Source organism: Cynocephalus volans, chromosome 16, assembly GCF_027409185.1.
Source record: "Cynocephalus volans isolate mCynVol1 chromosome 16, mCynVol1.pri, whole genome shotgun sequence".
In the NCBI taxonomy this organism is placed as follows: domain Eukaryota; kingdom Metazoa; phylum Chordata; class Mammalia; order Dermoptera; family Cynocephalidae; genus Cynocephalus; species Cynocephalus volans.
Window position 1 is genome coordinate 19,229,231 of NC_084475.1, and position 138,662 is coordinate 19,367,892.

The window sequence follows — 138,662 nt, forward strand, 5'->3', positions numbered from 1 at the left end:
ACCAACAAAATTCTCTCTTAAACCCCCACTGGCGTCCAGGGAATCCGCACTGTGCACAGTGGTGGGCTGGCGGATTCAGTTACTGCCTGTGGTCCCTGGAGTGATGTGCCTGCTGGAGGCGCAAGGTGGGGGACAGAGTTGCTGCACGCAGAACAGCATAAAGAACCAAGGGCATCCTGGCATTGATGATTCGGGGTGGTTGCCACTAATGGGACTGGAGAAATGAAATGACGAGGTCAAATCCCTAAATCCTCAGCCTAAGTTGTGGATTGAAACACAGGGACTCTCTATGGCCTTGCTAAGGGATCTCTTATCTCGTGCAGCTGCAGAGCTGAGGACTCTGAAAACCAAAGGCACAGTCTGGTCCAGCACAGGGCAGGACCAGGAGGAAGCAAGTGAGATAACTTAGGTGCCAGATTTTCTTTTTTCTTGGCAGCTGGCCGGCAAGGGGAACTGAACCAGTGCCAAATTTAAAGAGGCACTGAGTCTCGGGGTGTAATAGGTGGGGACAGGCTTTTGTCCTTTTCTGCTCCCTCCTTCCTGCTGCTTAAAGACAGAGCGACAACTGGAATTAAGGATGGCATTCATGTGCTAGGACAGTGTTGCAGAAAGAGGAGTTGACCTCCAGTAGGACTGCCTTCTCTCTTTCATGCCAGAGAAAACAAAGTCTCATATAAGCCACTGCTATTTTGGGTTTTCATTATATGACGCTGAAGCTAAAAATATCTAGTACAGGTGTATCCATCAGAGATTCTGGCTTGGTGCGCTGCTTGAGCAGCTGGGAGTGGTGCTAATTAGCTCCTCAATTGGTTGAAAACTAGACTCGCTGGTGGCCCATGAATTCCTGGGCATGATGCCGAGAAAGGAATCTAAGGAATGCAGAAGCCAGGAACCCTGGTGTGTACCATGTGCAATCATTCCCTAGTCCCTAGGGACAGGCCCAGGACGCTGTCTTTCCCCAAGGCCTGGGGAAGTGTGCTGGGGAAGGAGACACTGGCCTCTTAGAAAGTCCCCTTATGGCTTGTCTCTGTAGGTCAGAGAAGCCCCCAGAGACACTGCAATTGAAAAGTCTTCCCAATTGCCGTGGGGACATGTGGATAGCTGACCCTGCGGTGCATAGGACCAAAACAGGTAGACAGCCTGTGCTGGGAAAATAGAATACTTTAATCAGGCTCACCTCACCTCAGGGCTGGTTGGGGGTGGTTCGGTAAACAAATTGTGTGTGTGGGGGGGGTGGAGTTTGTGCGCATGTGCAATGCTGCCACCTTGGCTGGCGTCTGCCTTGGGCGTCCACCGCTCTGGGCAGCCATGCTTTCAAACCTATGGCTTCCAAGGACCTGTTTGCTGGTTACCTAGCTCATAGACTTGCTCATAGACCTGCGTGTGAGGGGTCTGGGGACCCAGCCTGGTGTGTGAAGGGTTTGTGACCCAGTCTGTGAATAGGCTTGAGGGGTCTGTGAGCTCCAGACCCAGCCCTAGCTAGACAATTGGCCCAGTCAGTGCAGGATTATGGGCAGGTAAAAGAGCTCTACAGCCTGCAACTCTGTTACTCGGTTTCCATCATTGAAAATCCTCAAGATCTGGTGAGCAGAGGTGTGCTGAGCCATCATGATAAAGAGTCTCAGCCCCTCACCCAATTCCTGGATCACCTTTTGAGTGAAAGGCAGTCAAGCACCTTAGAGAAAGGGCTGTGTGATGAAGTGACAGGTGTGTACAGTACTGACAACCTTCTTCCTGGCCTTCGCCAAAAAGGCTCCTGGCCATTAACCAGGCAGCTAAGCTCCATGAAAAGGGTTTGGGGCCTCTTGAGGGCTTAGTTAGTAGATTATCTTAACCTCCACCAGGTGAGGACTCCAGTCGGCACTGCAGCTGTTGCAGATGTGGCCTGATTGGAGCAGGTGACTGCAGCCCCACACGAGACACAGTGTTGCTGAGAGCACTTCTCTCCCCCTCCATGTGCATACACGTGTCCTGCCCGCCTCCTGCCATTGCATCATGCTATGGTCATCACCGTGGACCAAACCAAGTAGCTGGCCCTTGTGCACCTGGCCACTTGGACAAGGACACAACCTTGATTAGGTCTCTGTGGACTTCTGTGGTGACACATACCTTTACTGGAGACCCACAGGCTGGTGTCAGAGCATGAGGTGGTGTGTCCGCTGGTGCGGGCTGCCATGCACATGGCCTTTATGATTTTCCAGGCCAGGGTGGGGAGCTGGAGATGCATGCTGGGGGCTCCAGGGGCCTGTGGCAGGGCCGATGGGAGGACCACCCAGGACACGTCCAGGGTCTGGAGTTGAGTGACGCCTTCAGCAGGGAGCCTCTCTCCTTCCAATCCACACCAGCTTTGGTCCAAATACCTGAAAGTGGTCCATGAGCCGGGCGTGATCTGAACCACGCCAGCGCACATGGACGTGGAGACTTCAGGAGGGTACCCAGTGGTCCCTGGAGGAACATGTGATTTGCATCTGTGTCATAGCCACCTGCCCTACACCAAGGGCATCTGGGGCCTCAAGGGGAGTTCCCCAGAACCAGTGACTGAGGAGGGAGGGACTCAAGCCTGGTCTCAGGTTGCACCACAGCAAGAACCCAGGTCTGAGGACATGGCAGGCAGCAGGTCAGCCAGTCATGGAGCCACCCAGCTCCAGATTCCTTAATACATTCTTTTATCATTAACTGCAAAAAAAAAAAAAAAAAAAAAAAAAAGCTACCCTCCAGTCCATGGCATCTGCCAAGCTTGTCAGAGCACATGTGCGTGAGCAGGCGGTGCCTCTGAGTAGCACGCTCGTCACCCTGTGCGAAGCTTTGCTGCTAGTCCCTGAAACTCTGGGCTCTGCCGGTTTTGAGGTTTCACACCCAAGAGAGGAATGTTTCTAAGAGACACATCCACATTCCTTCGAACTGGCAGTGAAGACGGGCATCTAGCCTCTGGGGCTGCTCGTGCCCTGCGTGGGTGGGTGAGGAAGGTGGTGTGTGGCGCTGGATGGGTGGCAGGCCCTGGCTGTCGGGAACAGGGCTGCTATTGAACTAAAGAGCCCAAAGACTCCTCGGGGCCTCTCCTGAAACCAGCACATCCAACGGCTCCATGCAGGGATAAGCCTCCCTACAGGCCGGCCCACAGAGCTCAGTGCTCTCCAGAAGGAAGATTCTGGTACTTACCGTACCTGGCCTGCACCGTTGCTGCTGAGGTGCTGACCGTGGGCCAAGGGGACACGGAGCAGGTTGGGGGAGATGGCGTGGCCCTGGGACTAACTGTACAGGTGGAGCTTTTGATTCTGCTTCTTTGCTGTCTGCACATCTGCACCAACACGTCCTTTCTCTCTCCTTCTGTGCCCCGTTGGGGTGTGGTACCCAACAGTGGGGTTGGGGGAGCTCAGTGGATCGATTTAGTCCACAGATTTTTTAAATGTCAAGAGAATGGAAATAGAAGTGGAGGAATAGGGACAGACCTGGAGCTGGATGCAGGATCTGGAACCCAGGGGTGCGGGGGTCTCCCTTTAGGAAGGGTGAGGTGGCTTCCAGTGGGGCGGGAGGTTTTGTTTCTGCGTTTGTTTTCGAAACACAAGTGGGGAGGAGGGTTTGGGCGGGCGTTTGCTGTGTCTTAGCCGCCCAGCGTCTGAACCTCGCTTCCCCTGGGTGAGCCTTCCAGCCCCGCCGCTTCCGGAGGCCGAAACAGTCCGGGTGCTTGTTCTGCAGACCCTGGCCGAGAGGGGTAGGCATGTGGCCTGAGCTTGGCCAATTGCATGTGTCCACTGGGGATGGAGTGTGTGTCACAAAGAAGCAGGGACAGTTTAGAGTCCCTGCGGTGCCCAGAACCCAGCTGTGGCATGCACCCAGATGTCCCTGTGACATCCAAGCCTGGTCCTCCCATCCTTCCCCTGGACACTGGGGGTGGCCCAGCATCTCCCCAGCATGTCCCTCTTCAGCCTGACTTCACCCCAGCCTGGTGTTTTTCATTTGTGGTCAAGCACCCTGCTGATGGCTATTTAGGTTGTTTCCAACTTTCATTACAAACCATGCTGAGGTGAGAACCTCTGTCCGTCATCCCTGTGTGCACACACACAAGGATTTACAGAGGAAACATTCCTGCTGTGCGCCTACCTTCTCCCCGGAATGCACCGCATCCTGTCCTGGGGCTCGTTTCTTCACAGTGATCCGGTGGGTCTAAAGTGGGTCCAGCCTGCGCTCACCAGCTCGGCTCCCTTTGGTTCCCTCACACACAATTACTTTGGTAATTACTCCAGGCTGGAACCTTTCCTTGCTACTGTGGCTTCACAAGAATGGGGACTCTGTCTCATTTACAGTCCCCCAGAGCCCAGCACACCCGTCCAAACACGATATGGACCCAACAACACTTGCTGCAAGAATGAACAGACACGGGAACCACAGTGGGATTTTAGTGACCTCAGGCCAGTGACAGTGGTGGACTGAGCCACTGAGGGGGGCATGGGAAGTCCCACAGTAACCTCCCTTGTCTTGTTGCTTCCCGGTCCAGAAATCAGGCGGGCGGTGGGAGAACTGGGAATTTCAACCAGTGAGCACTAGTTGAAATCTTCCAGTAATTTCTCTAAGCTCAGAGAGATCCATGGAAGCGGGGGAGACATCTGGTGGCTGGTTGCTGAAGGTGGCTGCAGAAAGGCAGGAGGTGCATTAGGTGAACCCTCAGTGCGGGCATTCTGGGATGTGCTGGCTTCTCCATGCTCCTATAACTCTTGCCGCCCCCAGCCTCTGGGCCACGCGGTGGGGTCCACGCCAGTGGAATTGGTCAGGTAGAAGGGGCGGATGACAGCTCGGAAGCTGCTGAAGGACCCAGCAGGGCAAGGGAAGGAGGAAGCACTCCTGGAGCCGTTGGTGCCCTGGGCACTGGGGATCGCAGCCTTTGGGCCCTCGAAATCAGTGACATCTGCCACGAAGCGCCCTTCACAGAGCATCAGGGCTTTGCTTTCATAGCCGATGGTGGGATCTGAGTAGCCAGACTTGGTGAGGCCCAGGACAGGGAGCTCGTCGGAGGAGCACGAGAGCCCATAGTTCCAGCAGCTCTGGATGGTGGGGAGGTAGATGAGAGACCAGGAGACCAGCTTGTTCTGGAACAGGAAGCTGGGGTGTTGTGGGGTCTGGAAGGACTGGTAGGGGTAATACTCGTAGCCGGAGAAGGCTCGGTTGTAAGCAACTGTAGGATAACCAAACAGAGCCTCCCGTCGGGGCTGATATAGCAGCTGCGGCTTCCGTGTGGTCCAGGAGCTGGCCTCCACCGAGGCGCTCCAGGTGGGCGACGTGTAAATCCGGGGCTTGTAGGTGTCCTCGGTGAGGTTCAGGCCTCTGTACTGGGCCAGCAGCCGGAAGGGCACAGTGTGGAATTCCAGGGCCTGCAGAATCTTCTCCTGGAACAGGGCCTCATGACTCTGGTACAGGGACAGGTTGAACTGCAGCTCGAAGAGGTCCTCGGGCAGCATCATGGGGAAGCGCACCTTCTCGATCAAGCCTTCCACCTCCTCGCGGGAGACGCGATTCTCCTGGTTCCAGGCGTCCACGGCCTTCAGCAGGGCCAGCTCGCTGGGCACGGCCAGCTCGCTCTTGAGCAGCAGCAGGTGGAGCAGGGCTGTGGGGACGCTGGGCCAGGCCTCGGCCTGTGTCAGGGCCTCGAAATTCCAGGCCAGGAACTGCATGCAGAGCTCTTCCAGAAGGGGGTCCCCGGTGGCCAGTGCATAGGCGTAGAGGTCCAGGGGCTCCTGGAAAGAGGGGTCCTGGGGGAGGAGAATGGCAAAGAGGCTCTCGCAGTATGTCTGCAGCTTCTTGGCCCCATAGGCAGAGGCCAGCTTGTGGAAGCACTTGACCGATGACAGGGAGATGTCAGTCCTTCGCGAGTAGAGGTACCTGGGGCAATTGGTGGAGAGCTGATTGTTGCCTCACTGGACAGCAGGTGTGCCTGGGCCCTGCCCCCCAACACACCATCCAACACATCACCCCTCACACTTGCCACCGACCCACCCGCCCCCCCAGGGCTGCTACTGTTTCGAGAGGCATTCAGTCTCCCCCTGATTTATCTGCTGGGTACACCCACACGCGCGCAATCCTGAATCTCCTGTTTGCAGAGAGCAACATGCACTGTCAGCTGGGAGGACCGCAGGGTGCCGCACCGTAGGGGAGTTGCCGAGGGTGACACCCACAGCCGCTTCCTCCCTGTCTGTGAGCAAAGAGTCCGCACCACCTCCTGATCCTCACACCCTCTGTCATCCTCAGTGGGTCTGAGCTGGGCCTCTGCAGGGCCCTGGGCACCAAGACCTGCCTGCCATCCTGGGCATCCGGCGGCAGCCTTCTTCTGACCCTCTCCTCCCTCAGTCATGCCCTGGCTGGACCCCTGCAGTCCCCTGTGGGCACCCCTCTACCCCCAGCACCTGCTCCATGACCCACGACACGGGCGTCACCCCCGGATGCTTAGTGTCTGCTTTCCCAGCCACCTGCAAGCCCACGAGTGGGGGCCCAGGGGGCCCAGTGACAGGTGGCAGAGGCATGCCCTTGCCTGTCCTTCCTCCCCGCATGTGTGTGTCTTTCAAACGTATCTTGGGATTCCTGCTGTTGACGTCACAATCAACTCAGGTCACAAAGGGCATCTCTGCCTATGGCCTGTGGCCCCACCTGGCACACGTATTGCCTGATGGTGTCCCGAAGCAGTGGGGGCCATGCACTGCGGGAGTGCTGGGACAGTGGGCTTCTGCCACCAACCTCCCCTGCTGCTGAGGGCCCGCAGATGGCAGGTGATGAAGGAGAAAGGGTACTGCAGAATGTTTTTGTCACCAACGGTTGTCATTCTGTGCCAGAGAGGTTCTTGGGCTGTCTGGAGCTGCACGCACCAACAGAAGCACAGAGGCCGCATCCCCACACCCCTGCATGCCTGCCCCACACCCCTGCATGCCTGCCCCACACCCCTGCACACCTGCCCCACACCCCTGCACGCCTGCCCCACACCCCTGCCCAACACCCCTGCATGCCTACCCCACTGCGCGCCTGCCCCACACCCCTGCACGCCTGCCCCTACACCCCGGCACACCTGCTCCACCCAGCCCGGCCTCAGGCAGGCGGGAGTTCCACACCTCCAGCGGAGGTGGCAGTGGGGGGTCAGAATCGGTCCCTCAGCCCTTCCCCTGTTTCAGGGAAGAAAACACCCTGAGAGGTAGGAAAAAGGCCCCAAGCCAGGGGGGTGCTAGTGACCCCCAGAAACCCATAGAAATTGGTGGGGGAGTTGGCTAATTGCCAGGACACCCCTGCATATCAGTGGTGCCCACAGGGACAGAGGGAAGGGAAGAGCGTCTCAGGTGGCCTGGGTGAGGAGCAGCCTTCTGAGGCCTCGAGGCCTGCTTGGGGCAAAGAGGCCAGAGGTACGGCCCGGCCCTGCTGCAGCCTCTCCTCCTGTCCCAGGGGAAGGTGCGGAGAGGGAGCCAGAGAGAGAGAGACAGAGAGACAGGGACAGACAGAGAGACAGAGAGAGACAGAGAGACAGAGAGACAGAGACTGAGGGAGGACATGGCGGGAGAACACCACTGACGGTCACGGAGCTCCGACCAGGGCCGGGCTCCCGGGGAGGCAGGGCCGGCCGCTATTCCCCAACACACAGAAGTCGAACCCACTAGGAGGGGAACAGGATACCTACCGAGCTTTTATACTAGTCTGGAAAGAAATCATTTTAATCTGTTTTTAAGCCATTTACTGTTCTTGCTAAGGTGCCATTTTGGGTTATATAAAGCTTTGGAGCATAAGAATGAGAGAGAACAGTTTTTAATAAGTGCAGTTCTTTTTGTAAATGCTGCTTTCAAAACACAAGCCCCTAGAAGGCCTCCTGGGTGGTGGAATAGTGGACCCCCCACCCGCAGGGCGGTCTGGCAGGAAGGGCCCCACCTCTGTCCCTCGGTCTCACTTCCCTCATCTGCAAAATGGGCTTGTGGGTCCTGCTGACGCTTCGGGTCACCATGAGAGCCTGGTGGGAAGCGCTCTCCCACTCTGCCCTGGGTGCACAATTCCTATCACCTAAGCAAGGCCAGTAGGTGAGAAGAGGGGGATGACTTTGATAATTATTTTTTAGGTACTTGGAAGAATCTTATGTCGTGTCCTTCTGGTACCTAAGAGGTAGACAGGTGTGTGTGTGTATGCGTGTGCGCACGCTTCGGTTTGTCTGTGTTCTCAGGCTCACCTACAGGTCTCACATCTCAGTGTCGGTGCCTCCCCATGGGCCACAGATGCAGCCTGGGGCCTGTGCTCTCGGCCCCAGTGCAGAGCTCCCTTCCAGCTGTGAGGGCCCCAGTGGGAGCTGTGTCCTCGGAGCACACCTGGCGCCCCCACCCAGCTGCTCACAAGCACGCTCGGCTGCTGCTGCTCACGTCAAACTCACGGTCCACAGAGCACTTGGAAACTTCTTAGAACAGTGTGTGGTAATTCAGGGAGGTTTTGTATATTGAGTTTTGTGAAAATTAATATATCCGTGAGTGTGTGAGGGCGTGTGTGAGAGCATGTGTGTGCACAAGGACAGGTATGCATATGTGTGTGGCTGTGTGCCTGTGCGCATGCACACGTGTGAGTGTGTGTGAGGGCGTGTGTGAGAGCATGTGTGTGCACAAGGACAGGTATGCATATGTGTGTGGCTGTGTGCCTGTGCGCATGCACACGTGTGAGTGTGTGCGTGTGTGTGCATGTGCCCCCACCCCTCATCCGGGCGGGTGTGCTTTTGGAGAGGGAGGGGACGAAGCCCCGGTGCTGCCTGGAGGCCAAGGGCAAGGCCAGCTCACCTGATGAAGTCCCTGGCCACAGGCGCGCACTCGGTGTCCACGCGCATGGTGACGTTGCTGCCCGGCTCCTGCCACAGGGCCTGGGCTTCAGGGTTGGAGGACAGGATCAGTGTGTGAGCACAGAGGTGCCGTTCCTCCTCTCCCTGCACCTGCACGCTGATGGACAGGTCACAGCCCTGCTGGCTGTCGAAGATCTGCCCGAGCGCAGCTGAGAGCTCCCCGGAGAGGTCGAGGGTATGGGCGTCTCTGGTTTCTGAGCAGAGGAGGAGGGAAATGTCACTTGCTTGCTCTGGGACCCTGAAAGCCACTTTTGCCCTCTGGAGTTAGAGTCTTCATCTTAAATTGTGGTGCTGAGGCCTGCCTCACCTACTCAGAAAGGCACCTGAAGATGAGGGATAGGACAGGCCGAACGTACTCTGACCCTTGGAGAACCGGGCGCTATTGCCCTCTGTGGCCCCAGTCCCCCTCTCCCCACCCATCCAACAAGAACGGTGGGACCCTGGCTCACCTCGTCCAGGCCCCCACTCTGCCGCGCTCCCCCTGACTAGCTCTCTCGCTACCCCAGATTCAGGCCGCACCTGCAGGTGGGGGATCTGGTGGTGCTGACCCCAGAGCCCAATGCCTATCCTTTTCAAAACCCAATCAATCAATCACCACCTTTAGAAGGTGGTGTTAACCTTCTAAAACCAAAACCACCTCCCTGGTTAGATGGCCTGAAAAGTTAGGGTACTGTCCTGTGGCAACCCCAGTTTAGAACTTCGAGGATCTCTGTGCAGCCTCCTTGAGGGGGCGGAGCCAGAGGAAGTTATGGGGGTCCCTGGGTGGCACAAGGTGCTGCTGCTCTCCCTGCCTCATCTGGAACTAAATACCAGAGGTTCTTTCTTTGCCACAAATAGGTTTGAATCAATCCCGATATTTAAACCAGGCGTATCTGGCCCCTATTCCTCCTCACACACTGACTCTCAGGACCCTCCTGTCTCCTCGTCTCTAGCCTTCTCTCCTCTCACTGGGGGACCCCCTGCCAGAGGAACCTTCTCACCTTGCACCCACGCCCCTGACCCAGTGGCTTCTCCTGTACCCCCTACCCAGGGTGCGTCCTCCACTCCAGCAGCCTGTCTGTCCTTGTGTGAACATGCTGGCCTCTATAATCGGAAACCTGCCCCCGGTCTCAGGGGCCCCCAGCTCAGGGCAGAGGGAAGTGGACAGGGGACACCCCTAGGCCCCCATGTGCAAGCCTAGGGAGAAGCTGCAACTGGGGTGAGAGAGGAAAGAAGTGCTATAAAACTCAGACTCAGAGACTCCAACATGCAGAGCAGCCTGTGCTCATTTAGCACAAAGGGTGGAAAAGGGGGGGGGGGTTGGTAATCAGGCCTTTCTGCCATCAGGAAATGTTTACAGCACATCCACATGCTGTCTAAGCCTGCGGGGTTCTGGGTAATGTGATTCAGACCAAGAACTAACAAAAATACAGTTTTGGCATTTAAAGAGATAAGCCTCCAATATGTAGACATCACGTTTATTTGGAATGTGGCTCGTTGCCCAACAGGCCAAATGAAGCACTTCTGAAGCGGCTCCAGTGAAGGGTATGAAGGGTGGGTGAGGAGTCTGGGATGTGTGGTTAAGGGTAGTGGGCTCTTTGGACTTTCCTGTCCTTCCACTGTGGGGAGGAGTGGGCATGGCAATGCCTTCGTTTGCTCAGGTGTGTGCTTCACGTGGAGGGCGCGTGTGCAGGGAGGGGCAGGGACGTGGGTTCCCTGGGACCCCAAAGCACCGCGGGGCTCGGGAGGAGGTGTGGCCCCACTCACCGTTGGTGCAGATCACGCCGGCGTCTCTTTCATGCCGGCAGTTGCTCTTGAGCCAGCCCAGCGATCTGCAGTCCGCCAGCGAGGGCTCCGTCCCCGTGCACTGGACCTCATCCAACATGATGGGGCCCGTGCCTGTCGGAGAGCAGAGGACAGAGGCCAGGGCTGGAGGAGGAGCTGGGCTGTCTGTCAGGGCAGGAAGGCCCCAGGGACAGGGTGGCTCCTCTTAGAAATGTTGGAAAGGGCAGTCACATTGCGCAGAGATGGACATGTCAGGGCAGAAAAAGCCGCCGGGCAGTCCTACCCTTCTCTTAGGCTCCTGTTTCACGGTCCCCTCCAGCGTGAGTCCATCTCACAGAGGCTTTCACCAGGTTTAACCATGGTGAGTGGTCAGGTGTGGGTTCGGATTCATAATTGTAACGTCATCCCATAAACTTATCAGGTTTAATGGCTGCTCTGAGACATCCAATCAGCAAACCATAATTCATGTGACTGTCCCTGTTGTTGAATATTTGAATTATTTTTCCTTTTTTCGGAATCACGACTCCTGCGTCAGTCGAAATCTTTCTGGCTACAGATTTTTCTTTGGAGGGGAAATTGTTTCAAGAAGATAAATCTCCAGGAGTGGAGTTTCTGGGCCGGAGGAAATGAACCCAGTGAAGCTCTGAATCACGTGCCCCAGGCTCTTGGCACTGCCACTGGTGGGCATGATGAGTGTGCCAGCTGCATCAGAACATTCCAGCACAGGGCTCAGCGTCACTGAGGACGTGTGCTCCTATTAAATTAGTAGGAACACAATTTGCAAGTCTTTGAAGGCTGACTATCTGTCTTAGGGGATCTGCCCCTCCGAGAGCTGGCATCCCGGCTTTGGAGGACAGGAGGGCAGCCTTACCTTGCCCAAACGTGGCTCCGCCCAGAGCCTCAGTGGCATTCTGGAAGCCCAGGGCCCGGCAGACAACGCTGGCATCGGTCAGGTCCCACAGGTTGTCACACACGGTGCCCCACTGGCCTCTGTAGAAGATTTCCACACGGCCCTGGTTGGCAGCGTCCCCGTTGGCCAGCCGCATGTCACCGTCGTTCACACCTGCATGCTCCCGAGGGAGAGAAAGGTTAGTGAGGAGGGGGTTGGACGCCGCAGCGCCCACCACCCGCGCTTCCCGGGCCGTGTGCTGTAGCCAAGGCGACCTGCTGAACAGAGACCGGGATTTGTTTTTCACCACTTCAAGGTTCCCCTCTCCATCTATGCGGGGTCACCCACTGGGAAGGGTGGAAGATGCATATAGACCCCCCCACATGCACAGAGGCTGAACTTGCCTGTCCTCGTCACTCTGGGCAGGAGTGCTCATTTGTCCAGCACATGAGTGACGGTGGCAGGATGCCGAGGGAAGAGTTGGGGAGGGGAGGAGGGCCCATGCTGGCCCCACCTGAGGCTGCCTGTGGCCCAGGGGTGCTGACCCTGGACCCCTGGAGATGCAGGCAGAGCACATCAGGCACGGAGGGAAAATGGGCTGCTGCCCCACACACGTTTTTCTAGGACTCGGCCCCTAGCGCCACAGCCCCTGCAGGTGTGGACAGGGCTGGGCAGAAGCTGGAGCCTGAATTCAGGGGTCATCCACACTCAAGGGCAAAACTCAGTTGGGGCGTCAGGGCTCTGTAAGGTCAGCAGGACCAACAGGGCCTCGAGGGGTCACAACAAAAGTCCAGAAGAAAGGCCAGGAACTTGTGGACGTGGGACCTGTGTCCAGAGGCCACTAACCTCTCCACACCCCCAGCGACGGGCTGGCTGGCATGACTGGCCTCTCCTCCTTGGCTCCTCTGGTTCCCAGTGGACAGAAGGAGAACTCCTGGGTATCCTCCCCACAACCTGCATCTCACCAGGGAGCCCCAAGGCCTCTCAGAACCTACAAGCCCCCATCACTTGGGCTGACAGGGCTTCTAGGGGGGACATCTGCTGGATTTTCTGCAAGGGGGGGGAGTGTTAACCCCACAGAGCCAGGGCATGACGGCTTTGCAGACTGTGGCTCCACTCACCTTGGGCCCCTGAGACCAGCAGCCACACCCAGAGGAGCCACGGCGGGGCCATGGCCTTGCCCAGACGTGCTGACGCTGCAGCAGAAGAAAGCGACAGAGTTGAGATGCTGGAGCGGGGCAGTCCTCAGGCCCGGGCCTGTCCGTCATCATCCTTCAGCCCTACTTATGGAAGGCCCGCTGTGCGACAGGCGGGGTCCCCTGTGCAGAGCCCACTGCCATTGCGGGTGAGAGTGGATGACCCCAGCAGGGGCCCTCACCTGGTCTGCAGGATGGTCCTCAAAGGATAAGTAAGACTTGGCCAGATGAAGGGGCGGGCTGGGGGTGTCTCCTGGAAGCAAGGACAGCGGGAATAGGAGCCCAGAAAGGAGCAAGCCCATGTCAGAAAACCGGGCCCCGGGTAAGGCTGTCACCTGGGGATGGAAGGGGAGGGCAGAGGGGCCTGGACAGCCTGGTTAAGATGGGGCTTTATCTTCAGGCAACAGACCCCCACGGGTAGTGTCCCTGGTTTCTGGCAGAGAGGAGGACCCTGCAGGATGGGGCCACAGAAGTCCAGGCCAGGAGTGACAGGCAGACAGCAGTGAGAGATGTCAGGCTTGGTGGCGTTTGGATGGGGGAAGATGGAGGAAAGGGTCAGGGCTGAGATCCAGGTCTCAGCATCTGGGGAGGAGGTGGCATAGTGACTGGGCCCGAGGCCCCCAGTGTGTGGTGCTTTGAGGGAGCAGGATGGGGAGGAAACGCTGAGGGGGCACAGCGTGAACGTGGGTGTCCCCAAGATGCCAAGGCGTGGGAGGGTGGGGGACCACCAAGGCCACACAAGTCAGTATGGGCAGGGGGAAGACCCAGACCTGCATCTTTCAGCCTGGAGTTCTGGCCTCCATATCATTCTGGTGTTTTTTTTTCTTTTGATGGCTGTCCGGTATGGGGATCCCAACTCTTGAACTTGCTGTTATCAGCTCCATACAGTGCAGCCCACCTCTGTGTAGTTCCTGGTGCTTGCTTTGTATCTTGTCTGCAGTGCCGTGCCCCTCCCCACCCCTTCCCCTGCCTCCCTCCCCCACATCCTGCACCAGGAGAGTCTGTTAGTGTGTCTCTGGCTCAGTGAGGATCTGGGACACGGGTGTCACTACTTGCAATCCAGCAAGCAGGGCATGGCTGCTGGGCAGTGCTGTTGCAGCACCGGCTACAAGCCAGGGCCTGGTGATCTGGGCCTGGTTCCTTCCTGCTCAGAGTGGGGCCCCAATGGATGCAGCAATGGCTCCCCTGGAGCATGCAGCAAATGCAGAGCTGCAGCCCCACCCCATCCTTTGCATGGGAATCTGCATTAACAAGACCCCCAAGGGTCCTTGACCATCTGGCAAGAAACTTTGCTCCAGGGGCTTGCGTTCAAGGGCACTACATTGGCACCCCTTGCTAGGACTGTTCTTTCACTCACCAGGTCATTGACACCTCACTGTGACCCCCCCCCCCCCACTTTACAAGTGAACAGGCTGAAGTCCAGAGAGGTTAGTTAACTGGCTCCAAGTCACAGAGCTGGAAAGCCGCAGGCTGGGGGTCTGCTCAGCACCGACCCCTCCCTTCACGACACTGATCTCAGTAGATGGCTGTAGGGTCCAGGGAGACCAACTGTCCAGGGTGTCAGGGACTGTGCCAGTTTTAGCACTGGAAGTCCTGTGCCCTGGGAAACCCCTTGGTCCCAGGCAAACAGGTTGGCTACTCTCTCCACTGTAGCCACCAGGTTCACCCTGGGAACAACTGGCCAACCAAGCACCTGGTACACTGTGCAAATGTTGCTGCCCTTTGGGTAGCAGTGGTCATCTGTTGCAAACTGACTTCCTCATACGGGAAGTGGGGACAAGGTTGTCTGTACTGGCCCATAGGGTGACTTTGCACAAACCAAAAAAAGGCTCTCTGGCTTTGAGTGGTGCAGGCCTGGACCAGGATACACAGACCAGAGAGAGGGCCGCAGGCTGAATTCCAAAGCGCTCGCCCCTTTGGCTGGTGTCCTTGTGCAGTGAACAGCCTGCCCAGCTGTACACAGAGGCCCTGTGGGTCTGGGAACTGCCATGATGGTCCCTGGGCTCAGAAGCACTGGGTCCCCAGCTCCGGGCCCCGGTGCAAATGAGGAGGGATGACTCCCCACTTAATTACATTGTGTAGAGAGGGGCGCCCACCTGGGAGCAAGAGGCAGGCACTTACCTGCCTGTCGGCTGCTGATGGCTGTGCTGGAGCTTCCCACCTTCCTGCCTCAGGCGCCCTCTGTGGACAGGTCCTCCAACCCGGAAAACCCTCCCAATGCGTGTGGTCAGGCCGATCCTAGGAAATGCTTCTGAAAACTGAGACTAGTTTCGATTTCCAGAAACCACGTGACTTAGGCTTCTTCTGGGGTTGGCTGCAGACAACCCTCCCCAGGCCCCTCTGCTTCCCCGCAGCAGCTCTGTCAGGAGTGTTGGGGAGGGGACGGCCCGAGGCAAGTCTGGCTGAATGATCACCTGCAGCAACACCAGCAAGAAGGCTGATTGCCACCTCTGAATGGAAACATTCTTGTGGTAGTGTTAAGGTCAGGGAAGGGAGGAAGGGGACGCAGGGGACAGGAGGAGGAAGAGCAGAGGCTCTGTCCAGACAGACTGTGTCTGTGTCTGGTGGCATGACTGCGTGCTCAGGGTCCTTTCCTGGGTCTAGCATGTTGCTGGCTGGTGGACACTGTGTGACAGCTGCTCGTGGACAAGTCGCTCCACCTGGCTCTGAGCACTTGGTGTGCTGACTGCACAGAGAGGGCCCCCATCCCCAGAGGCTGCACAGCTCTGCCCCCTGGCAGGCAGAGGGAGGCCCTGAGACCCAGGAGACGAGGTGTCCAGGTGTGCAGTGGCAGACCCTGACCCCAGAGCCTGTGCTGTCACCACCAGACTGTGCTGCCCACACTCAACAGTGGTTGTTCTCCTAACACCTACTCCATGGCGGGCGGGGGATGGAGCCTCTCAAGTGGACACAGGTGGCTCTTCCCAGGTCATGCCCTGCCCTTTCCTCCCACAGAAAGCCAGCACCTCGATTTTCCCTTGGGGAGTTCCCCTCTCTCCCTCCCACCTTTGCGATTCCCAGAGGGCCCCAGGCTCCCCTCCAGCGAGCCAGGCCTGTCTGGTCAGAGCCCTGCAGGCCCTTTGGCCTCATGAATGGCTCCCTGGGGGGTGGAGGGAGCCATGAGCTCAGCCAGCAGAGAGAGCCAGCTTCAGGCTGAGGGACAATGTGGGCCTGAGGTGCTGGGGCCCGCGTGCCTCCGGCTGAGAGATGTGGCTTGAGCCCTGGGGCCAGCTGGCCTGACTTTGAGGTCAAGCCCAGTGCTTCCCAGTTCAGTGAGCCATTGTCATCCTCTCCTGTTTCTCTCATTTACATCCCATGTTTCTGGATGAGGGTTACCCCTTGGAACATGCCCAGGTTTCTCTGGCCAGTGGTTCTCAGGCTGGGCGGTGTGGAAGAATCACCCGGGGAGTTTCACAAACTCCCAGTGCCCATACCCATTAAGTCACTGTCTCTGGAGGTGGGGACAGGTAGCTCCAATGCGTGCCAGCCTTGGGAACCCCTGGGTAGGACATGCTGGTCCCCTGGCAGTTTAGAGTCTGAGAGAGGGAGCCCTGAGTTCAGACATTCAGTGACGATTCTCCCCGAGATGTGAAGTTTTAGGTGGCTACACTGTTCAGCTAATCCCCTCCAGAGAGACTGTGATGACCGGAGGGAGAGGCAGCTAGAAGCAGAACTGACCAGGAGTCTGTGGAGTGTTTAACATCCCATCCAGATGAAGGGCCTCAGTGCTAGTGGACACAGAGACTCCAACATCCTCACACTCACCACCTCCAATTACCTTTGCCCAAGTCAGTGGCTGGTGGAGGACAGGAATGCCCCTCTGGGAGGGGTTGGCAGAAATGTTTCAAAACTCGGGTTGCCCAATCTTTAGCTCCAGAGGGGAGTCCCACTTGTCCAGGCAGGTGAAATGTAAGATCCGGGGCCGCCTTAGCAGAATCGAAGATGAGAGGCGCCCAGCTGCTGCCGGGGGAGGGAGGGGCGGCGGCTCAGCTCTGATAAGCAAACTGGGTGAGGACCCCAGACACCAGGCTGTGATAAGACTGTGATCTCCTAGATGACGCCAATCTAACCAGGAAGCCACTCCCGAGACATGGTGGGAAAAGCAGCAGGCATTCTCAGAGATGAGAACCCGCGACCAGCTTGTGAGAGGTCTTCTGTGCGTCCACCCCGTTCCCCGTCAGGTGCAGGGACGGTCCTGCCACAGTTGACACGGTTAGCCGGGTGTCACCGGGAGCCCTGCCGAGCGAGCTCATACACTCCCAGTCACTACGGGAGGCGGCCGCTCCCACTGCCCCCTTTCATAGATGAGAAAACAGAGGCACAGAGAAACTAAATCACCTGCCCAAAGTTACACAGCTGGAAGGGGACAGCTGGAATTCACACCCATGCTTTTCTTTTCTTCTTTTTAAAAATTGGCTTTATCGAGATATAATTTACACACAATAAAACGCATGAGTTTGTGAGTTTTGACACATGTATACAGATGGTAACCATGACCCTAATCATGACACACAGCATTTTCATCATCCCCAACAGTACTCTCCACCGTCAACCCCTCCACCAGCCCCACCTGCAACCACCAGTCTGCTCACGGCCTCTGCAGCTCTCTGCCTTTTCTAGAATTTCCTCAGAATGGTATATCATACATTATGTAACATTTTGTATCTGGCTTCTGTTACTTAGCACAATGCTTTTGAGACTCATCCATGTTATTTCAAAAATCAGTAACTGGTTCATTTTTTGCTCACCCACTGTATGGACAGAGCACAGTCTGCCTATGCATTTATGTGCTGATGGGCATCCGGGTCATTCCATTTTTGACTATCGTGCATAAAGCTGTTCCGAATATTTCGATACAAGTCTCTGTGTGAATGTAAGTTTTTGTTTCTTTTGTACAAATATCTGGAAGCAGGATTACTGGGTCATATGACAGATGTATGCTTAACTTTTTAAGAAACTGCCAAACTGTTTTGCAACCTTGCTGAACCACTCTGCTTCTGCTAGCAGTTTCTGAGACGTCTAGCAGCTCCGAGTTCTCACCACTACTTGATATTGTCAGTCTCTTTAATGTCATCATTCCAGCCGGTCTGCGGTGGAATTTCACTGTGGCTACAGTGACTAGTGATGCTGAACATCATTTCATGTTTGTTTATCCTCTTTGGTAAAGTGTCTTTTCAAATCTTATGCACATCATTAAATCAGGTTGTTTGTTGTATAAGTTCTTTACGTATTCTGTTCCTTTAGCAGATACATGATTTGCAAAAAAAAATTTTTGAATGAAAAACTTGCCTTCTCATTTTTCTGAACAGTGTCTCCTGAAGAGCAAAGGTTTTGAATTTGGATGAAGCTCGATTTATTATTCTTTACTAAACCTTTGCCTAACCCAAGGTCCCTAAGGTTTCCTCCTATGTCTTCTAGGAGTTTCGTAGGTGTAGCTCTTGCAGTTGGGTCTACACTCTTTTCTGAGTTAGTTTTGTGTGTGGTGGGAGATGAGCGTCGCAGTCACTGTCTGTAGACTTAACAGAGTCGTCCCAATGCCACCGTGGAAGGGCCATCTTTTTCCCACTGAATTACCCTGGCACCTTTGTCAAGTCAACGGACCACATACATATGGGTCTATTTCTGGACCCGCTCCTGTTCAATTGATTTATGCCTGTGTTTCCTATGCCAGTACCACACTATTTTCATTACTGATAGCCTTCTATTAAGTCTTGAAATCAGATAGTGTACATCCTCCAGCTTTGTTTTTCTTTTTCAAAACTGAGTCCCCTGATCCATGAAGACAGTGCAGTGTTTCATTTACTTGGGTCTTTTCTGATTTCTTTCATCAGTGTTTTGTAATTTCCACATACAGATCTTGCACATATTTTGTTAGGTTTATATTGAGCTATTTCATGGTTTTTGGTATTATTGTGAGTGACACTGTATTTAAAAATGTCAATTTCTAATTGTTCACTGCGGCTTTATAGAAATAAAGTCAATCTCTTGTATGTGGATCTCTGCAATTTTGCTAAACAACTCTTAGTTCTCGTCGTTATTTTGTATTTTGAAGATGTCTGAGCCTTTTCCATCTCATCATTGGCAAATAAAGACAGTTTTATTCCTTCTTTTTCAATCTGATGACTTTTCTTTTTCTTGCCTAACTGACCGATAGGATGGGGGATAAAAGCAAGGAGAGCAGCGCCAGGGTCCTGGGTTTGATAGATGCGCCACACCGGCGTGCGATGTTATTGATAAATGCACGACACTGACGTACGATGTTACCACTCAGGCAAGTGTGTGAAGTCTGCACAGGAACCCTCCACTATTTTTGTAACTTCTTTGTGGTTTAAAATTATTTCAAAATAAAAAGTGGTAAGGAGAAAAAGCTGAGGAAAGCAGACATTCTTGCCTTGCTCCTTAGGAGGGAAACAGCCAGTCTTTGAAGTACGATGTTAGCTGTAGGTTTTGCACGTATGCCCTTTATCAGGTTAAGAAACTTCCTTTTATTCCTAGTTTGCTAAGAGATTTTGTTTTTTCCTTATGGTTTGTTTTTTGTTTTGGCTATTTTACTGGGTGAATGGGTGTTGGATTCTGTCAAATGCTTTTTCTGTAACTTTTGAGGTTATCATGTGTTTTCCTTTTTAGTCTGTTAATATGGTGAATTTCATCCATTGCTTTTAGAGTATTAAACTAACTTTGCATTCTTTTGCATAAACCACACTTCATCATGAAGTATGTTCATTTTTAATTATTGCTGGATTCAACTTGCTAATTTTTGCTAAGGATTTTTACATCTATGTTCATGAGAGTGACTGGTCTATATTTTCATTCTTTATAATGTATTTGTCTGCTTTTGGTATCAGGGCTCTGGTCCCTCATAAAATGATTTGGGAAGTGTTCCCAACTCCCCAAATCATGGAAGATTATTATTTCTCCCTTCGGTGTTCGGTACAATTCACTAGTAAATCTATCTGGGCCTGGAATTTTGTGTGAAGGTATTTTATTTTTGCTTTATTTAAATCTTTTAACAATTTTATTAAGGTATAATTTATCTTAACATTTACCTTTTTTTTTTTTTTTTTTTTTTGGCAGCTGGCCAGTACAGGGATCCGAACCCAGTTCCAAGGTGACTTGGGGAGTTCTTCTTTTTGCAGATGAACTGCACACTGGACACAGGAGTTACTGCCTTGGAGTCCAGCGCATTGTGGCTCCTTCAGGGATGGTCAAGAGCTTACTTTCATTCCCTCTGTCTTTGGTTTGCAGTTTCTCATCCCCTGCCATGCCTCGGCCCGATGAGTTCTGGTTTCATGAAGTGTTCGCACACAGGTCCTTGCCAAGGACGCCACGTCCTTCCTGTTGCTCAGTCGCAGTCTCCAGAACTCGTCCTACTTGTGATATTGTCCTTCTCAAGAGCTCTCATCCCTGGCTGCACTGGGCAGGTTCCCAGCAAGGCACAGGTGGTACCCCAAATTAGGATCATCTCAGGCTTTAGTAAAGGGACTGGTTACAAGGGTGGGAGAGCAGGAGCAAGGGACAGCACAGGGGCAGTGTTATCCGGAGCTACCAGGGAGGGAGAGCTACTGGAACCCAGACAGAGAGTGGCCGAGAGGGAGCTGCCTGGACAGGAGATGGACAGGGCTCAGGGACAACTAGTAGCCATCTGCTGGGAGTCCCCACGGGATAATCCCAGAGGGTGTGGATGTGGTTCACTCAGGTCAGCCATGGGAAGTGGGGTCGAAGGGACAAGGTCAACGTTGGCACACTGGCTTTTGAGACAACGCCGTCTCTCTGGCTTTCTCCCCCGTCTCTGACCACCCCCTTCCTGTCTCCAGTGAGGCCTCTCTTGCCCGATGCCTTCCTTTCTAGTATGCCTCAAGTTTCAGTGGTAGCACTTCTACATGTCCTTTGGAGACCCCCTCGGTCCTGCAGATTCATCGGACCCGTCAACGACACCTCCCGCCCGAGTGCTACCTCGTTCCCAAATCTTCCAGATGTCTCCACTGGGACTGGCAGCCACAAAACGGGTAACTGAGCTCTCACTCTGCATTGGGTAATTTTTAAAGACCCTTTGCATATCAGTCTGTTCCATATCAAGATCACATCTCTCCTGTATTCCCTAGGGCAGCGCCCTTCACAATCAGCCAACATAGACCAGGAGACAAGAGACAACTCACATCCCCCTGTGACAATTTATTGTTTATAAAAAAAATGGACCCAGCACGGAAGGGACACAATTGTTATGTTGACAGTGGGGAATCTGGAAGAAAAGAAAAAAGGCCACGCTGCTTCCAGGCAACCAGGCTGTGGCTCAGGCGCTGACATTAACTCATCAGCAAGGTCTCAATTTAGTGACTATCTTCCAACCTTCCTAATTTCATCTGTATTTTAAAAATAACACAGCCCTAACATCATGGACATTTATCAAGGAGGTGGGTCAGAGCACACAGCCAGGCAAGGTTAGAAAAGATGAGTGTCTCCCCGGCTATGCCCAGTGACAGCTGAGTTCTAGACAAATGTGTCACATTCAGTAACTGGTCTTCACCACTTCTGCTACTTGCTTTACAGTGGTAGAGACAGACAACTAGCATGGAGAGGCACCCTTCCTGGCTTCCCTGCCAGCAGCCGTGATAGAGCTTCAGGGTGGAAGAAGTCTGTTGGCGGCCAACACAGGGCCTGACCGTCCTTCCTGACCACCCATCCATTGTGGGGCCTCTGCACTCTCCTGAGGGATGTCGTGGGGTGAGGTAGCTCCTGCGGGGAGGAGCATGGTAGCTGACTTCTGTCCCCAATGCCACTCTGCATTTACCCACAGCGCTGTATGGAGAAGAGACAACAGGGACCAACTACAAGACCAAACTTGCATGAAGAGTTCCCACAGAGAAGAGGTTGCAAAACTCCTGGGGCAGAAGAGAAATAAAGGCCACAGAAAGAAGCCCCCAGGAAATGAGAGGTCTCATTCACCGACAGTCTCCAGAAGAAAGCAGCCCCTGGGTCAAGGGTCAACTGCAGGCATGCCAGAACCCAGGGTCCCACTCCTGAGTCAGGGAGTAAAAAATTCAAGTCATTCATGAGAGTTGTAAGAGGCATGCCAATTTCTGACGTTTCCCTTATCTGTTGTTGGCCAAGGACTCAGAAAAGTTCATAAACTGCTTACCCACCGTAACTGTTTAACCGCACATTCCTCCCCTGCTGGGAACCCCACTGTTAACTACAGGACTCTACTCTGTGTGATAAGATTTGGTGATTCCGTTTTATAAGAAAGGAAATTGCTTTAATTAAAATAAGTTAATAATTAAGACTGCAAAGTGCTACAGAGCCACAGAATCTTCCTGGAGGGAGGAGACGGAGTCATGGCCCTACAAGGTGCAGATCGTCTTGTGGGAGGCTTGGGAATGAGCAGATGAGCAATGCCCTTCCCTGCACAGGTTCCCAGGGGTCTGCCTTGCTCTCAGCCCATCGGGTGTCAGGTCCTGCAGTGTAAACGTCGTCTTTTGCTAGCACCTGGAGGGGTGGTTATGGTGCCTGGGGCTCACAATGTAGGAGGCAAAGGGGGAGGGTGACAGGCAGGTGCCCTCTCACACACACTGTTGCGTTCCCAGGGTGGGGCACAGCGTGGTAGCACACAGTGACAGTGCCAGAAGTATTTATTGAACAAAAGAAATGGAAAGGCAGGAAAGGGAGTTGGATGGAGGACCGGAACGGCGGAATGCAAAGGGATGGGCCCCAGTGAAGACCTGCAGCGACCGACTGTGGCCACCAGATGGCAGCGCGGACAGCGCTGCTGTTCAGATCCTCCGCACCGCACTGGCTGCTTCCCACACCAGGGCTGGACCCCTGTGTTGAGAGCTCTAAACCAGGCACACACCTCGTAGTTCTGAAAAGAATAAACCAAACACAAATGCAGTCCTCTGGTTTTTATAAAATTTGAGTCCCTATGTGGCTTAAAACTGTCCACTCCTCAGACTTGCTCAACATCTTAATTTTTAAAATTTAAATAAACTCTATTCCTTCATATTTCACACCTCCGATCCTGGTCTCAGGCAGCAGGAAGCGCCCGTCGAGTGTGAAGGCCATGATGTAGGTGGCGATTTTGCCGCTGTCCTCTTCAGACTTGAGGGCCACGATGATCTGGTCGTCGGTGTTGGGGATGAACTTGAAAGATGAGAAGCCGTGCGTGGGGACCACCTCCCCGACGTGGCTGACAGAGATGTCACTGAAGTCCGGGGCCGCGCTCAGCAGGAGGTTGGTGCCCTTACGCTCGTCCTCCTTCTCGCTGTAGCGTGCGTGGCTGGCGCGGCGCGGCAGGAAGAACCAGCGCTGCAGCGTGTCGCTCCAGCAGGCAGATTCGTGAATGAGGTAGCCTGGGGACACAGGACAACCCACGGGTCACCAGACACATATTCCTCTCCAGGGCCCAGCCCCCTCCCCAAAGTGCCAGCAAACAGGGACTCGGGGACAGCTCTGTGCCTGGTGCTGCAAACCCGAGGGTGTGCCAGTGGAGGCCTCAGAGTCCGCCTCTTCCCCAGCTCTCCACATTTCCTGGAGGGATGTCAATCTGTGCTTGTCCTCGATTTTCCAGAGTCACAGAGCCCAGACAAGCATGACACAGATGGCAGGGGGCCCCCATCTCCCCCACTGGCTTTCCTGCGGCTGCCAATAAGCCTGGCAGGAGGTCTAGCTTTACTCCTGCTTCTGGGTGCAAATCAAGGGGCAGGTAACAGGAGAAAGAGCCCACGGAAAGGGAAAACCCAGAAAGTGTGACTTGTGGAAAAGCTAAATCGGGGCAGGGAGGCAGCGCTGCACCGAAAGGAAGCGTGGCTCTTCACCGTCTCAGGACGGCAACAGGAAGCTTCTGGGGACTGAGTTCCTAGACCTCGGGCTGATCAGGCCGCCCTAGGCATCCAGACCCCTCACTACAGACCACAACGAGACTGTCTGAAAACGATGAGCTAAGGTGAAAGCACTGCCCACCCTCCTCTCACTCAAGCCAGGGCCAGCTCCTGAACGGGCGAAGGGGCTGTGGCCTTGGCGAGTGAGGTACGCAAGAGAAAACGGCTCATTTGCCCCAGAACCCGCTGGCCTGAGGGGAGTAACCATCAGAGACAGTCAAAGTCATCAAAATCAGGCGTGAGACAAGGCGCAGTGCCTCGGAAGCCAACACAACAGAGGAAGCGCACCCCCAGCGACAGGCTCTGCAGACGCGGCCAGCCATGGGCACGGTCGCTGGCCTCTCACCTGGCGGTCGGATCCCGGCGGCGGCTCTCAGGGCGTTGTAACTGGACACCCAGCTCTCGTGGTCCACGCTGCCTCGGTGGCCCACCACCTTCACCCACTCGGGGTTCTCGTTCACCACCTCCCCCGTGGTGGTGGTCCACTCCTTGCCCAGGCCGCCCACGTACAGATGCTCATCCTTCACAGCCAGCCACTCGGCTTTGAAGCCTGGGGCAACGAGAGGAGGGACCGCCTGAGATCACGCCAGCCCCAGCAGCGACACGAGGGTAGGGGATGGAATAGCCTGCGCAGAGCCCACTTCAGGGGGTCCCAGACGGGTGGGCACCTGCCCTCCCTCCTCTTGTGCTTCCTCCTCACTCTCCTGCCCTCCAGGGAAGATTATACTGTCCCTTGGCAGCTCGGTCCAGGAACTCTCTGTTGGGACGTCCCCTCCTATGATTGACACAGCCCCCCAGAGCTGCTGTTCTGCCCTGCCCATGACTCCCATGGGCCCCGCCAGCTGCTCTCGGAGATCTCTGATCCCCAAACTCCCTGTACATCCAGCTGTCACCCCAACCTCAGGATTATGCTCCAGTGCTAGAAACATTTAAACAGTGAGAGCACCCTGCAGTATGAACATGTGCCGCGCAGGCCTGGTTACTAATGCAAGTCCTCCTGTGACCCAAGGAAGCCTGCAGTGGTGTTTGGCTTTCTAGAAGGTGCAGATCCACCGTGAGAGTGCGGGCACACATGGAATCATTTGTCAATTCTGCCAGCACCCTTCCCGCCTCCCCTGCCACCTCCTCTGTGGGAAGGCTCTGGGCCACTTTGGTTTGGTCTTGCCACCCTGTGCCCTGCCCTGTGCAAGCAGTAACTCCCTCCTGGTAAACAACAGGGCTGATGCCAGAGTCCACCCAAGTGGGGTCACTGCGCTCACACCAGAACTTCCTTCTCAGGGGTTTTCAGAGACAGGAGGTCTGGGCAGCAGAAGTCTACTTTTCAATAAACTGAAATCAAAGTCTCGGTTCAAAATGAGAGCCATCTGACACCATGGCTTCCAAGGTGAGGCCCTGGGTAGAAATAATCTCAGCATGGTCTTAACACACCTTTGAAGACATGAGAAGGGACATGTTCCTGGAGGCAGCAAGAGCCGCAGTGGGCATGCCCTGAGCCCTATCCTGGCCAGAATCCCCCATGCCCTGGCAGGCCTCGGGGGATAAGCTCATACTTCTGGAATGAGTTTGGTGTGAAGTAACCCATGGCTTTTGCTCATGGCTCTGGGGGCACCGACGGTCAGAAAGGAGGGGAGACACTCCCATCCCGCGTCCCTGCCTTCCGTGTGTGAGCTCTTTACCAGGCACATGTATTACTTTCCCTCGGAGCATCCCCCAACACCCCTTGCACCTCAGTAAAGCCTCAGATGAGACCAGTTGGCCTCACCTTTCTCCACAGTTCCATCGCCATCGGACAGTATCACCCAGGGCACAGCCTTGGTGCCTTCAATCTGGTAGATGACCCCCGTCCGGTCATCCACAGAGTACAGTTTTCCATTGAAGATGATCAGATCGGAGAGCTCCATGCCCCTCCCCTTTTCGGCCAGGTGGGATTCCAGGACCCTGTGGTCTTTGTCCCACTCCACGGCCACCTTGTCCCCACTGTCTGACAGGGTCAGGTAGCCTTTCTTCAGGTAACTGAACCAGGTGTTTTCTGCTTGGGCCCTTGACTCCGTGTCCAGGTCAGCGATGACTGCAATTCGGTACCGGATCCCCCCCGGCGTCCTCTGGGGGGGAGAGAGAGGGTAGGTGTCATTGTACCGATCGGCAGGTGCCTGGCTGAGCCTCCAGCTGTGTGCGACGTGGGAGGGCGGCCTGCCTGGGGACGGGCGGTGGGCGTAGAGCAGCCAGAGGACAGCGGCACCCACAAAGGATGGCAGGATCACCCTCCAGCGGGGGCGGAAGCGGGGATCCGCAGCCTTGGTCATGGACGCCAGCACAGGAAGGCTCCCCACACTTATCCGGAGGGAGGGCATAGACTCATTCCATTCCCAGTGGTCAGGGGGTTGCTCGGGCATCAGACTGCAGGTCGCGTGGGACCTGCACACAGGGAGAGAGGGGAGAGGACAGTGACTGGAAACACAGCCGCTTCTCAGTGACTTGAGGGCACTGTCTGAGGTCTGACTTATCCAGAAGAAATAGTATTTCCATTACTTTGTGGCCATTATTACTTCCTTGGCTTAACTAAAGACTGACTCAGCAATATCTTTGTTTGCTCTTATTCAGCAGGATGTGAAATCTTTCCAAAGCAAAATCATTCCACTTTCCTCTTCTAGTTGGCAAGACCGAAGGCTTAGTGAGGGAAGAGGTGTAGTGGGGGCTGGCAGAGAATCACCCGGGGGGGGGGGAAGGTGAAGGTTGAGGGGGCCAGGTGGGACAGGAAAATACAGAGGACACAGATCTGTGTTTTACTCAAATGCCACCTCATCCAAGAAGTCCTCCCTGACTGCCCTGCTCCGATGTCACCCTCCATCCCCCACTTGGCATCTGTCACCACCTGATGTCATCTTCTATAGTTATCAGTGTCAGGTCTGTCTCTGCCTGTGTGCCAGGCTCCGAGGACGATACCTAGCATGGAGCAGCCGGGTGTTCATTAAGTGAACGAGTCTTTACTACTCCGGGTTAGGTTCCTGTAACACATACACACAACGCAGACCCAGGCCAAATCGAAATGCTCTTTGTTGCTGTTTTTTTTTGGCAGCATCTGTCCCCTGCTGCCTTTCTATTAGTGCAAATGACTGTGGGGACCAGAGGCTCTTGCTGCCTGGAGCCCTGCGTGTCTGTGCGTCAGCTCCAGAGGACTGCCGGGCTCACCTGGGGGCCTGACTTGCCCCTGGGCCCCTCCTGGGCCATCCCCTGGGTGTGGCAATGTGGCAGAGCTCCAGGGTCAGGGTGTAGTAGCAGCACCACCACCCCTGCTTGCCTCCTGGGCACAGAGCATGAGGGCACGGTAGGGCCACAGAGGCACCAGGTCTGCTCCTGCCCCACCGCAGTGAGGCCATCTGTCTGCAGGTCAGCCACCAACTGCCCCCAGGACCTCGGGGCTGCTCCAGCCCAGGCAGCAGGAGGTCAGCCCTTGCTGCTGCTTCATCTCTCTCTCCCCGGGTGGAACCTGACAAACCCAGCCTGAAACTTCCCTTGCTGGGTCCCTGCTGCCTTTGAGAAAAACAACAAACAAACATGTGACTTATTGGCAGGTGCTGTTCCCACTGCCAGGCAGTGCCTGCGAAGGGCTTGGGACCCCCACACACCCAACCACAGGCCCTGGTGTCCCGTGGCCGCAGAGGCGCCCTCTCCATGCTGCAGGCTGCTCAGGGATGGAAACTCCTCACCGGTCCGTGTGGAAGCCTGTGCCTCCCCCTCCCCCTTTTGGACAGAGTCTTAGATTTCAGCCTGCGGGTTCAGGTTCAAGGAGTGCAAAGGCGCCTGCACAGGGCCCGCTGCCTGGAGCAAGCCATGCAATGGCAGAGCGGGGCTGCTGCCACCATCACACAGGGCATGCCTCTTGGGTACTTACTCTCCCTGTTTTCTGCCACCCCCACAGCTTCAAAAACCCCACCCTGGGCTTTGAGCTCCTGTATCTCACCTCCTATTCAAAATTCCACCTGCAGACCCAACACGCAACTTATGCACGCCATTTGCAAACTGAAGTCCTACTTCCCTCTCTCCTCAAGGCTCCTCATCTCCACATCTCTCCTCAGGAGTAGTGGTGGTGACGGGGGCCACCATGTATGCAGCCGCCAAGTCAACGCTCTCAGGGGACCCCAGGAGACGCACTTTTCTATGTGAACATTATACTTTGACAAAAAGTTACAAGCCAACCCCACAACCTAGCGGTGGCCCCCACCCCCCTTTCCTTCCTGCCTCTCCGCTGCAGCAGGCCCTACCCCTGGAAGCTGTCTGCTGTCCACCAGCCCGTCCCCTCCCATGGCCACCTCTCGCCCAGCACACAAGCAGCCTCCCCAGTCCCTCTGCTGCCACGTCCTTCAGACCATGCCATTCCCTGCATCAGGAATAACACCCCATCGCTCCCACAGTGTCACCAGGGCCTCCAGCTCAGCTTCCCCTTCCCTGCCAAGTGGCCTCTGGCCATCCCCTGACCCCACAGGTACTTGTCCCGGGCAGGACTCACTGACCCTCTGGCCAGCATGCTTTGGCCCTGCTCCTCGAACGGCTGCCTCACTGTCCTCTTTCAGGGCTTTTCTAAACGTCGGCAACTCGGAAGGGCTCACCCCATCACCCCGCTGCACAGCCCCGCGCCTTCCCCCATCACCTCCAGCGTGCCAGGCCACTCCATGCATGGGACAGGCGCGGCTCTCGCTGCACCCCAGCACCTGGGTCACAGTGGGCAGGGTGGACATTCAGCACACAGGTGCTAAAGGAATGAAGGCAAATGCCACCCCAGGTCACTAAGCCACTTCTTCAGCAGCCCCTGGCCTCCCTGCCACCCCAGGCCCCACCTTGGTCATACTGCAAATCCACAGCCTGGATCCGGGCCCGGCCACTGAGTGGCCCATCCGCCACACCTGAGGTGCAGGTGCAGGGAAGACGTTGCCTGTGTGGACTGCTGTCTCACAGCGTGCTGTGTTGTCCCCCTGGCCCCTGGAACCCTCACACTTGGCCCTGTTCAAGTCCCTCCACATCACCATCCGCACCTTTGCCATTCTAGTCACATCGCCGGCCACCCTGCTCCCAGCGGGCAGCAGCCACACTGGTGCCCTTCCATGTACCTCACTCCAGCTGCGCGGGTCGGTCCCTCTCGGCGCACCACGCCCAATCCTCTGGTTCCTTCCTCAATGCACAGATGTCCACGTCTTACCGTGTGATCTCTAGATACACTCTCAGGGACGCCGTAAGCACTCAACTACGAGGGTACTTCAAAAAGTTCACGGAAAGATTTCTGTTGTCTTTTAATTCTATTCTTTGAGGAACTTTTTGACGAACCTTCCTATTGCTGAATGAATGGCGAATCCATGAATCAGGAATGAAAGAAGACCCCTCCCCAGAGCCCCTGCCCACCCCCGCCCGCAGTCCTGGAAGAGCATCACACTCACCCCCTCTGCCCTCTTGGCTGCGCTGATTCTGTCAGCACACCAGAGAGCACTTCCCTGGTGCTCTGTCCATCCTTGAGCCAGGGAGGCCCCTCTGCTGGGCCTCGTTCCAGGAGGTTCCTCTCTGTCCTAGGGCCACCTCCCTGCCCTCCCAGTGCTGCCAGCCTAGTGACCTGACTTCTCATTCTGAATCTCTCCCGATGACCTCAGCCTCTTCAGGAGCTTAACCTCCTCAATGGAGGCCCCTATGTCTCTCTAGCCTAACCCTTCCCCTGAATTCCTGGTAGGTGCCCAGGCCTGCTCACCCATGCCCCACAGGCATCTCCAACAGGCTCCTCCTCTGGAATTTACTACCCTGGCCAGGAGTCTCCCAGCCCTCGGGAGCCCTCCTGGGAAGCAGTCCTGGCAGGTGAAGGTACAGGACTCTGCACAGGGCCTTCTGCTCCTCATTCCACCAGCACCCTCACCTGCCTGCCCACAACTGAGCCAGCCCACAAAGCTGAAAACATCTGCTGTCTGTGCCTTTACGAGAAAAGTCTGCAGATCCCTGGTCAAGACTGTTTCAAACCATACTCTGTAACTGATAGAGTGATTTTTCTAACAGCAAATCTGCATTACAATTCTTTGAGAGAGCCCAGTGCCATCCAGCAAAAGGACACACCCCTCAGCCTGCAGAAAAAGCCTCACTTGGTTTCTCAGCCTAAGCTCTGTGAGCTCCTGACTGCAACTCTGGATTGTTCACAATCCTGAATTCCGTGTCCACACCTGTGCACACGATGCTTCCTCCACCTGGGATGCTCATCTCCTCTGGCCACATGGAACCATCTAGAATTCCCTGGATGTGCCATGACAGTCATGCTTCCACTGTCACTCCTCCCTGCTCCTCCCCCCATGAGAGGCTGACACTGGCCCCCAAGATTTCAAGGCCCTAATCCTTGAATCTTGGAATGCGACCTTGTGAGGCAATCCAGACTGCAGATGTGTTGAGGATCTTGAGATGCGGAGATTAGCCAGGAAGGCCCTAATTCAGTCACAAGGGTCCTTTTATGAAAAGGAGGCAGAGGGAAACTGACATAGGTAGAGGAGGAGAAGGCCATGTGACAGCAGAGGCAGGACTGGGGTGATGAGGCTCCAAGGCAAGGAGCCCCAGAAGCTGGAAGAGGCAGGAAGGAGTGCGGCTGAGAGGGAAAAAGACCATTTTCCCTATACCCTTACTCAGCAACAATCAACAATCAACAATCAAGACTGACTTCTGTGACCAAACGGGTGGGGATTTCTCCCCACCAGCAAGCAATCCTCTAATTCAATTCTATTCTGACACTATCTACCTACAGACAGTATTGGATCCCATGGGTTAAGGGCTCAGTCCCCAAGACCGCCCCCCTTCCCACTTCTGCCACCAATCACAAGTAACACATCATTTCACCCGTGCTTCTGACCGACTGGCTGGAAATGGGTTCGGTTAACTTGCTGAGCAGCTCACGTACCCAGGGAAATACTTGTGTTTACTGGTTTATTACAAAGGACATTACAAAGGATACAGATGAAGACATGCATAAGGTGAGGTATGGGGGAGGGGGTGTGGAGCTCCCATGCCCTTCCTGGCCGTGACACCCGCCAGGAACCTACACATGCTCAGCCATCTAGAAGCTCCCTGAACCTAGTCCTTTTGGGTTCTTAAGGAAGCTTCATTACAACATAGACATGATTAAGTCATTAGCCACTGGTGATCAACTTAACCAGAAGTTGGGGGGTGGGGCTGAAAGTCCCAACCCTCTAATCACAAAGTTGGTTCCCCGGCAACCAGCCCCCTACTGAAGCTACCTAGGGAAGGCCAGCCATTGGCCAACTCATTAGTATACAAAAAGATACTCTTCAGAGAGTCTAGGGATTTTAGGAGTTATATGCCAGGAAAGGGACAGGAACAGGACAAAGACCAAATACTTCAAAATATCACCGTGGCCCTGGGACACCCTGATTTCAACCCAGTGATACTAATATTAGTGGAGTCAATACCTATGAGATACTAACTCCAGAGCTATGAAAGAACAAATGTGTGTTGCTTTAAGCCACGAAGTTTGAGGTAATTTGTGACAGCAGCCCTAAGGAACAAATATACCTGACATGGTGTCCTCTGCGCCTGGGATGTCCTCTGCAACAGCACAGACCATACCACACTGCAACACATCTGCCAGCCCACCATGCACTGAGCTCAGGGGGGTGGGCTCAGGGAGCACCTTCCTACCCAGGCCATCTCCAGACCTGCTGCTGGAATCTCCACAAGGCTGAGGTGAAAGGCAGCAGGACTCCCCACATGGCCGACACCAGGAGGGTCTCTTCCTCCACCTTTTCAGGGATGGTGTGTGACAGGTGGCAGAACAGACAGGTCCAACAGCAGCTGCCAGAGCAGACTCCTCCCCTTCAGGATCCAGGATGGGCAGGAAGCAACGGCATTATAGCACTGGAACAGGAGGGCTCTGCTCTTAGCCCCTGCCTCCCAGGAAGGGACAGGAGGGCTCCGTTCTTGGCCCCTGCCTACTTGGAGCGGGCAGCTGGCAGTCACTCTCTTCCCCAGCTCCTCACTCCTGCAGAGAATGTCTTCTCTTCTCTCCCTTCCCCACCTCCAGGAAGGAGGCCTCAGAGCACCCACCCTGTTTTCTGTCAAAGTTCACATCCTGGTTGGACAGTAAAGAGCAAAACTCACCAACCTTTACAGGCTCTTCAGCACAGCAAAGACAGAGCCAAGGAGTCAAGGGCTTTGAAATACTTTGAAATACTCTCAGTGCTAACAGCATGTGAGAGTGCAGGAGGGCATGTCTCAAAGAAACGAACATTTATTTAGGCCTGCTATGGGCCAGGCTCCTTGAAAATGGTATGTGACTCTTTGTTTTGCACTTGCCAAGGCTTACTATTGTACTTGAAGATCCCGTTTCACATCCGGATGGGGTCGGGCAGCTCAAGGAAATCAGGAAGAAAGGAAAACCCCGTTTTCCTGTCAAGTGCGTACTTTAGGGAGTACCGAGGCAGCTGCTCCTCCCATAGACAGTATCCTCCTTAAAGGCTGAGATTTCTGCACCTTCCCCACCCCCACCCCCTCGGTATCCTGCACACAAGGCACTCACAACTGTTTACTCAATCAGCTTAAATACAGTTCAAGATAACTTATTTTTCAGCCCTGTTTTTAAGTCAACTACCCAAGAAGAGTGTATCAGTTTTCTTTTGCTGCTGTAACAAGCTACTACAGACGTGGCACCTTAAACACCACAAATTTATCATTTCACAGCCCTGTGGGACAGAAGTCTGACACGGGTCTCACTGGGCTAAAACCGAGAGCTGCGATTGGGGAGAATCCCCTCCCCGTGTCTCCAGCTTCCAGAGGCTGCCCATGTTCCTTATCTGTGGCCCCTTCCATCGGCCCCTCCTCCACCTTCAAAGCCAGCAATGCTGCATCTCTCTGTGCCTTTCTGACTTCATTTCCCTCTTGCTCTTTTCCTGCCTCCCTCTTCCACTTTTAAGGACCCTGTGATTACGCTGGGCTCACCAGGAGAATCCAAGATCATCTCCCTGTTTTAACCACGGCTGATTAGCAACCTCAATTCCCCTTTGCTGTGTAATGTGACATATTCTCAGGTTCCAGGGTTTAGGACATGGACATCTGCCACCCACAAGGAGGGAGATGGGGAAAGAGCCTCCAGCTTTTTCCAAGGCCAGGACAAGGCCATCTATGGGGTGGGCAGTGCAGCTTCAGAACCCTCTACAGTCTGCATTTACTGCATCACAATAGGGCCGGGTCTGCTCAATTTGTATCATCAGGGTCACACTTGGAGGAATTTTTAGCCAAAAAATGACATTCCCAGTTGAAAGTGCCTCCAAAACAACATATCATAGTGTCCTTTTCCAGAGTGCCTGAGAATAAGGGGATGCAATAATCCCTCAAGAGACCCAAATCAGGGCTCACTTTCACAGACGGTGCAGGCGCACCTGCACGAACCCTCCTTCTCATCTTGTGCTGTCCTGTATGAGGCTCCTGGGACACAAAGACAGTATCACTGGGACTTTCATTCAACCTAGTGAGACAAGACCCTCAGAGCCCTTCCGACGGATACCAATCTCACACTCACCCCACATCCTTGCTCAGCACAGCCCCCATACTTGACGTTGGCAGTTCCCGTGGCACCTTCCTCACGATTCAAAAAAAATGTTGAACAAAAGAAAAAACTGAACATCTCCCACACAGATTTCTCTATTATCAGGACTATTTTTTTTCCTAATTAATTGTCTTGACTGAATGAAAAGGAAAAGCAACGTAAAAGTTCTTAAAAATCAATATAAAAGGTTTAAATTCCTTTAATGTGGGCATTTAATGAGAGCTTTCCAGGAAATCTCAACAGTACAGAGTACACCAAAGGGAAAAGAATCAATGCTGTGTCTCCCTCCTCTCCCAGCATCCCTGGTACCATCGTACAAAGACAGCAGAGAGATGACTTCCCTGTTACAGTACTGACCCATTTCAGGACTCTGGACAAGAGTCCCAGGTCTCAGATCTTCTTGAAACAGGAAACGCTAGAGCATTTCTACATCTCCTCTACACAGCTGCCATGAGGACTGCCTTGATGCTGCTCAGAAAGTCCTGAGGCTCAGGTGACAGGGCCACATAGATTCGCAGGAGCCTGCTCATGCGCAAACACCTCAAAAGCCACATTAGGGGAATGGGTGAAAACACCACCAGAGCATGAACTGCTCCTACTGTACCAAAGGTTTCTTCTCATGACCTCTGCTGCTTGGGAGGCATGACAGGTTAGGTGCTGTTAGGTGGGCGGGTAAACATCTTCCCCAGTACCAAAAGCTTAAAGCAACACATTTACTAAGTTACTGTGGGCTATGAAATTATGGTTATAGCGTTAGGGGAAAGAGACTTTTGGTTAATAGAAGGTATCAAATGATCACATTCACACCTCGACTGAAGGATAATATGGTCACACAAAATAGTCCTATCCAGTTACAAGTATGTGACTTCCTCCACCACCTTGTGACATAACAAAAAAATCTGCTCTGACCAGATCAGCTAAATTATAGTGCCTTGGGAGATCTGGGATAAGCCAGTAGTCATGTCCACCTGTCCTGGAAAATGTTATCATTAGACCATTTTTACTTAGAAACAGTCAGGATAGCACTTAAAAGTCATAAACTAACCGAGAATGCTTCTTGAAACCCCTATCCTAGATGCCTGCATGTAGAATGTCCGTAACCTAGTAACAATCCCAAATCTACATGTCATGTACAACCAATAGAAGAACCTATTAGGCAGGGCTGTCCTCTCTCTCTTTTGATCCTTCCCCCTTCTTGTGATTATAAAATTCTAAACTCTGCTGGTCCTCTTCGGAGCGCATTTCTCAGGGTGTCCTGACCTCTATGTTTCTCCACTTGTCATATTGGCTCAATAAATCCTATGCATTATATGTTCGGCCTCAGTTTCTTTGAGGTCAACAGACATAACATCATCTTTTATGATCAGGTTAATATGGACAAGAAAAAGAGTGAGAGAAGACCTAGAATTCTGTCCCCAGACCGCTATGGTGGCCTTGTGACGATGACTGGACAAATCCATGCTTCACCTGAGTCCTCTCCCTGAAGATGCTCTGGGTTGCACCGGGCAGGAAACCCTTGCCACATCCAGAGGGGAGAGGTTGGCTTCTTCAATGTGCCTTTCGGCAGGGCACTGGGCATGAATAGAAGGCTCATTAAGGCTAGCTGGAACCAGAGAGGAGCCCCACCTGGCTTCAGGCTCTAGCTGGACCGGTCTGCAGAGAGGCCTAGGGGGTGGGGCTGGAAGGAGGGTCTGCGGCCTAGTCCAGAGGGATCTTTCTTGACAAAGATCCTCAGAGGGAGATGAAACGAGCTGCAGAGACTCAGCAGCTCCTGGAGGACCACGGCACAAGCTTCCTTTCCAAGGATCCTCTGTGACCCAACGCTTTGTTCACGTTTTGTCCCTCACACTGAAGAGCCAGCCAGATTCAGTTGACATCAACAGATTCATGTTCCCAAACCTATGATTTGTTGAAAGCATGGCAGGAAAAGCCCTCGAGCATACAACCCCAAAACAGGAATGAGAAATGGAGCTGTTGTGCTATGAGACTCTGGTTTTCCAGGGGTCACTAACGTGGAAAGGTGCTTGAGAGAGATGTGTTGGCTGGAGGCAGACAAGAGTGATCACAGGTGCCTGGTGCCAAGCCTAGGGACACAGAGGGCAAGGGAAAGACCAGAGGGAGAAGCAAAGGCACCAGGCAGCAAGGACAGGCGAGGAGGTGGGATGGGATGAGAGTATCCCGACCGGATGGCAGCGGTAGGGGGAACAGATATGGCGGAGAGGGTGGACAGTTTGTAGGCAAAAAGAGGGACAGTGAGCTGCGCTGCCCAGACCTCAGATGAGGCAAGGAGAGGAAGGACAGGGATGGGGTGGGAAGGTCTGCTTGTCACGGGGGACATGGCGTGGGGCAGGTCAGCCTGTTACAGGGGTGACAAAGTGCCAGCTGCACGGGGGACGTTTCCCCATCAGTCAGGACAGGCCCTGCACCGTCAGAGGGGAAGCGTGGGAAGGGTCGTCCCCAAGGGTGGGTGACCCACACTAGTGGGAGGAGCCCGCCACCAGTCGGAGGAAGGGGCCTGCTTCCCACAGGGTCAGAGGAGCAGGGGGCGGGACGCGGCGGGGTCGGGGACGCGGGCGGCCCGTCACTCACCCGCTGCGGGCCTGGCTGCGGGGGCCCGCGGGCGGCGGGGCCTCAACGCGAGCAGTGCCGGACGGAACGGGCAGCGACTTCCGCCCGGCGCGCGCTCGCCCCGCCCCCGGGCGGCGCGCTCCCGGCAGCCCCCGCTCTGCGCCTGCGCACCGGGCGGCGGCGGGGCCTGCCGGGAGTTGTAGTTCTCGGGGCGCAGTGTTGGGGAGCGGGAGGAGGAGTGGCTCCGCGCAGGAGGGAGGGGCGCGGAGGGGGGCGCGGTGTGACCCCAGCACCTTCCCATCCCGTGGTTCTGGAACACTGACCGAGTGAACGTGGGCGTGGGGGCGATGGAGGCTGTTTGCATGGAACTGCCTTGAATCTGTAGATGAATGGCGAAGAGGACTGAGATTTTTATGATATCGAGTCTTCCATCGGAGAGCACGGTTTTTTCCATTTATAGGACTTGTGTTTTTTCTATAAGGTTTTGTAATTTTTCACTCCACATTATAGTTCGGAGAAGGTGGTTCTCTATCGTTATAGAGAGCTGCCTCATTCTGTGAACAGCTGCCGACCGTGTTTCCTTTCACCAGGCCCCCGGTGGTGTGCTTTTAGGATATCTGTGATCTTTTCGTATTACAGCAATGCTTCAGGGACAGCTTTGAACTTACTTGTTTGAGCACAACTGTAAGTACACTATACTTGTAGGATCAATTCCCAAAATAAAGGTTGCTGGGTCCAAAGGTTTCTGCAGACTGTCAGAGGACTCCCCTCCAGAGAGGCGGTGCCCTGAGATCTCTCTCCCTTCAGGTCGACGATGAACCGACGGTCAAACACAATTAGGTCTTCGTTGCGTCATTGGAGACTTCACCATGGCCCCCTTCTGGAGACTCTCTCCTTTTGTTTCTGTGGCTCTGCATAAAAGACGAAAGATTCTTCCCTTGAATCATCCCTTCATATGTTTACTTACTGATTAACTCACTCGTACATTTCGTAGTTAAGTGCTTCGAACTGTGCAGTCCACCAGGGGGCCCTCCTCCCACTTTATTTATCAATCAAAATATCGTATAATCATTCAGTCAATGCCTATTTGTGTAAATGAAATCTTATTACCAAAATAGAGGAGTGTCGGGCTAGGGGTCAAACCCTTCAAACCTGTTGTACAGAAGGGGTCATAGACCCGCTCACGTGGCAGGCTGAGTCACAGACCCCTCACATACAGGTCACAAGCTAGGTAATTGGAAAAGATCCTGGGAGCCCGTTGGCAGAGTTGACAGGTTCACTCCAAAGTGAACTCAGTCCCCAGCTTCCTCAGCAGCAGCAGCAGCTCACAGCAGCCTCCAGCAGCAGCGGTGGTGGCCTCCGGGAGCATTCCGGGGGCTCTGGCAGCAACAGCCTCCAGCAGCAGTAGCAGCCTCCCCGTGCCGCACCCCCCGGGGGCATCCCGGGGGTAGGGGACCCAGTGGATCAGAGCCATTCATCCTTTAAACTTAAGTCCGATAATCCAGGACACCTGGGTGGAGTCAGACAACCAAAGAACACCTGGGTGCACATGTGCAATTACATTAGACAATAACCAAGGAACACCTGGGTGCATGTGCATATTTACATTTACATCAAATGCTCGGTAGGATTCTGAACATCTGAGGGACCCTGACCATTTACCTTCACTTTCTCTACAAGGAGTAAGTGTTCAGAGATGGAGAAACTGAGACACAGGAACGTCAAATGGCATGGTTAAAGCTGAAAAACATGTAAATGGCAAAAGTAAGGCTGCAAGTGTCCTTTCTCATCCCTGACCTCCGGGGGAGAATTCCTTGGAGAGGGATCGCCCTTGCCTCCTGTACTTTTCTCCAGGTGTGAGGATCATAAGCAGATTAAGCTGGTCTGTCCTTGTAGCTGCCAGTCCTGATCTCCATCTGCACGGAGCCTCCTGGAACATGGGCAGTACCATCCAGGGAGCAGCGAGCGTGGGCCAGTAGCCAGGGAGGCTGGTCTGGCTGCCAAGTTTCCACTTTTCCATCTCAGCAACTTCTCCAAATCTCTGCAGAGACTCCCCCACCCTGACCTGCACTCCTTTCCCCCTCCCCCCGGTGGTGGGATGCCTCTGTCTGAGCCTGCCTGTCACTACCCTTTGGAATGGAATTCAAAAGTTTGCAATACCAGTCTCTGCCCAAAATAGATGGGAAATGCAGGAAGTTAAGGCCACATTGGGAAGAATCACAGTGCTGCTAATGACATGCTGTGCTTATCTGGAACTGAGTGTCTTAGACACTTTAACCGAGGTCACATAGCTTTTTCCAATGATGAGAAAACAGACACAGCATAGCAGTGACAAGCCCAGTGAGGGAGGAAGAGCTGCCCAGTTGGGGAGGGCACAGAATGTGCTGCCTCCTCTGCCAGGGATTCCAGGGAATGTTCCATCCCCTGTGAGTCTCAGGGCTTCATATCCCATGAACTGCCTGTGTCTGAGAATATGGAGTCATTGGTAATATTCAGGAAGCCCTTAGGGGTTTTGGCCCAGAAACTCTTGGTAGGTGTGAGCTGGGAATTCCACGATGGGCTTGGCTTACAGTTCATTTGGGAGCCTGAGACAGAGACCTAAGGGGTTCAGTCTTTCTGATTGGGTTTGACTTCTAACCTGTCATCACAGGGCTTATGAAATCTCCCCCACCCTGCTGCTGGTTCTTGTTTTTTATCTATGTTGTTGGGGTTTTTTTTGCCATGACTCTTGTCCTAGGATTCACAGGGACTCTGCTGAACAGGAAGGTATTTACTAGACTGAGAACATTCTGGTTCTGGTTGCTTGGGGGTGCCTATGGCCAGGGCGGAAGAAAAGCAAGTAGTCTGCAAAATCATTCCTTGCTTGCCAAGTTCTCCATCTTTCCTACTTACAATTTTAAAGCAGAAATGAAGTTGATGACAAAGGACGTTAGGATATTGACAGGCTCTCTGTGTTGGTGACATCTTTTATTTCTTTTATGGAGTACTGGCTTGCATTCTTTGGGAGCTGGCCTGGTGACTCTTTGCCCATGTTCCTCTTGGCTTAAGTTGTGGCCATAGTGGCACCACCGAAGATGTACTCAGACCTTGATTCCTGTTCTTTGGAATTTCTCATGCCTGTGAGCCTCTGTCTCCCACTAATATCTTGGAAAACCCCAGGCTCCCTTTGCTGCATTTAATACACTTTCCCCCCACCCCCCCAGTTTTCTGCCTCCAGGAAAATGAGTAATCCCTTTTCTAACCTCTTGGGAGATGTGGGGACTCAAGAGGAGGGAAGAAAGAAGATTATACTTATAATAATGATAGTTATAATGAACATCATGGCACTTTCTATCTGCTCCACCCGCCCTTTTATTAATCATGTGAGAAACTACAGGTTCACAGTTGCTCATCCAAAATCCCTAAAACACAGAAAGCTCTGAGAACTTAGTTTTTCCCTAAGTTCAGCACAAACAAATTTGACAGAACAATACAACATGCACTGTTGAGACTGTCGATGGCCTTTATTTATGTCACTGCAGAATATTCGAGTGTTTGCTGAAGGGGGTGCTGCCGACTGGGGTTAGGTACTCTCTGTGATATTCACATCTTACCCTGAACACATCTGGCCTCGTTGGTTCCAGAGAAGAGATACTGGGCCTGTCTCTGCTTTGTAGAAAAGGAAACTAAGGCCCAGTGAGGTTGGGTAGCAACCCCATCCCGTGCCAGGGTAAGACACAGAGCTGGGACTTAACGCCTCCCACTGGAACGTGCCAACCAGAAGAGATGCTCCTTCGACTTTATTTCTAGAGCTTTGCGCTATGCTGAGCCACTGAGTTCATGTCCTGGAGTTAGGTTCAAGATAACTGTCTTTTGGTTCTTCCACACGAAAGCCATCTTGAGTGCAAAAGAACAAATCTTCCACCTTCTGCATCTTTTTGTCTTCTAAGCTGTGTGCCCAGCTTTGTGAAATCTGGTATTGGTGCAGAATGTCATTAGGTCTGAGGCTCCCGGGTAGGACAAAAGGAGCTTCCCCATTGCATTTAGTGATTTCCTGTTCACAGAGCTCCAGGAAAGCCCCAGATTCTCTAATGACTGGACAAAGGGCGGTAGGGGCCGTGTAGATGTGTCCTGCCTGGTTTTTCTGCTTCTCTTGTTGTTTCTGGTGTCGCTGTGGCAAAGGCTATCTGAGGACAGAGTAACCAACCTAAGGTCAATCAGTGTGCTGGGCCTTGCTCTTGTTGGCTGGGAAACTCCCTCATGTCACTTACAAGAAAGAAGACGAGCTTATCTCTGCATTTTCCTGTTTCGATAAGCAACCAGGGATGTAAGTTTTGCCAAGCCTCAGGCATGTATGCCAAAAAACATGAGCCATCCTGAGTCTCCTAAGGCTAGTGAGGCTGCAACTCTCATGGAGGCTCATTGGCTTAATCTCAGCAGATGTGCTGTAAGTTCTCCCTGGTGCTGGAAGGCTCGACAGCGTTTCTCTTTCTACGCACAGTGGGGGCTGGGCACGGCAGCCAGGGTTTCCGTGGAGTGGCCATGGGCCCTCGCCGGCTGTCTCCCCCGACAGAGCCTCACCTTCTCTTTCCATCTCCGTCCACTCTCAACTCTACCTGGATGCCAGCCTAAGCCCAGCCTCGGGGCAAGAGGAGGTGGAGGGAAAGTGAAGGAAAATGGTCAGGGCCCCTCAGGTGTTCAGAATCTTGCCGAGCATTTGATGTAAATAGGCACATACATCCAGGTGTTCCTTGGTTATTGTCTAATGTAAGTGCGGATGTGCGCCGTCTTGGGTTATGACTTAAGTGTAAAGGACAAGTGGCTCTGATTCACGGTGCACCCCTTGTCTCCCACCTCCAGGATGCCCCTGGGTGGGGGGGCACAGGGAGGCCGCTACTGCTGCTGGAAGCTGTTGCTGCCAGTGCCCTTGGGATGCCCCAAGAGGCCACCGCTGCTACTGCTGCTGTAGGCTGCTGCTTCTACTGCTGAGGACTGAGCCTGTGTCATCTGCCAGTGGCTCCCGGGATCTTTCCCAATGACCTAGCGTGGACCTGTGTGTGAGGGGTCTATGACTCAGCCTGGCAGGTGAGGGGTCTGGTGACCCAGTCTGTACAATGGGTTTGAGGGGTCTGAGCCCTAACCCTGACAATACAAATGGAAACTTAGTGTAACTAAAATAGTGAAATGTTTTGGCTTTAGTGATGAATTGCCTAACCAGACAATTGGCGTAGTCGTGTAGCAATGCAGGAGGGACATGCACACTCTTCTTTCTCCCCTTTGGATTTTTTTAGCCTTTCCACATAGGGGTGCTGGGGAGGAGGGGAAATTCCAAGGCAAGGAATTGTGAAGTGCAGCCTCCTTGTTTTGCCCTGAACATCCCAGACTAGCACCCCTGTTTTTACGTCTCCTGTCCACATGTAGCCAGAGAGAGAGGCCCTCGGAGGAGTGATCACACAACAAAGAGCACAGGTATGACATCCAGGCCAGGAGCAGACTGCAGAACATGGGAGCAGGGGCTCAAAACAAGCCAGAAAGAAGCAAAAATGAAGGAGCGTGGTTATTGTCAGAGCAGAGTTTTGTTCCTCTGGACAGATCCTGCCCTTCTGGTGCTGTGATAAGATTCTGGAACAAGCTGGTCTGACTCAGCGTTTGGGGATTGTAGATGGGGCCCTGACCACGGGTGGCTCTGGTGAAGCCTGGGGCAGTGACTGGGATGGGAAACCAGCTGAAGGACGTCTTGTTCACAAAGAACATTTTTATCAGGTTGAGAACATGTCAGTTTTTCACATCGAGGAATGCGAGACTGATAGGAATTGCAGAATGCTGCAGCCTCTCAAGCCCCACCGGCCCCACCTCTGCACTCACGCTGTTCTCTGGGAAATCTACACCTTCCAGGCCAGGGTTCCTTCCTGACCTTGGGATCACCGAGCTCTCAAGACTCTGAAACTTCCAAAAATGCACATGTGTACACACACACACACACACACACACACACACACACACACACACACACAATTTGGCATTCTGTTGTAGGGGGCTCAAAGACGCCCCCAAACCTGTCCGTGGTCCCCAGGAGGAGCCCCCCATGGATGGTGTATCTCAGGTCTGCCAGTGTTTGGATACTTGATCCCACTGGGTTGGCTACAGGGGATCCCTGGGCTCCGTGAAGCCCATCCCCCTGCTACCATAGTAACTCAGAGCTCTCAGCCTTCCCGGGCACCCCCTTCCCCCACAGTGCGGGGCATCCTTGTCCTGGGCTCCCAGCTGCCTCCACATCTGGATGGACCTCCAGACACACGGAAGTGGCCATCGCTACCCCCAGCTCGGGCTGGCTCTCTAGGGTGGCCGGGGGAGGGCAGCGGCTGGTTTTCTCCTGCCCGGCTGGGCACACACACAGTTAATCCTCGGAGGCTGCTGTTTGGATAAAATGCGCTGGGAGCGTTCTAGGCTCCTCGGCACTCACATCTGGCTGGGGTTTGCTCTTTCCGTGTTTGTCCCGTTTTCTCCGTCTCTTCCTTGACTTTCGAGAAACCGAGTTTCCGCTTCTGGCCAAAGAGACCTTGGAGCTGAGAAGATAAAGGTGCTCGCACCTCCCCTCCCCGCCCCCCTTCTTTGCGCCTTCTTCCCCGAGGACTTTTCCTCCCTGCTCTGTCTCCTCCGACAAGTCTGTGCTTCCCCCGCGACCTGGCCGGGAGGAGGCTCAGCCGCTGGGAGATGCTCTAGGAGGCCGCGGTGAGGACACGGCTGGCGTGGCCCGGCTGGAGCAGAGGTAGGTGGCCCGGAGGACGGGACAGAGCCGGGAGGGACCCACCGCCACTCCAGCTCCTGTCTTCGTGGCTTCAGCCTGGTTGCCAGAGCTGGGCTGAGCAGACACCTTTGCCAGGGAGGACGATGAATGCAGTGGGAGGGGCCAGGTTGGCAGTGGCAAAGGGGCAGAGAGACCAGAAGTTTCCGGGAAAGCCCTGTGTCCTGTTCTGCCAACTCCCCTTCCACAGACGAGGTTCCATCGAGAGTCATGATCTCGGATCCTCTTTGACTAGGGAGGAGGTGAGCTCTTCGGCAGATGGATGCTGTCGGGAACAAATGTATCTTCCCCCCAATTTCTTGGGGGGTGTTTATCTTGCTTCATTCTTCTCTGGTACTTTTCTGAGGGTGTAGAAGGAAAAAGCATGGAATCAATGCCCGCCTCTGCACCTGGTAGGGACCCCAACCCCATCCCAATATCACTGGACCATCTGAGAGCCAGGTCTGTCCGCTCCTGTCTGTGGCCAACCTGGACCCTGCACAGAACAGGAAACGTTGACTTTAGCCTCCAAAACTAACAGCCTTGATGCTCTTGGAGGGGACCCAGCTTGGGCAGGAAAATCAATGTCCGTTTCCCTGGGGACACTTGTGGGAAATGAAGCTGCCTGTGCCGCTGAGAGTGGTCTCTGGTCTGGAGCCTCTGGACAGCACAGGTTGACCCACCGCCCCCCATGCAGGTCGGCATGGCACGTCCACGGGCACAGGTGTGGTCTCCACCTGTTAGCCTGGGCCCTGCCATGCTGGCCCCCACCTCGGCTGTGTCCCAGCTCTGGAAAGTCCCTCTGTCTGCTTTAGGCACTCATGGGCCGACCTGACCCGTCCTTGCTTGGAAGGGAGGAGGAAGCTGCTTCTGGTGTGATTTGTTTCCACCTCTTCTAGTTCACCTGGTTTCTGGGAACAGAGGCAACGTGACACACTTGGAGCTTTCTCCTTACCAGCATTGAAAATAAGAAATGTCTTGAGAAACTACATTTTTTCCACCGCCAGCTACTTCCTGGGTCCCAGGGGAGTGAGTGACGTCCTTAGAGGGCTGCTCAGCCTGTTTTCTTAGTGCAGGAAAGTACACACTCTCAGGCGGGTGGTGCAGCCACATGCTGCCTCACAGACAGATACACTTGACCGTTGTGTGTGCTGCCGGGAGGGGAAGCACATCCTCCCCGGGGCCTGCTCAGTGTCCCTGCTAACTGGAGAGGAGGGACGAGAGACAGGGCCATGGGAAGCAGAGGGGAGAGAACACTCGGGAGCTTCCCGGAGCTGAGGGACGACTTCACAACCATGGCAGTGGCATCAACAGTGGTAATGGTGGCCACGGTTGTGTGTTTCCCACATGGCAGACACTGAGCAAACGTTGATTCTCAACAGTGGCATCAAGGGAACGCTCACCGTGGAAAGCCCAGAGGGGCTCGTGGCTGGCCCAAGCTTCCCTAGCCAGTGGGTGGAAGACCCAAGACTCAAATCTATGTCTTCATCCCCAGACACTGTGCTTGTAACATCCACCTGTGCTGGGGACACCAAGCGTAGCTCTCCAAGCTGAGGCTGGCACCCAAGCTCCTCAGGTTTCCAAGTTTCCCCTTCCCAGCCGCCAATGGAGAATGCAGGAGGGACAGCAGGTCTGCTCTCCAGGGACTCTCATGGTCCCGTCTCCCCTGCCTCTCCTCCTCCTGCCACCTGGAGTCCCCTGTGATGCCAAGGAAGGGAGTCCCCATGAGCAGCAGCTCAGGAGGCTCAGGAGGACTTGGGTGGGCTCCATCCAGCCACAGGACGCTGCTGCCCCTCTGGGGCAGATGCAGCTAGCCAGTCCTGGGGTGACCCCTGATGTCCCAGGAAGGGCACAGGCAGCTCCCCCTCATTCCTGGGAAGTAACCTCCCTGTTCAGGACAACCAACACAGCAGAATTTTTTCAGGACATGCTCCTTTCTGTTGTTCTTCCTGGTGGCTACCCCCGCCCCCCCCAGCTGTAATTAGCATGACTCATAAACCAAATATTCTGGCATTGAACTTCACCCATCAAAACAAAGATGAAAAGAGTTTCATAGACACAGCCGTGCTGCGGGCATGGGAGCTTCCCATCTGCGTTCTGTGTTCCAGGCTCGGGCACTGGTGTGAGTCCCTGTTCCTGGGCGGGGGTGGCTGAGGCTCCGGGGCCTTAGGGGTGGGGGTGGAAGGTGACAGAGCTCCAGGAAGGGCAGGAAGGAGAGGAGGATCTGAGGGCTGGCCCGTGGCTCACTCGGGAGAGTGTGGTGCTGATAACACCAAGGCCACGGGTTCGGATCCCATATAGGGATGGCCAGTTAGCTCACTTGGGAGAGCGTGGTGCTGACAACACCAAGCCAAGGGTTTAGATCCCCTTACCGGTCATCTTTAAAAAAAAAAAAAAAAAAGAAGAGGATCTGTTACAGTCCCCATGTTCTGCCGACCGCTTTGGGCCCACTTGGCCTGACCATCCACCGTCCCCAGGAAAAGAGCGGCTGTTTGGGGCATAGCCTCCTCCCTTGCCTTGTGAGCCCCAGAGCTGCTCAAGTGGGAGTGATGGCCTCCGGAGATCTGCATCTTGGTTGCTTAACTGCCACATGAGCCGAGGGCAGTTCTCGTCCCTGCTTCACCTGCTGAAATCGGCTTCTGCTGATGTCAAGGGACACGAGGTAGCTCTCTGGACAGGACCCTGCCATCCTCTGACCCATTTGTGCGGTGTGAGAAATCGCCCACTTTGGAGAGCAGTCTGGAAGAGCACAATGAAGCTCGACAGTGCGTTTCCTTCATGCTCTCTGGGGCAGCCCTCGAGCTGGTCTCAGGAGCCCGGGATGCTCAAGCCCTGCCCAGGGGCCTGCACTGGATCCTGGGCCTGCAGGGCCAATCCCAAGCATAACCGTGGACGTGCGGCGTCAGGCTCACACTTGTCGTCTGCCCTGAGCCCTGTGGTGGAATGCTGCAACTGCTGCGCCTGCTCCACCATGGGGGGTGCTCACGGTGTGAGCAGGAGAGGGTCTCTTCCACCCTTTGGGAGGAATCCAGGTTGCAATCGCATGGTGCTTGTACATGAGCCACAGGAGTGGCTCTTGGTGCATTGACACCCTCTCAAGCTGCCTGTTACTGCCTCACTTGATTTCCAGAACTGGGCTCAGCATCTAAGTGTGGCTCAAAGGGGGATATTGTGAGCAGGGACGGGGAGGCCCCCTCACAGTCCACCGGGATGTCCCTGGCTTGCATCTGAGGCTCCTGGAACCAGCCCCTTCTCCAGCTGTGGACAGGGCTGGCACAGACTTGCATGTCCTTCCTGGGGCACCCTCCCTGTCCAGGACAGCTGTTGGAATGGCTGGGCCTCATGTCTGACTATCTCCCTGGCTTCTGTAGGAATTTTTCCTGAAATGAGACAGAGCAGAGCAGGAGAGTTCCGGCAGCACAACGAGCACAGCAGAATTTTTTCAGAACATGCCAAAGGCATGAGCCAAGGAGAAGGGGAAAAGAAGTAGACAGGCAGGACAGGGGGAAGTCTAGGTCCCTGTGCCCTCTGCCAGGTTAGATGTTGCTCTTGGTCATTGCTAAAACCACACTTGGTGTATTGCCCCCAACCCTTGGCTTTGGGTTTCATGCCCACCCCCACCCCCAGTGGGACATCTGGTTACCAGCCGCCCTCTGCCCTGGGGACTGGGGAGGATAAAGGACCTCGCCTGGGAAAGCTGCCAGCCCTGGCTAGGCTGGGCCTGGTGACTCTGCCCTGCAGATTCACAGGGCTGGTCTTCAGAGCTGGGGACTGGTGTATGCTCAGACACACTCAACCCCATTCTCTTTGTGAAGTCTAAAGTGGACTCTGGTGAGAGATGGGGGATCTGGGTGGGTTTGGGGGTGGCCGTGGGACTCTTGGGTCTTCTGGCATTCAGGGCAGTGCCCCTCACCCCCATGAAGGTATATCTCTGAGGGCAAAATACATGGTCCTAGAAGTCCCACGGAGTGTTTGATCAGCTGTGGGTATTGGATTGAGGTGACTCTGGAAGTAGCACCTGCTGTGAGCCTGGTCGGGGCTGCTAGGGGGGGTGGGTGAGGCCCGACTCCTGCCTCCCCTTTGGTCTGTCCTCCACTCCTGCTCCCTGTTCCTGCTGCCCAGTGGCCCCAACAGTGGTGCCCACCCAAGCCCGACCCCAGACCCCTAAGGAATGGGTAGGAAGAGCATGCAAGCTGCCCCCTTCCTTCCTGCAACATTGATCCCACACATTACTTCTTCCTGCTGGCAGGATGCAGACCCCGTTGCCAGCCAGTGCAGGTCGGCTGCTACCCATCAGAGGGCATTGGGAGTGGAGGAGACCGTTTGCATGCCTGCAGAATGTGTCTCCTCCTCCCCTCTTCAGAGCTTACCCGTGTGCTATTCTGTCTGCCCTGCAAAAGCGATGCCCTGAAAATGCACATCCAATGGGCCACCCTGCTGAAGCCACTTACATTTTAAGGTGTGTGTATGTGTGTGGAGGGGGTGTTCCTGGTGATTCTGTGCCTAAATCCAAAGGAATTAAACTCCAGTTGTGGCTTTTAAGGTGCTCGCAGACTGGCCCCAGTGAGATCTTAGCACATTGCCTCGATGAAGACAGCTAGGTATTCCCTGGTGTCCCACACATTCCTGGCATACGGTAGATGCTCAGTAATGCTCTGCTGAATCAATGGGTGCAGGGGCTCAGCTGGTGGATATATTCCTCGAAGCCAAAGGAGACTCCTGCTGTTCTAGCTATGACCAAGTAAGCCAACTGGGCGGCACCCTAAACCTGAGCCCAGCATATAGGTCGCTGGATGTGATTTGGTAGGAGGAGCCTGCGGTATCTGACATCTTCTGGAGACCCCTAGGGTGAAGGGAAATGTGCTTTGCTGTCAGGCACACCTGGGTCTGATCTGAGCTCCAGCACTCCCTGCTGGGGGGCCTGGGGCAGGTAGCGCCACCCCTCTGAGCCCATCTGCACATCTGTAAAGTCGAGGGGGCATTTTAAGAATCAGGCTCAACAGTGTACAGAAAGAACCATGCTCAGAGCCCAGCGCATAGTAGGTGCTTAAATCAATGGTAGCAGGGCTTTGTCAGAAGGAATCTCTGGAAATGATGGGGCTTCTCCTGGGTTCGTGAACTCGCGGAGAAGGGCTCTGGGGTTTGGCTCCGTTCCCTGCCGTATCACGGCTGCAGGCCACTGGCCCTACTCAGCTCCTTCGGGGGCAAGGACGGCCAGCGTGTGTGTGTGTCAAAGATAGAACAAGTCCCCCCTGCTGCTGGCAAGTGTGTTCTCCCAGCTGGCCGGATGCCTGTCCGGGTTAGGTGCCACCTCGCTGGGCTCCCTGTCAACGAGCCCATCCCTGGCCTAACACATCCCACGCCGTGACTGCCAAGGGTTCCGCTGCCCAGAAGAAGGGCCACGTCCTCTTGTTCCCTGTGTCCCGACAATCTAGCCCACTGCTGGGTGTGTAGCTGGCACTCCATAAACACCTGCTGAACAAACGAGCCAAAGAACATGGGACTCCAGCGCTAGGTGGACTGATATCCTGCACGATTCTGCTGGAGCCGTGAACTTGCCCCAGCACCACCAGCCCCGCCTCATTCTTCTTTTCTATGCGTAGAGTCGAGTTCCCTGGAATAAATAAGGCTCTCCATTAGTCCCCAGGGTGGGGCTTATTTGTCATTGTTCTAAGTGGAAAATAATGTGTATTTACTGTGAAAAAATATGTGACTATAATGGGGGAAGAAACCCAGAGAAGCCAAAACAAGAAAGCGTTGAGCATCTGTGTTCTCATCACACACAGATAATGGCTGTTAGCAGCCAGGTGGGTGGCCTTCGGGTCTTCGGTTGGGTGTGTGTGTTTATGTGTACGTGTGTTTGCATGTTATGTTTCCACCGGTATTTTCAGTCATCACAACTTTATGAACATCTTTCCATGTCAAAAAAAATATTCGTCTATTGGGCCGGCCCGTGGCTCACTTGGTGATAACACCAAGGCCACGGGTTTGGATCCCATACAGGGATGGCCGGTTTGCTCACTGGCTGAGCGTGGTGCTGACAACGCCAAGTCAAGGGTTAAGAACCCCTTACCAGTCATCTTTAAAAAAAAAAAAAAATTCGTCTATTTACAGAGATCACTAATTGGTGCTGTTGGCTGAATCTGCCCCTGCCATGCAGTATTTATTTATGGAACTACCTTCAGACAGAGCACATGTTTCCTGGTTTACCGTAGTCTCCACCCCTCCCTATTGCTGAGTTTGCCGTTCTAATGAACCACCTCATTTTTTAAGTTTTCCACTGTGTGGATGCACTATTATTTATTTAATTAGACTGTCTTCCTGGGCATGCAGGTGGTTTGTAACCTTGGCTCATGGAGGTAGGGGGTTTTAACTGTCTTTTGAAGCTGTAGACTTTCTGAGTGCAGATAACAGGAACATTTGGGGAAAGGAAGGCCACATGGCCACACCAGGATTCAGCATTCTGGTGACACTTAATGGTGTACCCTGGATCCCTCTCCTCCCTCGGATGCTCTCCCGTGACCCATGACCCTGAGTTAGAGAGATTTCAACAGGCTTGAGGCTGCAGCATGTCCTCTTTGGATGAAGCCTCTGCTACTTGGGATTGACTGAAAGGTGGAGCCCAAGTGATATTGAAAGACACCAGATGTGGGAAATGCATGAGAACTGAGACATGGCTCCCACTTTCCAGGAGCTCCGAGACTGGGGGACTAGGCGAGGAAACCTTTGATTGTAGACTGGTTCTGCACTGGACGCTGGTCTGGTGGAGGCATCAGTAGCAGATATGCATCTGGGAAACTTCCTGGAAGAGGTGGGATCAGGCTGGGCTCTGAAGAACACGTGGATGGAGAAGGTGGCAGGAGGGAGAGATGTCCAGACAGAGGAAGGAGCTTGTGCAGGAGGACAAGGTCTCACGTGTGACTTGTGTTAGGGACTGGAGAGTGGCTGCTGTGAAGGACACACACACAGGGTGGGAGCGACAGGCTGGAGCCAGATGCTGAAGCTCAACATTTAACCACGTCCTTTATTGTCGTGGGCAGCCCTTGAAGCAAGGGTGGCATTCAGACTTCTAGCTTTAAAAGCTGCCTCTGGGAAGCAGTGTGCACGACAGATGGGAGGCAGGGGACCAGGAAAGAGCTGGGAAGGAGGTGGTGACAGAGGCCAAGGGGGCGGAGAGGAGGGGAGGCCTTCAGGGGGTCGGGTGGCGGGTGCACGAAAGGTGGGGGTCCAAGTGGCTCTCGGACTTCTGGCCTGGGGCTCTGTGTGCACAGCTCTGTCTTTCACCCAGCTGCAAGCCACGGTAGGAGGAGCAGGTGTGGGGAGGAGAGGGAGGGGATGATGAGCTACTGGGGGTTTGAAGGTCTCATGGCAGAGCAAAGACGGTGGACACGTGGCTCTAGACCAGCACTTCCAGCAGAACTTTCAGTGATGGTGGAGATATTCTGTCAGCCAACACAGTGGCCACCGGCCACGTGAGCACTTAAAATGTGGTGCCCATGGCTGAGAACTGAATGTTTTACCTGGTTTAATGTTAACTAATTGAAATAGCCCCAGGTGGCTAGTGGTGAGTGCATTGGACAGTGCAGTCCTGGGACTCAGCAGCTAGGTTGGGGTGGGATGTGGACTGGGGAGGTGTCAGCTGAAGGTGGCGTGTGGATCAAAACAGGCAGAAAGAGCGTTTGGAGGCTGAGAGTCAAGGACACAGCCTCGCAAAGCACCTGTCAAGACCAAAAAGGATAAACCTTAGGAGATGGGGTGGGCAAGAGCCTGGGGCAGAGGAGGGGTAGCCGACCCTGGCAGATCCTTTAAAGCGTTCATGAAAGAGCAATGCAGAGGTGTGCTTGGCATCATGAGGGCCACTTGTGGGCTTAGCAGGAGCAGCCTGGGCTGGACCAGGCAGGAGGAAGACTGACTGGATGCTGAGCTGCATTATATTCTTGACCTAGAAGCCACCAGATTTGGGACAAGTTCTATCTTACTATGCCAAGCTTCTTCTGGAGATGCCTGTAAAATGTTGGCAGGAGGGGGTGGGGTCCAGGCCCTAGACAATCAGACAAAGATGGCTGTGCTGCTTGGAAAGGGCTGGGTGTGGTAGGGCACCCGGCCATAGAATTCCCAGGTTCTTTCCTCCTTATGTCTTGGGAGTGGTCGCCCCAGGGTGTCACCGCTGCTGGTGCTGGGGAGGTGGGCAGTGGGCCAGGCCACCTGCAGAGTGGGCTCCTGGCAGGAGCTGTCAGAGCCTCTTCTCTCTCACACCATTCCCAAAGCAGGGGCAGGCCTGCCACCCGAGGCTTTACAGCAGGGAGGTGATCTAAGGACAGCTGCTCTGCTCAAGGAAATCTTTGTTTCCACTGGGACGGAATCATTGCTCTGGAGCCTGGCTGGCCAGGTGCCCCCAAAGGCCTGATGCCTGGCAGCCCACATGGCCTCCTTATTTGTAGGGCCTGGGCAGAAACTTAGACTGAATCCTGCTCTCTGCTCCAGGTGAGCCCTTCTTGGCCAAGGTGCAGCTGCCCCAGGAGAGGAGGGAGATGTTTCAGGATGGGGAGCTTTCTCAGCCTCTCTTCTCTTCACTATTTTGTCCCTTCCATGGAAGAGGAAACCTTTGCTTATTACTAGCAAGTGGCCCTGAAAGAACCTGTCTTCATCCCTGCACTTGGGCTTTGGAGCTAACCAAATAAACCCCCAAACCTTAAAAAGCAAACCCTCCTCTTCAAGACAGAGAGCAACTTGGAAAGGGGAAAGAGGGAGACTTGGAGAGGAGATGGGCTCCAGGAATCCACATCTCTTAGGAAAGGCACCGCTCAACTCCAGCTGGCTGGAGTTCCTTCCCTCAGGATTCCCATTCCCCATGGCTCCTTCCCCTACAAGGTCAGGAGATGGGGGAGAGTCCAAGACCAGCCGGGGCTGCCCAATCACAGCAGGGACGATCACATACTAAATGGGCTTCTGGAAGAGGTGAACAAACGTCATTTGTCAGCTGGAAGTCACTCTGCCTCCCTCCAGCCCATTGCTAGAGGAGTTTGGAAAATGGGCAGTTGGTTGGTGAAGGGTCTCTGGAGGAAGGAAAGGCTGTGAGCAGCTGTCCTGTGTCAGGAAGTCCTGATGGTCACCAGAGTAAGAAGAACACCCCAGAGTGGCACTTTCCTAGCTTGGCACTCCAGGGTCTGAATCCTCCTGCAGTGACTGGAGTGCTATGAGCTTCTCAATGGGAGAATTCTACCAGGTGTCAGAGCAGAGGGTGAGCGGACTCTGGGCTTCTGTTCTGGTTGATAGGATACTGGGGAGGTGAAGGAGGCAGGAACAGGTGTGAGAAGGGGGAGGTGACGGCTGAGGGACAGTGGATGCCGTGTTGAAACAAGGGGTGTCTGGATGCTGAGTTAAATTGTATTCTTGACCTAGAAGCCATTAGAAGTGGGATAAGTCCTCTCTTCTGCCACGCCTCCTTCGGGGATGCATGTAAAATTTTGGGGTGATGTCCAAGCCCTACAAAAGCCAGACAAAGGCATTTGTCTTGGGGGAATTGAGGTCTGGGAGACAGCCAGAGCCCCTGGAAAGCATCCGATGCAGGTGAATAGTAGAGAGGGGAGTTGACCTGCAGAAGCTATTAAAGACAGCTGCTGACAGATTCAACGTGGTGGATTCACGCAAAGAAGGGGTCTAAATGACTCCCAGGTTCCTGGCCTGCTGTCTGTTCACAGTTCTCCATCCTCCCCCACTGACTTCATTCTAATCTAGAACAGAGCCGTCCAACAGTACTCTCTGCAATGATGGAAACATTCTGTTCTGTTCTTTCCAGTATGGTAGCCACAAGCTAAGGGCAGCTATTGAGCACTTGAAATGTGGCTAGTGTGACTGAGGAATTCTGAATTTCATTTCATTTTAATTAATTTAAATTTAAATGGCCACACGTGGCTAGCAGCCCCTGCACTGAACAGGGCAGGTCCAGAATGTTACCACTTGCTGTTTTGCTTCAACGTCTGCTGTTCTGCCTTGAGCTGTCCTTGGGTACGTGTCTGCCTCCTTCAGTGGACTGTGATATTCTTGAGGTTAGGGAGTATATTTAATTTATGGTTGAATCATTTCCTCCCAAGCTCTTGCACAATGCCGTGCACATTATGGGCATTCAGGAAGCCCTGCCCGTGCTACACTGTCAGTGGAGAGGGTGGCTTGGACTTGTCTTCCAAGGCTCCTACTGATTCAAGGAGATTATAGGCTCCTCGCCTCTCAGAACAGCTGCTCGCCCGATGAGGACCAGAGAAGAAGGAAAATGACATTTGCAAAATGCTTTTGTCAAATGGCACTGGGCTGGGTGGGGCAACCAGACAAAACCCAAGCACCAGTCCCAGAGCTCCGGGCGTCTACTGTGAGCACTCTGGCATGACAACACGGAGCAGGGATCGAAAAATAGTAGGACCAATTTTAAACAAACATAAGGAATCTCAAACTGTGTCTGAACATCGTCTCCTTAAAGAATCCACCATAGGTCCACACAACGTCTGTGCAGGGATAAAAATTATTAACAAGCAAGTGTTCTCAGACTTCCTGCCCTCTTCCAGATCCTGTAATTAGCCCAATTTCTCCCTTCCTGCCTCCTGCCTCCTGTAAACGGGGGAGTCATTCTTGCTGGATACGGTGGACGTAGATGGGTAGAAGGGGTCTGAGGGCTGCAGGCCGTGGGAGACATGGGTGGGAGGAAGAAGATGTTAATAGATTTACTGGAGAACTTAGCTCTTATTCACAGGGTTTGGGGATGGCAAGTCCGGAACCTGAGTCACGTTGGAATGTCCTCAGTTGCTTTGACCACAACACAGCCCAGAGACTGGACCACGTGGGGCCAGATCCATGATAGTTACACACCACTGGACAAGACGTTCGGTGGGGGCGGGGGCCACTTCTCTGGACTTGCCTTCGCTGCGTAGCCCATTCTTCTGAATAACCTTACTGGGGACAAAACCTCAAGCTTTAGAGGGGTGTTTCATTTTGCTGGAAATCGCTAAAAGTGATCTGCAGCCAAGTTTGGTTTGATGTTGGGCAATACTGTTTCTGCCCCAAAGTGACTAAAATGATCATAATGTCATGATGCTGACTCTGCTGTGGGATTTGGTAAAATGGTTCTTAAGATCTTTTCAGAGAAGGAAAGATTTCAATCTGGGTTTGCTTTGGCTCCAAAGAGGAGGTTCTTGAGGAGAGCCCCGCCAGCCTGGGAGCTCTGACTGTCTGCTGGCTGTCCCATCCCTACTCTGGCTGAATCCTGGGCCCCATCTCTTCTGACCACAGTATGGAAAATCCCTTTTGCAGACTAGAAAGAGACATACCAACATGCAAGATGGGGGCAGAGCACTGGTTCTTAGCTGGGGGCAATTTTGACATACGGCAACGTTTGGAGACATTTTTAGTTGTCACAGTTGGGGCGGAGGGATGCTCTTGTTAGAGTCCAGGGATACCACTGACATCCCCCAACAACAGAGAATCCTCCAGCCTTCAACGGCAATAGTGCCAAGGTTGAGAAACTTTGGGGTAGAATAATACAAGGTAGCTTTTTACTTCCTTTGTTGTGAGTTTCTAACTTTTCCAAAATGGATACACTTATTTTAGATTCAGAAAAAAATGTTTTAAAGAGAGGAAAACCTCTTTTCCTTTTAAATGAAGCAAGTTTGGCACTTAAAGAAAGAGTAATTATGAGGCGCCAAGAAAAAACAGAGGAAATACAGAAATAGAGAAATAAACAAATGCAGAGAATTTAATTTGACAAATATTTGTTGGGCACCAGTGAAGTTCAGGGTGCTGCAGGATGCTTGGCTTGAGGCCACTCACAGTCTGCTGGGTAGAATCTTACAAGCCAAGCAAAACTCTCCGCTGTATGAGACAATACGAAAAACAAAATTAAAAGAGGAGGGAGGTTTTCTCCCCCCCAGTTGAGGGGCCTGGGAAGTCTTCAGGAAGAATACGAGACACTTGAGTTGGTCTTGAAGACAGTGTAAGTAGGATTCTGTTACCATCTGAGGTCAGCCTGTCTGAGTTCAAACACAGCTACCTGCTTGGAAATCGGACAATCTTATGCTAATTCACTTCTCTAAGTCTCTGTTTTCTCATTTAGAAATTCCATATAATAATGAATGAATACTGTCTTCTTAAAGGATTCACTGGGGGTCCAATGTGAGGCCTGCGATGGGATAAAAGTGACTAATGAAGAAGTGTTCTCAAACCTGCCCCTAACTTGCAGGGTTATAAAGATTAATTGAAATGATACAGGACACAGCACAGTGCCTGGCGTGTTGTCGGTTTTGTTACCTAGTTATCAGGAGGAGGACGGGAAATCCTGGCCGAGGAAGACGTATGCAGCAGGCAGGTGGGTGCCAGGAGTTGGAGGGAAGGGCAGTGCTCCAAGTGCCATCGGCAGACCAGCAACACTGGCGGCACCTGGGGCTTTTTGAAACTGTAGAAGCCTCAAGGCCCTGCCCTGATTTGCTGAATCAGAAACTGCGTTTTAACAGGAGTCTCAGGTGTGCACGTTAAGGTTTGAGTAGCAGGGACTGGAACACAGGACGAGGTGTGCTGGTAGGTGCAGCTGAAGACGGGGCCGGGCCGTGCATGCCCTACTGAGCAGGCTGCAGAGGGGACAAGCAGATGGATAGACAATTTAAATATATATGGCGTGTTATAAAGTAACACATACACATGCACGCTCTCTTTGGCAAGTGGTAGGAAGGTATTTGAGATTTGGAGTGGGGGGGCTGGTTTAAACAGCCTCTTGGTCATTGGGAAGGTCTCTGGTCCCTGATGCTTAGGAGGGATGGCGGGTTGGCAGAGAACTTGGAGGTGGGGGCCAGCTGAGTTGCTGCACTGGATGGGGTGGGGGCCACGCCGAGAAGTGAAGATGTGGCAGAAGTGTGCATGGCAGAAGAAGGGGACTGGGGGGCAGCCAGCCTTCCCGAACCAGCCCTCCTCCGCTCACTCTCTCCTCTGAGTCTCCACCGCGAGGGCCTTATGCTCTCACTCTTTCTGTACCAGCAGCTCTTCCTGCCCCACGTTCTTGCAGACTTGGCACAGGGGCTCCAGCGGAGAGAGCTATGGCAACACTCTCTCTTCAGAGCCATACCAGCGAGCCCACTAACAACCCAGCAGAGGGACAGCCTTGGCCAAGAAGGATACCCAGTGGCGAGGACTATGCCCTGCACAGGCCACAGTGCCCCTGAGCCATGACAGAGTCTGTAGCTTCCCAAGATGAGGAAAGGGTAGTGCTCATCTGGATACTGACAAAAGAGAAATGTCTCAGGGTTTTAATTTTCCTTTAATGTAAGAGAGTAATTAAAGGGGGAAAAAATCAGACACAGGACCTTTCGAGATCATTCCCTCGCTTTTACTATTTGCCTCTCAAGAAAGGCCTGGGGCCACTCCTAACCCCGCTGCGAGGGGTGGATGGTTCTTATTCTCGCTGAGCTTCAGTTTTCTCTTTGGGTAGCTGAGAGGGTTGAATTAGGTGTCCTCATAGGGCCTGCGAGGTTTCAGATTTTATGTTTTGGTGAACAAGGTTGCCCTCTCCCACGGTGGGGAGCTGTTCCAGCCCACCAGAAGCAGCTGATGCACATGTGACTTCCGACCCCAGACATATGACATATGTTCTGCAAGTGAGCCAGGGTGACCCTGCTGGCTGGCCATGGAAACAAGTGGGATGTTTCACCTATTTTAAGCCCAAGCGCTGCCCCCTAAGGGCTCACTGGGAACCACCAATGGACACCTCTTTCTAGAAAGAGGAGGCAGGTTCTGCCTCAGGCTTTGCAGAAAGCACCATGAGTGTGAGACATGGGGCTGGCTTCCAGGAATGACGACCGCCCCTGGGGCTGGGTCTGACCTTCCCTAAGGCAGATGCTGAGGACACACACTGATGCGCCCCCTGCTGGCCAGAACACAGCATGTGGCCACCCTCCTACCCACCTGCTGCCTCAAGAGTGGACAGTGACCACTCAAAACTCATTTGGGATTGTGCTCATTGTCCTTAATGGGGTGGTAAGAAATTGTATGTGGGGGCCAGTGGTGGATGATCTTCCCTCCCTGAGAGGCTGGGTGGACACGGACAGTGTCTTGCTCAGTGGTGCTGCAACACAAGCTGGATGGGCGAGGCTGCAGGGGTGGAGTGTGTGCATGTGAGGGTGTTTGTGCATGTGAGGGTGACTGTGCATGTTAGAGTGAATGTGCATGTGAGGGCGTGTGTGCGTGTGTGTGTGCATGCATGTGAGGGTGTGTGTGTGTGCCTGTGAGTGCATTGAGTGTATGCCTGTACACAAGTGTGTGAGTGTGAGCATGGGTGAGTTTGAGTCAGTACAAGTGCATGAGTGTGTTGAGAGTGTGTGTGTGTGCATGTGAGTGTGTGTGAGCATGTGAGAGTATGTGTGTGTGGTCACCTCCAGAAGGAGTGTGGCTGAAGCATTTTGCAGTGATGTGGGGCTGGGCAAACACCTCAGGCATCTCGGTGGTCTCTCTGCAGAACCCCTTCCTAACCCAGTGCCTTCCCTGTGTGTCCCTTTCCTGCCAGGGCACAGAGGGAAGATGGGCTCCTGTGGAAGGGGACTCATGCTGGCGTGCTGCTTGCTGCTGGCCTTTGCCTGTGGCCCAGTCCTGAGCCGTGTGCCACGTGGCCAGCAGGAACAGCAGGAGCAGGAGGGGACCTTGGAGCCACCGCCACCACTGGACCATGCTGAGAGGTGAGGGCTGTGGCGGTGTTGCATTGCAGGAGCTGCGGCTCAGGCCAGGCTGAGCCCGGTTCACTGCGAGCTGAGGAGAGGTCTTCGGCAGCTGGTCGTGGAGGACTGACGCGCCGTTTCTCCTTTCGGTAACTCAGGCGCCTTGTCTGAAACTGAGCACAGCCACGCAGTCTCATCCCTGCTCGGAAGGAGTGTGGCTTGGCAAGAGGTTTTGCAGCTGCCTCCTTAAATAAAGAGCTAACCCACCCCACCCCCATCCTTTTGGTCTGCCTTTCCATCCTCAATTTGTCCCTCTTGCAGGGACCACTTGGAGGCAGGGACGAGCAGCCTTGGGGGAAATACTGGACCAAGGGCTTGTCCCCATGATGTGACCGTCTTGTCAAGTTGCAGGATGGGAGAGGCCTGGTGGAGGCTGGGCTGGCCAGGGTTGGCTTTCCTTGACAAATGATGACTGGCTTTGGAGTGGCATTTGCCTTCGTACCTATGACCTTCAGTGATATATGGACTCCAGCCCACTGGGATGTTTTGTAGGGACACACAAAATGCTTAGGGTTCTCACCGAACAGTTACCAAATGCGAGGTGCTAGAGGCCTGGTGACAGCCCGGTGCTGGCTTTGAGTTCTTCATTATTTTGAGCACTGGGCTGACGATCCTGACGGCTTCAGGCTGTCTTTAGAGCACGGTGGGACCGGACAGGATTTGGGGCCATGTAACACCATTCCTTTCTTTCTTCTTCTTCCTTTCCTTTTTTCATTCAACAAACCTTGACTGAGTGCCCACTCTCAGTCAGGCCATGTGTTTCCGCAAGACACTCGGGAAACACGTGAGTGACACAGTCCCTGGCCTCCAGGAACCCCGAGGCTGTGAGGGGTCACACACACACAGTAGTGCAGCGAGGTAGGCTCCAGGGAAGACTAAACAGAGTGAACTGGGTCTTAAAGGACACCTGGGGGGCCTCCCTGGTGCAGAAAGAGAGGAAAGTCACCGGCAGCCAGAATGGCGTGTGCAAAGGCATGGCTGGCAGAGTAAGGGCTGGCAGTGGTTTGGGGTAGCGGGAGCTGGTGCTGAGGGTGGAGGATGGGAGGGCAGCTGAGTCTAGTGGGGAAGGGTTTCCCCTGAACTTAATCCTACAGGGAGGGGGGAATCATGGGGAGGTTTATTTTAATTCAAAAATTTTAAATTTAAATTTAAATTTTTTAAGTTTATTGAAACATAATTGATTGTATATATCTGTGGGGTACCACGCTGAATATCAGTACCTGTGTGCAATATGTGATGCTCAAATCAGGATAATTAGTATATTCAACATGACACGATGTAACCATTTGTTGTGACCCTTTGCCAATTTCTCGCTACCTCTCCCCTCCCCCTATCCCACCTGTGGTGGCCTCAGTTATAAGGAGGTTTAAATTAGACGGTGTTCTACAAAGACAGTGGTATTCTATGCAGATGTTCAGCATGGGGAGAGACAAATTCCAGAGAGCAGTCAGAATGGTAACGGTGCATCAGAGGCGATGAGGGCCAGGGGCCAGGTTCTGGAGGCACTCTGGGCTGGGGCCGACCTCTCAGGGTCACCTCTCAAGGTCACTGCTGAATGTGGCAGCGAGGACAGGGAAGCACCTAAGATGAGGCTGAAGGCTCCATCCTGCACAACTGGTGACAAAGCTGAAATGGGGTTTGGAAAGAGAAGGGACGGGGCAAAGGGATGAGGACAAGGGTTTCGGTTTTAGACACATGACATTTATGAGGCCTCTGGAAATGTGAAGTGAAGGTCTGGGGCTTAGGAGAGGTGTGTTGAGAGTGTCCGCCTGGGAGTCCCGGGCTTAGGGGTGGCTAGGCTTAGGTGTTAGATCTATTTCCCTGGCCTGGGGTTTGAAAGTGGGAGCAGAGGTAGAGAAGGAGCTGCCCGTTGAGAGGGACTTTGCAGCCACCAAGGTGGGTCTGTCCTAGCTCTAGAGGCCCAGCAAGAAGAGCCACCAGCCCGAGCATGGTGCAGTGCCGCAAGCTGCCGCGAGGTGGTAGCATGGCGCTGCCAGCGTCCAGCCCGCTAACAGCAGATCCTTCAGCTGTCAGGCTGGAAACAGTCTCCAGCGGCTGCAGCCCCCGGGAAATCTAAAGATCAAGTGGAACCCTGTGTGTTAGCTTCATTTCCACTGCTATCACCGCTGCGCACGAAGGGTAGGGGCTCTTTCTGAAGTTTCATTTAGGATCCCAGAACTTGCAGTGAACCGATATTAACCTGGAGCCTATATGTCCAGGTGACAGAGAGAGAAGGCGGGTCAGGTACACCAGACCCTCTGGCAGCACGAAGAGAGCAGAGCTCCCAGAACTGACAGTTTGTGACTTTTACTGTGATGCTTTATTCCTACAGGGATGAAGAAAAAAATGAAAAATATAGCCGCAGCCAGGGCGAGGGGCTCCCTGCTTCCCAGTGTTTTCGCTGTTGCGACCCCACTACCCCCATGTACCAGGCGATCCCAGCGCCCCAGATCAACATCACGATCTTGAAAGGTCAGACCACTGCAAAGACGAGCCCAGGGCACCTCCCTGGGGGCTGCTCCGTGCTGATCCAGAGAGAGACAGTGGAGTTAGGGTAGGGTAGGGCAGGGCGGGACCAGAACGCTCCCTGGGACACAGAGCAGAGGCAGACTGTCATCTAGAGGGGAAGGAGGAGGAAATTCCCAGTTTGAGGCTCTGGCTTTTCCACGAGGAGGGATTGAAAAGGGGCCCACAGGACCAAGAATCAGAGAGGAAGCCTGAGGGCCGCTGGGGGCCTCACTCCTCCACCGGCATTCAGACGGCACGTTCCAAGTTTTTTGTTTTGAGGCTTGGTGCCCACAGCTCGCTTTCTGAAAAGCCACCGCATGAAATGCTCACCACGGTCCTGCGCGTAGCAGATAACCTTGCACAGCCCTGCGAAGTCTAACTGGGAACACTATCCACCCAGATCCCAAGCCGAGCCCAGACATCTGCAGCTCATTTGCTCAGAGTGAGCTGTTGGCCTGGCCACGGAGCCTGTTGCTGTTGGACAAACCCATATGTTCCTTTTTCTTTGCCAGGGCTTTCCAGAAGGGAAAAAAATTATATTGCTTCTGGATGAAAATAGAACAATCCTTGAGATTGAGTCTGCTTGCTTGACCAATTTGGGAATCAGAATATCCTGGTGCCCGGGATGGGAGCCTTACCCAGGGGAGGGGGGCAGACAGGGAGCTCACCAGGTCGGGGCACCTGGGGCAAGAAAGCACAAGCCGAGGTGGTGGACTGTCACCAAGCTGCTCACTTGACGCCACATGTTTCCCGTCCCTTTTAGGTGAGAAAGGTGACCGTGGAGATCGAGGCCTCCAAGGGAAATATGGCAAAACAGGCTCAGTGGGCGCCAGGGGCCACAGTGGACCCAAAGGAGAGAAAGGATCCATGGGGGCTCCCGGGGACCGGTGCAAGAACCACTACGCGGCCTTCTCGGTGGGCCGGAAGAAGCCCCTGCACAGCAACGACTACTACCAGACGGTGATCTTCGACACGGAGTTCGTGAACCTCTACAGCCACTTCAACATGTTCACGGGCAAGTTCTACTGCTATGTGCCCGGCATCTACTTCTTCAGCCTCAACGTGCACACCTGGAACCAGAAGGAGACGTACCTGCACATCATGAAGAACGGAGAGGAGGCGGTGATCCTGTACGCCCAGGTGAGCGACCGCAGCATCATGCAGAGCCAGAGCCTGATGCTGGAGCTGCGGGAGCAGGACGAGGTGTGGGTGCGCCTCTTCAAGGGTGAGCGTGAGAACGCCATCTTCAGTGACGAGTTCGACACCTACATCACCTTCAGTGGCTACCTGGTCAAGCACGCTGCTGAGCCCTAGCTGGTCGCCACCCCTGTGCCGGCCAGAGGCTAAGCTCCTGTCCTCCCGCCCCCTGCGCACCCCTGCAGCGTGCAGACCCCGGTCTGGCACCAGCCTGACCCCGTCGCCTTTCCCCCCATCCTGGTTTCCTTGGCCTCTGCCTCCCCAGCTCTGGCCTTCAACAAGACGCCCTTTGCGGGGTGGGAAGCCAAAACGGCCGCGTGGTCCCAGACCTTGCCGGCTCCATGGAGAGCCGACGGCGATGAAGTCACCAGGGCGGGGCGCGTGTGAGGACAGTGGGGACCTCAGCTCCCCTCTGTGTGCGTGTCCTTAAGTGACCCATGCGGTGGCAGGGTGTCCCAGGGTGTAGCTCCCCTGTTCCTGTCACTGGAAATAATTAAGCAAATTCTGAAGGTCGTGAAAGGAGCAGAGTAAACCGAAGAGAAAGGAAAGCTTGTTATGCTGGCCTCCCAGCCAGCCCGCCTGCTCCCAAGGGAGAGTCGTTTGTGCACGAGGTTGCATGAGGCTCCACTTGAAAGAAGATCTCAAGTGGAAGCTGTGGGCGGAGGAGGAAGGGCCTGGGGGTGTGGGGAGACCAGGAAACCTCCTCTGGCTTAATTCTTTTAGGCCACCCCCAAAACCTTCTTGGGGGACAGCTGGACCAACGTCCGTATCTTGTTGATATCCCTGCGTCCTTGCCCGAGGGCTCAGCTGGTCTTTCTGAGCCACACAGTTAGCAGGTTGGGGCTAGGGCTACACATGTCAACCCCCCAGAGGGATGGCTGAGCCCCCTGCCACTGGCCCTGGGCTAGTAGAAGCAGCCTGCTTACTTGAGCCAGTGGGCTCCTGACAGCAGCTGGGGACCTCAGGGACCCCCAGACCTGCAGATGTTTCTATAAGGAGGAGGGCATGGCTCTGCTCCACTCCTCCATGCCGCCCTCAGCCCCGGGTGGGGTCTCCGTGCCTGCCACCCTGGCTGGCATGGACTCTCTGCTCCTCCTCCCCGGTGGATCAGCCGTGGAAGGCACAAGGGCCTTTGGTTTTGTTTTCTGTCAAACCACCTCACACCCCATCTCAGAGTCCCATTCCGCACGGGCTCAGCATCCCCAACTCTGCATTGCTGTGTTGGTTTGCAGTGAAGCTGAGGTACCATCCAGACCCCCCACCGCCCTCACCCAGGTGTCTTTGACCAGCAGCCCAAGGCAATGCAGGAGGGGCTTTCTCTGGGCCCCTGAGCAAGGGAGAGCTGCAAGGGGCCAGGAAGGTCCCCTCTGCCTGTTTTGAGCTCCTGCGGGGCTCAGTCCTGAGACTAAGGCAGAAGAGGAAACACACGTCCCAACCCCTGCGATCAGAGCTGGAGAGTCAGGGGCTCCTGCAGCTCCTCCAGGATGGCTGAGTGGGGCTGCCGTGTCTCTTGGTGCTCTGGCCTGTCCCTGATTCTGGCAGCTCTGTGTCCTGGCTTCAGGGTTGTGCTCTCTGACCTCAGAGAACCCTGGCAGCCCTTCCCTGCCTCACTTCACGGTGATGCCCAGGGCCCGGCTCACTCTTCCTACCTGCTTTGGTCCCTCAGCCCCTGCCGCGGACCTTCCATCTGCCACCTGGTGACCCTTGGTTTTGACCAATCCTCTTCCCTCCCTGGGCCTGGCCTCTGGGGTCTGGGATCCTGGGTCCGCACGTCCCTCCCTGTGAAGGGCTTCTGCTGGTCAGACTCTAAGAGCTGAGTCTCCTGGGCACGCTCTGGGAGCAGAGCGCCCCTGCTGCTTGTGCTGCCCTGCTTCCTCCAGAACACATTAAACTTGGAATTGTTTTTTCAGCATCCTGGCCTCGGCAGTTTGCTCATTAAACTGAATGCTCCTTTTCTCCTCCCCATCCTGACGCCCACCTCCTGCCTGTTGTAGTTCTGGGGGCCCCCAGCTTTTCACATGCGGTCATCAGCACCTAGCAGGCACTTGCTAGATCCTGAATTGCTGGGACCAGTCTGGTGACTGGTGCACAGTAGGCAGGAGGCAGGGACTTGCCCTCCTGAGCAGGATAGCAGGGGCCAGGGAAAAGCAGAAAACATGGAGGGAGTGCCTTGGCCCAGGCTCTCTGGTCTGGACAACTGTGTTGGTATCCTGGGGCTGCCGTGACAACTGCCACAAACTGGGGCAGCTTAAAACAACAGAAATTGATTCTCTCCCAGTTCTGGAGGCCAGAAGTCTAGATTCCAGATGTGGGAGGGCTGTGCTCCCTCCCAAGGCTCTAGGGGAGGATCCTTCCCGTCTCTTCCAGCTTCTGGTGGCCCCTGGAATCCTTGGCTTGTGGCTGCATCACTCCAGTCTCTGCCTCCACCTTCACACTGCCTCCACCTCTGTCTGTCTTACATCTCTCTCTCCCGTCTCTTACAAGAACACCAGTCATTGGATTTAGGGCCCACCCTAAATCCAGAATGATCTCCTCTTGAGATCCTTAACTTGATTACATCTGCAAAGACTATTTCTGACTAAAGGTCATATTCACGGATACTAGAGGGTAGGATTTGAACATATCTTTTTGGGGGACACAATCCAACCCACTACAATGACTTACAGGCTTGAAGACACCATCAACAGCCCCCTTTATGTCCAAGGATGAAGAACAGATGTTTCTTCTTCTCTGTTGCTTGCCAACTGGGTTAGCAGCCAGGCCCTTCTCTGGCTACTAGCAGGCAGTGTGGACTCTGCCCTGCTCCCTTTGGTGCCAGCAGGTTGGCAAACAGCTGGGCTCCTTCCTTTGCTTGGTCCTGGGGTGAGCCCATGTGGTCATGCTCAGCCTTGGGCTGGGGCCAGACTGGAGCAGATGGACACTGCAGTGCTGCTGTCTGCAGGATGAAGAGCAGGCCCCCACCTGCACAGAGCTGAGGCCACACAGCGGAGGATGTACTTCCCAGGCAGCTGGGAGTGGGGCCAAGTGCACATCCTGAAAGTGCGCGGGAGGAGTGAGCCAGCCTCACCAGGTACCCACTGACTGCCCTCTCTCCAGGGACAGAGTCATGTAGACTTGTCCCACCAGTGGCCAAGCTACCGTGGGAAAGGAGGTGGTGCTTGTTCCAGAGCCCGCCCAGTGTCCCCTTTTTTGCCCCATCTCTTTGAGCCCTCCCCACTTCATCCCCTCCCCACCCCCAGACCTTTTATGCTGGCATTTGCACCCCGCTCATTCTTTCTCCAAATATTTACCTTGTTCCTACTTTGTGGCAGACTATGTGCTAGGCACTGGGGGCACAATGACCAAGAAAATATGGTCCTCGCCTTCCAAAGGACTTGTTAACTATGGTATGACACAGATGCCAGCCTTTGTGGAAGACTTGGTACCACTTACCTGCTCCATCCGACTTCCTCCCCAGGTGGTTTACTCTCATAGGGCTCTTTCCCTGTTTCCTGCCTCCAGCAGATAAGAAAAGATCTGGTAAAGTCAGTTGCAATACAAATGTTTGTATCTTAGCAAAAGGACTTAGAAACAGCTGATGACTCAGCCAAAAGGAAGATTTGCTTATGGGAGGACTTTCAGGAGTCTTCATAGCCAGGGAGCAGGGCGAGGAGGATACTCCCCACGCTATTCCTCAAGAGTAATTTCTGTATGGTTCACTATGGGAACACAATGGCATGATGGCAAGCTGGTTTTATCGGGCCATAGTAACTGGGACAACATGAGACATTCTTGCCCAGATCGTGGAAAACGAACAAACAAAACACCAGAAGGTTATAGAAAATAATAAATGAAACAAGATGCCTCCACATGCAAAAGCATGGAGTTGGACCCCTACCTCACATCATATACAAAAATTAACTCAAGATGGGCCAAGGACCTAAATACAAGAGTCAAAACTGTAAGATTCTTAGAAGAAAGCCTGGATGTAAATCTCCGTGACCTTGGATCAGGCAATGGTTTCTTAGATATGACACCAAAAGCAGAAACAACAAATAAAAAAAACAGTAGACAAATTGGATGTCATCAAAAGTTAAAACTTCTGGGCTTCAAAAACACCATCAAGAAAATGAAAAGACAATTCAGAATGGGAAAAATATTTGCAAATCATAGCTAAGGAACTTGTATCTAAAATATAGAAAGAACTCTTGCAAGTCAATAAAAAATCAAATGAAAATGAATAAACATTTCTCTAAAGAAGATGCATAGTCAGTACACATGAACAGATGCTCAGTGTCGGCCATCAGGGAAACAGAAGTCAAAACCACAGTGAGATACAACTTCACAATCAATAGGCTGGCTGCAATCAAGCAGATGGGTGATAACCAGTGCTGGTGAGGCTGTGGAAGAACTGGAACCCTCAGCCACCGCTGTCAGGAATGTGAAATGCTGCAGCCTCTTTGGAAAATGGTCTGGCAATTCCTCAAAATGTTAAACCCAGAGCTACTGCGGACCCAACAATCCCACTTCTAGGTATATACCCCCCTCCAAATGAAAATATATATCCATACAAAAACTTGTAGGTGGGTGTTCATGGCAGCATCATTCATAATAACAGAAAGATAGATACAACCCAAATGTCTATCAGCTTATGAATGGATACACAAAATGTGGTATACCCATACAATGAAATATGATTCAGCAATGAAAAGGAATGAAGTACTGACATATACCGCAATGCAGATAAACCTCAAAAACATTATCCTAAGGAAAAAAAGCCAGACACGAAAGACCATGTATATGATTCTATTTATGTGAAATGTGTAGAATAGGTGAATCTATAGAGGCAGAAAGCAGATTAGGGGTTTCTAGGGGCTGGGGGTGGGGAGAAGGGGGAAATGAGGAATGACTGCTAATGTGGTTTCTTTTGGAAGTGATGAAAATGTTCTAAAATTGATTGTGGTTGTGGCTGCACAATTCTAAAAACTATTCTAAAAACCATTGGACTGTACATTTCAAATGGATGAATTGTACGGTATTGTAAATTATATCTCAATAAAGCAGTTATAACAAACCAACCAACAAGAACTCACACAAAAACAAAAAGAAAAAATCAGGTTGTCTTGCCCTTCTCTGTTGAGAGCCAGGAAGTCCTGGAGCTGCAGAGTTAGAACCTCCAGAGTGAATCTCATTATTCTGGGCTTGGCTTTGGATGGGGCCTGGGGCCGGGGTCAGTGAGGTAGGATGGGAGTGTCAGGGTTAGTTCTTCCAAGAACATATTGGACAAGTGTTTTTGAATCAACTGATGGGTGAGATCACTCAAATGCTGGGGGACCCATTCCAGAAGGAATGACTAAGTGAGGACCATGCCTTCTTCTCTGAAGTCCCTGCACAGCTGCAGCAGGGATTGCAAGGGCTTGGTGACCTCGAGTGCTCCTACCTCCACTGGCACCAGTACCCAGCCCCTCCCAGGGCAGAACAGAGCAGAGCCCATTTCTCATTGTGCAGATGGCCAGGCGAGGACGAGGGATTTCCATTTTAGAGACTTTTACAAATACGATTATAAGTCCATATGCTTTGGATGATTTGGAAATCTCCCTGCCTAAAGACAGAGAAAACATTCCAACTGCTCACTCACGGTAGCTGCCAAGTCAGTTGTCCATGCAGTTTGAGATCCTACTTACTAAAGATATTCAACAAGAATGTGTTAAATGTTTACCGTGTGGGGGGAACAGTCACAGTAGAGTTATCACAATCAAAATTTAAAATAACGATGCAGGAAGATTAAGGAAGACAAGGTTGAGAATTGTGGCAGAGAACTTAACACTGATAATAAACCAAATGGAAACTTGAGGAGTGGAAAGCAAATGAAACTAAGAACTTGATGGATGAATATAGTAGCATATTACACAGAGCTGAGAAAAAGATCAGTGACTTAGAAGATAAATCACAAGACAATACCCAGAAAGAAGCATGGCGAGACAAAAGGAGGGATAATAGAATAGAGAATGTATCTGTACAGAAGTGACAAGAAGAAGGTCCAACATATGTGCACTTGGAGTCCAAGAAGAAAGAAGGGAGAAAAGGCAACAGAGGCAGTATTTGAAGATAAAAAGCTGACAAACTCACCACTGATCAAAGTCACTAAGGTTCCAGAAGCCCAGTGGAACCCAAGCAGGATAAACAAAATCAAGTTTACGCCGAGTGTGGCATATTGTGATAAAACTATTAAACAGCAAGGACAAAGAGAAAATCTTAAAAATGTAAAAAGGGAACATTTTTCCTTTCAAAGGAGCAATAATGAGTGTGACAGTTGGCTTGTCAGAAGCAGAAGCCAAAAGATAGTGGAATGGAATATTCAAAGGGCTAAAAAAAAAAAAACTGTCAATTTAAAGTTTTATTCCCAATTAAAACATAAAAAATAAGGACATTAAAAAGAAATTGGGAGAATTTGTCAGTGGAAAACCTAAACTAAGGGAAAGTGATCCCAAAGGAAAGGTAAGATATGCAGGAAGGAATGAGAAGCAATAAAAATGGTAAATCTGGTGGTAACTCTAAAAAAATATTGCCTGTAAAAAAAAATCTTGAAAGACATTTTGAAAGTTCCTCAGACTGTTAAACACAGAGTTACCATATGACTCAGCAATCCCACTCTTATGTATATGCCCAAAAGGAATAAAAGTTTTGTGCTCCTACAAAAAACTGGTCCACAAATGTTCATAGCAGCATTATTATTAATAGCAAAAAAGTGGAAACAACACAAATGTCCATCAGCGGACGAATGAATAAATAAAATGTGGTGTATCCATATAGTAGAATATTGTTTGACCATAAGGGGAATGAGTTACTGATATGTGATTCAGCATAGAGGAACCTCAAAACGTGATGCTGAATGAAAGACGTGAGTCACAAAATTCCACATGTTGTATGATTGCATTGATGTGAAATATCAAGAACAGGCAAATCCACAGACAGAAAGTAGATTAGAGGGTGCCTAGGCTGGGTGTATGTGTTGGGAGAGAGGTGGAGGCTAGGGAATGACAGCTAATTGGTTTTTGGGGGGATAACAAATGGTTCTAAAATTAGATTGTGGAGATAGTTGTACAACTCGTGAATATACTAACAACCACTGAACTGTGTACTTTAAACGGTAAATTATATTGTTTGTGAATTATATCTCCACAAATCCATCAAAGACAATGTCTTTTGGACTTTAAAAATATGTATAGTAGAGGATTCCAGGAAGATGGTAGCGTAGGAAACACCTGGAATCTGTCTTCCCACTTAGACAACAATTGCACTGCAAAATATGGAATTTTGCAGTCTACTGAAGGGTTGGAACTTCCAGGGGGAGGCTTGGACAGTAAATTATGGTTAATTCCAGTCAATTTCACAGTGGCAGCTACCCATCTCCCACTCCCATCCACGTAACAGGCAGCTGTGTTCCCGGAGCAGGTTGCACGCAGCTTGAAAGAGCCAGGGTGGGCAAAAAGGACCCTCTCCTCCAAACTCAATGATCTGTGCCCTGATCACTGATGGCTGCTTCCGATCACAGACTTGCAGAGGCAGGGAGCATTTTGGTTGCACCTCTCCCATTGTTGCAAGCCCCTCTCCCTCTGGCTGAAATGACTTCCAGGGTATTTAAAAGGTCAGTGCCTTTTTTCCCTCCCTTCATTTTTCTCTTCTTGCCCTCTTGGGATGCAGATGTTAAAGATCAGAACATTCAAAAGCAGGTGCATATACAAGGAAAATTAGAAGACAACATCCCAAGGAGTTCCGGTCAAGATGGCAGAATAGATGGACCCCAGTGTCACTCTCTCCCACAAGTCAACAAATTTACAACTATAAAAATGTAACATCAGCCAAGCTGGGGCTGCTGGAGCTCAGGGGAAGAGGAGGAGAGACCTACGGAGTTCATGAAGGTGGGAGAAGCCATGAAGAGAGAAAGAAAAAAGTGCTCTGAACATTTCAGGCCACGGCTGCTTTAATGCTGGATCTGCTGAGCGCATGGAGCAAGAGCCAGCAGAAGCTGCAGCTGTGCCCTTCAGATGGAGTTACTTGGAGGTGGCAGGGGAGAAGAGGATCTTGGTGACCCCCAGGACAGCAAGACCACTAATAGGGTCCCCGTAGACCCATGCAGGAGCGAGGAGCCAGAAAGCTGAAAAAGGGGAGCCATTCAGAGGCCGGTGAGTCATTGCAAGGGACCAGCACAGGGCTGATCCATGGGAAGTGTTTGCAGCACGGGTGGTGGGGGAGACAGGCCTACCTGGAGAACACTGAGACACAGCAAAGACAGCTGATCTGCCCCTCAATCAGCACAGGACCACTCAGAGGAGACTGGTTGGGAATGCAAAATTGCATGGGGTGAAGTTTGATGAAAAAACTCAGGCCCAGATCAGAGTTTCTATACAACACAGATCCATTGGGTCCCTGGAGAGCCAGAAGTAACTATAAGGTCAACCATTAAACCCCGAGCTGCACAAAAAGCCTTCCCTAGGGAAACAGCAAAGCAGCAATTTAAACAACTACACAGCTCAAGTACTGGTTCTCAAAGGAAGTTCCCCTGTTTAAAAGTAAGCAAAGGACAAAAAATTAGTTTCGGCCCAGGCACACCACCAGTGCCTTGGTACCTGCCTGGGAACAAGAAGCTTGGAGCCAGGGACTGGACCCCACTCCCACATCTAGGCACACTGTGCCAGCACCTTGGGGCCTGCCCGGGGACCTGAGGCATGGAGTAGCGGACTGGACTCCCATCCCACAACCAGGCACATGGCGCCAGTGCATTGGGGCCCACCTGGTTACCTGAGGCATGGAACTGGGGACCAGACACACCCCACAACCAGGCATACCACCAGAACCAAGGAGCATGCCAAAAACATCACCTCCATGTGGGTGGTCCACAACAGCCACCACAATAACCACCACAATAACCATGGCTGCCGTGAAAGTGGCTAGATGCCACAACCACCATGCAGATGGTCCACCAGCCACTGGAGTGCATTGACACAAGGAGAGTCACCAGCAGAGATAAAAGAAGAGGACGTCTCTCTCCACAAAGCCCGTTTCAGAGTGACAGAAGAAGCATCCACTCTATGATAATATTGGGGGACCTGATCACATCTCTCAGCACTGGACAGATCATCTAGGCAACAACTCAACAGAGTAACCATTATTATTTCAGAAGGAGAGAAGAAATCTAGGGTAATTAGAGGGGAGAGGGGGAGAGATTGGACAAGGGGTATAAAGAATAAGTACAATTTGTAACAATATATATGCTAGTAATATTGATTTGATCAACATATGTCAATGTTGAGCCCCCAAAATATGCATAATCAATTTTGATTCAATAAAAAGAAATAAATAAGGAAAAAAAAAAAAAAAAAGAAGAAGAAGACAACATCCCCGGGGAAAGCTCAGCAAACACCTGAGGAATCCTCAGTCTGACCCCTGGCACAGAAACAGCCTATAACAATAAAAAACCAAAGTCAGAAATCTGAAAACCCAAACCAAACCAAACCAAACCAAAACAAAAAACCTGGCAAACCCTGGGGAAGGGGAAGAATCTGATTTCCAGAGTTACCACATTATTCGATTTAAACATCCAGTTTTCAACAAAAAATCACAAGGCATACAAATAAATAGAAAAGTGTGGCACATTCAAAGAAAAAAAAAATCAACAGAAACTGTCCTTGAAAAAGATCTGATAGCAGTTTTACTAGACAAAGACTTTAAAACAACTGTGTTAAAGATGCTCAAAGGGCTAAAGAAGGATATAGAAAAGTTAAGAAAATGATGTATGAACAAAATAGAAATATCAATAAGGAGACAGAAAACCTAAAAAGGAACAAAAAAGAAATTCTGGACCTGTAAAGTACAATAACTGGAAAAAAAATTCCAGAGTGATTCAAAGGCCTATTTAAATAAGCAGAAGAAAGAATCAGGGAACTTGAAGATAGGACAATAGAAATAATGAAGAGCGAGGAACAGAAAGGTTGAAGAGAAGTGAACACAGCCTGTGGGACCTGTGAGATACCATCAGATGAACCAACTTACACATTTTGGGAGTCCTGGAAAGAGAAGAGAGAGAGAAAGGGGCAGAGAGAATATATGAAGAAATAATGGCTGAAAACTTCTCAACTTTGATGTAAAACCTGGATATAACATCCAAGAAGCTGGCACACCCAGGCCAGCAACAGAGCCAGCCTGACACCTGGAGGTCCTGAGGGATGGGGTCTGTGGACCTTAGCTCGGTTACCCCCTCCACACATCCAGATCAGCAAGAGAATCAGCCAGCACCCAAGATCCCAAGACAGGGCCTGGGCCAGCCCCATCCCCACCTGCAACCAGATCTTAGCCATGTGTATTTCTTTGGGTGTGACTTATCCACTTATGTCCTTCACCAAATTTCTGCTTAGATTTTTCTAATTCATTTTTAAGAGTTCTTTTTGCAGTGAGGATGTTAATCTTTGTGTGCTTAAAAAAAATGGTAGAGAGTTGAATAATGGTTACCAGAGGCTGGGAGGGGTAAGGGTGGTGGGGGGAAAGATTGGGGTGGACTAATGGGGACAAAACTATGCTATCTATGCTAGGTGGATCATTGTGCAGTACATGCATGTATTGAAACAACATATTGTACCCCACAAAAGTAAATATAAAGAAAATTGAATTAAAAAAAAGAATCCAAGAAGCTTAATGAGCTCCAAGTAAGATAAACTCAAAGAGACACACACCAAGACAGGATATAACCATACTATTGAAAGCCAAAGACAGAGAGTGAATCTTGAAAGCAGCAAGAGAGAAACACTCATCATATACAAGGAATCGTCAATAAAATTATCAGCAGATTTTTTCATCAGAAACTGGAGGCCAAGTCAATGGACTGATATATCCAAAGTGCTAAAAGAAAACTTTGTCAATCAAGAAACGTATATCCAGCAAAACTGTCCTTCAAAAGTGAGGGAGAAATTATGACATTCCCAGATAACAAAAGCTGTTATTGCCAGAACTGTCCTGCAAAAAATGATCAAGGAAGACCTACAAGGACACTAGGCAGTAACTTGAAGGTGTATGAAGAAATAAAATCTCAATAAAGCTAAATACATGGGAAATTATAAAAGCTAATATTGTAACAATGGTTCGTAACTCCACTTTTTCGTACATGATTTAAGAGACTAATACACTAAAAAAACCCAATTATTAGTCTAAAGGGTAGTATTATTGTAATTTTGGTTTGTAATTCCACATTTTGCTTCTCACATAATCTAAGAGACTAATGCATTTGAAAGAATTATTAGTTTTTGTTTCTGAACACACCTGTATAAGATTGTAACTTTGTGACATCAACAACCAGAAGGGGTGGGGACAGAGCTGTAAAGGATCACAATTTTTGCATGTTTTTAAAACTAAACTGGTATCAATTCAAATTAGAGTACTATAACTTTAAAAATTTTAATGTAATCCCCATAGTAACCACAAAGAATATAGCTACAGAATATATACAAAAGGAAATGAGAAAGGAATTTAAACATTTCATTGCAAAAATTAACCAAATACAAAAGACAGTAATATAGGAAATGAAAGACAGAAAAAGCTGTAAGTCATACAGAAAGCAAAGAGCAAAATGACAGAGGTAAATCCTTCCTTATCAGTAATTACTTTAAATGTAAATGGATTAAACTTTCCAATCAAAAGAGAAACAGAAAGAGATTAGCAGAATGGATAAAACACAGGATCCAGCTATATGCTGTCTACAAGAGACCAAAAGACAGAAAGGGTGGCCATACTAATATCAAACAAAATAGACTTTAAATTTTAAAAGTTTACAAGAGACAAAAAAGGACAATACAGCAAGAAGATATAATGATTATAAATATTTACACACCTAATAAAGTCAATCCAAATATATAAAGCAAAACTGACAGAATTAAAGGGAGAAATAGATAGTTCTCCAGGAATAGTTGGAGACGTTGATACTGCACTCTCAGTAATGGAAAAAACAACCATACAGAAGATAAATAAGAAAGTACAGGACTTACACAGCATAATAAACCAGCTAGGTCTAACGGACATGTACAGAACACTCTACCCAACAAGAACAGCATGCATCCTCTTCTCAAGTGCGTGGGACATTTTCCAGGATACACCATATATTAGGCCATGAATTAAATCTCAATAGATTTAAAGAGATAGACATCATGCAAAGTATGTTCTCTGATCGCAACAGGATAAAGTTAGAAATCAGACTGTAGAAATTAAATACACATTCTTAACCAACCAACGGATCAGAGGAGAAATTAGGGAAGACCTAGAGACAGTGAAAATGAAAATATAATGTAGCAAAACTCATGGGATGCGGCAAAAGCAGAACTCAGAGGGAGATTTACAGCTATCTATGCTTATGCTAAAAAACAAGAAAGATCTCAAATCAACAACTTTACAACTTAAGGAAGAAGAAAAAGAACAAACGAAGCTAGCAGAAGGAAGACAGTGATAAAGATTAGAGCAGAGTAAACAAAATAGAGAACAGAGCTCTGTGAGCTTCAGCCTTTCCAAGGGAGTGAGTGGGTGTTTGCCATCTTGGGCAGATGATGTTCTCAGCCCTGGTGCACCTGGAGTGGGTGAACCCCTTTAACACACCACACCTGCGGCTGGTGCACAATGGCCTCGTGGGCACCCTGCAGCAGCCCCACTGGGCTCCCAGGCCACCCTGCCGCTCCCACAACCTGGCAGCACTGCTGTGGAAGAGTACAGTTGTGAATATGGCTCCATGAAGTTTTACGCACTGTGTGGCTTTGGTGGGGTCTTAAGTTGTGGTCTGACACACACTGTCATTCCCCTAGGATTTAGTGAAATACCGTAGGCAGATGGACCCCCGAAAGTACAAGGGCATATTTAATGGATTCCCAGTTGCACTTAAAGAGGATGGTGTTCGTGGTTTGGCTAAAGGATGGGCTTCAACTTTCACTGGCCACTCTGTGCGGGGCTCTGCAAGCCTGGCTTTTATGAAGTATTTAAAGTCTTACATAGCAACACGCTTAGAGAGGAGAACGCCAATCTCTGGCACATGTCACTATATTTGGCTGCCTCTGCCAGTGCTGAATTCTTTGCTGACATTGCCCTGGCTCCTATGGAAGCTGCTAAGGTTCAAATTCAAACCCAACCAGGATATGCAAACACTTTGAGGGATGCAGCTCCCAAAATGTATAAGAAAGAAGGCCTGGAAGCATTCCACAAGGGGGTCGCTCCTCTCTGGATGAGACAGGTGCCCCCTACCATGGTGAAGTTCGCCTACTTTGAATGTACTGTTGGAGCATCGTACAAGTCTGTGGTTCTAAGCCCCGAGGTGAATGCACAGAGGCAGAGCAGCTGGTTGTAACACTGGTGGCAGGTTCCACAGCTGGAGTCATCTGTGCTCTTCTGTGTGGTTGTTTCCCACCCTGCTGATTCTGTGGTATCCACGTTGAATAAAGAGAAAGGGAGCATGCTGCTCAGTCCTCCAGAGACTCAGATTTAGAGGTGTGTGGAAGGGACTCTGTGCCCATGTCATCATGATTGGTACCGTGACTGCACTACACTGGTGACTCTGTGAAGGTCTGTTGTGAGGCACCCTCCCAGAAGAAATGCACTTACATGCCACTCATGCAGAAAAGGGCAGTTTATTCACTCCAGCTGGCCAGCGTGCATCTCCCAAGGTGCAACCAAGGAAGAGCAGCATCGGGCTTTGGTCCTGTGGGGTTTTTAAAGGCAAAACTACATCCCGTTGGCACATGGGTTTGTCCAGGTGCACAAAGCAAGCTAGGGAGCTAGGTCACAGAGGCCGAGAATGAGCCGTTCGAGCAATTGAGCATGCAAGTTTTCATTGTGTGTGGTTCCTGTTCCCATGTAATAATTCACTGTGTATGGCTCCTGTTTCTGTGCAATTGTTTTTTGTTTCTATGAAAAGGTCAATGATTTCTCATGCAGAAGGGGGGGTAGTCTGCAGGTCAGACGGGGCAAAATGGAATTACTTAGGTTAAGCAAGCAATTGTACAGAAGCAGATAGCGTACATTATGAGGGGGTAGGGAGCTCTATTTCAGGTCCATTTCAGGCTCCCTCACCCTCTTCCAACTGAGACGACAGAGTCTCTGAAGAAGAGTCTCGGGTTAACTCAGAAGACAGAGCAAAGCAAATGTGGACTGAATCTGCTTGTTGATCAGTGCTGAAGAAAGTACAAAAGGAACTTTCTCTCTCTCTCTCTCTTTCTCTCTCTCTCTATATATATATTTTTAAGATGAGTGGTAAGGGGATCTTAACCCTTGACTTGGTGTTGTCAGCACCACGCTCTCCCAAGTGAGCTAAACGGCCATCCCTATATGGGATCTGAACCCGTGGCCTTGTTGTTATCAGCACTGCACTCTCCCAAGTGAGCCACGGGCCAGCCCTGGAACTTTCTATATTTGACAATGTAGGAAGTTGCCTGTTCCTGAAATAATTACTGCGGTACTCTCGCTTAAGGCAAGAGTTTCAAACTTAATGTTTAAATAAATGCAACTGCTGATGAAAAAAAAAAAATAGAGAATAGAAAAACAGAGAAAACCAATGAAACCAAAAGTTGGTTCTTTGAAAGATCCACAAAACCAACAAACATTTAGCTGGATGAACTAAAGGAAAAAGAGAGAAGACTCAAATTACTAAAATCAGAAATGAAAATGGGGACATTACTCCTGACTCCACAGGAATAAAAAGGATTATGAGAGTACTATGAACAATTCTATGCCAAGAAATTGTACAACCTAGCCGAAATGGCCAAATCCCTAGAAACACAAACCTGCCAAAGCTGAACCATGAAGAAACAGGAAATCTGAATACATCTGTAACTAGTAAGGAGATTGAATCAGTAATAAAAAAGATAGAGAGGATAACAAGGGTTGGCAAGGATGCGAGGAAATTGGAACCTTGTGCACTGTTGGTGGGAATGTAAAATGGTACAGCCATGGTGGAAAACAGTATAGCAGTTCTCCAAAAAATTAAAAACAGTCTGCTTGTTCCTTATCCCACTACCCAAAACCCAGAACACCCACAGTTGATAACCACAGTAAAACCTAATGGTCAACCCCATAATCACGTGCATGTTTTCTGTAAACCAGCCAATCCACAATCCCTGCAGGAGAGCTTAAGAGATAACACCATGGACCTTAATAAAGGCACAGTCCTGCAGCTCCCACGCTCTCTCTCTCTCTCTCTCTCTCTCCCTCCCTCTCTCACGCCCCATCTGCTGGTTGAACTCCCTGCTGTCTCCTCATGGGCACCCTTCTTCTCTCTTGGATCTGTAAGTAAAAAAATGCTTCTGTGACTTTATGTGTTGTGTCGTGCCACCTCCTCTAATGTCTCACCTGACCAATGCACCTGAACCTAACTACTCCCCTGGTCAGGGCTCTTCTAGAGAATGGTTGTCTATCTTGGTAGGAATAAAACAGACACAGGCCAGACAAGAGCCACAAAGGCGTCTACCCGTTTAAACAAGTTTCCCATGAGAGGGATATCTGGTCATGGGTCAGACACTTAGGCATTAGGCCATCGGCCAGAATAAAATAGTATCCCATCAAAGTCACACTGTAAACATTCATCACCACCTCCCCTGAGAAGCCCATCAGGGCAGGGCTAGAATTTATAGCCACTTTTCTGAGAGAGGCCTCGAGAGCCAGTTAGAGGAAAATTGCACCACCATTGAGTGGTACAGTTAAAAATGGTTAAGATGGTAAATTTTTTTCATTTATTTTTTGGTGGCTGGATGGTTCAGGGATCTATACCCGTGACCTTGGTATCACAAGGCTGTGTTCTAACCAACTGAGCTAACCAGCCAGCCCTAAGATGGTAAATTTTGTTATGCGTATTTTAACACAATAAAAAATTTGGGGGGGGGGACACAGAAGGGAGAGAAGAGGATGGTTGTTGGGATTGGGCAATGAGTTTTTATTCTAATTCTACCCAATACATTTTTTGTGAGGTGCATATATTACCTGTTCAATGCAAAGGAACTAGGTAGCATAAAAAGTATAGCTTCTTATTATAATAGGAAAATATTCAAAGAGAAGCTGGTTATTTTAGATTAAAATATCTCTCAGATTTAAAAATATATATGTATTTAAAATATTCACAACAACTATGATATAGTTGGAGGAGGATTGTGGCAGATCGTATTTTCTAAAGATGGCCATAACATGTTCATCTTATAATGTGACTTTGACACTTGTCCCATTGAAAAGTGGACAGCCATGTTCTCTCCCCTTGAATCTATGTGGCCTGTGATTACAATGGAAATAACATCATCTGACTTCCAAGGTTAGGTCTTAAAGGGCAATACAGCTTACACCCAGTTCTTTTTGGGACACTCATTCTTGCACTCCAGCCACCATGTTGTGAGGAAGACTAAGTAAACACATGGGGAAGCCACATGCAAGTGTACCAGCAGGTATAGCAGCTGACAGCTCCAGCCTTGGCTATAGTCAATGGCCAGCACCAATGACCAGGCTTGTAAATGTATAATCATTCAAATGATTCCAGTCCCCAGCCAATAAATCACCCGTCCCTGCCCTAGTCTTTGGCTCTTTCCAGCTGAGGTCCCAGACATCTTGCAGAAGAGGCAAGACGTCCCCTCTGTGTCCTTTTCAAGTTCCTAGCCCACAGAATCTGTGCAAATAATAAAGTGGTTGTTGTTCCATACCACTAGGTAGATTGCTTCATTTTGCAAAAATAATGGGTATAGGAGTATATGGAGTTTAAGTGTTCTAAGATCCATGCATTATCTTGTACATAAGTAAAAATATCAGATAATATATTAAACATGTTGTAATCTCTAGGGTAATGATTAAACTATAGTAAAAGAGTACACAACATCCAAGCTAATGAAAAAGGGGGAAGGAATAATAAAAAGTATTCAATCCATTAAAAAGGCAAGAATGGAGAAAAGCATGAATACAGAGTAGGGGAGAGAAATATAAAGCACTTAGTTATATGATAGACTTAAAACTGAATATATTTGTGGTTACATTAAACATAAAAGGACTAACCACTTTAATTAAAAGGCGAAGACTAGGGTCAGCCCTTGGATCACTCGGGAGAGTGTGGTGCTGATAACACCAAGGCCATGGGTTCGGATCCTATATGGGGATGGCCAGTTTGCTCACTGGCTGAGTGTGGTGCTGACAACACCAAGCCAAGGGTTAAGATCCCCTTGCTGGTCATCTTTTAGAAAAAAATAAAAATAAAAATAAAAATAAAAGGCAAAGACTGTCATACTGGAAAAAACCAAAACCTAGCTATATGCTATCTACAAGAGAATCTCTAAAACATAGAAATATAGAAAGATTGAAAGTAAAATGATGGGATAGCATAGTTACCTTGAAAATGTTAAGTAAAAGAAAACTGTTATAACTATAATATCAGTCCCAGTAGATATCAATGCACAAAGCATTACCAGAAACAAAGGTAGGCATTTCATGATGATTACTGCGTCAATTCACCAGGAAGATATAAGGCAAATTTAAAGTTTGCATTTATCTAATAACACAGCCTGAAAACATGTAAAGGCAAACAAGGAGAAATAAACAAATGCAGAATCATAGTGGGAAATTTAACATACTTCTCTCAGTAGCTGATAGAATAGTTAGATTAAAAAATAAAAAAGATATAGAGTATTTGGGGCTGGCCCCGTGGCTCACTCGGGAGAGTGCGGTGCTGATAGCACTGAGGCCATGGGTTCGGATCCTATATAGGGATGGCCTGTGTGCTCACTGGCTGAGCGTGGGGCAGACCACACTGTGCTGAGGGTTGCGATACCCTTACCAGTCCAAAAAAAAAAAAGATATAGAGTATTTGAACAATATGATTAGAAAATTTAACTTAATGGTTATACATAGAACACTGGCTGCAGAAAACAGTCTTTTCAGGTGAGCATGGACTAAAGCAACTCTTAATTTCAAAGGATTGAATTACACAGAGTATATTCTCTGACCACACCACAAGTTTGCTAAAAAATCAATAACAAAACATAAATTAGGATATATTTGGAAGTTAAGAAATGTACTTCTAAATAACCTATGGATTAAAAAAGTAATCACAAGAAAATTAGAAAATATTTTGAAGTTAATTATAATGTAAAAACTACAGATCAAAACTTGTGGGCGATAACTACAGCAATGTTTAGTGTAAAATGTATGGTTTTACTGCAATATTAGAAAAGAAGAAAGGCTAAAAATCAATGAGATAAGCATCTATCTCTAGAAGTTGGGGGAAAAAAAGCAAATTAAACCCAAAGAAAGTAAAAGAAACAACACAGATAAAAGGAAAAATGAGTGAAACAGGAAAATGAACATAAAATAAGCATCACCACAGATCCTACAGACAGAAAATAAGTAAATATTATTTATGCTAATAAATTTGAAAAATTAGATAAAATTGACACTTTTCTTTTTTTAAAACATAACTTCCAGTATAAATACAGGAGGAGAGGGAAGATCTGAATAGTCTTTTAAGTATTAAATAAAATCTGCAATTAAAAAGCTTTCCACAAAAGAAACTTCTTGATCAGATTATTTCGTGAGGAAGTTTTACCAAATATTTATGGAACAATAACCCTAATCTTGCATAAACTCTTCCAGAAAAGAGAAAAAGGGAATATTTTCCAACTTGTTTTATGAGGTGATCATAACCTTGATTCCAAAACCTGATGAGAAAATTGCAAGAAAGGAAAACTGTAGGTCAATCCCACTCACAAACATAGAAAAATCCTAAACACCATTTCAGCAAACTGAAGTCAGTAACAATAGAAAAAATAATACATCACAAATAAGTTGGGTTTGTTCCAAGAATACTGGCTTGGTTAACATTCTAAAATCCGTGTATTTTATCACATTAACTGAATAAAGAATAAAAACCATACCATCATCTCAAGACATACAGAAAAAATGTTTGATGAAATTCAGTACCTGTTTAGGAGTAAAAACTCTTAGTAGACTCGGCGTGAAAGGGGATTTCTTTTGTTCAGTAAAGCATATCTACAAAAAACCTACAATGAACATCATAATTAATGGTGAAATGTTGAAAGCTTTCCTTTAGAGACTGGGAGCATGACAAGGACTCCCACTATGACACTTTTATTCAGCATTCATTTGGAGGTCACAGCCAGTGCGGTAAGGAAAGAAAAATAAACAAACAATATAAGGATTAGAAAGGAAGAGATAAAACGGCCACTATTCACAGTTGATAGGTTACATGGTAAATCCATAAGAATCTACAGATAGATGGAGAACTGGTAGTTAACGAATGCAAGGCCAAAATATAAAAATATTGTGCCAGCCACAAGCAGAAAATGACACTTAAAAACAGATTCTGGATTAGTTATGATTGTTGCATTAAAAACCGCCTGAAAAACTCAGGAGCTTAAAGAAAAGCACCTCTTTCTTCTCATTCATGATCCTGTGGGTTGGCTGGTGGTTCTTCTGCAGGCCTCATTTGGCTCGCTCATGTGGCTTCGGGCAGCTGACCGCTCGGCTGGAGCTGGGTGGTCTAGGATGGCCCCATGCATGTGTCCAGGGTCTCAGCAGGTCGAGCCTGTCGTCTTTCAGCCTAGGCTGCTTCACACTGTGGCAGTTTCAGCACAGCGTTCCAAGAGGGCAAGACCAGAAGCTTTACGACCTCTTGAGACCCAAGCTCAGGAGTCACATCATGGCCACTTCAGCTATGTTCCACTGATCAAACCCAGTCACAAGGCCAGCCCAGGAAGGGGTAGGTAATAGACTCCCATTTGGATGGGAGCAGATGCAAAGAATCTGCAGCCATGTTTAATCCCACAGAGATGCCACTTGCAAAATGTCATTTACCTAGTGGCAAATCTAAGAAAAGATGCGTAAGACCTCTGCACACAGAGCTATAAAAAATATAAAAATTAGGGCCGACCCCGTAGCGCACTCAGGAGAGTGCGGTGCTGGGAGCGCAGCAGTGCTCCCGCCGCGGGTTTGGATCCTATATAAGGATGGCCGGTGTGCTCACTGGCTGAGCGCGGTACGGCCGGTCACAAAAAGACAACAACAAAAAAATTAAATCTGTGGGCTGGCCAGTTAGCTCAGTCGGGTAGAGCGTGGTGTTATAACACCAGGGTCCGGGGTTCAGACCTGTGTACTGTCCAGCTGCCAAAAAAAAAAAAAAAAAAAGAATAAATATATGGATGGTTTGTTGGTTCTTGCCCTCCAAGAAGCAGATGTCAGGACAGGATTGGATGTACATGGGATTTACTGGGGGAAACGCCTGTGAAAGACAAGGGAGAGAGAAAGCTGGAGCAAGCAAGGGAGCCTCTTGGCAAAGAGAGGGGGAGGAAGGAGGATCGGGTTGGAAGAATCTCAGACTGCAGCACAACTTCCAGAATGGTCCGGCCAAGCTGATGGGGAGTCCTCAAGCTAAAGTCATCCTTCATAATATCCTCGTGCTCAGCTGTGGGCTGGGGCAGCCTGTGGGAGCACGGTGTCAGTTCTGCTTCCTGGTACACCCCAAAAGGCAGCAGCTGGGACCTTCAGTCAACTGTCCGCCCAGCAGCAGGAGATCTTAGTGCATTTTCATGGCTAACAGAGGAGAATATACAATACTCACGGACCGTAAAACCCAATTGTGCAAAAATGTCAGTGTGAGGAGAACGGAGTCGGCATAGTCAGGCCCCCTCGCCTCATATCCGGCTGCGTGTGACTCAGCACACCTGCTGGAAACAAGCTCCGTAAGAGAGCTGTGACTGCGCATGTGTGCCCATACACTCCTCGGCTCATGGCCATTGTTGTGTACTTCCGGTATAAGAGACAGTGGCTCTGAACTGCTGGTGGGCAGAGCTCTTGTCAGAATAAAGTACGTCTATCCTGTTATCGGCCACCAGAATCTTTTACAACTGCCTGACTCATGACCTGCACAGGATGGGGCAGAGGGGGTCTGTGATCCAGCCCGACAGTCAGTTTTTCCCAACTCGAAATGTCAATGACATTGCAAACAAAATTCCAATAGAATTCCAATGGAAATCGACAGTCTGATTCTAAAAGTTATATGGAAATGGGAAGGGCCAAGAACAGCCCTGTTAATTTTGGAGAAGATCAAGGTGGGGGCACTTGCTCTGCTAAATGTCAAGATTTATTTTAGGGCAGGCCCGTGGCTCACTTGGGAGCGCGTGGTGCTGACAACACCGAGTCAAGTGTTAAGATCCCCTTACTGGTCATCTTTAAAAAAATAAAAATAAAAATAAATAAATAAACAAATAAATAAATATCAAGATTTATTTTAAAACTACAACATTAAAACTGTGGGATTTGCCCAAAGATAGATAAACAAATGGACAAATGGAATAGAATAAAGAGCTTGAAACAGACTCGGGCATGTATGAAAGCCTGATCTTCCCTAAGGAAGCACTGTAGAGCCATGAACGAGCCTTTCCACATGATAAAAAGTAAAATGAAATGTGAGCCCCTCCCTCACACATAAACAGAAATAATTCCAGGTGAGCTGTAGATTGGAATGTCAAAGGCAAAACAGTAAAGCTTTAGAAAATAATAGAGGATGGAGTATTCCATGTATTCATGACTTTGGGGTAGGAAACACATTTAGAAAAAGACACAAAAGTATGAATTGTAACAGAAGAGGCTGAGGTATTCTACTACAGTAAAATGAAGGACTTCTTGATGGGTTAAGGAGCAACTAAAAGAAATTACGAAGTGTTTAGAATTTAAAGTGCTACAATCAAAACCTGTGGGATAACAACAAAAGTAATTCTCAGAAGGAAATGTATCCTCTCAACTGCATTCATCTGAAAACAAGAAAGATTTAAAAATAGTAAACCAAACTTAGCATTTTTGAAACCAGAAAAAAGAACAACAAAATAAATCCAAAGAAAATAGAAGGAAAGAAAATACAAGCAGAAATTAGTGAAGCAGAAATTAGTGAAACAGAAAACAAACAAAAAATAGAACAAAACAAAGAGCTTGTTTTTTTAAAGATTAGTAGCATAGACAGTCCTTCAGCAAAAAGCATCACGAACAAAAGAAAGACACACAAAAACATCGGAATCAAAGAGAGGGCATAATCAAGAGATTAAAAAATATGGTCAGGAACAACTTAACAAACCAAATTTGAAAACCTTGATGAAATGAATACTTTTCTAGCAAAACATTTATTAGCAAAATTGGCCCAGAAAGAAAGAGAAAAATATGAATAGGTCAATAACCAGAAAGGAAGATCAAATATTAAAGACCTACCTCCCAAAAGGCATCTAAATTCGTATATGCGAAAAAACAAAATAAAGACAACTAAGCTTGACAATTATTAGCTAAAAACGCAAGAAAATATCTTCATGACCTTGAAGTACGAAAGCTCTGCTGAACAGGAGAAAACAGCAAAGCCATAAAGGACAATATTAATAAATTTGACCATATTGAAATATAAAACACCTATACTATAAGACACCTTGAAAAAGTTAAAAGCCAAGCAGGACACATATTTGCTTCATTTATATGTATATAAGAGGCAAAATATCAGTATCCAGAACAGATAACAGACTCTCACACACCAGTAAGCAAAGATAACACAGTAGAAATGAGTAAAGTGCTTAGTGGGGTTGTCATAAAAGGAATAACACATGGCCAAAGGGCTGATCAACATTAAACGCTATGCAACTTGTACTTAAAACAAGAATGAACCCAATGTCCACCCATCGGGTGAGCAAAAAAATCTTAAAGTTTGATAATATCAATGTTTGGGCAGTTTTGAGGTAACTCATACTTTTTCGTGCTGGGGAGAATGTCAATGGTAGAGACACTGTGGATGACAATTTTGTAGTGACTGTTAAAGCTGAAAATGTGAATATTCTACTATTAGCAACTCTACTCCTATGTTCTTACCTTAAAAAATTTTTTTTGTGCACTAAAGAAGGATCATACAACGAGGTTCATTTTAACATTTTAAAAATAATTGCAAACAAATGTTTGTTATGTTTGCTATTTAAGTGTCCCCTGATAGGTGGATGGATAGGTAGATCACGATGTGTTAAAATGATAACATATTAAGTAGGAGTTGAAAGGAACAAAATACAGTTATATAAATCAATATGGCTCAATTTCAAAAACATTGCTGGGTGAAAAAAGCAAGATGCAGAGTAATTAGTATGATATGATACCATTTGTATAAAACAGGAACAATATGATATGGTTCCATGCACACACATGCATGTTTTAAACATGTACAAATGTATGGTAAAGTATTTTAAAACATCTAGAAGGATACAGGCCAAACTGATAACAGTGGTGGAATATTGAGGGGTCTCTGGAAGAGAAGAGGAAGTAAGAAACGAAGAGGGTGGGGGATGAACGGGAACATTAATTTTATCTGCAATGCTTTAAATTTTGCAAAGGAGAAAATGAGTGTAATGTGTCAAAAAATGAAATTACAACAAATTTAGTTCTAGATCTCATTGGCTTTTATTTGCAATTCAAGAGTCAGGGCAGCCTCCATTCTTCAAAAAGGAAGGAAGGGGTGTTCCGCTGGGGCAATGGCAGAACAGTGAGACATGTGAGATGAGGACAAGGAAACAGAGCAATAGAAAAAGCTGGGGACTTCTGGTCAAGATGGCAGAACAGACGGTCCCCAGTGTCACTCTCTCCCACAAATCAACTAATTTACAACTATAAAAAAGCAACAACAGCCAAGCTGGGGCCACTAGAGCTCAGGGGAAGAGGAGGAGAGACCTACGGAGTGCATGAACGTGGGAGAAACCACAATGAGAGAAAGAAAAAACCGCTCTGACCATTTCGAGCCCCAGCCACATCCAGGCTGGAGCTGCTGAGCCCATGGAGCAGGAGCCGGCAAAAGCCACAGCTGTGCCTCCAGATGAAGTTGCTTGGAGGCAGCAGGGGAGAGGAGGGCCTTGGTGGCCCCCAGGACAGCAAGACCACTAATAGGGTTCCTGTGGACCCACATAGGAACAAGGAGCCACTCAGAGGCCAGTGAGTCATGGCAAGGCACCTGCGCAAGGCCTACCCCAGGGGAAGTGTTTGGAACAAGGACAGCTTATCTGCACCCCAATCAGTGAAGGACCACTCAGAGGAGACTTGTCAGGAATATAGAATTTTCACAGGGTGCAGTTTGACAAAAAGACTCAGGCCCAGACCAGAGTTTCCGATCTCTCAAGAGCTAAAAGTACCTATAAAGTCAACCATTAAAACCTGAGCTGCACAAAAGCCTTCCCCAGGGAGTCAGCAGCAAAGCAGCAATTTAGCTCAACCACAGGGCTCAAGTACTGGTCCCCATAGGAAGTTCCCCATTTTAGAAGTAAGCAAAGGACAACAAATTAGTTCCAGCACAGAGTTTAAGTGGTGGGAACAGCAAATAATCCAACACGGAAGTGAAAGAAAAAACAAAGTACTCACAACCAGAGACAAAGTTTCATGTTAACTAGTAAAGGTCTCCTTTCACCAAAGAACACCTATAACACATAGAAGGACCGGAAGCCCCCTGGGCTACCAAGCCAGAAAGAGGGGAGGGCCAGGGGCCTCAGAAATGTCCTCCAACACCCACAACCAATCCTCAGGGTGGGGGCCTCAGGCCTCGGCCACATCACCCCAATACAACCAGCCCAGTGACGACCACCAAGCTGCAGCAAAAAGGGCCCCGGGTTCCCGAGCTGGGACGGTGAGGGGTGAGGGCTTTTCCACAGCCCCCTGACATCTGTACCCAGCCCAGCAATGACCAAGCCACTGCTAGAAGCCCCCCAGTCTCCCCTATGGGAATGAGGGGGGTGCCACAGGCCTCAATCCAGCCCCTCCTCCTGCCTTCTTCCATCCTATTTCCTTCCCTTTTCCCCTCTCCCTTCCCTCCCAACTGCTCTGCAACAACGTTCTAGAATGTAAAAAATAATATTAATACAATTTCATTTTCTTTAAAAAAAAGAAAAAGAAAAAGCTGACTGGTTAGCATCAGGTTATTTCAGCTTACTTTTCTTGTAATGTTTAAAGCAGACCCCTCTACTCAGGTAGACTGGAATTGCCTGTTTTCAGGAAAAACTGGTCTGTTTTGAGCTCTATCTGCTTCCTTCAGTTTGCATGGCATTTAGCATGAGTGACTCCATATTGGTTTGGTCTGGTCTGCTGGGGCCTAGTGTGGGAGCTCAATCCAAAACACCAGGCTTCCACAGTTTACGTTTAACAAATGTTTGTGCAGTTACAGTAATAACACAAGGGGAAGCGGCCAGGGCATGTGCTCACCTGGTTCTCCTTTCTGGCTCCTCAGCAATTGCCAGAGGCTGCGAGGGAGAGGGCAAAGGAGGGGAAGCACACAGGTGTAAGCCCAGTTCTCCCACTTGGCTAGGCTGAGGATTGGTACAGTACACAATGGACATAACACAAGGCCACCTGCGACATGAAGCTGGTGGCACAGTATGGTCAGGTGCAGGAGGTCCCCAGGCTCAGCTGTTCTGAACCAACCTGGCTTCCTGTACCGGTGTAGGCAGAACCCAGGACAGCCGAGAGCCTGCCAGGAGGTGTAGGGAGCCCCCACAGCAGGGCAAGGTGGGTCTGCCACAAGGCTGTAGTGTGGATTTACAGGGAGGACTACCAGATTTAGCACGCAGGATTTTTAAAGGCGCCTAGTTTAATGTGAACTTTAAAAAAACAAGGAATAATTTTTTAGTATAAGCACGTCCCATGTCCCATTCATCATTTATCTGGAATTCAAATTCAACAGGGTGTTCTGTATTTTATATGGAAACCCTACAAGGTTAGGATTTTAGGGGGGCCCAGCCACATCTCTGAGCGGTCTGGAGCCCCAGCAGGAACCAATATCATTCTTGGGACAGACGTGGTCACTCCAGACTTGGTCTGACCCCCAGAGACCAGGAGCCACAGGGACCAACGCAGAGGCCATAAGATTTGACTCTGTTGCAAGAGGTGTGCAGAATGACCTTCACCTTCCTGACCCCCCCTAGACCAGACTCTTTGGAAAGGAGAAGATGAGAAGGAAGGACTGGGCATATTTTTTTTCCCAGAGACTGAGCATTACGAGGGCTGTTGAAAGTATCCCTTTGAACTGTGTCTTAACTTGTGTAGGATAAAAAGTTCATTTATTTACTGTACTGCTAAGCTGTAGGTGAAGGCTTGGGAACACCTGATTAGATGCAGACCAACTCAAGATTCCATTCCTGTGCTCACCTGAGCACGGCGGAAGTGAGCTTGGTGACCCTCTCCCGTTTCTCACCACAAACTTCCCAGGGCTGAAGCCCCACAGAGAGCCCCAGAGACGAAGGCTCCGCCAGCCCCCTGCTTCCTGCGGATCACAGTCTCCTGCTTCTGAGTGACGCTCCCTCCCTGCCTGACCGGCCGGCCTGCAACGCGACCAGGCCCATATTCAACAACTTTAGTCATATTCCCCACCCTCAGCGTTTATGGAAGCTTGGGGCCTCATAAAGTTGAAAGTCTGCGACAACAATAAACAGGCCCTGTCAACTTGGCGTGGGGCAGCAGCCACAGCCCAGAAGCAGAAGCTCCCAGCTGCAGAAGGGGCAGTTGTAGTTACTGCAGAGCACAGGCTTGAGGGTGTAAAAAAAAAAAAAAAAAAAAATCTGTGTTTCCTTGGAAAACTGCATTCTCTACATACTGTACACCCTGCAGGTTATCTTCTGATTCCGGCCTTTCTGTTTTTTTTTTTTTTTTTTTTTTTTTTTTTTTTTAGCAGCTCTTTGTAAGGAACTGAGAGCCCAGCAGATTGTCTTGTCCAGTAGAGGCTGCATGATCTTCCCCCAGCCCCACCCTGCGGAAGGACTAGTTCTGCCTCCACTTACAAACTCACTTCCATATTTCTCATCTACAAATGGGTCTCCCTCCTTCGAGTCCCTTCTGAACCGGTTATGACATCTGTCTGGTCCCTTTGTTGATTACGAGTGGAATACATCTTTAACACTTGTCGATATTTATATCGGAATGAGATTCAAAATTTTACCTTTTCTCTGAAAATTATCTTTTACTAGGGTTTAGCTGGACGGAGTTAGAATATCATTTCTACCATTTACTGACTTTGTGACCATCAGGAGATTGCTAATCTCTCCGAGATGAACCTCAACGTGCAGGATAGAGCAAGAGCACGCAGACAGCAGCCTCCTGGAACCCTGGGCTCAGAACTGCCCTAGGCCCCGCCCCTCGTCCGGGTTGGCCCCGCCCCACCAGGCCCCGCCCCCCCGCCCGTCTCCGGCTACAAAGCCCGGGCCGCGGAGCCACGAACCCAGAGCGCCCGGCGTCCAACGCGAGCCTTCTCCAGGCCCAGCGCACTCCCCATTGGCTGAGGGCGGCGGCGGGGGCGGGCGCGGCCTGTGATTGGCCTTCGGGCCCGTGACGCGACGGGCGTGCAGAGGCGGGTGGGCGGGCGTCATGGAGGCAGCGGCGACCCGTTCTGCCGCGGGGCGGCAGCGGAAGCGGCAACTGTCGGGCCTGGCGGCCCCGGAGACCACGGAGGAGACGGGGACGCCTGAGAAGCGGGAACGGCGGCCGGGGCGGCGGCGGACGGGGAGGAGGTGGGGCCCGGGCACCCGGGTGGCCCCTGTCCCGCGGGCGGGAGTCGGGCCGAAGGTCGGTGGCTCCGGCCCGGGGTCGCCCCGCGTGGACGGGCGGGAAGACGGCGGTGCTACCTCCCCTGTGCCCCCGGCCGCGCCCGTGCTGCTCCGGATCCCAGCGTGACATCTGAGACCGCTTGGTAGAGCCGGCCGGTGGAAGGGCTCGCCTCCCGGGGAGGGTGACATTGGAGCTGAGTCTTTAGGGGGAGAACATCCAGTCGGGGACCGGGATGGGCAAAGGCACAGAGGCAGAAAGCGGTGAACATGCCCTCAGGGCCCGGGCTTCTTCCTTTTTGGGGGCATTTGCCCAGCCGGTTAGCCCCCGGCCAGTGGGCCACTGGGGCACAGTTAGGAACCCAGACGTGGCCTTCGGAAACAGCATCTCTAGCTTTGTTTTTAAACCCAAAGCGGCGAGACTGACGGGCGACTCGGACTGGACGATGGTGGGAAAGACATTTTTGCTAGGAGGAATGTGGAGACGGCTCTTTCCCTCCTGGTGGAGGAGTAAGGCGTGACCAAGGGGACCTGGTGTGGACTGGATTGTTCTGAGAGCTCCTGGAGCGGGTGGTTGAAGGATCAAGAAATCAGCAAGGAAGGGGGCTTGGGAAGAGGACGCTGGTGGAACCAAGTCAGAAGAGGAGCCTTTTCTGTGGCATCTCCTCTCTGATCTGTCTCGTGCCTGCCACCCACCCCTATCGTTCTCAGGCCCCCAGTCTCATGCTGGAGGTCTGTGTCAGTGTTTGGTGAGGATAGAGCCTTCGGAGGGAGCTTGGCCAGCAGGCCTCTGAATGGAAGCGGAGTGTTGGGTGGCTGTTTTAGAGGGGATGGTGTTTATGGCTAGTGGTAGTCGTTAGTATCTATGTCCAAGCAGAAGCCCAGCCTTGGTTGCTACTACAGGCGACTGGAGAACTCTCAGGGCTCACTGGCTTCTTTGGTTTCATACGTGTTTCTGTAGTTTACATTGAATAATGTAAGCCGGAGAATCTCTCTCTCTCCCTGTTTAGGTGAAACCTAGTTCATTTACTCCTAGGTGTTCTTTACCCTTTTATTTAAAAAAAAATTTTTTTAAACTTTCTTTTTGCTTAGAATCCAAGAGGATCAAGAGGAAGCTGTCTTTCGAGAAGTGGTCAGTTTTACCCCGGATCCTTTGCCAGGTGAGAAGACCGAAACTCTGAGTACTTTCTGCTAGTCACTCTTGGGGCTTCTGGCCAGGGTGGCTCCCCACCCCCTCTCAAGTTCTCTCTCAGTTACTGTCAAAACATTTTCATTAGTCCCATAATTTCCATTAATTCCTCAATGTTTCCCTCCTTGGACCAGTTAGATATTATGACAAGGACACCACCCAGCCTATCAGCTTTTACTTATCTTCGCTGGAGGAACTCTTGGCGTGGACGCCTTGCATGGAAGACGGCTTTAACACTGCCCTGGAGCCCACAGAGTGTCGCCAGCCCCCTCTGAGCAGCCAGAGGCCCCGGACCTTGTTGTGCCATGACATGATGGGCGGGTACCTGGATGACAAGTGAGGACATTGCCTTACATTTTGTTTTTTTGGTGGCTGGCCTGTATTGGGGGGATCCAAGCCCATGACCTCAGGGTTATAAGGCTGCACTCTTAACCACTGGAAAAACCGGCCAGCCCACCTTACATTTAGTTTGCTGCTTGTTGTCCCTTTGGTGGGGCAGGGCGGGTGCCCTGTGGTAGAAAGAGCTCCAGAGGTGGCATCAGGAGACAGGGTCGAGGCCAGACTCTGCCATTAACTGGGAGACAAGCTCAGGCCTTAGCATCTCACATATAGAAAGAGAGGATTGGATTAGGTGATATCTCATGTCCCTTTCAGCTCTAAACTCACTTGATTCCTTGAACTGCCTCCGCTTGAAGTCTGGTAGGTTGGAAGGGGCACAGCAAGTCCCCTTCAGACTGCCTGGCCCAGAAGCCTGTTTCTTTCCTTTGTTTGTTTTCAAAACCTTCGCTTGAGCCCTGGCTCTGTGCTAGGTCTGTCAGCTCTGGCTTTTCCTCCACTCCCATCTGTGGATGGTACACCCACAGTTGCCATGGTGTCAGCTTAGAGATTTTAAACATCCATACCATAATGTTGGGCGTGATGCCTGCATCGGAGCTAGCCGTCACAGCACAGATGGGCAGGTATGGAACCTTGGGTGCTGCTGCCATGGCTGCGGGCCCTCAAACGCAGGTGGCCCATCCTAGAGGGACTGCTCACTTTGCACAGAGCAAGGAAGCCAGAGACTAGGAGCTTTCACACAAGCCCTCTCTCTTCCTTCCCTTCTCTCCTTTGTTCATCTGCTCACTGGGGCTGAAAGTGCTCAGTCCATCTGGACCCAATGGCAAACGCCTAGTGCCCTGGTAAAAACATTTCCCGAACATCTACTTGTGACGGCAAGAGCTGTGGCTCATTTCTGTGTCTGTCTCTGCCTGCACAGGGCCTGGACACAGCAGGCTTTCAGGTAGTGTCAACTGAAAGGAACCGAAGAGAAACCTTCAGGTTGCCATGTCCTTATTCGGTGCTTGGGACCTGACTTTGTTGTATTTCTTTACCCAGGTTTATTCAGGGCTCAGCGGTGCAGAATCCCTATTCCTTCTACCACTGGCAGTACATTGACATCTTTGTGTACTTCAGCCACCATACAGTCACCATCCCGCCGGTAGGCTGGACCAATGCTGCCCACAGGCATGGGGTCTGTGTGCTGGGTAAGAGCCAAGGACTCCTCTCTAACTCAGCCAGACTGCTTAGCACACCTGCCAGGTGACCTCGTGATTGACAGCTCAGGCTTTGTCTGCTGCTTAGTGACTAGACTCCTCACCTGGGGACTGCCTTCATAGGTTAGGACGGGTGTCTGCAAACTTTTTCAGGAAAGGGCCAGATAGTACATATTTTCAGCTTTGCAGGACACTGGGTCACTGTCATAATCACTAGCATGGAAGCAGCTATAGACAATAGGTAAACAACTGGGTGGGGCTGTGTTCCCATAAAACTGTCCCTCAATATCTTTGGAATTAGTTCCAGGACCCCCCGCAGATACCAAAATCCACAGATATTCAAGTGCCACAGTTGGCCTCTGGAACTCGTGGATGTGGAAAGTGGACCCTCCGTATACGTGGGTTCTGCATCCTGTGAATACTGTGTTTTTCCGTCTGCAGTTGGTTGAATCCATGGATGTCAAACCTGTGGATATGGACCTGCGCAGTTCATGCCTGTGCTGTTCAGGGTCAACTGTATTTAGAAACACAGGCAGTGGCTGGATTAAGCCCAGGGGCCGTAGACTGTGGACTGTGAGCTCAGAACAGTGCTTCTCAGGCTTTAGCCTGAATCCAAATCGTGTGCGGGTTCCTATAACCGCGGTTGTTGCTCGTTCCTCCAGAGTGTTTGATTCACTAGGTGGGGCCCAAGAGTTTCAGTGTCTAACAAGTTTTTGGGTGGTACTGATGCTGCTGACCCGGGGACTGGACTCTGAACTGCTGGGTCAGAGGGAGAGTGATCCCTGCGTCTGAGCCATCGCTCTCCTGTCCTCGCAGGGACTTTCATCACGGAGTGGAGCGAAGGGGGCAGGCTCTGCGAGGCCTTCCTGGCTGGGGACGAGCGCTCGTATCAGGCAGTGGCCGATCAGCTGGTCCAGATGGCTCAGTTTTTTCGCTTTGATGGCTGGCTGATCAACATTGAGAACTCCCTGAGTGTGAGCCTGGCCCTTGTCTTGGCTCTTGCCCCATCCCCTCCTTGCTGCTTTGCCATCTACCTCCACCTCTTTTCTGGGCTGCGTCTTGCCCCATACTTGGGCTCGGGGTTACAACAGTGGGAGCCGCTCCTTGCATCCCAGGCAGAGCCAGCTTTGAAATCTCGGTCACTTGCAGTGATGGCAGCTTCTCCAGCTGTTGGCAGAAAGGAGCCAGGCTGGGCCTTGCGCTCCCTGCTCCTCCAGTGCGCATGTCTTTCCTCCTTCTCTACCATGGCTCTGCCTGGGCTGGGCGTGTGGCTTCCTTTTCATGGCTGCCCTCTGCTTCCATTGCGTTTTATTTTTTCCTGATTTCTGTGTTCACGTCTTTCCTGCTTCAGCAAGAAAGGAGAATCATGCATCTGGCTGAACCCACCTATTGGTGGCTGCAGGCTGGAGGCTTATTTTGTGGGTCCGTTTGCTCTTGTGTCCTCCTGTCTGTTCTCGTGACAAACATACCTGGGCCTCACCAAGGGTTTTCTCTTCCTCTCTGTCTCACAGCCGGCTGCTGTGGGGAATCTGCCCCCTTTCCTGCGGTACCTGACCACTCAGCTCCATCAGCAGGTCCCAGGGGGCCTGGTGCTCTGGTATGACAGCGTGCTGCAGAGCGGGCAGCTCAAATGGCAGGATGAACTCAACAAACAGAACAGGTGGGCTGCAGGGCAGGCGCCAAGGGGACGGCGCCTCGATCTATCTTGCAGGAGCACAACATGCATGGGTGCTTTGGGTAACAGGTGGGAGAAGGCCAGGAGTTATTCAGTGTCCTGATTGTCAGCAGACACAATCAGTGCCCAATTACCCCAATGTTGTGCCGAGGGTCACAGGGCATGATTCAGCTGGTCCCTGCTCTTTGGGAGTATACTCTGTTCTCAATCCCCAAGGTGGCCCCGTCTGAGGAGTGGGCGAGGGTGCTAGGTAGGGAGGCAGCTGTGGTTCTCAGGTGGGGACCCCTGTCCCTCTGGGCCTGGGCCTCACGGCAGGTCCTTGCTGCCTCTTAGTGTCTTCTTCGACTCCTGCGACGGTTTCTTCACCAACTATAACTGGCGGGAGGAGCACCTGGAGCGGATGCTGGGGCAGGCCGGGGAGCGTGTGGCCGATGTGTACGTGGGCGTGGATGTGTTTGCTCGGGGGAACGTGGTTGGAGGCCGATTCGACACGGACAAGGTGGGTGCTGGCCTACGTGCCGTCCTTGGGGCCTCGTTCCCTTGTGGACCTTCCATTCTCATCTGAACCCCAAGGAAGAGAGGTGGCAGCTGTTCTTCCCAGCGTGGGGAAACTGAGGCATGAGAAACATGGGCGACCTGCCCTGAGGCCAAGCGGTATACTAGCTGAAATCCTCACTTCCCACCGTTTTTACACCAGATAGTATATTTTTACCTGGGTCTTGATGGACAGACACCGTTCTGACTGCTGTCTCATCTCTAGCTAGCCTCGACTTCCTCTCTGTGCTATTCTTTGAAGAGCACTGAACTAACCTCTCACACCCCAGGGTAGGCCTAGGGAGCGCTTCCTCTCACAGGCAGCTCGGGTTAAGGGCCGGCCTGAGTGCTTGTAGTTTGGGGAGCTGCTGGTGGAAGGCGAGTGAGATTTCTCTGGCAAGATGGGAGGGGGGGCTGTGGGGGTGGACACCCGGCGTGGAAGGAGGGGAGACCTGCCTGCCTCCTGGCCTGTCAGTCCCTCCCCTTCTCCAGGCTACAGGGAGGTAGTCAGTCGTTAATTAAGCTTTAAATGAATAAATTAACCCAGTAACTGAATATTCTCTTTACCCCCTGTGGTTCTGATAATACAGTGACAGGTGCATGTGGAGGCAGCTGAGAAGGCGACTCAAGCAGCCAGTTTGCCCCCCTCTGGTGCGCTGCTGGAGTGTTCCCCCCCACATTCCTCTCCATGGCCAGTGACCCCCACAGTCACCCACCCTTGCACAGTGACCCCCAGGACAGTGCCCCCCCCACAGAGCCTAGGCTGTGCCATTCTCCTGGCTGCTTCTCCTGTCCCCACTCCTGAGCGGCTTGTGGAATTCCAGGAGATGAAGCCTAAGAGTCCTCAGGCAGGCCGGGAGTGGACAGCTGCCGCCTCCCCTTTCCAAGCTGGCCTTGAGAGAACTCATCCCTGTGTCGCTGGCATCCAGGAGGCCTGTCCGGACTCTGACTGTGGTCCTGGCATGCCCTGCATTGTTGGGGTGGAAGACACCTCCCTGGCTTCTGTCTCCCTAGTCGCTGGAGCTGATCCGAAAGCACGGATTCTCAGCTGCTCTGTTTGCTCCGGGCTGGGTGTATGAGTGTTTAGAGAAGAGGGAATTCTTCCAGAACCAGGACAAGTGAGTCCTGCCATCCTAAGGGCTTCAATGTGCTGCCGGGAGGGAGGCATCTCAGTGGTTTCCCTGGCTTCTGGCAGTAGCTCGTGGTCTTTCTATGCAGTGGCCCTTCCCATCCAGGGGGGGCGGCTAAGGGAGGATGAGGGGAGAAGAAAGCAGCCACCTTGCTGCTTCCAGGTGGGGGATCCTGGAGACCAGTTAAGCAGGAAGGAGCACAGGTTGGGGCCCTGAGTGTCCACTTCCCGCAGGCTTGCACCTCTAGTGTGCCTGTAGCGGGCGTGGGGGTGTGGGTGGCTGCATTCATCCTGGAAGGCCTGTCTTGGAGGGTGTGGGGAACATGGAATTACAGCCAGTACATTCAAAGGCCCCTTGCTCTGGCCTGAGCCGTGGCCTCCCCGCATGTCTCTCTGGCAGATTCTGGCGTCTGCTGGAGCGCTACCTGCCTACACACAGCATCTGCTCCTTGCCCTTTGTTACGTCCTTCTGTCTGGGCATGGGGACACGAAGAGTCTGCTACGGCCAGGTGTGTGGGTCACCACACCGGGTGGATGGGGCAGGGGCAGCTGCTGTGTCCCTCTTCTGGCCTGAGCTGGGGGTGGGGAGGGAGCACAGGTATGTGAGCGGGACAATGGCAGCTCTGCCCTCCCCTCACACACCTGTCCCGTTGGCCTCCACTGAGTCTTCTTCTTGTTCTGCCCGTTCGTCCAGGAGGAGGCAGTGGGGCCCTGGTACCACCCAAGCGCCCAGGACATCCAGCCCTTGTTTGGAGAGCACAGGCTGGGGGGGGACGGACGGGGCTGGGTGAAGACGCACTGCTGCCTGGCAGACGCCTGGCATGGGGGCAGCTCCCTGCTCCTGCGGGGGCTCATTCCACCCGAGCTTGGAAATGTGGCTGTGAGGTGGGTGAGGGACGGGGCAGATGTGTGGGCCACTGACTTCTTGCCAACCTGGGCAGATGGGGACAGAACCCAGGTTGCTTTTCTCTGACTATGCTCAAAAATGCACACCATCAAATTTGCCACCGTAACTGTTTTTAAGTGTACAGTACAGTAGTGTAACTACATGCACGTCGTTGTGCAGCAGACCTCTAGAGTTTTGTCATCTTTTAAAGCTGAAACTCTACCCACTGAACACCCACTCCCCATCCCCCTCCCTCCAGCCCCTGGAAACCACCCTTTTGCTTTCTGCATCTGTGAGCTGTAGACTCCGTAGACACTTCATATGGGCAGAATCACGTATTTGAGAGCTGAGACTTTTCAGCCCACAAAAGACCTGTCCGCCAGCCATGGGCAGGGTCTGAGCATGGAAACTTCTGCCGCCCAAACTCCCTGACCGTGGAGGGGAGAGGTCCGCGGACTCAGTTTGGAGCTAACTCCAGTTTCTCGCCAGTTTCTCTGTGGCCTCTCATCGTAGGATCTTTCTTTCCCAGATTATTTTCCCTGCAGGTACCAGTGCCACCCAAAATCTTCCTGTCCATGGTGTATAAGCTGGAAGGGCCTACGGAGGTCAGGGTTGGTTTGGAGCTCACCACGGGGGATGCTGGCAGCTGCCATGTTGGTGACATCTCAGTGTTGGACGGTGAGAGGACAGGGTGGCCTCGTGCCTTGAGCTGGTGTGGACAGTGTTGGGTAAATCCTGCCTTTGCTGGAGTCAGGGCAGCTTGTGGTTGTGGCCTAGACTGGGAGGATTCGCTTCTCAGCCAAAACGTCTGCCCTGTGGCCCCATCGTGAAGCCTCCTGTGCGGGCCTTGGGAGGGAGCTTGTAAGCAGGAAGCCAGGACAAGTGAGACTGTGGCTGGCCGCAGACACCATCCCATTGTTCTCCAAAGCCCTTCCGGGTGATCTACGAGCATCTCGCACCACCAAGGAGTCTTATCTGGACCCTGGGGCTCCCCCACTCAGCAAACCTCTTGGTGGTCCTTCCCTATGTGTTTTCCTTTGTAATTCTCCTTTCTCAAGTCCCGTGTCTCCTCTTCCAGCAGAGACAAGCTCAAGACACAGTCCCCGACCGCTCCGGGTGCCCCCCACCAAGCTGGCCAGATGGGTGGGCCGCTGTAGCCAGCAGCTCAGCGGGGGCTGGGTCCAGCGGTGAGTCTCTCTACTTCCTGTTGGGTCCCCAGCAGGGGACTGCTGTACTGTGGTGGGGACTCGAGGAGTGAGAGTCCCTCCATTGAGATACCCCAGAACTGGAGAGATAGAGGGGCCCTGGGCTGACCTGGGTTTGGGGCAGGTATGACACATGAGCCCAAGATATTCTCTACGAGCATTCAAGGTCATTGCAGGGACCTGCCTTAGACCCATGGTCCCCACTGACCTGGGGTCCCCTCAGGATGGGTCTCCCTCCTGCTGTGGCTTAGGACCTCTGCACAGCCGGCCGAGGAGCCGCTGAGCCGAGCCCACTTGCCTCTCCCAGCTGCTACGAGGTGAGCCTGCGCGGGTGCCTCCTGCTGGACCTCTTCATTAACTTCTCGCGGCCACAGGGCAGCCGAGGAGAGGAGAGCTTCATTTGTCGCCTTGGAGAGATCCAGGTGATGCATCCAGGAGGGGCTTGGGCTGAGATGTCCATCCCTTTTCTGGTTTAGTGGGGAATTGGGGTGCAGGAGCCAGGGAGTGGTGATGTGTGGGGTGGGGGGCACCCTTCCCTTTCCCTGGGCTCCGGCTGTGCTGAGTCTTCTTTGTCTTGCCAGGTGGTGGATGCCAACAGCCTGCAGACCCCCCTGCCCCAGGTGCAGGCCGTTACTGTCTCACAGGTCCGCTGGCAGCATGCCCTGTCAGAGTGGGAGAGCCCTCCTGCCCAGTTGCAGCTCACCTGTACCCTGCACTGGTCCTACCTCCTCTCCCAAGTCCGTTGTTTCCGGATCCACTGCTGGGGAGGGACGATAGCTGGCTCTCCCAGCCGGGAGCCGCCGAAGCCAGAGAAGCCCACGTTCCTGGGTCTGGCTTTCACCACCCAGTACCGGATAGTGGGCCTGGCAGTAGAAGCTGCTAGGCTTGGCCAGGATGGCCGCGTAGAGTTCCTGGTGGAGCCTGTCCCCAAGGAAGGGTTTCTGGTGCCTCAGGCTGGGTGGGGCAGGGCGACCCTGCTGTACTCAGCCCCACAGTAAGCAGACATTAAAGCACGCAGTCTCCAGGCTGGGGCTGCTTCCTGCCTTTTGGCCGCAGCCGGCATTGGGGCCCCACTACAGGTGCACGGTGGCAGCAAGACCCAGATCCCCAGAAGGCTGGGTTCCTAGCTGGGGGCATTGGTAATAGGAAAACTGAGAAGTCAGTTTGCTGAACTGGTAGTTGCAAGACGAGCGAACAGCCCTTTGCTTTTGTCTGATCCCCGTCCGCAGGACACAACTTGCCAGGTCCAAATGAATACTACTTGAGGTTCAGTCCAGGAAAACTTCATGAAGGATATTTCCTAATGGACTGAAAGATGCTTATGCTGAGAATGGTGAGCTCTTATTCCTGCACACAGAGCAGTTACAAATGTGCTTCAGTTGTGGCAGGAAGGCTTTGGCGCAGGTCCCAGAGACACTTCTGGGGTCAGGACTGAGTTAGCAGAGGCCCTGGGAGAGTCACATTGGCCCTCAGAGGGTGAGGCAGAAGCAATGGCTGCCTGCGGCATGGTGGAGACGGCGCCCTGGGGAGCAGGCCCCTGGCATCTTGGGAAAGGGAGCTCAGGGCCAGGCTGGCACTGGGCTCAGGCCCCCCAGGCCAGCTGCAGTCCAGACCTCCTCCAGCATGGTGTGGCTTTGGCAATGGACTGTTCCTGTGAACCCGAGGTTGCTGCTGGAGCGTCCTCAGCCCCTGGGTCTTGCTGCATCATTTTCAGGCTGTAGGCATGCAGCAAGGCTTGCACCAAGGCCCTCTGTGTGCCTGGTCCCCTCTGCCCAGCGAGACAGACTGAGGGCTCCAGAGTAGCCACCTGCAGGGGAGCTTCAGGACCTTTGGGGGGGCTTTTCCAGTGTTTATGTTCCTCTGCCCCCTCCCTTCTCAGCCTCGGCTGAGAACCAGATCAAGAACAGAGATCCGGGAGACCTGCAGGCGGGCCGTTGAGTGGGTGTTAGCACCAGCATGGAGGCGGGCGGGGGTGGGCACCTTCCTCTCTTGTTCTTGTGCCCTCCTTCCCCTGCGCAGGCCTGAGGGGGTGGGGGCCGCAAGCAGCTGGAGATGCTTTTGCAGCCCCCCAGATCTCCGTGGACATCTGGGATACCGTGGAGGCTCCTGATGTGGTGGTCTCGAGACCCCGCGGCGTTGGGAATCCTGCCAGCATTCCTGCTCTCCTCCAGCGTTCCCGTGGGGTCAAAGGCCTGCAGTCCCTTGTTCTTGGGGGTCTCTCAACCCCCCCAGGCCATGTGGGTCCAGTGGTAGGGGGTTACCTTCTTATCCCCCTGTCCTCTTCCTGTGCTCCGTGATGTGGGCTGGTGCTGAGGGCCAGGACACTCTGTGACCCCAGCTGGAGGTCACATCTTAGGTTCAGGATCTGCAGGCTTTATCTTACACTGCAGTGAGGAAAGAGGCCGCCAGGTGGCGGCACAGCTGTGCCCGTCCCCTCATCCTGCTCATCAGCTGCGCTGAGTGCCCCGTCTGTAGGGCAGGGGGCCTCCCTCCAGAGGCTGACATCTGCTTCTCCACCTTCCCTGCCTTCTGGGCACTCACATACCTCTTCCACAGGCTCAGTTGTAACACAGGGCAGGAGGCCCTGGGATTTGGGGTTCCATGCTCTTTCCTAACGGAATATTCTGTGTCTCACATGTGGCCCAACCAGCCGGCTTTGGTTCCCAGAAGAGGAAATGAGTTGCTGAGGATTCAGGGCAGGAAAGTCACCTGCTGAGCGACTCCAGAACTGAGGTGGTTCCCCTCCCCCACTGGCTTTTCTCCTGTGAATCTGCTCCGGGGGCGAGTGGGGGTGGGGATGTGAGTTGCTGCCACTGGGAGATGCTTCTCTTGGTTTTTCCAGTTTTGATAATTCTCTGGAGCTCTCTGAGCCTCTCTCCCATTTTGAGCTGGGGGAGCCAGAGTGGGGGGCTCCTGGTCTCTCTCGTGTCCCCAGCGGCAGCAGGGGCAGGCTGGCTGTCCACCTGGCCTTGGGCTGGCAGCTGATCCTGGGCAGCATGGCACAAACATTGCTTTGCTTATTTCATGAAGTCTTTTCTTTTTAAAGTGCTGGTATCTGAGTATTTTATGCATAGGAGGAGTGAAAATTTATAGTGGCAATTATTTTCTCACAGTCTGGTGAGCAAGCAATTAGAAGTAAGGGGGCTTAGCAGAGCGTGGCTTGCGGCAGACTCACCCCAACTCCCCGAGAGCACAGTCCCCAATCCCACCAACAATAAAGGCTCGTAGGCAGGAAAATTAATATGCCGGCATTTAAGCCTGTGCCTCTCTGGTTGGTGTAATCACTCTGAAATAAATTATCCAATGCTGTGAAAAATGAACAACTCAAGTCTTGGTGAGACGTGGTGTAGGGCTCCCTTCCCAGCCCCTGCCCCTCCTCCAGCTGCCCCTCTTCACTGCTCTGACTCCTGCCCACCCTCCCAGGAGTGGGCCTTGGATCCTGGGGGCTGGAGAAGAGGGTTCACCAAAGTAACACAGCTCTTTCTGGCCTGCGGCTTGGGGCCGGCCCTGCCAAGCGCCACGGTGAGATCTGGAGGCATTCCTCCCCCAGCAGCAGGGCCAGCGCCTCTGCAGCAGCCCTGCTTTCCGCCCCCTGCTCCGTGCCCTCTTGCATTTAGTCGATCAAGTGCAGCTAGAGGTAGCTGCGAGGCCACCCAGCCTAGCCCTTCTGCCTCCTGGGGCATCTTCTGCTTTGGTTAGGTCACGCTGTGCCCAGCACTGTGACTGCCCAGGTAAAAAGGGACCAGGGCCACCACCCTCTGCCTCAGAACCTGTTGGGGAGTGTGGCGAGACCACACAGCTAGCGGGAGCCTCCGACTACCCACCCAGTGTGTTCTGGGATTGAGTGCAGAGGGCCAGTCTGAAGAGGACTGGGAGTCTAGAGTCCCTTGCCTAGAAGGGTCTTCCAACTTCCCTAGTGCCACCTGCTCCAGCCAAAGGCAGGCTGTGTACCAGGACAAGCTGCCTGTCCCAACCCTGCACCCTAGTCCTCGTGTGCCCTCCACCCTCTGCTTGGGAGCTGTCAAAGCAAAAGAGCTGTCCTGGTTTGAAGAAAGAAAGCTTTATTAATAATCTTAATAATAATACTGTTAATTTGAATGGTCACACCTTGGAAGCATACAGAATGGTACGAAAGGGAGCCTGGGGCTCGGCCACAGCCCGGGGGGAGGGGGACCCGGGACCAGGGGGCTGAGCTGCTGCAAGAAAAGGGTCCAGAACAGCAGAGGAGCGAGGGCTCTGCGCAGAGGACAGAGCCGCAGGCAGGGCGCGGGGCTATGTACACCAGGAATAGAAAAGGGGAATTCCGACTCGATCGCTTCAGTAGCTGATGCTGAATATAAAGTGAGGTGTATGTTTTTTTTTTTTGAAGTTTCATGAGACAGTGGAGCCATGTTGTGAGCCCGGGTGGTTTGTAATTTTTTGCTGCTTCCCCTATTCCAGCAATTCCTGCCCAGCGAGGGGTTCCTACCTACTCCCTGACCTGCTCCCTCCACCGCCTGGCGGGCCAACACTGCTACCCTTGCTGCTACTCCCACTGCCTCCACACCTGCCCAGGGAGCAGGGGACAGGGCTGTGGGCCTGCTGCCCACCCACTTCCTGTGGGTCCCTGTCCTGGCCATGGCCATCCAGCACCATAGCAATGTGACTCCCAACCTCACGGTGCAGCCGGGCCCAGCCTGTCACTTGCCCTCTGCTCCCCAGCAGGACTGGGCTCTGCAGGGGAGTGGCAGGGAGGGCTGCACCCCAGCAGGCAGCACAGGTCAGCCTTTACTCCCACAGCCCAGGCATAGGGCCTTCTCCAGAGAGACAGCCAGCCAGTAAGAACGAGTCCTGGCCCCGAGGACCCACCTGTCCAACCTTTCAGGTGCAAGGAATGGCTCCTGGCCAGCTGGGCATTCTTCACCTCTCTGCAGCCAGACAGGGGCCCTCTCTTGGGGGGGCAGGAGGGTGAAGGGCACCCCGGAGTTCTGAAACTACGTCAGCCCTTTTTGGTGGAGTTGGACCCCAGGGCTGCTGGTCGGACAGCTTCCTCCCCAGGCTGAGGGCGCGGGTGGAGCTGCGTGGCGTAGGGGAGGGAGCTGGGGCCCAGAGAACACGATATGAGGGTGACGGGGGCCCCAGCCGGAGCCCCCAGGGATGAAAAACTGTCCACCCGCCCCCACCCAGCCATCCCCTCCACTGGCACAGCTGGCAACAAAGATCAAGTCCTGCCTGCCTGCTCTTCCCTGCTCAGGCCCGGGCCTGCTCCCGCGCAGAGCCCACAATGCTTTGGGAGTGGGAGCCAGGAAAGGAAGACTGGATAGAAAACAGAGATCCCCCCAACAGCCTTCCCCTCCAACTCTACCCCACTGCGTGAAACGCAGAGGGGGCACTTCTGCACAGCGCTGCCGGCCGGGGCAGGGGCGCGGGACGCGGGAGGGGCCCGCCTTGTCCTCCGTGGGGCCGCTCTCCAGGCGCCCCCTGCTGGACGTGCTCCCTCGGTGCAGGTGTGCGGCCAGGACGCGGGACGCGGACTTGGTTGGATGCCTCTTGGTTTGGTGGGTTTTTTGTTGCTTGGATGTTAACATCTTTTTTGTGTGTTTTCTGTTTTGTGATTTTTTTTGTTTTTTTTGTTTTTGCCCTTCATGGTCCAAGAAGGAAACGGTGGAAGGTTTCACTACAACAGAAACAGAAAGGCAGGGCTTGCGGTTTCTCGGGAGCAGCTGCCAGGCACATGGTGGCCCAGTGCCCTGACCCTAGCACCCCCAACCTGCTCCCCAGCTTTGGGGAACATGCCGTCTCCCGTAAGCTGTATTTAAAGCAGACCCCTGTCTTGCAGGGCTGAGGGTGTATGGACTGCGGGGGTGGGCAGATGTCAGGGGGGCCTGGCTGGACGGAGGACCAGGGCAGAGGGCAGGGCATGGGGAAAGAGGCTGGGGGCAGCACGGGCCATGAGGACAGGCCTGGATGAGGTGGCTGAAGGCGCCAGTCATGGGAGTGAGAGGTGAGGGGCCCCATTCCATAGCAGGGGGCCAGTGGGGACCCCACCCCCCACCCTTGAGCTGGCCTTCCAGCCCCAGAGGCCCAGCCTTGGCTGACCCAGAAGCTGGGGGCTACTTTTTCCTGTTACAGAGCTACAGGTACAGGTGCTCAGGCCAGCACCTTCCAGGAACCCACCTATCCTGGCCGATTCCCCCTGAGTGGGGCCAGCAGCTACCAGGGCTGCCTCGGCTGGACCTCAGGCCCCAGCCAGCATCTCCCCAGGAGACCTACACACTGGGCCAGGCGGGACCCGCAGGCCACCATGCACACAGTCTCTGTCGCAGCCGGGCTGGCGGAGTGGCCGTGCAGGAAGCCAGCCTAGAGCGCTGCCCTGGGGAAGCCTGAGCAAGGGCACCGCTTTGTTGCTCACGTGTTCCCCACTGAGGACCCCCTGTTCTGAAATGTACCCCAACAGAAAGACACTTTGAATTGGCAGACAGGGCTGCGGCTCAAGAACAAGCACTCAGTGCAGGGCTGGCCCGGCCCCGCCACGGTGGGGTTGGGTGGAGGGGCCGGGGAGCGCCCCCTGCTGGCAGGACCCAGACTCCTTCTTCAGGCGGCGGAGCAGGGGCCGCGGAGCTCTGCAGGGCAGGGAGCGGCTGGGGCAGGGGCAGTTTCCCCCCCATTTCCATTTCCCACACAGCGCTGAGGAGTCCCGAAACTGTCGTGACCACAGCAGTTTGCACAGCACGCGACATGCTTGTGACTACTTTGGCAGGAAACGTCACCAGTAAAAGTTAATTAGAAATACTGATTTCAGCTGAATGAGGCTGAGGAGTGAGGAGGAGGCTACTCCTGTGACTAGCTGGGTGAGGATCGGACAGGACTGTTGTCGAGTCTGGGGAGACCCACGTCATGGGGAAGGCTGGAGCTCCCGGCTCCCTGCATCAGGGCACAGAACACCAGGGAAAGGCTAGGGGCTGGGGTCACAGGGCCGATGTGGTGGTTTCCAGGGAGGCCTGGCCGGGTGATTCTGTGGCTCTGAGGAGCCTGGGTAGCCGTGAAATGTGGGTGTCACCCTCGAGGGGCGCTACTGCCAGTCCCGTGGAGAAGGCTGCCTGATCTGCCCCAGCCCGGCCACCCCATTATGTGCATACTGTACCTGGAGTGGCCTGGGGAGCACAACATCAACAGAGTCAGAACAGGAAACCAAGGTTTCAGACATACAGGAGAACCAGGGCCAAAGACACACACACCGTCATGGGGGGGGGGGGGGACCAGCTGGCCAGAGGTAAAAATCTATGGGTTTTAAAGTCGCGGAGGGTCAGCGGTGCGAGTCGCTGACCGGGAGGGGCGCAATGTCCTCCTGGTGGCTGTGCCTGGTGTTTGGAGGCTGGGTTTGGTTTGTAATAGGCAGGCAGTGTGAATGCTGTTAGGGGCTGGGTCTCTTGCTAGTAGGGGGTGAAGCGGCTGTGCCCTCCACGGCAGAGGCTAGCCTGCAACATCAAAGATGAAAAACAGCCAATCAGTACCGCCTTTTGGTAGGGGAGAAAAAAGCAAAAAGAAAAAAAAATAAGGAAAAACAAAAAGAGAAATAGCTAAGTTTCTCCCCCGTTTTCTTCCCCCCTTATCAGTTTCCTTGGGGAGAATGGGCTTCGAGTCATCATGGGAACAGGAGGGTTGGGACCTATTTCTGTAGCGGTGGTGGTCTTGGGGCCAGGAGGGAGGCTCTGGGGTCATCAGCCTACAGTGCTTCTGGTTCACCGGCTTCTGTGTGGTCTCTTGGCCACTTCTCTGGACTCAGGCCTATCCCCTCACCGGCCTCCATTGTCCTTAAGTAGAGGGAGGTCCGAGTGAGCCCCACCTCCTCAGTACCCCAGGGGGGCTGTGCAGGAAGTAAGGAGAAGGCAGAGGGAGCTCCTGACAGGGTTCCCCGACGTTGGCTCAAGAGCCCGGGGCCACCAAAGCCAGCTTCACCTGGAGGGGCACAGCTCTGAGGGGCTTTCTCTCTTGGGTCGCCCTGGTGCTCACCAGGGTCACTGGGCTCCTCCTGGGCCCAGCCTGGGCCAGGCCCTGTAACTGCCAGGAAGGACAGGTCTTCGGTGCTCCAGCCCTCCTACACCCCTAGGCTGACCCAGACAGGGAGGTGCCACAGGAGCCTCCCACCCCACCCACCAGTTTTGCCAGAAAAGGGAAGAAAATGGCAATTATAAGAGAAGAAAAGTTTGGGGAAAAAATATAAAATCTTAAAAAAATGGAAACACAAGAGGGAACCCTCGCGACCACATCCTAGAATGTAAAAAATAAGATTAATAAAATTTTATTTTCTTAAAAATAAGAGGGACCCCTCTGTGAATTAATGAAAGCTTCTAGCTAGCACCTGCCTTGAAGGCCGGGCCAGGCCGGCTCGGGAGCCCTGCCTGGGAAGGGGCTGCGGGGCCTGCTCCCTGAGGCTGCCGGCAGTCCCCGCAGGCTGCTTGGGATTTCTGGACTTGTGAAAAATCAAAAAAGACAAAACAAAAATCAGGAGGGAGTGATCAAAACCAAGGGAGATGGAAAAAAGATCCCCCCATGTTGCCTCTGAATCCCTTCCCTCCTGACTCCCCCCAAATGTTTTCATCTTTGATGCTGGATGCCACGCTAGCTAAAAACCAACATTAACACCCCTCTGGAGGTAGGTGTCCACTGGAAGCAGGTTCTGGGGTACAGAGTTAGCTGGGCTGCATGTGTCGACAGCTGGCCATACACACACACACACAGACACGCTGGCCCGCACACCTCCGGCCTCAGCCGGGCCCACCCTAAGTGCACCCCCTCCACCTGCCCTGCCCCCACCACCCCATCACCTGTGGGATGAGACTGCGGTACAGCCCTGGACCCCAGAGGAGGAGAGGCTGGGTGAGTGGGTAGCCCTGGGTCCCCTCCCTGATATGAGAAACGGTATGCATGGCGGGTGACAGGACTTGGGGGGCCATGGCAAGACATGCCCACGAGAGGGAAAGTAGACACCTGCAGAAACAGCCCTCGGACCCCTGGAGCCTCTGATGGGGAGGAGAGGTGGCCCTGGCTTGGGTGTTTTGGTTTTCCAGGTGGTGGGAGTGGAGAGGCCCTAACAGGATGGCAGTTATGAGGCTCAGAAAAAGGTGTCACACCAGGATGCTTCCCAGAAGACCAGACATTACTGGTGGGCCAATCATCTGGTCAGACACTCCTACCCCCAACCAAGAGAGGGCACAAAGGGGCAAGCCTTCCCCCAGCCCCAACTCAAATCCAGCTCGTGGTCCTTCCAGTTGCCAGGACTGAGGCACTGGTCAGAGATCTGGGCCTCTCCCCACCCCACTGCAGCGCTGTACCCTCCTGGTCATCACTGGTGCCAACGGCCAGGTGGGTCCCACCTCCTTACCATGGTTCCAATGCTGTAGGTTGCTGCGGGGCCGATGGTGTGATGGTAGGGGTCAGCAGCCGCATAGACTCTGCCGTAACTAGGGGGACAGTGTGGGAGGGAGATGTGGGGCATTGGGGTGGGGGATAGGGGCAGGTGAGTAGCCGGCAACAGGCCTCCCGCCTCCTCCCAGACACTGAGTGGGCATCCTCCAGTGGGATCCCATCTGCAAGGCCCCCTTCCTCCCCTGCACAGTCCTCCTCGCCGTCCTTCATGCCTGTTTGGAAGGAAGGGTCTGGAACACAACAGGCCACCCTCTCAATACATCGGTACATGCAGACCCTGATGATGGGCCACATGTTCTACTTGGAGCCATACGGAAGGGAAAAGGAGTCCTCCCAGAGCTTGTTTGGGGGAAAATGAACCACGATCCCCAGAAAGGACAGGGGCAAAGTGCTGGGGACAGGGCTGCAGCGAAGAGAAAAGATCTATGTGGGAGGGACCAGGGATGTCGCCACCGAGGAGGTCGCACTGTGTCCCCTGATGACCTTCCTCCTATCCTATTTGTGCAATGAAATCTCAGCTTCTTAGAGGACAGGGCTGGGTGTGGGACCCTGCCCACTACACCCACAAGACAGTGCATGGGAGGGTGGGCCAGAGTGGCATGTAGACGGGAGCAGGAGCTGCCTGAGGAAGCGCCCACTGCACGCCCAGCACAGGGATTTACATGTTTCCCCGGCCCCACGGCCCAAGCAACCCCTCTGCTGCCAACAGGCCAAGGGCTCAAAGCTGGGTAGGGCCACTTACGGCGGGTGGGTGGGTGGGTGTGTGTGTGTGTTGGATGGAGGGCTGGCTTCTCTCCACAGTGCTCAGTGCCCACCCTGGTCCCCACTCTATGGGAGGAGGGAGGCAGACAAACTCCACCTTTCCTTCTCTGAGCTAGAGGGTTTCAGGTCTGGGAGCACTGGCACGGATCAGAAGCCAAGCTCCTAATTACCTTTCTCACTTGGGGCCTCCAGAGCTGGGGAGTGGGCTGTCAGACCTCCAGGGTCAGGAATCAGAGGTGTTATGTGCTGTCTGAGAAATGGGGGTCTCCAGCACCTCCCCACATGTGCAAGCAGGAAATGATGGGAGGAAGGGCTCACCAACTCAAAGATCTCCAAGCTACGCTGGGACCTGCGCTCCTGTCTAGACCCTGCACCATCAGGCACAGGCACCACAGGCTGTGACCGGTGCCCACAGGGACCCTCGTCCATCCTCTCCCCAGCTCCCTGCCCCAGCCTCACCTGTCGCTGTAGGCCGCTGCTGCCGCTGGCTGAGCATATCTGTAGGCTGCATAGCCTCCCTGCAGGCAAATAGGAGAGAGAGATGGCAGGCGGACTTAGTGGGGCTCACCCAGCAAATGGCTGTTCAGGGGAGAAACTGGGGCGGACACAGACCCTGCAGGGCTGGGCCCCTCAGGAAGGACTGCCGACCTTGCCTGGCCTGGGGCACCTGGCTTCTGATCTAATGGAGGTCTGAGGACTGCAGGCTGTCAGGGGTGTGGCTCATTTCATTCATTCACTCATTTGTTTGCTCGTCCACCTGTGCATTCAACACCCACCAGTGGGTACCAATTACACTTCTGGCTGTGTGCTCGGCCTCAGCTCACAGGGGGTGCCCAAGGACCTGCCCCCAGCCACAGACTCCTGACTTGGGTGATGATGGGCACGTCAATGCTATCCTGGACACGAGGAGGGCTCAAGGGCATTAACTCAGATGACATCTTGGCTTTAAATGAGTGGGTAGCTGAATTATGGGCAACTGCCCAGGATTGAGGCGCGGCCGGGTATGTGGGGTGGGGGTTGTCAGCAAGGGCTCTGAGCCAGAGGAAGCAATAAGTGCGGTCGCATGAGGGGAGAAAGACCCCATCAAGGCCCGAGAGCGCAGGCACCCTGGAGCCCCTAGCTTCTGGTCTCTCTCCGAGCCTCTGTGCTGGACACGGGTGCCCCTGGGGGCTCACACACTGACCCCGCTGCAGTTAGGAACATGGGAGAGTCCCCTGCTGCCCCATTGTACAAGGCCTTGCCCAGTGGAGAAGACGCCTTCAGATCTTAGGGCTGCCGGGGGCTCCGCTAGCTACTCTCTTGATGAGCACGGACAAGCCAGACTGGGCTGTGCCGGGACCCCCAGGGACGCAAGGGGAATGGGGTGGGGGAGCAGGTGGTTGAGAGGGAAGAGCTGACTTCTCAGTGAGACAGATGTGCTGATCCCACCCTCCCCTACCCGGGCGGCACTTACATAAATCTCAGCACCATAAAATCCATCCTGATACACGACCCTGGAAGCAAATGGACAAGAAAGTGGTGGGAACGCTGGAGAGGTGGGGTAGGCCGGCTCCGGTGTCTGCTGAGGAGGGAGGGGGCACGGTGCCAGCCCCGCCCACGGGACTGGCATTTTAACAAGCGTTTGCTCCAGGGCCCTGTTTTGGTATAACAATAGAGCAACACCTTGCTGGTCAGCGCCTTTCTCCCACAAACCCGGGGCCCGTCGGCCCAGCCCTGCTCACCCCGCACCCTCCTCCAGCCAGCTGTCCCCCCCTCGGGGATGGAGGGCACTGGACCCCGGGACAATGGACGGAGAGAGCTTAGAGAAGCCCCTCACCGCCTCAACCCCTCCACCACAGCATCTCAACAAGGTGCCGGGGCTCTAAGTGTCCCCTAACTGCCAGTGACCCTCGGCGATGTTCAGCCGTGTTGGGGGTACTGACAATGGAGGTGGCTGCAGTGCTCGATTCTGGGGTTCCCGCAGCCCCGCCCCCCCTCTCCCCACTCCCCCCAGTCTGGAAAGGCTGCCCAGCTTGTCGCAGTGCCCAGGGCTTTCCTCCCCACCACACACCCCCCCCACCCAGGTACTCACGCTCCGTAAGCCGGGATGGGGGGCGGGGGCGGTGCAGCCCGAAACGTATTGTACACAGCCCGGCCCCGGCCCCGCAGGTGCGCGCCCCGGTAGGCGACGGCCGTGCCGGTGGTGGGGTAGGGGAACCCCGTCACTGCGGGAAAGGGGGCCAGAGAGGAGAGTGAGAGGGCGGAGCAACAGCAGGAGCCAGCAGGAGGGGGCCTACGCACAGTCCCACCTGCCCCCCGCCCACCTGGACCCCGCCCCTGAACGCCTCCACCTCCATCTGCCCCCGCCCACCTGTACCTGCCCTTAACCAAGCCCACCTGACTCTGCCCCTGGCCCCTACCCCTGACTGCGGCCACCTGGCCCTGCCCTTAACCGCGCCCACCTGCCCCTGGCCCCGCCTCTGACTGCAGCCACCTGGCCCTGCCCTTAACCGCGCCCACCTGCCCCTGGCCCCGCCTCTGACTGCAGCCACCTGGCCCTGCCCTTAACCGCGCCCACCTGCCCCTGGCCCCGCCTCTGACTGCAGCCACCTGGCCCTGCCCTTAACCGCGCCCACCTGCCCCTGGCCCCGCCTCTGACTGCGGCCACCTGGCCCGCCTCCCACCTGGTACCTGACCCGGCCAGGGCCGCCCCCGCCCCAGCCTTTACCTGCATAGAATTCAGGCCCATAGACTGCGCCTACCACGGGGTTTAGCTTCCATCCTAGAACAGAAGCAGACACCCAGTCACCAGCTTCCCCATCCTGTCCCCACCTCGCCCTACGCCTGGGAACCCCAGAAACACCCCGGGGCCGTGGCCTCTGCAGAAGGCTGGTCAGGGCCCCTCCTTCCGCAATCCGAAATCAGGTGGGTGGGGGAGGCAGGACACCTACCCCCGGGCCCTCTCCCAGCGCTGCTGGTCTCCCCGCCTCCTCGATTAACAGGCGCGTCATTCCTGACCCAGCCACCTGGGTCTCTCTTGGATTCTTTCCAAATCATGGCCCTCCGCAGTCTGCTCTTGAGCTACCTCTGCCCCAGGGCACCAGCCCCACAAGCTTAGGGTACGAATTTCCACAGAAGATAATTAGGAAAAGAAAGTGGAACATGTTACATAGCTGTCTGCGGCCATGGCTGGGATAAGGACATTGGTGTCGTTGGCCTTGGCACAGCCATGTCATCCCGGGCCTGTCTTGTGGGGGCTCCTGGCCACCTGCCAGGCTGGTCAGAGGCTGCAGGAAAGATGCTTGGCTTCTGCCCATAACCTCTCCCCTCCTCCTGCTCGGAACTCCTAGGGCTCCCCTTCCCCAATGCTGAGCCCTGCTCTTGCCACCCTCCTGTCCTCATCTGTCCCCGAAGCAGCTGGCCAGGAAGGCTGCCTGGAGAGGAGGTGGGGGAGGCAAGGGCCTTTGGATTGGGGACAATAATAGCAATGGCTAGTATTTCCTGAGCACGTCACAAGTGCTGCGCAGAGTTCTAACCCCACGGGTCCTCACGACCTCCCAGTGAGGCAGGGGTCAGACCCTCCCCATTGTGTAGATGAAGAAATGGAGATTTGGAGAGGCGTGGCAATCTTGTGTCATAGCTGGTGGGTGGCAAAGCCCAATCCGTGCCTGCAGCCCTCCACCAGGCCCATGTCCTTGGCCACTCTTGGTCCCAAGCTGTAATCTGCATCCCAGCCTCTCCCTTCCTGCAGGTGGGCCAGGACGCAGGAGCAAACACCTGCTTCTACCTGGAAGCCTCTGGGAGTGGAAGCAGTTGACTTTGAGTGGGCTCCACCTCAGGCATTCAGATGGGGTGGGCAGGGAGGGCTCATTTTACCAGGCCCAGTCCCTCACCCGCCTTAGCTTACCCATGTCTTATCTTTGCAGCATGCCCTGTAGGTCCAGCTCCTTGTCGCTGTGCACAGTGTGAGGAGGGGCAGAAGGGACTTGAGCTCACTAGTAGCTAGTGAGATACATCTGGAGAGGGTGGCAGTGGGCCCAGGCTGGGCTGTCAGTGGCAGACTCCATTTGTGATCCCCCAGACCAGGGCCTAACCTACTGTAGCGGGCAGACTGCAGGCATCTAGGATAGAGAGTATGGGGCCTGTTCCTCCTGGTGGCTGATTCTCCACACCCTCGGTGAGGCCGTGAGCTGCCTTCTGTCCCAGGTCCACCATCACCTGACTTTGTGTCTGAATGTTATTGCTGGGCTTTGGAATTTTCCATAAATCTGAGACTAGGAGGGAAGACATGTTTTGTGTTCTGGGAATACCTCCATCCTAAGAACTGACTCTTCTTAGGAAAATGCCCATGAGGGAGCAGAGTCCTGGAGACCACGGCCCGGAGCCCTCCTTCCCTCAGTGTCTTCTGGGTCCATTCCAGACGTTGAGTGAGGCTTGGAGGCTGAATGTCTGCTTTAGTTGGTCTGGGGCACCTTGACTGTCAATTCTGGCTGTCTTGTTGCCCCCACCTTTCTGCTGGCCCTGGCTCACTGTCCAGAACTCCAGATACACAGGCAGCCTGGATGGCCCTTTGTTTCTACTGTAAGTAGTTAATGCCTGGTCCAACCTGGTGAGTTTGCTTTCTATGGTGGGAACTTCTGCCCCAACTGACGAGTTTCAGAGTGTTAAGCAATGTCATGCCGCACTCACAGGCCACCAGAGCCTGTGCTGGGCTTCTGTTCCAACCTGCAGAGAACCGGGTCACTCTTGCCCAGGTCAGTGGAGACACTTAAGGGAAACTGCCTTGCTGCAAAGGCACGCAGAGGTTTCTGCCTCTCCCTGTTCCCTGACATTCAACCAGTGTCTGCCACGTGTCCTTTGTGAGCCAGTACAGGGCGTGATTGTTCAAGGATAGATTCCACTCTGAATTCCATCCTCCTCAGTTCTGCTTAGAAGAGCAAACAGCAGGCAGCTGGTTCCAGTGGTTCTGTAGCTCCCAGTGATCACACTTACCCTGTAAAAGTATCTACCGCTTTTACTTCTCGCCAAGCACCAGGTCACAGAAGAGTCACACCCAGGATGCACTTGGGACACTGGGAAAGCTGGGACACTTCCACAGTTTTAGAGAGAATTTGAAATCTCAAAGTCCTCAAGAGAGCAGGATGGTGGGCACAATAATCAAGTCTAAATTGGGCCCAGCCGGAGTCCCTGCCTTGACCCACAAACTGCCACTGGGATCACGAGACAGATCCGCCACATCACATCGAGACATGAGAGGCTGGGGGTGACTTGGTCCGGGAGTCCACGCCCGCAGGAAGACCTGTCCCAACTATGGGCAGCACTGTGGCTTTTAACAGATCCCAGTGAGGAAACTGCTCCCTGGCAAGCAGCGGGAGCTAGAAAAGGCCCCGACACATTGCCAGCCACACTCAAGGCAGTCCCTCTTGCCGGGTGGAGTTAAGACGTGCAGTGGCCATCAGCGGTCTCTCCACTTCTCTCTGCAGCCAGCACTTAGCATCAGCACATTCATCTTCATGGAAGACACAGGCAGGATTACTCAGTTTACCCACACTGGGGACCAGCAGGGCTCAACCTGGGGCCTCAAAGCACTTCCAGTGTTTCCAAAGCCCAGGGGAGACAGTCCTCTGATCACTGTCACACTCACTACACGTGGAGCATCCTTTCCTGGGCCCTTGCCAGCCTGTGCCACCGCTTAGAGATGCTATTTGTCATTTACAGCCCTGGGGGGGTGGGTGTTATTATTCCTGTTTTGCAGGGACTGGAACCAGGAACTTGTCTTAGGCCCCACTGCCCCTCTGTGACACCCCCCACTCCCCCGAGCCTGTGCACACTGAGAGTCGTTGCAGCATATCTGACCACAGAATCCTTCAAATACGTGTCCCTGGGAGAAAATAAGTAATAATCCAGGAGGCCACCGCTGTCCCGCTGTGCCTAAAGCCTGTGTGTGTGGCCTCTGGGGGCCACGCACGCTGGGAAAGCCCAGGGGGGCTCTGATGACACACTAGCTGTGTCTGTGTGGGTGGCTCCCAGCTGTCCTCATTCCACCCACCGCCTCTGACTGGGGCAGAGCAGCAGCCAGGGAGCAGGGACACAGGGGGGCACTTAGCACCCAGGAGGTTGGCCTGCAGCACTCAGCTCCCCCAGGGCCTCTGTTCCAGCCAGTGGCCCCTGCAGCCTCCCGGGGGTCCTGGGTCTCTTACCATTAGTGTAGGGGTTCCCAGTCTTCTTGTTCGTCATGACTCGGGCTGTGGCATTATTGACCTATCCAGAGAGAGAGAGAGAGAGAGAGGATGGGGGAGCATTAGCTCCCTTGCAGGCCCACTGGCCACCCCAGTCCTGCCCTGCACTGCTCTGGCTCCCCCATAGCCTCTGTGGAGGGGGCTTGGGGCTGGAAGGGAGGTCCCTGGGCACCCAGGCTCTTCCCAGCCTGGCCCCCTGCCGGGCCTCCTCTCTTTGCCCTTCCTGCGGCAAGCCTTGGCCCCACTGCTCCCAGCACCGGCTAGTGGTCAGCCTGGTACAGGACCCCAAGCCCAGACCCACTGGCTCCTGCTCTGCACGTGGCTGTTCCCACAAACCAACCCAAGACCACTGGAGAAGCTTGCTGGTGGACTCTCCACAAAGTGCTCTGGACCAGCGAACAGGCCAGCCCCTGAGACATTCTTGGTGACAGCTGACGCCCTCCTAGAAGTGGGTACCGAGATGGCCGTCAGCTGGGGGAGCACCTCGTTCCCTCGAAGCCAGAGTCCTCAATTGCTCTGCATAGCACAGAGCTTTCTGACAGGACATGTGTGCCCATGGGGGCAAGGCTCTGGGCAGGGGATGCCAAGGGGCTGGGTCCTATTTTTGGGACATGAAAGCCCCCAGTCAGGCTGTCCAGGGGCCGGCCTGGGATGGAGGAGGTGGAGAGAGGCCCATGTGGCAGGGAGCAGTGAAGGCAGGCGATGGAGCCTGAGCGAGGGGTCTGGGCCATATCCCTGTCCCCCCTGTCCATGTGTGGGACTGAGGATGTGAGGCCACAGGCTCGGGAGCCTGCTGGGTGCTGGGCTGGAGCCTGGCCAAGCCAGTGCCTACGGAGCACCTCTGCTTCCGGAACCCTTGGCTCGGGCCTTGCACCGCCTGCCCTGCCCAAGGCCTCTGCCTCTGCGGCTGGTCCCTCCTTCCGTCTAGACATCCCTCCAGCCACCCAGAGCTGCAGCCAGGAATCACGCAGCCCATCAGCTCTCTGAGACTCCAGGGAAGGGGAAGGGATGGGGCAGAGAGGGGCAGTGTCTGGGAGGGACCACCCAAACCTCCTCCCTGCTGCTCCACAGGCTGGGTCACTCTCCACGCCCTGACCATTTGCTGCTGCTGCCTGTTTCTACCTAAACAAGGGCTGGGAGTTGGGGCTGAGGGGGTGGGGCCAAACTGCAGGGGCTGGGTGGTGTGGGGAGGGGTGGGCAGCTCAGGGGAGCCAGTCCCCTCCCAGCTCAGGGACAGACTGAGCTGGCCATAGTCCCTCCAGCTGCCAAGCCTCGAACACACGACTTCTGGGGTGTGCCTGGCTGGGGACAGGCCTCTTCCAGGAAGTGGGGGGAGGATGCAGGGGAGAGAAGGGACCCTTGGGTGAGCCTGAAGCCTAGACCAATAAGGGACACAGGTGCTGGGGCTCAGCTGAAAGCCAGTGATGCGTGGGGCTCTGGCGTGACCGTTCCTCCTGCCACGGGGGACCTTGGCTGGGCTCTCTGCAGTGCCCAGCAGTGGTGGGGCTGACTGGGGGGACCAGGGTGACAGGCGGACGTTCTCAGGGCATCCCTGCAGCAGCACACTTATCTGAGCACCTCAATTTTCCGTCCCTCTACGATCGTCCCATTCAGCTTCTCCCGGGCTCGGTCAGCATCTGAGCTAGTTTCAAAAGTTACAAACCCAAAACCCTGTGAGCAGAGGAGGACAGACACGGAGAGAAAGACGGAGGATGAGAAAAAGGAAAAAAAAGAAAAATGGGGGGGTGGGAAGGGGGACAGGGCAAAGGGGGGAGGGGGAGAGAGAAAGAGAGGGAGAGAGAGGGGGGTTGAGTCAGGTGAGTTGAAGCAGAGACTCAGGCAGCCCAGAGGTCTGTCCTGGTGCCACCGGCAGGATGCACAGGAGGGGTACGGGCCCCGGGCAGGGGCAGTTAGTTGCTGGCCCGGCCTGAGCCCAGCCTGAGTTGACCACTTGGCACCTCCAAGGGGACAGGTCAATACAAAGAGACGCTAACCTGGCCAGGGGCCAGGCCTGCCCCCCTAATCCCACCTTGGGGAGAGCTGGGGCCAAGGCTGGGCTTCAGGACCTACAGGGGGATGGGGCAGCCCCACCCACCTTCACCCTAGGAACCGGGGTGGGGGGTCTTGCCTTCCTGGAGGGGGGAGCAGGGCTTGTCTTTGCTGGGCACCCTCCCTGGCCTGCCCACCCTGCAGCCCCTCCCCCGAGCCTCCCAGCCACCTCTGAGGGTGGGCCTTCGGTGGGGGTGGGGACCCAGGCCCAGGGGCTCTGGGGTGCCAGCAAGAAGTCCTGGCGGCTCAGAGGGAGAAGGCAGCCACAGCAGCGACAACACAGACAGCGGGGGCGGGGGCGGGGGCGGGGGCAGGAGAGCGGGGAATACAAGCACCCGTGTCGCTCAGGGGTCCTCGCTCGAAGCTCTCCAGGAAGGACACGCACATGTCACACGTTAGCCTGGCGGGACCTACAGCCGGCGCTGTAATGGTGGCGGTCTCTGCGCGGCACCCACCTTGGAGCCCCGCTCGTTAAAAATGATCTCCACGTCTAAGATTTTTCCGAATTGCTGCAGAGACAGAGACAGAGGGGAGGGGTGGGGGAGACAGGAGAGGGTGGGTTAAGACGCTGGCCTGGCCTGCGCTCTGCTCTTGAGACACTCAGTCCAGTGGGGCAGGGACGGTCCTCTCCACCTGCTGGAGGGAGCCTGTGTCTTTCTCCCTAGGGAGCTTTTCCTGCCAGGGCACTGGCCGCATCTGCCTGCTGGGGCTGGGGACGTGGGTGGGCGTGGCATAACCAGTGTCCCCTCTCATCTCCCTGCTGGCAGGAGGTCACGGTGGGGATGGGACACCCAATGCATGACAGTGCCCCCTAATTCACACTAAAGGGTAAAGGGCTACCAAGAGGCCCTTCTCCAAGGGATGAGAGAGGGGCAGAGAGAGGGACACAAGTCCTTGGAGGGGACAAAGTGCCATGGAGAAAGAGAAGCACTAGAGCCTGGAAATGGGGCTCGAGACCACTGAAGATCAGGCTCCCCGAGATGGGAGGGGGAGGGGGAAGAGAAGGGGAAGGGGAAGTCGGGTAGGGTGAAGATGGGTGGGGGAAGGGAAGGGCAGAGGGAGAGAGAGGAGGCGGAGGCCTTATGCCCAGGACCCTGGACCCCCCACTGCCACCGCCTGTGCTGTGTGGAGCTGGGCTGTGAGTGGGGTGCAGAGCAGCAGGACCTGAACCCGGTAGGACCTCACCCCATCAGTGGCCTGGAGCCCCAGTGGGCAGCTCTGTCTCTCTCACTGGCAGGTTAGGCCATGAGCCTGTGAACTAGATCCCCCAACAATGCCCGTGAGATCCCCAGGGGCACATCCTGAACCTCCTGTGCAAGCAGCTTATAGTGGCTTCCCTTTACCTCGAAACACACCCAGATGTGGGGACAAGGGGGCAATGAGGCCCAGTGGACCCACACAGCAACAAAGCCCCAGGTACTGAAAAGAGGGGGACAAGGCCCCTGTCCTGAAGGACCTAGTGAGCAGATGCACGTCAGTGTGCCCCATCCTGTAGGACCCAGTGAGCGGATGCGTCAGTGTCCCCTGTTCTGTAGGGTCCAGTGAAGAGATGCTTGTCGAGGGGAGCAGGAGCTCCATAATATCTGCTGCTTTAATGAGGGGTTGCAGGCTTAGACAGGTCTGGCAGTTTGCCCAGGCCTTGGGTTTAGAGGGGACAGAGTCCTGGTCATCTGATGTTCTCAATCATGCCAGTCCCTCAGTGAGTATAAGGTCCTAATCCAATGAGGCCTGGCCCCCAAGATGAGGAGTGAACTTATGGGGGTCATGTCAGGGGATGAATGCCAGTCCATCTGGGGGCTGCTCTGGAGTACCTCCGGTGTGCCTGACAAATCCCCGCTGGGTCGGGGGTAGTGGAGGGGAGGGCTGGGGTCCAGGAGCCAGAAGCTGCATTGCTGTGGGGCAGGGGTGGGGGTGGGGGTGGGGGTGGGGAGTGTAGCGCAGGCAGGGGCAGGTAAGTTTGGGCGAGAGAGGGAAGAGAGGGGAGAAACCTGGCCAGGCCGCATGTCCTCTGTGTTAAGGCAGGCCTGGGAGCCTGGGGGGCTGTCCTGTGCCCAGCAAGGCTACCTGGCTGCTGCCTCTACCCCACCCACTCAACAGTCCAGCACCCTGTGGGCGTCAGCACCTGCAAGGTGTCAAGTCCAGTGACAGAATAAAGCACCTATAGGACCCACAGGGAGCCTGCATGTTCCCAAAAGAACACTGCAACTGGCTGGGGAGCCCACAGTACAAAACCTAGGAACAGGCCTGGAGAGTCCAGGAGGGGAAGCCTCACGAGCTTGCTTCCCACCTCTTGAGCATTTTCAAGTTGCCCCACCCAGGAACTGGGAGGACACAGGCCCAGAGAGGCTGAGTGTCTGGTCCCCAGGCACACAGCAGAGGCTGGGCTGGGGCCATTGCTCTGTGTGAGGCCGGGAACTGGGCTGCCCCTCCAGGTGCCCTCTGATGGAGGATCAGGGAGACAGGAGTCAGAAGGTAGAGACAGGAGAGTAATAACCAAACTGGCTGCCAGGCCCTCGGGGACTCCGTGAAGCCCCTGAGGATAGGTGGTACAGGGGTAGCAGGCAGATTTCTGGCTGGGGAGCAGGAGGGTGGGGTTCGAGGGGCAGCCCCAACAGATCCCTCTATCCTGAGCTGGAGTCCTTCCTCCCTCCCCACCCCTGCCCCACAGATTCAGGTCCGAGCGGTGCTGGACCCAGGAGGGAGGCAGCCCAGGACCCTGGAGGCTCCCTGCATGGTAGAAGCAGGAAACTGGGGGGACTGATGTGCGGGTAGGAAGGCAGAGGCCGTGGGGAGCCCCTCTGGCCTCAGGGCCGCTGTGGGGGGTAGGGATGGATGGGCCTGCACACACTCACCCCGAACATTTGCCGCAGGTCAGGGTCCCTGAACCGAAAGGGGATGTTGGAGACATGGAGCCGCTTGGGCTGCTGCTTCTCTGTGGGGTCGGAGGGGTGGAGCGGCTGGCTGTCCGTCTGTGCCGCCTCGTCTGTCTGCTGCGGGGAGAGGACACAGCTGTGGGGGCTGCCTTGTTTGTCAATGCCTGCCCGCCCCCTCTGCCAGAGGGAGGGGGATCTAGAGAGCACATTCTCCCCCAACCCTCGTGGCCTCTCCTGTCCCTGGGCCCGGGATCCTCAAGAGAATCTGGGCAGACGGTCCCCACGAAATGCGCACAGGAGCATCTCAACCCAGAGGGCCCCGCGCCTTTGCCCAAGCCATGCCCATGAGGCTGCTTCCCCCGCCATCCCAGTGCCAGGCCTCCCTGGCCGGGTCTGTTCCCTTCGCCTCAGCTCAGGCCTGTCCACAGAGGCCAAGCCTCAAGGCCTCAGCCCCATGGACGACTCTGGTTCCCGAGAAAGTTTTGGGAGTGCTGGGGTCATTCTGGCTTTCAACGCCCGATGCTAAGTGAAGATGGATTTCAGAACCAGCCCCAGGCACACACCTCCGTAGGGTGCTGACCCTTCACGGCCGTCTCCCCACAGGCTCCACTCTGTTCTAGCTCTGCAGCTACCACGCAGAACCTTCGGGGGCCACCTCCAGGAGCCTCCTCTAAGGCACGGGTCAGCAGATGGGCTCCGAAACTTGGGTCTCAGAAAACAAAGCTGCCCATGTGCCAGCCCCCACCCCCAGCTCCCCATGAGGAGGAGGTCAGGTTAAGGCCCTGGGCGTGGGGTGCGGTGTGTGCGAGGCTCTTCCTGCCTGGGCTGCTCCAGCGCGTGGGCCATGTGCTCACCGCGAGGCTGGCCTTTGGCCTGGCTCATCCTGACTGCATCCCTGGTGGCAACAACAGACAGGCACGTGGCAGGCGTCTCATCCATGTGGGCTGGTTGGACAGACAGAGGCCAGCAGATGGGGTGTCAGTCACCACGATCTGGCTGCTGGGCCTGACCCAGACTGCAGACCACCAGCCCTGCTACATACCCCTGGTTGGGCAGCTGCACTGTGGGTAGCACTGGAGTGCTCCTGTCCAGGAGAGGTCTCGGCGGCCACAGACACAGGTGGGTGGAAGGACACCCCAGCTCCCACCATGGGCTTCCTTTGAGGGGGCTCTCGCTGTGCCCGCCTCCCCCAGTGGGGATGAGCTCAGCTGCCGTGGGGACCGAGCCTGGGCATGCACCTTCTGTTGGCTTCCGTCCCTTCCTGCTTCAATCTCCTGCTGCCCCCGGGGTTTTTGTGGGACCTGCCCAATATACTGCTTGCACTGGACTCCTCCACTCCAGGTCTACCTCAGGGATGGGACACGGCTGATGGTGGGAGCCTGGCTCCTGCTGAGCTGATCCTTTCTGTAGCAAAGGCAGAGGAGGTCAGGGTCCCCGGAGGCTATGCTGGAATTGGTACAAATGGAGGTGCTGGTGGGTGTGGCGGCCAGTGAGGCAGAGGTGGCAAGAGGAGAGAAGCTGTGACAACAGATGTCCAGAGAGCAATTCTCAAGGGTCTCCAGGCAGTTCCCGGATTGCTGAAGCCACTTTCAGGTGGGTGTCCATCGCCCGCAACCAGAGGAGCACTGACAGGTATGACAGCCACCCAGTCAGGATGGTGATTGGGGCAGCCTGCGGTCACTGTGCCCAGGGCCTGGGCTCCAGTGGAGGAAATGGAGCCCAGGGGGTGGGGCCTCCTCCAAGGCCAGGCTGAGGCCAAGAGATCGGTCTCTGGACTCCTGTCTGAGTGGCTGTCCAGCTCTCCCTGCTCCTCAGTGACCATCTTGGTTACCCTTTCTGGAAGGATGGGCCACTCCCCCACTTCTGCGCTCAGCGTGGAGGCCTCTGACAAGGCTTCCGGGCAGCAGGTGCCCAGAGGTGAGTCACCACCTCCTGGGCTGCACAGGAATCGAGGAGCAGCCTCCCCCATGCCTCAGCCTCTTCCCTGGTGACAGCCTGCAGAACCCAGCGGCAGGCTGGGAGTACGGTCCGAGAGAGCAGGGGTGTGGAGCCTCCTGCTCAAATGTCCCTGCGATGCAGCTCTGCTTTCCTGTGCTGAGAAGTGACACACATCCACTCCATGGCGTGGGAAACTGCTGTCTTCGCGCTCGCCTGGATGATAAAGCAAGGCCTGTCTCAGCACGTCAGCCATATGAAGCGTGTCTGGCTCAGTTCTGACGAGTGTGTGTTCTCTGAGCACTATGTGTCCCCAAGGTGTGGGGCTGTCAGTGGAACCAGTGCCTTCCTAGTGTCCCCAAGAGGGGGTGAGTGGCTGGGGCTGTCCGAGGCACTGGTGCCCTTAAGCTCTGGCAAGCTGGGCAGCTGTTCCTTGGAGTTCACTGACTGCTATCCCAGGAACCCATCACCGGGAGCTGGGCTTTGGCAGGGAGGCACCGTGCAGTAGGAACAGCTGGCAGGGGCAGCAGGGCAGATAACAGCCTCTGGAGACTCCTGGTCTGGCCTGCACAAGATCCCTGCTTGTGACAGGCAACAAGATGACGTGGGCTCTACAGGGCTCTTTGGGGGAGCCGGAGATGCCCAGCAGCCCAGCTTCCCAGTGCTGCTGCTGTCCTCTTTGGTCCCAATCTTCCCTGCAGAATGCAAGCCTGTGCTAGACTCCAGTGGGGTCGATCGTAGAACCACGGCGAAACCTTTCAAGCATCCGCTGATCTTGGCATAGGCCTGAGCTCCTCCATCCATGTAGTGCTCAGGGTGGGCATGGTGCCCCTGTCAAATCCCCTCTATGCATTCCACACACCTGTGCCCTCAGCTGCTCTTGGGGACAGGGGACTTGAGTCACCAGGAACAGGGCATGCAATGCTGGCTTCAGACCAGCAGAGGGCAGCGGTCAGCACGGCCAGGATGGGGAAAGAGGATCCACTCCCACCAGAAGGGCCGGGAGGGGATCATGAGATGGTGCTGATGCAGCTGGGGCCCCCGGCACCCCACCCAAAGGCCCTAAAGGGGAGCAGCGAGGGCGAGGCAGGAGAACTGGGGCGATGGGGTGTGCGGGATGAGCCGTGCGCGGGGCCGGGGTACGGGAAGGGAGGGGCCCCCGTCCCCCAGCTCAGCTGCGGACAGCGGCAGATAAATGGGTTCAATGACTGTAAAATTGTAAGATGTGCTGAGAAATCCCTGAGCATAACCGCACCCGCCGCCCGAGGGGAGACACAGGCCGTCCTGCCATTTATCACAGCGGCGCAGGCAGCCGCAGCCGCTTTCTGAGGGCCTTCCTTTCCTTTCCTTTCCTTTCCTTTTTTTTTTTTTTTTTTAAAAGCGATCTTTGTTCTGATTCTCACACGCAGAGGAAAGGAGACATCCGCAGGGACACCCCCGACCTCCCCCGCCGCCGCTGGCTTCTCTTCTGTGCCTTTCTCCACTGCCATGTCTGGTCCCAGCCATGATGGACCCCCGACCCCCATTCAAGGCCAGAGCCAGCGCCTGGTGGGCCGGGAGCAGGTCTAGGTGCCACCCTCGCCACCCTCCTAGGAGGCAGCACCCCCTCTGCCTGCGCCTCCCCAAGCTCAGCATGGAGAGGCCAAGAGAGTCGGCTCTGGGCGGGGGCCGGTGAGTCCACGCGGGCCCAGGCAGCAGGCAGGACCCGGCACCCGGTCTCAGGGACGAAGCCAAGCTTTGCTGACGCGGCATGAGATGAGCTGGCTCCTGGAAATCTCCTTCCTCTCCATCCTCTTCCTCCGAAGACCTCCTGGGCACTCAGTGACCCAGTGTCAGCTCTGCTGGCCCGATGTGGCCAGCCCCGGTGGGCAGCCCGTTGGCCTTTGAGGAGAGGTTCTGCACATGTGGCCTTGAGCCATCCGCTAGGACTGTCTTCAGCGTCTGGGGGCACTGGGGCCTCTCCTCGATGGAGCTGTGTGCTCCCTCTTGGGCTCTGTTTGAGAATGACACGCTGTACCAGGCACCTCTCCGGCACTGATCAGCGGCTGACCGACCATGTCGCCTGCTTCTACCCGCCAGCCGGGGCAGTGGCGTCATGGCCAAGCCTCACCGTGGGGCCGACACCTCTTCTCTTCTGCTTTTCTCACGCCCAACTCCAAGCACGGCCCACCCTTTGCCCTTTCCTTAAGCCCTGAGAGGCGAGAACGCAGGGACCAGAGGCTGTGGCTCCTTCAGGAGGAGAGAGGACCTCGGGCAGGACTGGAGGTCCTCAGTTGCGACGAGGAAGCCCAAGTGGAAGATCGGAAGAGTAGGGGGAGTTTCCAAGAGGAGGCTTGGGCTGGACAAAGTGCCCCTCCACGCACTGTTCTGGCACTTTCCATCCTCACGCAGGTCTCTCAGTCTGCTGAGGTTCCCTGGAGCACAGGGACGGTGTGCTGGCACCTGCATGGCCCTGAGTGACTGCTCCAGGGCAGCGGTCCCCCACCTACAGCTGCAGACCCTGGGGTCCCCTGGCCCGTCGTTGCCGTGATCGCACCCTGTACCCTGTGCTGCCTTTCATCAAAGAGCACAGATGACGCCAGATGATAAGAGCGCGAGAGAAGGAATCCACGTGCAGCTGTCCTGGTCATTCCGGCTGCTCGGCAGCTGGTCCCTCCTCCTCATGGAACGCGCAAGCCCTGGCCCTACCAGCGCAGGGTCCTCTGCATGTCTGGACGGTGAAAAGAGGTCTCCTAGGCAGAGAAGACAAGCTGCTTCCAGGAAACCAGTGCAGCTGGAAAGTCACTGGGGGTGGTTGGGATCCCCCTGGAGGGCAGGAGACCATGGAAATCAGTGCCAGCCGTGTCCTCCATGGGACGCTTAGGGCCGAGGCCCTCGCAAGTCACAGCACTGCCAGGGGGCCAGTGGCCCACAGCGCTCCCCGGCACCCCTCACGTCTCTGTCCGCAGGCACAGCTGTGCCTCTGTTACTCAGGGGGGTTTGGGCATCTTGCTGATATGATGGAGGTGTCAGGAAGGACCCTGGATGGGCTGGGACACAGATTTCCCACTGATTCCCAGCTGGACACCCTCCTGAGGGCAGATGAGAAGGAAGAGGCCTGGTGGTTCCAGAAATTCCAGGAGAGCCTTTCCTGAGTGGAGCCCGGGGTACATGTCTTTGGGGTGCTGGGGGTGGGGAGATGGGGCCACAGCTCTCCCCCATCCACACCATTAGCCCCAGGTCCCAGGGACGACATAGGCGGCCTGCATCAGCCCCTGGGCCTGGGCAGGAACCAGCCTTCTCAAGGCCCGCTCTGTGATGGCTATGGTGGGGCGGGTGATGTGGCTGCTGGATGGGCTCTCTGAGTGCCCTTTTCCTGCTGGGTTGGCCACACCTCCCGCCAGGGCAGCCTGCACTCACCAGCAGAAGGAAATCCGCTGGGCAGTGTCTGGGCCCACGGAGGGGCCCGACCTGGTGCTGACAGCAGGCATTCCAGGGCAGTGCCCGGGAGGGACTTCACAAGTGGTGGGAAGAAGAGACCAGGGATTGTGGTGGCCACATGTGGGCCCTTCAGCATCATGGGAGCTCAAGGGGAGGCCCTGACCCAGGCCGGAGAGGGCAGGTGTGAGCAAAACTTGGAGCCCCACCTGCCATCACTGTCCCCCTGCTCACCCCCCCCCCCGCCACCGCTGTCCCCCTCTATCCTAACACCAGGCAGCCTGGGGAAGGGCCAAGAGGAGCTGAGAGTCCTCCTAACATCCACAAGGAGGGCCGTGGGGACACCTGTCCTCACGCAGAGGTGTCTGGCCTGCAGCTGTGAGAACGGGGCAGCATCCCTGGGAAGCAGGCGGCTCCTAGAATCTTAAAATCAGACATGGCACCTGGTCCAGCTCCCTCCCCAGGTGGGAAGTACTCCAAGGTCCAAGAACTCATGCATCCTAGAGCGGCCCAGGTCTTTGTGGGGCAGCTCTGGGGGTCTTCCAGGTCCTCCTGCTGCTGCAGATCCAGCAGTCCCACCTGCATCCCCGTATTGGGCCTGGGGTCAGGGAGCGTGATCATCTCTCCTCCGGATCCCTGGATGAAGAATCTGCCGACTACAACCCTGACCCCCTGCAGGACCTGCAGAGACCCAGCCTGAAGAAAGGAAGGTCAAGGCAGCCTGTCCATTGGGTGTCCTCTGCCCAGGTCCTCCCCTGGGGAGGTACAGGGGCCATGACCCAAACAGCGAGCTCAACTCTCCCCTCTTGGTTGGGACGCTCTGCTCTTTGGACACAGCATTAGCTTTTTCAGCACCTGCTGTGCCTCGGGATCCTCTCCAGGGCCCGTGGACCCTCACAGGCAAGCTGGGCCTCCCCTTCTGACTTTTCTGTCCTTGACTGGACAAGCAGAGGACAGGGCTGGGTCATTTCTTCCTTGTACCCCCAGTGCTAATCCAGCGCCTGGCACACAGCAGGTGCTCAGCAGATGTCTGCCGAATGGAGGAAGGCTTTATGTGTGTCCTGGAAGGTGTTGTCTGGTGTCACTGGGGCGGGGTGGCTTCCAGGCTCTTATCTCTCTTGCTCAGCCATGAGTGATCGGTCCCTGCTTCGTGTCTTCTGTGACTCTGACCGCCTTGTCTCCTGTGGTTTCTTCCAGGACAAGCCCCTGTGGCCCACCGTGAGGCACCTGTCCACAGGAGGCTGTCAGAGATCTGACCAGATACGCCTTCTCTACCAGAGTCCACAGAAGGAGACCCAGCCGCTTGGCCACGACTTGTTCACGGTGAACCCACTCTGGCTGCTGGGATCCCCTCTTTCTTTTCTGAGCACACACGGGTTTGATGATGCAGAACCAGAGCAGCAGGAATTATGGTTTGGCTGCCATTCTAGGGCCCGTGGGCCTGGCCTTTTCCATCTGCGGCCTGCAGCTGGAGGAGCCCGGGGGAGTCATGCTGCATCAGGATGCCGGGGAATGAAGTCTGACGGCTTCGGAGCAGACTCAGGCTGGGCAGCACTCCAGGCAGGGAGGAAGGGCACTGGCTGGCACCAGAGGAGGGTCAGGCCCAGCCCTGGGGGCAGCTGGGTGGGCTCCCTCCACAGGGAGCTTGGTGATGCTGAGGGGAGCCCTGCCCACACGGGGAGGGGAAGGCGACATTTGCATCCACGTGGCATCTTGGGAGCCGCCTGGACTGGGGCAGGGCTGAGGGGGCACAGCTCAGGAGGGCATCGGGAGGCCGCCAGGGAGGTGCCACTCCCAGGCAGTGCAGAGTGTGCTGGCCTACTGCCTAGTGCCTGCCTGCCAGCACAGCCAGCTACTGGAACGGAGCCAGCAGGGACAGTGGGTGAACCCACAGCCTTAGAGCAGGGTGGGAGGAAGGCACCCGGAGAGGGACGGGGCTGGCAGGGGCTCTGGGGCGCAGTGGGGGCAGGCCTCGCAGCAGCCTGGTCTCCGGGAGGGGGCTGCCTGCCGGGGAGCCCACCCCAGCTGGGCCGGCCACTCCTTCCCAGCTCCCTGTGCTCTCAGGAAACCTGAGAAGTGCAGGGCTCAGCACTTTCGCCCGGAGCTGCATTACAACCACATAATTGAAGCTATCTGATTGGAGGGCAGCCAAGCAGGTAGATTACAAGTGATTAGAAATGATAGGAGCGTCTGCAACCCAGGACGGTTCAGAGGGCCCTCAGCTGCCTCCCCGCCGCCCCCTCCGGCTTGTCCCGTGACCCCGGGCCAGCCCAGGCCTCTGGTCCTGGCCATTTCCCTCACTTCCCATTAACAGGTTGCTGGCAGCTGAAGACATGCTGCCCATCTCCTAGAGGAAGTGAGGGTCTGCCGGGCCCAGCCAGAGGCCCCACACCTCAGTGGCTGGCCGCCCCTCTACCGCACCTGCTCACCACAAACAGCCTTGGTGTCAGGTGACCAGGAACTTGAGGGCAGGGGCTGGGAGCACCTTTCCTGGAGGTGAGGACCCCAGGACCAGGAACCCCTGCCATAGGACTGCCCCTCCACACACAGGACCCCCCAGCCCCGCCACCCACCCTGCTCCGCTCATGCCCTCCTGGGCCACCCTTCTGCTCCATGAAGCTCCTGGGCCGGGCTGCGGGGTCGCCGGGAGTCCCTTACCGGCACTGTCTGGGTTCCGGCGATGGGCTGTGTGCTGGCCTCGGTGCCTGGCTGCTCGGGGTGGGTCTGTGCTGGTGTGTACAGGGTCATGCCGTGCTCTGGGGGGACCGGGGTCTGGCCCGAGTAGTCCTGCGTGGGGTGCGGCGGGGGCGGGGCGTACTCGGCGGGGATGCCGTTCTGTGGCGGAGGGGGGTACTGGGCAGGGGGGTAGGGCTGGGCCATCGCTTCAGGCGGAGCCGTGGCGTCCTGATTGCCCTGTGGAAGAGAGAGAGAGCAAGGCCTGGTTAGAATCTTGTCACTTTCCCTGAGCCTGTGAGCGATGGCGCCTTTTGGCTGGGCAGAGATTTTCCAGAAGCCTCTGTGGTATCGGCACAGTCCTTTCAGCTGTATTTTCCAGGCCCTCTATGTGGGGGCTCCCCCAGCATGGGCACCAGCTCAGGGCTGGAGGAAGTGCCAGGCTGGTGGTGCTGGGGAGCCCAGGTCTGGAGTGAGAATCCCCCAGATGTGAATCCACTTACTCATGCCTGAATATACGACTCAAGGTACTTTTTTAACCCAACTAATTTAAAAAAGTAATGAACTTATTGTGAGATCATCGTAGACTCACATGTGGTTGGAGAAAATAGCACAGAGCGACCCTGTGCACCTTCCACCCGGGTCCCACCACAGCATCGCCACCAGGATCCTGACACTGACCCAGGCACGATACGAGCGTTCCATCAGCACAAGGACCCTCCTGCTGCCCTTTCAGCCAACCCACCTCCCTCCCACCTCATTAAGGTTTCCAAGCCTTGCTTTTCGCATTGGACAGCAAGAGTAAGAGCACACTTCACAGCCGGCAGCGAGGATCATTAGAGGTGACCGTGAGAAGCCTGACACGGAGCCTGCTCCCTGCTCCTGCCCTCTACCTGCTGCCTGAGGAGGGGGAAAAACGCTCCCTCGACGCTGACCCCAGCCACTCCTGTGGGCTCCTAGAAGCCCAGATCCTTAGCAGGGCCCCATAAGGCTCCAGGGCAGCAGTTCTCAAAGTGGGGTGCCCGGACGCATGGCATCTGCCTCACCTGGGAGCACGTGAGCAGGTAATGCAGACTCGCAATCCCAGTCCAGACCTCCTCCTTTGAAACTTGGGGTGCTAGTTAGGACAACTGCTTTAGGGTAGCAAAAGCCGCCCTGGTGGAAAGTGCTCCTGCCCCAGAGAAAGGGACTGGGTCTTTCGAAGAGTCAGAGAGAGGGTGCAGGTGGAGGTGGGAGAGGGGTGGGGTCCCGGCTGCTCTCGCACGCTGTCCTCCACTGCAGACACACCCCGGGACACAGGCCCCTCTATGCAGGTAAGGTGCTGACCCCAGGCATCTGCGCTGGGAGAAAGGCCCCGTCACCTGAAAGGCCTGAGGCCACTCCCACTGGAGCAGCCCACCCGAGTGGAAGGACATCAGCACAGATGCAGGCAGGCCTGATGCTCAGGGCCATCTGAGGGGGATGGGCAGGAGTCTGTGTCCTTGCTGAAGGTGGGGTTTGCTGAGGTGAGAGTGTGTGCGTGGTGGGGAGGCGGTGGCCCACCTCCTCGCAGCCTCCTCTCCCTGCCCTCCCCACCGAAGCTCCGCAGCAGCCTGGAACCACACGCTTCATTCACACCACAGGTGCTGAGTGAGCGCCTACTGCATGCACGCGTGAGGCTGGGGCCGCCTTGCAGGGCAGTCTTTCTCCTGCTTCCCTCCACATCCGTAAGGCCCCCATGCCTGCCACGCTCCTGTCCCCCCTCGGCATGGTGGCCTCAGGTCTCAGGTGCGGCAGCTCCCCTACCGGGAAGGAACCCCTCATGTGCCCTGGGCTCCCATGGGCCCCTCACATGCTTTAAGCCTGGTCTCATTGTCCATCTCCCCCCACGAGGCGGGGGCTCCCCCCAGAGCATCCCGGTCTTGGTCTCCACCGTGTCCTCCATTCGGTTACTACTTACTCACCCAACAACTGTCTACAGGCATCTGGGGGGTGCCAGGCCTGTGCCAGGGCTGGGGCTATGTTGGGGAGCAACACAGACAGCCCCTGCCTTGTGGAGTGTGTAGTCCAGCAGGAAGGGAGGACTTCGGATGACAACTGCCCAGATGTCCACTGGTACAGCCGGCTCTGTGGTGGGGGCCGTCTCAGGGCCCACAACCCTGCAACAGACTCGCTGAGCCATGAGCCTAATGAGCAGAAATCCTCTCCCCCTCCTCTTCCTTTCCGTTCCTCAGCAAAGCCACGCAGTCCCTTCCCTCTCTCTGCAGAGACTCTGATGCTGAGGTGGCACTTGAGCTTCTGAACAGGAGGGAACCCCACGCGTGTGCGTGTGGATGCTCACACTCACACACGTGCATGCCTTGCCAGAGGTTCCTGCCTCATTGCTCCACGGTCGCCCATGAAGCCCCGGGATTCACGGTTATCAAGCACGGGGGTGCACGTGTCTGGCAGGTGGATCCAGGATGGGCGAGGAGAGGGAGGGGGACAGGCGGGGTGCCCAGCAGGGGCGGGGAGCACCCAGCACCCAGGATGGTGAAGAGAGGGCTGCATGGAGGCAAAGCGGACGGAGAGCGTGGAAGGCGCAGGGAGAGGGGGAGGGCCCTGCCGACCGGCCTCGCAGACACACGGAGATCAATTAACCGATAAATATTTGATTAGAGCCTTCACTAACTAACACCATCTTCCAGCTCACCCTCTTCCTCCCTCCTCCGAGGCCCAGGAGAGGTGGGCTCCTCGCACATCTGCTTCCTTCTCACCCCAGCTCCACTCTCCCCAGGGCCCTCCTCCCAGAGTCCCATTTGGGGCTGAGTGACAGCTGCCAATCATGCCCACTGTGGCAGTTTCTGCCCGGAGCCCAGAGCTAATGGGTGACCATGTGGGGAACCTGCCAACCTAAAGGTAAGGGTGCACGGGATGGTGTGTGCCAGGGTCCAAAGAGGTCTGGAGTGGGCAAGAGGCCCCTGTGGGATGGGACATTTTGGGGAGGTTTGTGACACCATAATAAAAACAGCATATGTGAACACATGGTGCTCCCCACTTTACATTTCACTCACCGAATTCCTCTCAACCCCACAAGGGGGACATGCCCCCCCCCAATTCACAGCTCATAAAACTGAGGTACAGAGACCCAGTGACTTGCCAGGCTGCAACAGGAGGAACTGGGACAGCAGCACAGACCGCCTGGCTCCCAAACCCACCATCTGCACCTCCGCACAGAACTGTGGCCCTTCCCAGGAGGGTCCTGCGGGGAGGGGAGGTCCACAGCCCAGCGATGGAGTCGAGACCCTGACTGCACAGGGGTGGGCATCAGTGGTCCCTCTTAGCCACCAGGTGGCCCTGGGTGACCATCTGTCCTCTGTGTACAGGCTTCTCCATCTGCAAGTGGACAGCAAGGCACCAGAGCAAACGCAGAATCAAGGCGAGCCTGTGTGACTTGGTGGGTCCTGGGCAATTTGTGACATCCCTGCCCTGCATTTCCTCCTCGCTCTTGCTGGTAGTGGCTGCGAGCAGCTCTCAGACTTGGCTGCACATCCCAGTAGCCTGGAGAGCTTTAAAAAGTGCTTATAACCAGACCTATAACCAAAGTTTCACAGGGGATCATGACGTGCAGCCCTGACGGAGAGCCCCAGACCAGACTTGGATGGAAAAGCAGAGGAAGTCAGGCCCACCCCAAGGGCGTGACGACCTGACACACACAGGTCTGTGCGGCCAGTGTTTGTCCGTTCCTTCCTTCCTTCCTCCCAGGTCTGCTGGGGTCAAAATGTGTCATGCGCTGAGGAATCCCCTGCCAGGCTATGGGCTTATCTCAGATGGCCTCGTTTGGAGCAGCTTGTGAGAGTGTCTGGTTCCCCACAGGATTGTGAGTTTCCAGAGAGTACGGACCACCTCCCTCACCCTTTGTCCCCACGTCCCTGCACTTAGCACAGCACCCTGTTGCTCTTGGAAAAGTCTCAATGAACATGAGAGGGTGGAAGGATGGGTTGGAGGAAGGATGGATGGGATGGATCGATGGGCAGGTGGGTAGATGGGTGGGTGAGTGGAAAGATGGATGGACAGATGGATGGATAAATGGATGGACGGAAGGATGGAGGGATAGATGGATGCACTGATGGATGGGTGAGTGAGTGGGTGAATAGATGGAGGGATAGATGGACGGACTGATGGATGAGTGAGTGAGTGGGTGAATAGATGGATGGATGGATGGACGGACTGATGGATGGGTGAGTGAGTGGGTGAATAGATGGAGGGATAGATGGACGGACTGATGGATGGATAAATGGATGGACGGAAGGATGGAGGGATAGATGGACGAACTGACGGATGGGTGAGTGAGTGGGTGAATAGATGGAGGGATAGATGGACGGACTGATGGATGAATAAATGGATGGACGGAAGGATGGATGGGATGGATGGATGCACTGATGGATGGGTGAGTGAATGGGTGAATAGATGGAGGGATAGATGGACGGACTGATGGATGAATAAATGGATGGATGGAAGGATGGAGGGATAGATGGATGAACTGATGGATGGGTGAGTGAGTGGGTGAATAGATGGAGGGATAGATGGATGCACTGATGGATGAGTGAGTGAGTGGGTGAATAGATGGAGGGATAGATGGACGAACTGATGGATGAGTGAGTGAGTGGGTGAATAGATGGAGGGATAGATGGACGGACTGATGGATGGGTGAGTGAGTGGGTGAATAGATGGAGGGATAGATGGACGAACTGATGGATGAGTGAGTGAGTGGGTGAATAGATGGAGGGATAGATGGACGGACTGATGGATGGGTGAGTGAGTGGGTGAATAGATGGAGGGATAGATGGACTGACTGATGGATGGGTGAGTGAGTGGGTGAATAGATGGAGGGATGGATGGGCTAAAAGGCCATGGTGAAGTCATTTTCCCTGCTCCCTCTACAAACTGGCCTGACAAAACTGGTGAGATCCAGCTCTGCCTGCTCCACTTCACGGCCCACACCTGTGGAGAAAAACAAAGTCACCCTGGGTGATTCGCCCAGGCTCCATGACCACCGCCTGCAGTGGGCCTGGCACTGCTGTCCCGCTCCCACCCCGACGACCACTTCACTCTCCCTCCTCAGCCTCCCAGACGTCCTTATGCTCGCTCGGCGGTGACCCTGCTTCCCATCTGCCTCGGGTCCTACGCCCTGCCTGCCCTCCCGTCTCCATGCCACCGTGAGTGACAACCCCTCCAGCTGCACCTGGAGCCAGCCCTGCTCAGCAGCACGTGCTCACGGCTCCGGCAACCCGCCCCTCGCCAGCCTTCTCCTCTCCCCGGCCTGCACACAGGCTGCGACCTCTCCCGCGACAGGGAAAGAAAGGCCTCCTCCACAGCCCCCTCACCCCAAAACCCAATCCATGGCTTCCCTTAGAAGGTGAGTTGTCTGTACTGCGGCCCGCACTCCTCTCTCCCGTTCCCTCTCAATCCCACTCCATGCCAGCTTTTCTTGGCCCATTCCCTGAACCACCTTCGCCAAGGATTTCACTCCCACCGTACTTAAGGCTCAGTGGTCCATCTCCAGCCTCGTCTGACCGGGCCCTCAGCAGAACCAGCCATGGTGATGGCTCCACTCTTTAAAAGCACTTTCTAGGGCCGGCCTGTGGCTCACTCTGGAGAGTGCGGTGCTGATAACACCAAGGCCAAGGGTTCGGATCCCATATAGGGATGGCTGGTTCGCTCACTTGGGAGAGCGTGGTGCTGACAACACCAAGTCAAGGGTTAAGATCCCCTTACCAGTCATCTTTAAAAAATAATAATAATAAATAAAAAAGATGCACTTTCTTCTCTTGGCTCTGCTGCCCTGCTCTCTGTTAGTTTTTGTGCTTTACTAGAAGTTTCTTCTGAGTCTGCGACTGGTTCCTGTGCATCTCTCCAGCCTCTGGACACTGATGGGCCCCATAGCTCAGTGCCTGGACCCTCTTCTTCTCTGGCTACACTGTCTGAAGGTTCTTAGTCTCAAAATTCAAAATATCATCTACATGTTGACAACCCCCAAGGTGTATCTCCATCCTGGACTTCTCCCCAGAATTCCAGCTGCCCCCTCGAAGTTCCCACTCGGATATCAAATACACAGTTCAAGTTTGATTTGTCCCTAAAGGGACACCTGCCTTCCTCCAGATCACCCCCCTCAAACCTGCATCTTTTGAGGCTTTCCTCCTCTCAGGAGACACGTCCCTTACCCCACAGTCCCACGCTCAGCCTTAACCTGGGGGACACCCTGACTTGGCTCTTTTGGTCCACAGCCTGCTCACAGTCCAGCAGCAAACCCCTCCCCCCCATCTTCAGTATCTACCCAGAATTCAGCTGCTCTTCCAGCTCACAGCTCCACATGGGCCTGGCTAATCGCCTCCCACCTGGTCTTCCTGCTCCTATCCTGCCCCGACAGCCCGTCCTCTGCAGAGTGAGATCCAGAGTCCTGCCATAGCCCCTTGGCCTGTGAGACCTGGGTCCCTCTTCCCAGGTCTGTGTCTCCCTTCTCTTGCTTGTTCTGCTCTTGCCACAGACGTCCCTGCTGTTCATTGAATGTCCGGCTCCACCCTGAGGAATCCGCACTGGCTGTTCCCGGTAGGGACATCTTCTCTCAGGACCCCCGGCACTCTTACCTCCCCAGTGTTGCCTTCTCAGGGAGGTCCCTCTAAAATTGGGGCCCCCACCCCACCCGGCACCCTCCATCCCCACCCAGCTGTGCACGTCTCCTCCAGAGAGCATCCAGGTCCACAGTCATCATCCACTTCCCACCCCCCAGAACATCATCTCCACGAGCCAGGACGCCGCTGAGTCTCCGGCGTTCGGAGTGGGGCCACATGCAGCAGGACGTGATAAATCTGTGCCTGGCGAACAAATCCACAAGCAAGTGCAGGAAGGACAAGTCCTCGCAGGCTCTCCCCGCCCCGCATGCCTTCTTACCGAGTCCCTGCGGACAAACCTGAGAGGCTCAGGTGTCGGCCTCGCTTAGCAGATAGGGAAACTGAGGCCCAGGGCTGTGACTCCTACAGCGCCTGGTGGGCAGTGGCAGTTGGCAGCACCCTTAGGGGTGTATACGCTGTGCGGGGACTCCCCAGGACAGCTTCTGTGTTGAGTGCCTGCTCTGTGTCCATTGCTTTGTGTCTGCATCTGGTGTTATTCACCACAAACCTTCTGGGCTATGGGTTTTGTGGGTGCCATTTTTACAGAGGGGTCAAGGCGCCTGCCCAGGGCCACAGAGCTGAAACTGACGCATCTGCCAGAAGCCACCCACTGTGCTGCATGTGCCATCTTTAAGAGAGGGGGTGGGAGGCACAAGATGTCAGGGAGGGTGGTGGCCTGCCGAGGGGTGCTGGGGCCGGCTCACTCCAGCTCACACATGCCACCTGCGAGCATCTCTTTACAAGGCCAAGTTTAGTGACCTCATGTTGGTAGCCCGACAATGGCCGTGGTGGGAGTATTTACACTGCAAGAGTCGGCCAATGCTACACATCAGGGCTGAGTTTACCCCAGGAGAGAGGGTCACTGGACATTTGGGGGCACACCATGGCCCAGCTCCCTTAAATCACACCACCAGGTGACCACCATGCTGAGCTGGGGGCCCGATGTTGGGGCAGATAAATGATACCGCTTACGGTTGTCTGCAAAGTGTGGACTCCACATTTTATAATGAAGTACAACTCAATGACATGGACGGAGCCCCCCTCGGGGCCACCCTCAAAGGTGTAAGAGTCTGTGTCCTGGGGAGCTCCTGGCCCAGCAAGGCACTGGCCATTCCCAGCCAGCAGCAGAGCTGGAATGGGGTGAGCTCTGGGGAGGGTGGTGTCCATTTACCTGGCAAAGGGGCTCGGAGGGCCACAAGACACAGAGGGTGGAACTGGCTCAGGCATGGGGCCAGGTGAGGGGTCACGGTGTGGTCGCTGTGGCGCAGGGCTGGGGCTCTGGGAGCGGCCAGACCCGGCTCTGCCATCTACCCAGCCAGCCCTGTGTCTGCTCCGAGAGGCTGCCCGGCATGGGCTGGCTCCCTGCCCTCTGGCTTCCAGGTGGCGGGACGGAGGAGAGAGAGTCTGGGGCACGTATTCCCCTGGTTCCCTCCCTGGAGGCCGCCTGGCTGGCTCTGTCCTGGCCCGAGGTGGACCCGGCCTCCTCTCGGAGGCTGCTCCACACCCTCCCTCCTTCCTGGTTCCAGCCTCCGCTTTCTCCTCTTGCCCCTTGGGCCTGGGGTGGTAACAGCTCTGCTGTTGCCAGCACCGGTGGTCCCCCCAGCCCACCCTCTGAAAATACACTGGACCCTGAACAACACGGTTTGAAGTGCATGTGTCCACTTCTACGTGGATGTTTTCCAGTAAATACAGTGGGCCCTTCCGCATCCACATGTTCCAAATCCAGGGATTTACCAACTGCAGATCGAAAATATGGAATCTGTGAGATGTAGAAACCACGTGTATGGAGGCCAGCTTTTCTCCTCTGTGGGTGCAGCAGGCCCAACTGTGGGACATGAGCAGTTCAGGATCTTTGGGGGTCCTGGAGCCAATCCCCCATGGCTGCTGAAAAACGACTGTGGGCTGCTTGAAAATAAACTCACCTTGAATTATCCTGGAATGAGCCACCTGCCGCTTGTTGGAGTCTGGTGACATGGCGATACAGGATGAAATGGCTCATCTTGCCCAAGGACAGATGGGCTCTGAGACAGGCAGGGCCCTGTGGTTAACTGTCCCAGCCTGGCGGGCCTCGCCTTGGCTCCCACGCTCCGGGTGGGTGAGCCTGGGCTCCGCCTTGACCTCTTCGTGCCTGGGGTATAGGGACATGATGTGTCCACCTCAAGGCAGGGTTGGCTGGGAGGACCCTTTGTTTACAAGATCTGGAGCTGAGTGCCCTCCAAGGGTCTCTGCCCACACCCCTGACCAAGTGTGTTCTCCGCCCCACCCTGTGTTCCTTGGCCAGTGTGTTCTGCAGTCCCTCCCGGGCGAGGGTCTCTTCAGGCTGGAGCGGGGGGGACTGGAAAGCTGAAAGCCTGGCAGCAGACAGAGCCCCTCCCGGCACCGCCTGGCCACTTTCCCTCTGCACAGTCCCTTCCTGGCCGCTTCCACTCTCAGGCCCTCCAGGACAATTAAGCTAATTGCTCTCAGGCTCCTCTCTCTTGGAGGGAGGGCGCCGCAGGCCCTGGGTCGCAGGCCTGGCTGCAACGGGAGGGGAGGCTGGGGGCAGGGCGGGCGTGAGGCCGTTCCCCACCACCTCTGCACAAAGCTGGCTCCCAGGTCCCATCAGCCAAGCTGCCAGGTGGGTCAGCAGCCTGTGCACCTGCACAGGTCTCCTACCTGCCCCGAGAGGCCCACCCGCCTGCAGATCCATGCCTGCCCAGGAGTGGACCCTCACCCTCACAGCCCTCCCCCCATTTAATCCTCCCGGTGACCTGAAGAGATGGATGCCATGAGCCGCATTTCATAGAGGGGATACTGAGGTCAGTGGCTACGTGGTCAGAGAGCAGGAAGTCCCCCCACCCCACTCCAAGATCTGAGATGCTCCAAAACCTTCCTGACCATGCCCTGCCCACGTGGAGGGCTAGGCTGTCACCCGCACGTGTGCCCATGATGGGGACCAGGACAGGACAGATGGATGTCAACTTCCTAAGCCTTGGTCAGAGTCCAGGCTAGAGCCTTCTCCTCCAGAGGCATGACGCCCATCACAGGGCAGGCAGGTGGCACTCACAGGGCAAGGAGAGTGGGAGGAACCCATTCTGAGCACCCCTGCTGTGTCCTGCAGCCCTCCCCCGTCCTGTGCGGAATCCAGCATCAGGAGTGGAGCCAGCAGACCTGTGGGCTGAACTCCAGCAGGCGGGAGGTGTGGGTTTCAGTCCCTTGGTCCTTGATGGCATCTGAGCCGGGTGACCTCATGGCTCTGATATCCCTAGACTGGAAGTGGGGAGGGTCCTGCCCCTGGTCCCACCACCCGAGGATGTGCACATGCCAGGCTGGGCCCATGTCTGGATGCCAGAGACCCTGAGTCCTCATCTCTGGCTGCAATTTGAGCAAACTAAATACTCCTTCAATTCCAGAATCTTGGAACAGGAGGTGACCACAGGGGACACCCCACCCAACCTGCCAGACAAACTCTCCCCTGTGCTCTCCCTGACAGGCATCCCGGCCTCTGCTCAAATATGTCTAGTGACAGGTGCTCACTACCAACGAGGAGGCGCCTTCGTTTTGTCTCCAAAGAATTCTCCTGGAAAGCTCTGCTACTCCTTAAGGTGAAATCTACCTTCCAGAAACTTCCACACGTCCCCCAGCTTTGCCTGTAGTCCATGGACTCGTCTGTGACAGGCTGACCCTCCAACGACACAAAGAATCCACAGAAGCTTTGCCCGTCTCGGTTGCTCCTCAGCAAAACTCCAGGAAGTACGTGTCACGTTTATACCCAAGTTATGGGTGAAGAATCGCAGGTAAATGGCTCTGGTCAGATCTGGACCCAAGCCGGCCTTCCATATCATCCCCTGCCATCACCAGAGTGCTGGTGGTATGGGCCTGCTCTGTGGCACCCACCTTCTGTCCTCAGGGACTGGCAGCCATTTCACTTCTCAATACCCACCTGCAGAAAGGGAGGCTCACCCGGCCGTGCCCGCTCAGGGTGGTGGGATAAGAGCAGGTGGAGGTAGTTTCAACAAGGAAGGGGACCTTCCAGAGATGACGTGTAACAGGAACCGAAGGGAGAGAGACGCCTGAGAGGCGAGAGCCAAGGAGGAGGCGGACGTTCTGCAGACTGTGCACGTGCTCGTATCTCCTTAGAGGCGGCGCTCCTATCTTCTTTTCTTTTTTTAACATGCTCATCACAGGACAGTGAAGTTTGGGGAGAGAAAAGATTATCCAAAAGGGATGGAGATTAGGCTGGAAAACACAACAACGTTGAGGGAAGAGCCCAGATGTCCACTGACAGTGGCCTCGTGACCCCCTGAGTCAGAGGCTGCTCAATTCCTGCCGCCCTGTCATCAGGTGGGGCTGGGTTGGTTCTGGGGAAGATCTGCCATGATTAAGGGCGCACTGGGTGGGGACAGCACGAGTTATCTGAATATCTCCAAGGAGGGTGTAGTGGCCCTGCTCACAAACCTGTGACTTCCGATTCCAGAGGGTCTAAACTGATAGGGACCTGGGAGAACACCCAGAGAGGTTGCCCTGCCCAGTCCCTCGGCTGGTGAGTGCAGACTTTGTGTCTCATCAACAGGATGGTGAGCAATGGCACGCATGCACCTGCTCGCCAACACATCCCACGTGCCCCTGGGTGCTCAGTCTGGGTGCCTGGGGTGCATCAAGGAGCAGGCCCCTCAGTGGAGGAGCCATGAGGACTAACTAAATTTGAGACACATGATAGATACCATGTGCAGGGGTCAACCAATGAACCTTGTTATATCTGGCTCAGGCTCACACCTGAATTTCCTGGGAGGCCAGCTGATAGCAGGGCCAAGTACTGGCACATTGAGCATTTGCTTTGGTGACTCCGAGGGGCTCCCTGAGCAGAGGAGAGTCAGACTCTGTCTTCCCAGGAGCACAGATGCAGAAATAAACTGGCACAAAAGAATTTTCAAGGACCTGTGAGACCCCAGAAGCAGGTTTCTCCTGGGTGCTTTATGGATCTAGGGTTCAGCCAGGGCTGCCCTGGGGTGGAGGTTGCTGGTGGGAGGGACTGTGTTCGGCCCCAGCAAACAGTCTTGCCACAGCTCTCTCTTCCTCACCGGGTTCTTGCCTTCTGACTCAGTTCCCTCCCCTGCCCACAAACAGGCCACAAACATGGTTCACGGGCTCCTGACCCGAGTGTCCCTGCCAGACAAGAACAGGCCTCCAACCAGCCTGGAAAGCCAAGTCGTAGCCAGCAGAAGGTGAGTGAGAGAGACCCGGAAGGCAGGGCTGCCCCATCTCCTTGGGAGCCCCTCCCTGCCCCCTTCCAGTCCACCCAGAAGGACAGGCACCAGCGGAGGCTTCTCACTGCAGGACAGCCTCCTTTTCAAGATTCTTCAGCTGTCGTCCCATCCCAGAGAGGGTCCCCACAGGCAAGCGCTTTAAGGCCAGAGACTTTGGGGGCATGACCCTGTTTCAGCAGGGGTTGCTGGTACCTGTGCCGTGGGCAGAATGAGGCTCTATCACAGTGCAGGACCTTCGGTGGGAGGCACCATGGTTTAGCACCTGAGCCCACCTGAACGTTCTAGAACCTCAGCAGAGGAGGGTCGAACTCTATGCCATGAGAGCCTGACACAAGGGTCTGTGCCCCATCACTGAGTCCCCAGAGGCTGACAAAGCTCAGGCATACAGGGGTGCTCAATAAATGCTTAATAATGCCAATGATGGTGATAGTTATAGGAGTGACAGCTGTTGGCTTACGAGTGGCAGAACTGGGTTAAGCAATAAAATACATTATTTCAAGTAACTGTCAGACAACCCCGTGAACCGGCGTTCTCCACACGAGGAAGGGAACTCAGTGGGGAAGCACTTGCAGGCACACACAGCCAGCACGTGCAGACGGGCTGCCTGCCCAGCTGGGGGTAAGGAGAAGGCGCACCCTCCACCCCAGGCCAGGAGGGCGGGGTGGGCCGCAGGAGCATCAGATCCCCCGCTCAAGCCCTGAGGGCTGCTGCCGGGCCGCTGTCCCTGATTCATTCTAACTGAGCCCCTGGTACGTGCCCACCTGAGCCTGGCGCTTTCCTGCAGTGTTCAGAAGAGGATGCCTGCGGCCTCTGCAGGGGC

General features: G+C 54.0%; 5 protein-coding genes and 1 pseudogene across 13 annotated transcripts; 3 read left to right on the forward strand and 3 right to left on the reverse strand.

Moving 5' to 3' along the window:
* Positions 1-4,394: 4,394 nt before the first annotated feature.
* LGALS3BP (galectin 3 binding protein) lies at positions 4,395-14,897 on the reverse strand. The gene is made up of 6 exons (XM_063081224.1): positions 14,807-14,897; positions 12,611-12,685; positions 11,472-11,663; positions 10,583-10,714; positions 8,778-9,030; positions 4,395-5,874 (listed from the first exon to the last, which is right to left on the reverse strand). The coding sequence occupies exons 2-6, from the start codon at positions 12,660-12,662 to the stop codon at positions 4,704-4,706; spliced, it is 1,800 nt and encodes a 599-aa protein (XP_062937294.1). The 5' UTR covers positions 12,663-12,685; positions 14,807-14,897; the 3' UTR covers positions 4,395-4,703.
* A 6,002-nt stretch (positions 14,898-20,899) lies between these two features.
* CANT1 (calcium activated nucleotidase 1) lies at positions 20,900-35,817 on the reverse strand. 2 transcript variants are annotated; one of them, XM_063080899.1, is made up of 5 exons: positions 35,720-35,817; positions 25,319-25,971; positions 23,903-24,106; positions 22,690-23,028; positions 20,900-22,541 (listed from the first exon to the last, which is right to left on the reverse strand). In XM_063080899.1, exons 2-5 carry the CDS (start codon positions 25,947-25,949, stop codon positions 22,516-22,518), a joined length of 1,200 nt encoding a protein of 399 aa, XP_062936969.1. In that variant the 5' UTR covers positions 25,950-25,971; positions 35,720-35,817; the 3' UTR covers positions 20,900-22,515. The 2 variants fall into 2 exon arrangements, with proteins under 2 accessions (XP_062936969.1, XP_062936968.1); XM_063080898.1 differs by having other exon boundaries at positions 20,900-23,028.
* A 6,547-nt stretch (positions 35,818-42,364) lies between these two features.
* C1QTNF1 (C1q and TNF related 1) lies at positions 42,365-61,142 on the forward strand. The gene is made up of 4 exons (XM_063081335.1): positions 42,365-42,446; positions 56,998-57,166; positions 59,538-59,677; positions 60,477-61,142. The coding sequence occupies exons 2-4, from the start codon at positions 57,012-57,014 to the stop codon at positions 61,025-61,027; spliced, it is 846 nt and encodes a 281-aa protein (XP_062937405.1). The 5' UTR covers positions 42,365-42,446; positions 56,998-57,011; the 3' UTR covers positions 61,028-61,142.
* A 12,334-nt stretch (positions 61,143-73,476) lies between these two features.
* Positions 73,477-75,091, forward strand: LOC134364468 (solute carrier family 25 member 3-like; annotated as a pseudogene).
* A 13,215-nt stretch (positions 75,092-88,306) lies between these two features.
* On the forward strand, positions 88,307-99,935 carry ENGASE (endo-beta-N-acetylglucosaminidase). 4 transcript variants are annotated; one of them, XM_063080592.1, is made up of 14 exons: positions 88,307-88,449; positions 89,575-89,642; positions 89,806-90,007; positions 91,046-91,194; positions 92,020-92,177; positions 92,715-92,863; positions 93,212-93,377; positions 94,427-94,530; positions 94,942-95,050; positions 95,236-95,426; positions 95,957-96,105; positions 96,506-96,614; positions 96,940-97,054; positions 97,214-99,935. In XM_063080592.1, exons 1-14 carry the CDS (start codon positions 88,307-88,309, stop codon positions 97,628-97,630), a joined length of 2,229 nt encoding a protein of 742 aa, XP_062936662.1. In that variant the 3' UTR covers positions 97,631-99,935. The 4 variants fall into 4 exon arrangements, with proteins under 4 accessions (XP_062936662.1, XP_062936663.1, XP_062936665.1 ...); XM_063080593.1 differs by having other exon boundaries at positions 96,509-96,614; XM_063080594.1 differs by lacking the exon at positions 88,307-88,449 and having other exon boundaries at positions 89,579-89,642; positions 89,810-90,007.
* Positions 99,936-104,044: 4,109 nt separating this feature from the next.
* Positions 104,045-126,222, reverse strand: RBFOX3 (RNA binding fox-1 homolog 3). Of its 5 annotated transcripts, none has more exons than XM_063081245.1 (11): positions 125,959-126,222; positions 117,922-118,059; positions 115,525-115,578; positions 114,599-114,691; positions 112,982-113,042; positions 109,510-109,563; positions 108,874-109,090; positions 108,260-108,295; positions 107,262-107,327; positions 105,997-106,075; positions 104,045-104,089 (listed from the first exon to the last, which is right to left on the reverse strand). In XM_063081245.1, the coding sequence occupies exons 1-11, from the start codon at positions 126,172-126,174 to the stop codon at positions 104,045-104,047; spliced, it is 1,059 nt and encodes a 352-aa protein (XP_062937315.1). In that variant the 5' UTR covers positions 126,175-126,222. The 5 variants fall into 5 exon arrangements, with proteins under 5 accessions (XP_062937315.1, XP_062937314.1, XP_062937312.1 ...); XM_063081244.1 differs by having other exon boundaries at positions 107,262-107,320; positions 108,256-108,295; positions 108,874-109,006; positions 117,922-118,056; positions 125,953-126,174; XM_063081242.1 differs by having other exon boundaries at positions 107,262-107,320; positions 108,256-108,436; positions 108,874-109,006; positions 117,922-118,056; positions 125,953-126,174.
* Positions 126,223-138,662: the final 12,440 nt, after the last annotated feature.

Bases quoted from the DNA above. Each gene is read 5' to 3' on its own strand.
- C1QTNF1 (XM_063081335.1), top strand. From the start codon at position 57,012: ATGGGCTCCTGTGGAAGGGGACTCATGCTGGCGTGCTGCTTGCTGCTG. The intron at 57,167-59,537 runs GTGAGGGCTGTG...TTATTCCTACAG, and splicing joins CCACTGGACCATGCTGAGAG to GGATGAAGAAAAAAATGAAA. The intron at 59,678-60,476 runs GTCAGACCACTG...CGTCCCTTTTAG, and splicing joins CAACATCACGATCTTGAAAG to GTGAGAAAGGTGACCGTGGA.
- ENGASE (XM_063080592.1), top strand. From the start codon at position 88,307: ATGGAGGCAGCGGCGACCCGTTCTGCCGCGGGGCGGCAGCGGAAGCGG. The intron at 91,195-92,019 runs GTAAGAGCCAAG...CTGTCCTCGCAG, and splicing joins GCATGGGGTCTGTGTGCTGG to GGACTTTCATCACGGAGTGG. The intron at 97,055-97,213 runs GTGATGCATCCA...TTGTCTTGCCAG, and splicing joins GTCGCCTTGGAGAGATCCAG to GTGGTGGATGCCAACAGCCT.
- RBFOX3 (XM_063081241.1), bottom strand. From the start codon at position 126,174: ATGGCCCAGCCCTACCCCCCTGCCCAGTACCCCCCTCCGCCACAGAAC. The intron at 109,564-112,981 runs GTAAGAGACCCA...CTTCTGTTCTAG, and splicing joins TGGGAACCCCTACACTAATG to GATGGAAGCTAAACCCCGTG. The intron at 106,076-107,261 runs GTGAGGCTGGGG...CTGTCCCCCTAG, and splicing joins GCAGCGGCCTACAGCGACAG to TTACGGCAGAGTCTATGCGG.
- LGALS3BP (XM_063081224.1), bottom strand. From the start codon at position 12,662: ATGGCCCCGCCGTGGCTCCTCTGGGTGTGGCTGCTGGTCTCAGGGGCC. The intron at 11,664-12,610 runs GTGAGTGGAGCC...GGGAGCATGCAG, and splicing joins GCTGGTCTCAGGGGCCCAAG to GTGTGAACGACGGTGACATG. The intron at 10,715-11,471 runs GTAAGGCTGCCC...GCTCTCCGACAG, and splicing joins CGGAGCCACGTTTGGGCAAG to GCACGGGCCCCATCATGTTG.
- CANT1 (XM_063080898.1), bottom strand. From the start codon at position 25,949: ATGCCCGAGCAACCCCCTGACCACTGGGAATGGAATGAGTCTATGCCC. The intron at 24,107-25,318 runs GTGAGGCCAACT...TCGTTGCCCCAG, and splicing joins CGATGGAACTGTGGAGAAAG to GCTTCAAAGCCGAGTGGCTG. The intron at 23,029-23,902 runs GTGAGAGGCCAG...CTGTGTCCCCAG, and splicing joins CGCCGGGATCCGACCGCCAG to GCTACCTCATTCACGAATCT.